This window comes from Microtus pennsylvanicus, chromosome 15 (genome assembly GCF_037038515.1).
Source record: "Microtus pennsylvanicus isolate mMicPen1 chromosome 15, mMicPen1.hap1, whole genome shotgun sequence".
Taxonomy (NCBI): Eukaryota; Metazoa; Chordata; class Mammalia; order Rodentia; family Cricetidae; genus Microtus; species Microtus pennsylvanicus.
Genome location: NC_134593.1, coordinates 17370080 through 17491975, shown reverse-complemented (window position 1 = coordinate 17491975; position 121896 = coordinate 17370080). Strand labels below are relative to the sequence as shown.

Sequence of the window (121896 nt, the reverse complement as noted above, 5' to 3'; positions counted from 1 at the left end):
CAGGGCTACACTGCCGTGCTGGTGACCAGCATCCGAGGGCTACACTGCCGTGCTGGTGACCAGCATCCCAGGGCTACACTGCCGTGCTGGTGACCAGCATCCCAGGGCTACACTGCCGTGCTGGTGACCAGCATCCCAGGCTTGAGGGCCACACTGCCGTGCTGGTGACCAGCATCCCAGGCTTGAGGGTTACACAGCCGTGCTGGTGACCAGCATCCCAGGGCTACACAGCCGTGCTGGTGACCAGCATCCCAGGGCTACACAGCCGTGCTGGTGACCAGCATCCCAGGGCTACACTGCCGTGCTGGTGACCAGCATCCCAGGCTTGAAGGCTACACAGCCGTGCTGGTGGCCAGCATCCCAGGAGCTCAGAGAAAAGAGCAGCCATCACGGATGATGTATGGGCTTTCAGATCACTCCTGCTGAAGACAGTCTTGGATTTGGAAAGACTGGAGAGCTCTCTCAGGCAGCAGAGCTATTTCAGAGCCCCAAATCTCAGGCTGAACACATAGCTCAGTGGTAGAATGCTCGCCTGCCTATGCACTAGACCCAAGGTTCAATCCGCACACCCTCCTCCAGCCAAAGGAAGCAGAAACAGACAAACAAACAAAAAAAACAAACAAAAAACTAAAAAAAAAAAAAACCAACCCTACCAGACATCTTTCATCACTTCAAATCTCACCTTCCCAAAGAGGCTTTTGCTAATCATTGAATCCCAAACCATGTATTCTGTGCTGATTACTTGTCTTTGTTTAGTTTCTGTATCTTTACTTAGAAGACACTTCATGAAACTAAGTCTTTATTGGTCTTGCTTACTATTGTTCTCATTGCCTAGAACTGAGCTATCCCATACTGGATACACACAGCCATTTCCTGAAAGTAGAATTAACTGAAATAAGATGAATTTCCTTGGTATTTCACTCATATTTAATGTAGCAGTCAATACATGTGGCTGGTGGCTACCTCACTGATCAACTTCTAGTTGACTTTTACGGAATGTCTGAGGTGATCAGCTTAAAGAAGGGGTAGTTTTATCTGTGTCATTATCTCACTGGCCTCGATGCTCTGGGCCTGTGGCAACGAAGTACATCAGGGAGGCAGCATGATAAAGGAGATCTGTTTACCTCCCGGTGGCCAGGAAGAAAAAGAAAAGAGGACAAAGCTGGGGTCCCAACAGGCCACTCAAGGTTGTTCTTGTTCCTTATTCAGCATCCTAACTTCCTCCAAGATTCGGCCACCTCTCAAAAGTACCACAGGTTGAGGACCAATCCCTTGGCTTGTAGGCATGCGAGAAACTCAAGATCCAAACTCAAGGGCTGAGGCAGTTGTTCAGTGGCGGAGGACATACTTAGTGTGTGTGTGTGTGTGTGTGTGTGTATACTCTGATTAATATTTAATTCCTTAGTATCATAAAAATGAGGATAGAGATGAAGAAACTGGGCGGTGGTGGTGCACTCCTCTAACCCCAGCACTCAGAGGCAGAGGCAGGCGGGTCTCTGTGAGTTCGAGGCCAGCCTAGTCTACAGCGTGAGTTCCAGGACAGCCAGGGCTGTAGAGAGAAACCCTGCCTCAAAGAAACAAACAAACAAATGAAAATCTTCAGGTTAAAAAAAATTTAACCACCATCAAAGTATTTGGTTTCTAGAAGTCCTTGAGAACTCAGAACAATGATGAATAATCTTGTATCCATGAAGCCAGCTCACTTTTCTTTCCAAGTCTTCTCTCTCTTTCTCACCTTCGTCATAGAGCTGCAAAGCTCAACTGCATCACACACACACACACACACACACACACTTCAGGGAGTTCCTTAGGAGCACTGGTCCATCATATGTTGTGCATATGACAACTCTCACTAAGACTTAGGCCATATAAGGGAGGTGGGGGCCAGAGAAGGAGAAAGATTGTCAGGCTGAACTTGTTCTCCCTCCCTCCCTCCCTCCCTCCCTCCCTCCCTCCCTCCCTCCCTCCCTCCCTCCCTCTCTCCCTCCCTCTCCCTCTTCCTCCTCCTCTCTCTCTCTCTCATTTTTTTTTTTTTGGTTTTTTGACACCTACCTCTACCTCCTTAATGCTGGGATTTAAGGACTGTATTATCATCACCCGACTGGCCTGGCTGAATCTCTCTCCACTTTTTTAACTCAAGAGGCCTCACCAAACCTCCTTGACATTGCCTTTGGGCAACACAAATCATTCAAAGACATTGGTATCTAGGCTATGCCCCCGGTAGCTCATCAGGCGGTCCAATGATGGGCTTTAGTAACAGCTCACGTCACCAGGATGATGCTGAGCTGCCTCCAAACACTCTGCCGGCCCGAGGCAGGGAGGTGGCCTGGCTCCTGTTCACCGTCTCCACTGCGTTACAAGGACCTGACTCTGGTCTAACCTTTTCCAGCTGTTTCCTTCAGGACACAGATCTGAGTTGAACACAGCATTTCTTTTTTCCTTTAAGCAGTTTATGACCCAGAAGTTCCCAGTTATCTTCAACTCCCAGGTGTGCTGGCTGTTCTTGGTCGCTAAGGCGACTACATCTGGACTAGATTCTAGCGGCTGGGCACAACTGGGAAGGATTTTTTTTTTCTTAATTACATTGTTTGAAGTGGGAAGACCCACTTTTAATCCAGACCTTTTGAGTTGGGAAAATAGACCTTTAATTCAGATCTTTGGAGATGGGAAGATCCACCTCTAATCTGGGCCATGCCTTCTGCTGGCAGCCATAGAAAGGACATGGGAGAAGGAAGATGGCACGCTCTCTGCCTGCTTGCTTTCTCTTGCTGCAAGTCCATTCCTTTACATGCAGTAGAGCCTACTTCTTCCTGTTTCCAGTATGTACTGAAGACCAGCGGAGACATCCAGCCTCATGGACTGAACTGGGTTCTTGGACTTTCCACTGGGAGACAGGCATTATTGGACTAACTGGACCAAAGTCTGTAAACCACTCTAAATTACATTCTATAAATTCTGTTCCTCTAAGGAGCCCTGGATAATATACCCAGGGCTTGAGGTTTTATCTGCTGGACTAGTTTTGCACCCTTGATTGGAGTGTGGGGTTGTTTGAGTGTATATAGAAAAGATACTTTGACCACTTGTCCATTTGCAAAAACGAATTTCCCTCTAAGGCCTGTGACCACTCCAGCCGTAAACTTTTGACCCATCTATGGGGCCTCAAATCTAATTAAAGAGTAGTGGGTAGCCACGTGGTGACGGCGCACACCTTTAATCCCAGCACTCAGGAGGCAGAGGCAGGACTATATCTATGAGTTCAAGGCCAGCCTGGTCTATAAAGCCAGTTCCAGGAAAGCCTGGGCTACACAGAGAAACCCTGTCGTGGAAAAACAACAGACAATCAAAGAAATAACATTAACCTCTTCAGATGTTCCTCTTTCCATATTCTCCACAAGGGGTGGGAATAAGGCAAGGGTCTACTCTCCTGAATCTGTCAGTGGTTGCGTATTCTTGCTTCAGCTTTGCCCAAACTTCTGACGACGATGTGTTTCCACTTCTGATTGTGGTGTGTGAACACAAAGCTTGTGCCAGGCAGTGTGATTCCCCTCCTTCTCTGTCTTCTGTTCTTAACTAAAGAACCAGGAGCCAGGACACTAGACAAGTTCTTTTCTGCCCCCCCGCCCCCCTTGCTATTACTATGTGAGGCCCAGAGTGGGCTGGAAATTCTGGCTTAGCCTCCCAGGTTTGGGGAGAGCATTTGTGGTACTGCAAGCCCCTCGGGGGCTTGGAGTTTTCTTTTTCTTTCTTTCTTTTCTTTTCTTTTCTTTTCTTTTTTTTAACGCAACGCACGTGGCCACACTGCACTCCTCGGCAAGGAGGAAATAAGGCACGCAGAGGCTCTGTGGCACTTTACAAGGAATTCAAACACGTCCTTCCGTTTCTCAGAGTGACATATCCGGAGTTTTCCTCTGTAGGTGTCCCTAAGTACCCGGGCCTCAGTTCACATCAGGGAAGCCAGGCGGCAGGAATCTCACTGCATCTCCAGTGTGGAGTCGAATGTAAACAGTGAAACAAATGTCCTTAAAGTGCCGAACTGGAACTGTCTTAAATGCTTTTAAAGAAATATCTTCTTGAAAGCGCCTCCAGGGTAAAGCTTTGCGCCAATCTGGTAGTATCCGCTCCTAGGGACACTGTTTGAACGGTTTCCTGTTAAAAAAGAAAAAGTAAAAATTGCTCAGTTTAGAAGTGTCCGGTCTTCCCGGTTTCATCCAAGTTCCCCAATTCTCAATGCTAGATTGAACAACCCTGCGCCTAGTCGCAGGCTCCGCCCTCCTGCGCCTTGGCCCCGCCCCGGAGCTTGGCAGCCAATGGGTACGGTTGCACGAGGCTCGGGCACGCCCACGTTGGAGCCCGGGCCCACCCTGGCACCCAGCCCCATTCCGGTTCACAGCCGGCCTGCTCCGCTTTCTCCCTCTGGTTGTTCAGCTGTGCCACCAGCCGCCAGGCCCGGATCTGCCATGGCGTCCCCCTCAGCGGGCGGGGTGGTGATCGTGGGCAGGTAAAAGTCTCAGTGGCGCTGCAATGGTTGGCGCCCTGGCAGCGTCCGGAACGCGGGGCCTCGCGGGGGCGGCCGTGGGTGCCTCGGGTGGGCATCAGGCTGTATCTCGCTCTTCCACGCGCTTCGCACTTGCGCTCCGGAGCTGGCCTGGCAGGAGACGCAGTGGCGGCTGTGGCTTGGTGGAGTGAGGAGAGCTAATGTGTTCCTCAAGTCGGTGTGGGTCACCTCGAGGTTTCCACCTTTGTCAGTGCAGGCTCAGTGCTGCAGGGCTATTCAGAGGTGCCTGACATCAGGTACTAACCGAATATTAGCTATGATCCTGCAAAGACTGTGTTCTAATGTTTTGAGACGGGAGTCTCAGTGTAGCTCAGGCTGGCCTCAAAATCTCTAAGTAGCTGAGGCTACTTGAACTCCTAATTCTCCTGCCTCTACCTCCCATTACTGGAGTGCCTTCACTCCCAGCTTGAAAACGGTGCCCTTATTTTTATTAAGAACACAGATAAGTGATTTACCCACGATGATAGTAATTGATAGAGCTTGGCCTGGGTTGTTAGGAAGGTTCATATGCACCGTGGGGCTAGGCTGGAAAGCCTCTGGGGGCAGAACCCTTGACGAGACACCTGGCTTTCCTTGCTTTTGTGTATGTGTGTCTCATGGCAGGAGGCCGAGTCACTTTCCAGCCCAAGTTCATCCATACTAATCTCTGTGCTCATGCCTCCCTTTTTTCCTTCATTGCTATTTTTTTTTCAGTAAGGAGGGGGCGTTTATGTGTACTTTTTATTGGCTAGCAGTCTCCAATTCTGTCAATATGTAGCAAACTAGGAACTCATATAGGTTGATAGCTATTTGAGAAGTGGTTTCATGTCCCCATTTATGCTTTTGCCCACCCGTTGCCCTGTCTGCAGACCAGTCTCAAGTTCAGGGGTTTTCCTTTGGAACCGTTGGGAGGAAAGTGTCAGGATGCCTCCAGCCATTTTTTCCTCTCACAGAACTGTGGAATTAACTGCACCTTTGTCCTTCCCGGTGGATGCCTGTGGTTGAACGGTCAGGGAAATATAAAAAGTGCCCTTTGCCCTGTGGTGAATTGTGCTGCCTCACCTTCCGTGATAGGCACCAGGGTCAAGGGCCAGGGTTGTTTGGATCTCATGTTGGGAGTTAAGTCGTCGTGTTCCACCTGCACCTAACAGGTGTATCAGGGGGAGGAGTTACTAGCAATCAGTTATCTGAACTCATGGTCAGGGAACTTAGAAGGAGGGGGCTTGGGACATCTTAAGGACCACAGGATGACCTGGGGTCATTGGATGTTATGCTGACTTCTAATGAGAAAGTTCTGTCTGCCTTTTGCTTATAACACCCTTATGAACACGAAGTGGCCTCCCCTCACCCTTCCCCACCCCTCTTTCCCATCTGTCTTTCCAGGGATCAGTCAATCATCCACCTGTCTGTATAGTATCTATTACTAGCCTTCTACTGTGTATCTTGTCTCTATTAACTTTATTTCTGTCTTCTCTGTCACTCTCCATCTCTGTCTTTCAGGGCCCCGTAGGTGATTCCAGGGAACATCCATTTAACAGCTTGTGCCCAGGATGTAAATCAGTTCCTTAAACCTGGATGGAGAGGTTGGCAAGGCCGCACACCTGCACACCTGTAATCCCAAGGAGGCGGAGACATGAGCATCAAGTTCCAGGCCAACCTGGACAAGAGTCCCAAACAAAAACAGCAGCAAAATAGACCTGGCTGGGGTTCACTGTTTTTTTTTTTTAAAAAAAAGCAGTTATACAAGTTTAAAAGTAATTATTTTTTATTAGTGTGTGTGTGTGTGAGTGTGTGTGTGTGTGTGTGTGTGTGAGAGAGAGAGAGAGAGAGAGAGAGAGAGAGAGAGAGAGAGAGAGAGAGAGAGAGAGAGAGAGAATGAGTAGAGGTCATGCTCTTATGTGGGACCTGGGGATCAAACTCAGATTAGGTTGCTAGGTTTGCATAGCAAGTGCCTTTACACCCTGGCCCCCTCTTTGGCCTGCCCCCCCCTCTTCCTTACCCTCTCTCCCTCCTCCTTTTCATTTTCCTTCAGGGCTGGGGACTGGACTGGGCCCTGCAAATATTGGGTAAGTTCCTTGCTGAGCTATTCCCGAAGTCATTTTTACCCCATCTGGTGCTGGACCTTAGTAAGTAATATAGTATGAATGCTATGTAAACGGTTGCTTATTGTTTAGGGAGTAATGACCAGGAGAAGTCAGCATGTTCCAAAGGATGCAGGGTCTCCCAGTGTCTGACCTGTGGGCATGGAAAGACCTCTGTCCAACCTTGCTGCCTATCCTGGTAGCCACTGTGACAATGTGGACACTGAGTTCTTGAACTGTGTTCAGTTCTGCTCATTGACTGAACTTTAACATTTACTTGACTGTAGTTTAAATTTTAATAGTTGCACATGGCTAAAGTCTACCATATTGATCAAACTGATCACTGCACATCTAGAGCCCTAAGAGTTTGATTAAAAATTTTGTATATAACATATAACACATATTAAGTATAGAAGATTTTGATATCACAGAACATGGAGTCAAAACTCCCGCAGTTGAGAAACTGTCAAATATATTAGCACACCCACCTATTCCTTCTGTTCCTGAGAGACTGGTAGCTAATATCCAGAGGCAGGCTTTTCTTGACACCGACACCCTAGACTGCGCTCACCTTCATCCACATCCCTATTTATCCAGCTAAACCCAGTGACTGAGTCTCAGTCCAAATCTGAACCCTATCAGGTCAACACAGATCGGGGGGGTGCTATCTTCTCCTTGGTTTCTCAGCCCCCTTCACACCTTCTCATTTGGTTGCCATCTGTCTGTCTACCCACCCACCCACCCATCTACCCATCCATCCATCATCTATATATCTGTTATCTGTCTATCATCTCTTTCTCCCCCCTTCCCCCCATCATTGAACTTGCTCATGTGCATGTGTGCTACAGAGCGTGTGGAGGTCAAAGGACAATTCTCAGCAGTTAGTTTTCTCTTGCCACTTTGTGGGATCTAGGATTGAACTCAGGTGGGCAGTCCTGTATGCAACCGCTTGTACTTGCTTGGGTTACCTGACCCGCACTGCACTTCCCCACTAGAGGTGGAACATCCTCCTGGTTATATAATGAGTTCCAGGCAAGCCAGGGGTATCTGGTGAGACCCTATCTCAAAAACAAAAAGCTGGACTGTCCCAAAGCCCAACCCTTTGACTTCTGTATCAACCTTCACTCCCTTGGCAATCTTATCAGTCTCCTTCTTGCAAGCGCCCATATTGACATCTGAGGCCCGGCTTTGACTAGGAACCCAGTTCATAACCAGTTATGTGCTAGATCCATACCGCTTTAACATTGGCTTCCCGCTTAAAAAAATTGGCTTCCACTGGGTGATGGTGGCGCACGCCTTTAATCCCAGCACTCGGGAGGCAGAGGCAGGCGGATCTCTGTGAGTTCGAGACCAGCCTGGTCTACAGAGCTAGTTCCAGGACAGGCTCCAAAAGCCACAGAGAAACCCTGTCTCGAAAAACAAAAACAAAAACAAAAAAAATTCGCTTCCTCAAACTTCTGATTGACTCTCCTAGCGTCTTCATTAATAGTGATGTCTCACTTTTTTTTGTTCTTGGAATATAATTTGGCATCATCCTTGATCCTCCCCATCATATGGACCACCAGCAATTATGTTTGAAGAAGATATGAATCTAGAACCCAGCCGACCACTCTTCTTCACCCTTTGCTTCCGTCCTGGTCCACTCTATCACCACTTCTTGAAGCAGCCTCTGGACTTCTGTACTCCTTACTCCCATGTTTACCCAAGTGCAGACATTTCTTGTCTGACTTGTGATGGGGCCGTGTGGATAAACACATCTTAAGGTTAGTCTACAAGGAGTGGAAAATGCCTAAATCCAACCACCCATCTCCACATCCCAGTCTAGTGCCAAGGCACACTGGGAAGTGTTAGTTTCCTTAGCGATCGCAGGGCTGACTGGAAGCTACAGTTGCTGCTGCTGCCTAGCATCTTGCGGTGTAGCGTGTGTGTCTGTGTGTGTCTCTCTGTGTGTTGCAGCATCTTGCAGTATAGCGCAGAATAGCTTTAAACTCAAATCTCACTTGGCCCAGCCTCCTGAGTACTGGTATGCACCACCGTTCCCAACTCCGGAGAGCTCCTTTTAAACTTTTAAAACCAGTCACTTCACATCGGTAAGCTGAAGCTTTTCATTGGCTACCCATCACACCCAGATTAAAAACCTAAACCCTACCATGGCCTCTGAGGCACTGTGTATGCCATGAGATCACCCCTCCGACCCCCTGCTCTGCCTTCGTCCTTGGCCGCTCTTTCCTGCCACCTCCACGCTAGCGCTGTCACCCTGTTCTCCTGGACCTGCAAACACACTTCAGCTCTGCCAGGGACTCTTCTTCCTGGCAGCTTCCCTCACCAGCACTTCCCTGGTGAGATAGGCCCCGGTGGTGCTTTCGGATTTCCTCTGCCTCCCAGTCTGCACTCCCTACTCAAAGCCCTTCTTCCTGCTACTTCCTCTTTCCCAGCACTTCCTTTAGCTGGCTGTCTCCTGCCCCCTGTCAGCTCCTTCTGATCAGAGCTGGAGTGGCTCCTGGCATACAACTGGCGCTCTGCATCGCTCCAGCCAGCTGCCATTGCGCTTGGGTTAGCCCCAGGAAGCACCGCTGACCTTTATCTGGAGTTTGTCACTAGCACGTCAGCTTTTTTTGCTGTCAACAACTAACACTTACCAAGCTCTACAATGTGCCAAGATTACAAAGGTTCCCAGAGTGCAGGAGTTCATCCTGTCAAGCGCAAACAAAGTCAAGGTGCTGATGAGCGCTGGCCTCTCCACTTCCCTGCACAGAGCCGAAACTGTATCTGCGGGCTGAGGTGCACTAGAAAGACCTGGTTACCGTCTGCTGAACCTCACGGGCTTTGGGGTTCAGACAGAAGCCAGGTCTTCCTTGGACTTGTCATTTGCGGTAGGCACTCTCAGCCACGCCATGTCTGCCTGCACATAGGAGATGCTCAACAACCGCGTTTGCTTAGAATCAGCCCTAGGGGAGACCAGCTTCACACGTCTGTGTCCATGGGCTCCACATCTGCAGATTTAACCAAACCTGGACTGAAAATAATTGAAAAAAAAAAAACCTGACTTCTTTCTGTGGCTGTCCTCTAAACCAGGGGTTCTCAACTCCTTTGGGGTTGAATGACCCTTTCACAGTGCTTGCCTAAGACCATTGGAAAACACAGATATTTACATTATGATTTATAAGAGTAGCAAAGTTACAGTTCTGAAGTAGCAATGAGATAACTTTATGGTTGGGGGTCACCACAATGTGAGGAACTGTGTTAAAGGGTCACAGTGTTAGGAAGGCTGAGAACCACTGCCGTAAACGGTGTATTATGGCGGTCATGTACAAGAGCACTTTCTTTGTGTAAGTCATTTACGAATGATCAAGGCAGGATCTGTAGATACGGGATAATGGGTATAGGTTCTGTGCAAATGTTACGCCATTTTAGGTAAGGAACATGGCCACCTACTGGGACATGGGAGGAGGGCCCTGGGGCTAATCCCTCACAGATGCAGAGGGCCACTTCATTCACTGTTCCGGTGTCAACACCTCTAGCTTGTGACAGTTTTTTAGACTTTCCTTGTTCGTGGTGACCTAGACAGTTTTGAAGAACAGCAGGCAAGAGGTTGAATTCTGTTCGTTCTTCTAATACTTTGCCTGATTAGACAGACAGTGGGGGAAGGGTTGAGAGGTCAAGGGTCATTCTCATCACGGCACATCCTGGGAGTGAACTGTTGGTTGACTCACCACGATTGATAGTAACCTTGAGCAACCTGGCTAAGGTCCTGTTTGCCTTGCTTCTCTGCGGCTGAGTTGCTCCCGTTTCTTTCTTTTCTATACTTTTGAGAGTGGTTCTGCATAAGTTGCATTTAGGGTGTGGATGGAGGGTGGATTAGTCAGGGTTCAGATCTGATAGAATGAATATATATATTTTATCCATCATTTATGTAATTTATTAGAGCGACTTATAGACTATGGTACAGCTAGTTCAGCAATGGCTGTCTCCCAATGGAACATCCAAGAATCTAGTGGCTGTTCAGTTCATGAGGTCGTCAGTATACGCTGGAATCCCAAAGAAGTAGACTCTACTCCCAGCAAGTGAGAGAGAGGGCAAGCAGGCGAAGAACGAGAGCTTCCTGCTTTCACGTCCTTTATGTGGGCTGCCTGCAGAAGCTGTGACCCACATTAAAGGTGGCTCCTCCCACCTCTAAATTCTGGATTAAAGCGTTCCCAATTCAAAAGATTCAGTTAAGGAAATCCCCTCAGAGGTGCACTCAGCCGCCAGGGTGTTGGGCATTTCAGATGTAGTCAAGTTGACGACCCAGAATAGCCATCACAGTGTGACCTCGTGTCCCCGAGGGTGGTGTGGCTGCATGAACCATTGGGATTCTTTCACAGGGTGCTTTTGTTGATTCCTGGCTATGTAACATCATTGTCTTGGTCCCTGAGCACTCTCCCTAACGGTTCTATGTGTCCTTTCGACTTGCTGGCTCAGGCAGGCACCTACCTTAGCTCTTCCTGGTTTTCTGTGTTGCAGACTGCTCTAGGGTCATCTTTATTTTGTGTGCTCTTTTTTGGATACATAACTTACCATGTAGCCCATGCTGGCCCTTAACTTAAGACTCTCTCATCTTGACCCCCAAATTCTGGGATAGCAGATATATATTGCACCCAGCTATGTTTTTTTTCTTTTTCTTTCTTTCTTTCTTTTTTTTCAAGACAGGGTTTCTCTGTAGCTTTGGAGCCTGTCCTGGAACTAGCTCTTGTAGATCAGGCTGGCCTCGAACTCACAGAGATCCACCTGCCTACCTGCCTCCACCTCCTGAGTGCTGGAATTAAAGGCGTGTACCACCACTGCTTGGCTCAGCTGTGTTTTATAACTTTGTTTTTAGTCCTTTGGAAATGGTGACTTTTTGTCCTTTGACTTTCAGTAAGTCTGGAGGGGTGGATGGGACATAGGGCAAAGACTCGCCCAGGTCATAGCTTATCTGGTAAAGTGCGGCCTAGCATGGGGGAGGCTGTGGGTTTGCTCTTCACACAAAAGCCTGGAGTCCCAGCACTCCAGAGGTGCGGCAGGAAAATCAGGAGTTCAAGGTTTCCTTAGCTCCCTGGCCAGCCTGGGCTGTTTCAGGAGACCTTGTCTTTCGGAAGCAAGGGAAACAACAGTTAGATCTTGGGGGTTTTCTTAGAGAAGCTCACACACATGCTCTTTGGTGTGTCTTTCTTAATGCCTTTTTCTCTCTGTTTAACATTTTAACCCTTTTTAAAAAATTATTTAACTTTTATTTTATGCACATTGGTGTGACGTTATCAGATCTCCTAGAACTGGAGTTATAGACAGTTGTGAGTTTCCATGTGGATGCTGGGAATTGAACCCAGGTCTTCTAGAAGAGCAGCCAGTGCTCTTAACTGCTGAACCATCTCTCTAGTCCTGCCTTTCTTTCCCTTAACCACATTCTTGGAGTCTATATTAAAAATATTTTTGATAAAAATTCTTACTCTTTATAAAAACAAACAAAACCTGAAACAAAGAGTAAGGCCCCTGAGTCGGACCTCTTGGCTTCATCTCCTCGTCATAGGACAAGCGGCCAGGGATTCGTCCCTTGTCACCGTCCTTTCCTCAAGCATTGAAGAGGAACTGGTAGCATCTTCTGTCTAGAGCATTGCAGAGACTAGCAGAGGGGGACCCGAAGAGTGTCTAATGGTGTTGGCCCGCTGTACCATGCTGGATGTAGTGAAAGTGGGCATCATTGGCTGGGGGCAGAGGGCGGGCAGGGAAAGTGCACTTGTCTCTCAGTATTCATGAGTGAGGGCTTCTGTGGTCCCCAGACGGTATCAACATAGATGCTCAAGTAAAGGGGGCAGTGTTGCAGAGGTGACACATTTTCCCTTTCAGTCCTTCTAGGTGTTGTGTGCCACACAATCCAACATAAAGGCTGTGCCAACTTTCAGATATTTGTTAAATGTTATAAGAATGGGATGTTGTATCATTTTTATAGTGCTTTATCTGAGACATGAAAAGTGATTGGATCAATAAATGACTTGAACCTTTTTTTTTTTTATTTAATTTTCTCCCCAGTGGACTCATTGGTCGGAGCTGGGCTCTGCTGTTTGCCAGTGGAGGCTTCAAGGTGAAACTCTATGACATTGAGCAGCAGCAGATAACAAACGCCCTGGAAGTCATCAGGTAGGCCCAGCTCACACATCTGGAGGTAATCAGATGGCCCTGTTTCTCTCCATCTGTCTCACTCATCAGGGCTCTGACTATCTGTCCCATAGAGGCAGCTCTGCAGCTACTCTGAGACAACCAAGGCCAGGTTTAAGGTTCCCTGGAAGAGAGCGTGAACCTAGCAGTGAAGGGGTTCCCTTGGTGAAGAGGGCCTTTACCTTGGTAAGCGAGAGAGGGGTGGAAGAGCCCAACGCAAATATCAGCCTCGGTCCCTATTTACAGCTCCTCAGGGTGACGTTGATGCTGGCAGCACTCGCCTTAAGCTTTTAGAGATGTTTTAGACTCACAGCAAAATTGAGAGGCAGGTATAGCGATTTCTCCTATGCCTCAAACTTCCCAGAATTCATTGTTTCCCAACCTTCAACATTCCTCTCCCACAGGAGATGAAACTGCCTTGATCCATCATTGTCATTAGGGTTCTGTCCTGGTATCGTGAATTCTGTGGGTTGCCCCCTCGTGTGTATCCACTGTTATAGGACCATGCCGACTCATTCTACGACCCGAAAAATGCTCTGTTCTCTGCCTGTTCCTACATCTTCCCCCAGTCCCTGGCAACCACTGATGTTTTCACTGTCTCCATAATTGGTCTTTTTCGAGCTAGTTTGTAGCTCTTTCTCGTTGGAATCTTTCATTTAGCAATGTGCCCTTAAGCTTCCTTCATGTATTAATGACACACCACACTGAACCCCGACCAATAGTCCATTGCCTGGACTATCCATTTCTCTTCTGAAGAGTACCTTGGTTGCTTCCAAGTTTTACAAATTGTGAATAGAGATGCTATAGACGTTCATGTGCAGATTAGAACAGACATGTTTCAGTTCCTTTGCATAAATACTGAAGATCATGACTTCCTGGATTCAATGGCAAAAATACATTCGGTTTTATAAAGAGTCATTGCACTAACTTCCAAAGTGGCTGTACTGTTTTGCACCCTCACCAGCAGTAAATCAGAGTTTCTGGCGCTCTGTATCCCTGACGGCATTAGGGAGCCATAGTATGTGTGTAATGATATCATCTTGTTTTTGACCTGCTGATGGCATATGACTTTTCCATGATTTTCTGCTATCTGTAAATGCTCTTCTGTGCTGAGGATTGAATCCAAGGCTTTGTATGTGTAAGCATGTGCTCTACCATTAAGTAGACCTAATTTCTTAACTTCTTCCCATTAAAAGCATGTTTCCAGCTAACAGGTGAACCTAAAAGTTTTTCATTTGCGGTTACTCCCTGGTGCATGATAATTATTCCAACTCAGAATCCTGCCTATAGATTTTGTAAAGTGACTCTTCAGAAATTCTGGCCTCCCATATTTCTGGGAGTAGAAGTCATCAGGGAATATTTAAATACATTAGTAGAAGTATATTGATTGGACACCCTCACCAGAATCTACAGATGCCCAAGTTGCACGTAGGAATGTGGCATAGCATCCATGTTGAGCCCGCTCACCCCGTGTCCTTTCCACCATCTCTAGGTGGCTTGTTACTCCCAATGCAGTCCCCATGCCGCAGAAGTAGCTGTGCTGCATTGTTAGGGACAATGGCAAGAAAGCAGTCTACGCATGTTCCGTGCAGATGAGAAAGTTTCCTGATTATTATTTCCACCCGCAGTTGGCTGCACCTGAGGACGCCGTTCCCGAAGACGGGAGGAACAGCAGCGCTTTGTCAAAGCCATCTTCTGGTCCCACCTGACTAGTTTACATAAGGGCTTTGCAGACCTTGCTTTGGAAACAGTAGCTGGTCAAAGTGTCATTACCAGAGGTTTTAGCGTCAAAGCCTGGGCTCTGACCGCCCCACAAGCTAGGCTTAGTAATGCATCCTGACACATCAATTACAGACACAAGTTACAGTGGAAAGCAGAGGAAGGAGATTTGGTCAGTGTGGCCATATGGAGAAGAAGAACAAATAAAAAGTCTAGTGACCCCCATACTGTTTTTGGGGATCCTAACATAAGGCTTAGGTTTAAACGAGGGTAAGTGTTATACATAACTGAGCAGTCCTGGTCGAGGTGTGGTCCTGCCCATCACCGAACTTTGTCACCTAGCTTCTGGTCCTGCAGGTGGCCTGATGAGCTAGCGGAATCCCAAGTCAGTTCCTCTTTGAGCTGGCTCCAGGCTTCAGCCTTTTCCTTCCCTCAGCATGAGGTTCCCAGGGAAATTTTAACTTTTGGAGATCTGTTGTCTCAAAGTCTAATTGCTGAGTGGAGAAATAATATCTCCTCCCCCGGTGGGGTGGTTAAAGCCTTGGTGTTGTATCCTTGGATGGGGACAGCTTTTCAGCCGGCAGAGACTTGTCCCTGGCTTTCTGGTGATTGCATTTGTGGTTGGTGGCCCTGGAGCGGAGTGACATTAGCTTCAGAACTGTCCTAGTGTTACTGTTGGCTTCAAAGGGCCAAAACTGCCGGAAGCCAAGACACAGGGAGCGCTGCTGTGAAAATGATGGAGCAAAGGCTTTTGTGGCCCCTGGCATTTACCTGCCAGTTTTGTGGTGAGTGCCCGCTGCTCTAGGGGGAGGGCACCATTAGGTTTGAGCTGTGCATTTGTTTTCAGTGATTTGCATTTATCAGTGTCACCTGAGCTCTGTGCTGGTCACTACAGATGACAGGTCTTGCCTCAGGGCTGGAGAATAGGTTTCAGTAGGACCTATGACTCATCTTGTAGCCCAGTGTAATGGATTAATTAAAATGCTGCAGGATCCCCTGTGGCTGCAGCGGAAGAAACGCTGCCGGTCACCGAGGGGTGGCAGAGGGCAGCTGGTCCTGAGAGCAGCCAGTCCTAGGCAGGGACTGGCACAGGTTGCTGAGCAGTGGCAGTAGGCCATGTGGCCTCAGGCAGTGAACAGCGGTCCGGGAGCAGCCAGTCCCAGTCAGGGACAGCAAGGCTCCCAAGTGGCCCAGTGGTTAGAGCAGTAGCAGGAAACACCCTGGTGAGCTGGCCCAGTGGTTGGAGCAGTAGCAGGAAACACCCTGGTGAGCTGGCCCAGTGGTTGGAGCACTAGCAGGAAACACCCTGGTGAGCTGGCCCAGTGGTTGGAGCACTAGCAGGAAACACCCTGGTGAGCTGGCCCAGTGGTTGGAGCACTAGCAGGAAACACCCTGGTGAGCTGGCCCAGTGGTTGGAGCACTAGCAGGAAACACCCTGGTGAGCTGGCCCAGTGGTTGGAGCACTAGCAGGAAACATCCTGGTGAGCTGGCCCAGTGGTTGGAGCACTTGCTGCTCTTTAAGAACACCTGTGTTGACAGGCCCATCTCATGCAGCGGATAACTGCGTGTCAGTCTAGCTCAGGAGCACACAGCCCCCTTCTGGCCTCTTCAAGTAGCAGCGTTCTCTCTCTCTCTCTCTCTCTCTCTCTCTCTCTCTCTCTCTCTCTCTCCTAGACAGTCTTAGAAATCCCTTGTATGTTAGATTGAGTCTAGGCCAGTGTCCTTGAGCTCCGGGCCCCTCTGTGTTTTCAGAGATGGTATCTGTTTATCCTGGAATTTACAACCTTCCTGCCTCTTCTCACAAAGCACTGAGATCCCAGGTGTGCACTCCCTTTCTTGGTAACTAATCTTAAATAGCAGAACTAGCGCACATTGATTTGGAAAGTGTAAAACAAATGGAGAATAGAAGTTGACATTTTTTTTTTTAATATTAAGACATTAGAAGCTAGGCATAGTGAGTGGCTCACATCTGTAATCCTAGAATTAGAAGAGCTCAGGCAGGAGGATTGTGGTAAATTCCAGGTTAGTATGGCCCACAGAATGAGATCCTGGCTCAAAAAACAAAACAACAAGACATTAAATAAATTATAACTCATGCCATGTGACAAGGAGATCTGAGTATCTGGGGAAAACATGTCATTTAAGACTAATCTTTTCCTAGCAGGGAGGGAGGCACAGTGGGGAACTTGTTACCATCTAAGGGGAGAGGCCTTGCCCGTGCCTCCCTACTTCACCCTTGCTCTGCTCCCAGCTCAGTAGTGCTAGCTCTCAAGGTCTTCAGAGCGAAGGGCGTTCAGAGCACTTTATGAAGAGCAGCTGAAACCCACTCAGCCGAGTGCCAACACCGCCTGTAGATTGGCGTGTGTTTATTTCTTAGAATTTGCAGCTTGTTGAATTTCTCCAAGTTCTCAGGCCCTGGGTCATGATTTGCCTGTGCACCCCCACTGAGGTATGAGCATGCTGTCTTCATCTGTGATCACTGTCTTTGGGTGACATCTCCATTTCTCATCGGCCCTTTTCTACTCTCTGTGGTCACCGGGACTCAATTCCCTCTGCCAGCGTCTCAGCTTTTTATACAGGAGTTAATAAACTGCTGAGGTCATCTCTGAAGCAAGGCCCTGTCCTCTGGCTCCTGACCGCTGACGCTGTTTCTGAACTCATGCCCTGGGGGTGACCCGATCACTTGTTTTTACCCTTGCCAGCCTCCTTTCTGGCCTGGCCTGAACCTCATACTAAGCTGTCTTCCCACCCGGATTCCCACCCGGATTCCTCTGGATTTGTCTGTTTTCCTGCTTGGGGATTTACGTTTAGTTTTCCCACACCTGGTAGGCCAGAGCAGCTGGGATAGTGGGTGAGGTGTGGTGGTCTGTGCCTGGCATCCTAGCACCCAGGAGGTGGAGGCAAGAGGATCAGGAGTCACTGTCACAAAACAAAATAAAACAACAACACAAACCACTCACTAGCATAGTGGGCCACAAAACGGCCATAAATTATTGCCTGCCTGTTGATACCTCCACACATTTTTTTTTCTTGTTTTGCAGTACTAGGGATTGGATTTGGGGGTTCATGCCTGTGAGGCGAGCATCCTTGTTGGTCCCTTTGCAGTGCAGTTTTTGTTTTGTTTTGAGGCAGAGTCTCATTGTGTAGCCCAGGGTGGGCTTGGCCTCCTAAGCCCAGGAATTACATGCACGTGTCAGCCCGGCCGGCCCTGGCATTACAGATGTGAGCATCCTCCCAGCACAAGGTGACTTTCTACTCTGATCTTGGACTTGGGCCAGGACATGTGCACTGGCCAGTGGGGCAATATTAGCAGTGACTCAGCAGAAGCCTGGAAGGCACGGTGCATCAAAATGTCCACAGTTGTCCACTGTGACTTCCTGGCACGACCCAGTGCCAACCGCTAGGCACAGAAGGGATGCAGTCCCACCAAGATGGCCGGCCCAGGGACCGGGACAGGACACGTGGGGACTAGTATGCCTTCCCTGGCTTGGAGGCTTGGGGACTGGTGGCCTCGTGCTGCCAGGAGAACTCTCCCTGCCCCAATCCATGTCATCCATGGGTGTTCTGTAAACAAATGTGTTGTACAGAACATAGCCCCTCGCGTTTGTGTCGGTGTCTGGAGCCCATGTTCACCGTATGCTGGCAGAGCCGAAGGTGCCACGCCAGGTAAGGGAGATGGCTCAGTCAGAGGAGTGTGGCAAGCGCACCCGAGGGTTGGTAGTTCTAGCGTACCGTGTGTGAGGGAGTGGAAAGGAGACGGTGCAGCATAGGCTGTGGAGGTCAGATCCCAAGGAAGCAGAGAAAGCATCATGTGGAAGGAAAAAATTACTATATTTCTATACGTTGGCTACACGTGGAAAACAGAGAGTATAACAAGTGTAAATATAGTATAAAGTATATATATACTTTAAATATATATAACTATATAGTTTATGTGTTTTAAGAAAGAATAAATGTAAGACATCATAGTTGTATTCATGGAGGGATAATATATCTAATGTTTGTGAGGAATACAAAATAAAGTATGAGCAGGTGGCGTGGCGGATGCAGTCTCGTCACAGAAGGACGCACAGGGTGCAGGCCCAGGAGTAACCTGAGCCTGGTGCTTTAAGGTCCACAGTCGGGTTGTGGATTCAGTTGGGTCAATACACCCCAGTTATCTGGGTGTTCACAGGTTCTGCTCTTACTTGGCTGCCATTGTGACAGGTTAGGCGATTGCTTCACTTCCTTTGCTTGTTTTTTTCTGCTCAAACAGAGGTAGCCTGAGTTGACCTGTTTGCAGCAGCTGCGTGTGAAAACTCGGGCAGGAGTCTGAATGTCACGGCTGGCTCTAGACAGCGGGCACCAGGTGATCACTATTCCTGAACCTTCTGAGGCCAGGGCGCTTGGATATGAGCATGCTCACGGCAGGACAGGGCTGTGCAGGCTTAGGCGGTACTGAAGATGTGGGCTCAAGAATGGCATCACTTGGGCCGGGCCTGGTGGTGCTCACCTTTAATCCCAGCATTGTGAGGTAGAGGAGGGTAGATCTCTGAGTTTGAGGTTATCCTGGTATACGTAACAAGCCCAGGACAGTCAGGGCTACATAGAAGGACAGTCTGGGGACAGAGAGATGGAGTACTTGCTGCAGTCATGACAGCCTAGTTTTGGATCCTAACTCATAGACCGAACACCAAGAATGTAGTCTTGACTATGCCTGCTGCCTTAGTGCCATGATAGTCTCGAGACAGAATTGCGGGGACCTGCCAGCCTTGCTGAAAATGTGAACTCTAGATCCTGCCTGGAATAAGGCAGAGTAAGAGAAGGGTACCAGACACCTGACCTTCACATGGAACTCCCCCCATGAATGAGTAAATAAATGTTAAATAAAAAGGATTTTTTTTTACAGTTTTTTTAAACACCTTTACGTTACAGTGATAATAGTTTACATTCTTTTTCCCTTCTGAGATTTTAGGTTTTGAGATAGTCTATTGTATCCCAAGCAGGCCTCAGACTTGCTGTGTACCTGAGAGTGATGATAATGAACTTCTGATCCTCCACCTCTTGCTTTCCAAGCGCTGGGCCTACACCCCAGGGTTGGCACTCAAGTGCTTTTTTTTCTGCATCTTGATGTCCGTCTGACATCTAGTGGTAAATTGGTGTATTGCAGCCATTGCTAGCACATTATCAGGTCAACCATGCAAAAGTGTGTTAGAGTACTGTTACAAACAAGTACTCTTTAATGGAAACAGCTTGACCAAAAAATAAAAAAAAGGAAAAGAAAAAACTCTGTCATGGAATTTTGAGGCCATTAAAATAGAGAAGAAAACAACGAGAAGAGAATGAAGGCCCAAATTGAACGTGGTGGCGTATGCTGTGTTTTCTAGTGCTCAGGAGGTTGAGACAGGAGGATCCTGAGTTCAAAGTCAGCATTAGACAAATAGGGAGGCCTGCATAAAAAATCCAGTTCCCGTGTGGTGACAATCTACTACTAGTGCCCATTTCCACCTGTGCCAGGAGAGAAACCCATACACTGTCCGACCCATGGCCACCTCAGGGTTGTTTTCTGAAATGGATTAGTGTATCTCTTGTTGCTGGGCAAAATGCTTGAAAAATCAACATCAGCAGGGAGAGTTTATTTGCTTTACAGTTTAAGAAAGGATACATAGCCAGGAGGTGGTGACTGCTGCGCAGCTGTAATCCTAGCACCCGGGAGGCAGAGGCAGAGGCAGAGGCAGAGGCAGAGGCAGAGGCAGGAGGGTCTCTGAGTTCGAGGTCAGTCTGGGCTATGAAGCGAGTTCCAGGACAGCTAGAGCTACACAGAGAAACCCTGTCTCACAAAGAAAAGATACAGCATAGCATGATGGGAGGCATGGCGGCAGGGGTATGAGGCATTTGGCCACCTGGGTCCCAGTCAGGAAGCGAGGAGAGATTATACCACCGACCATCTTGCTTTCTCCTTCAGTCTGGGCCTCCAGCCCATGGGATGGCACTGCCCAAAGTTGGGTCTTCTCTCCTCAGTTAAGCTTTTCTGGACACACCTTCGCAGACCTGCCCAGAGGTGTGCGACGGGGTGATTCTAAATCCTGTCAAGCTGGCAGTGTAGATTCATCACCACATGCTTAAAGATAATATGGAAGCTTATTTGTGTATTTTGACACATCTTTCCCCCCCTAATTTCCAGCAACAGAAGGTACTTTCTTTCTACCTAAAACTAAAATCAAAATGATAGTTTTCAGAGAGAAGAAACCGAAACTAAACCAGGTCACAGCCCTGATGCTGTGAGACTCCCTCACTCTCAGAGCTGCCCCTGCTCTCCTCAGGGCTTCCACTCCAGCCTTGTGCTAGCAAGGTACAGCAAGGCTAACTGTATCCAGTTATAGAAAAGCAAGGCCACAGGGTGCCCTGAAGATTACGAGGACCACGCAGATGCCATGTGCCTCCCTGTTGGTGGAAAAGAATGCCTGCTGCTCCTTGCCCTTGCAGCCTTGGCATAGGTCTGGCCATCCATATGTGAGATGTCGAGGAATCCGATCCTTAGCTGTACCGCTTTCAGACAGCATCTAACATGGAGAGCCCACTTCCCAGGCTCCCTCTGGACTGCCCAGGGAAAGCTTGACCCCTGTGTGAGCTCTGTCTGCCACCCTCTTCCTGAGATACCCATGGGTCTTGCAGTGTGTGGCCCCCTCATTTCCACAGACCTGGCTAGATCCCCTGTGGTGTGCCCCTGCTGGCTTTGGGATCAAGGATATCAGAGGCTTGAAGACAAAAATGATTGCAGAAAGGAATGTCACATGTGACCTTACTTACGTGTTGAGTGGTGATTACCTGAGGCTGGAGAAGAGGGAGAGGAAGGGCAGGGGCAGGATGAGCAGTGACGACCAAGTATCCCATGAGCTATACAAGCTATATTTTTCACAGACCTAGGAGAGATTTTGAATGTTTGCAAAATGCGAGATGGCTATGTGCTGTGATTTGGCCGTTAGACAATGTGTACCCGTATTGGAACATCACGTGGGACTCTATAAACGCACACCATTTTGATGTATGTCCTCTTCAAAAGGTGAAACCTGTGATGTAAAATGAACTAAAAGGTATTTGACTTGCTGGTAAAAAAATCTGTGGTATAACTTGGGGGCCCAGGTGGTGCCTGTGCAGCTGCGTGTGGTCATGTATGTGCCCTGCCCGCTCAGTGGTTCATGCCATGTGAGCAGTGCTGGCGGCATAGTTTGTGAGAATGTGGGCTCCGCATTCAAACAGCATGCCCGGTGTGACTGTACAGGTTACACGGCATGGCGCTGGCTCCCTCTCCTAACTCTCCTTTTGTTCTTTGGCAGAATCTCTCTATGTGGTCCAGTCTGGTTTCATACACCCATGTTCCTCCTGCCTCAGCCTTTCCAAGTGGCAAGATCATAGATTCACTACACTGGCTAAGACGATACTTTCATTGGACTCTCCCATGCCAGGGGACTAAGGCAGGAAGCAGAATGAGCTGTTGGTTATAGCCACACCCCACCATGGAGTTAGTTACAGTGTGACAAAATACATGTCCCCAAGTCTGTTATCTCGTCATCTTAAGAGCAGGCGGTGCATGAGGCACGGGCTGTGCGTGCTGTGTGGTTGTCACCAATATTCCTAGAAGCTCTCCACCCTCCAGAGCAGAGACTGCACTCAGGAGCCTCTATTCCTCTCCCCAAACCCTCAGCCCTGGGCACCAGCCCCCTGCGTTCTTTTCCTAGTTGACTGCGCACTATGCCTTTAAGAACAGCCGTACAGCATGTGCCGGAGTTTCTTCCCCTTTAGAGGCCGAGTGGTCCTCCTTTTGGTTAGGACACGCTTTACTTCCCTCTCCTCCTCCTTCAGGACGAATAGTACTCGATCACATGTCTATGCTCCAGTTACTTTCTGTTAACCAGCTTCCACAGCGCTACTGTGAACCGGCTGTGTAGAACCTCCTCAAGGTTGTATTTGGGCCTGAGGAGATAGTGAACTGTATTAGTGTTTGCCGTGTGAAGCGTGTAAAGTGTGGGGACCTCAGGTCAGTTCTCATGTGAAGACCCTGGTGTGGTAGTGTGTACTTGGAATCCCCAGGGCTTTTAGCTGGAGCAGTGAGCCTCGGCCCACTGAGCAGCCCTGTCTCCAAAAGCAGCGCATGGCTCCAGAGGAATGGAATTCATGGCTGACCCCTGGACTCCACACATACTGCATACGTGTACGTGCATGCCTCTCTGTGCACCCACATAAGCACAAATTTGAACCCCCTCCCACCAAAAGACTTAGAAGCAGCGGGATCACGTGCTTCTGTTTTTATGGTTTTGAGGCATCTCCAGGCTGACTCCCTAGTTGAGGCACTGTCTACTTCCTCAGCGTGGAACAAGGGTTTGAGTCTCTCCACATTTTACCACCACGTCTTCTCCCGCTTCCCCCCTTTCTCCCTTCTCTCTCTCTTCTCCTTCTCCTCCTTCCTCTTCCTTCTTATTTTTTGATAGTAGCATCTAAAAGGTGTGAGGCTGTGTCTCATCGTGACTTTGCATTGGGTCTGCCCAGCTCTCCCTATAAGTTTGACTTTAGTTGCTACAGCGACTGTTCTCCGCATCTTTGCAGGAAGGAGCTGAAATCGCTGGAGCAGTCCGGTTCTCTCAAAGGCTCCCTGAGCGCAGAGCAGCAGTCGGCGCTCATCAGTGGCTGCGTTAACCTCGCAGAAGCAGTAGAGGGCGCCATGCACATTCAGGTGAGTCAGAGCCAAGGCTCACAGGTTTGAAGAGGCCCGAGGTTGCCTTCCAGCTTTTCTGGAAGCACCCGCAGGCAAGATTCCACCATGGAAGGTGTGGACATTTTGTACCTTCCAGATCAGAATTTTGTTCAGTGCGTGCTTCAGGCGCTGGGATTGTGGGAGTGTGGGGTGGGGGTGGGCTAGAACAATTCAGGGAATGACAAAGGCAGGTAGGAGCCTTCCCTGAAGCCTTTGGCTTAGAATACACTCAGGTCAGACAGGCCAGGGGACAGCGTCAACATATAGTGGTAGTGGCTGGGGAGCTTTGGTGTGCATATTAACTTCCGAGCTCTACGTCCTCATTTGTAGGGGGGCGCTGACCTCACTCTGGAGTGGCGGGAGGGCTTCCACCTGGGAATCTGTCTAAGGTGACTCTCCTGGAAGGCAAGGCTGTACTTACCCAGCGATAGGATTAAAACACACCTCTTTTGGGGGTGATTTGCTGTACCAAATCAACCAAGGCATTGACCTAGCCCCTCCAGCCTCCCACCTCCCCCCACCCCTGCCCCTAGCACCTGCCTCCATCCTCCTGTGGACTTTTGATGACCTGTCACACCCAACAGACACGCTGTCCAGCTTAGGGGACAATGGTGAGAAAAGTGCACACCCAGTGGGGGCACAGGTTTGTTTTTTTCTTCATGTTTTCCATGTGAAGCTGCATCCCTGGAACCTGCATCAGCTGATACAGCAGCACAGCGTAGCACAGTGTCTGTTTAAGGAGCAGCAGCTGTTATGATTACATATAGCTATAGAGATCTAGCTATAGAGTGTGATCTGAAATGTGGATGTGTGGCGGACCACTGGGATTTTTCCAGTTTCTCATTTCACAAAGCATTTTGGTCCTGTCTCCCAGCAGGCATCCTCTCCTTCCAGCATGTTCTCGCATCTTAGGTCTGTCTAGCCAGGTGCCTAGGGATGTTTTGTTTCTTCAGAGATGCTCATACTAGAACTTTTGAATTCCTGCATGAACTTTCACTCCCGCCAGGCATACGTGGGTACGTAGTACTCCCTGTACCTGAGAGGTGGAGGCGGCGCAATACAAGGTCATTCTTGGGTACACTGAGTTCTAGGTTAGCCTGGACCCTGTGAGACTGTCTTGATCCTCCCCAGAATATTTGCCTTCCCAGAAATAAAAAGAAATTTCACCCCATCGTCAGTTACTAGTCCTCGAACACTGAGGCTGTTTTCTCTTCCGTCACAGGACATGTGGTTTTGCAACCTGCCATGTTGCTTCCTTTGAAGTTGCTTTTGGAAAGCTTTTTTACACATAAGCCAGCACTAGTGGGTGTGAAGACATGCCCTAGGATAGTGAGTAAACCTGTGTTCGAGAACTTTCTTGCTATGTTTTTCAGGCTAGCCTTCAGTTTATAGGTTGAAGTCATGTTCCCTGGCCTCTGCCTCCAGAGCCCTGCCTGTGGACTTGGACTTTTCTCCCCATTTTTGAAAACTAGTCTAGCAGATAATACCATAAGCATCTCATACAGCAGATCGTGGGGCTGAGAGATGGCTCAGAAGCTAAGAGCACTTTGTTGCTCTTTCAGAGGACATGGGTTCAATTCTTAGCAACCACATAGTGGCTCACATGTAACTCCAGTTGCAGGGAACCAGACCTACATACATACATGCAAGCAAAAGCACTCACATAATAAAATAAATATATCTATGATTTTTTTTAAGAATGAAAATCTTCAGTAGTGTGAAGACATTGTAGTGGCTTGGATATAAAGTCAGTCCTTTCTGGAATAGTCTTAAGGGTCCTTGACCCAGAAAATGCTTTATAAGTGATAGTTATTTTATAAATTGTATATTGTGGAATTTGTGTACAATTTTTGACAGTAGTCAAATGGCATGGAGCTAGAGATGGTGTTTCCTATGCCACAGACGCCATAACTGAGATCTGACTCTGTTTGCCAATGTTTGTTTATGTTGAGCTCTGTTGTGTGGAACAAGCAGAGCTGGGAGAGGAGGGAGGAGAATTGAGAGGAGTGATTCAGACCCTGCTAGCTTTAATTCCTGTAAGGGACTGCATTGGGAAACTGTCTCCAGGAATTCAGAAACCTGGAGACAGTGAGTAGGGCTGGGGAGGTTTAAGGCAGATAGGATTTGGCAGGTGGAGTTTGGTGTGGGGGGGGGTGGAAGGGGCCAGGGTAGGGACTGTTTCAGGAGATGAACGGTGGGGATGAGCTCGTGTGCCCTAGGAGCTTAGTGGGAGTGAGAAAGCAGTTGAGATGGGAGTCACGTAGGGTGGCTTTTAACACCAGCGCAAGGTTCCTTAGGCCAGATGGATTAAGGTTTCTACCATGCCAAGGATAATCCTGTCACCGGGACACTCAGTGTTTTCCCTTAGAAACAGAGTTTGGGGTGTAATTTCTGTCCTGATAGAATCTTCCAGAAGAGTGACACGAATCAGAAGGGGAGGTGGGAAGGAAGTCACATGGCAATCCCATTTGCTAAATGACCGGTTTTCTTGGGCATGCGAGTATAGGTTTTCCTTCCTTCTTTTCTGACAGGGTCTCACCCTGCAGTTCAGCTCAGGTTAGCTTGGAATTCACTGTGTAGCCCAGGCTGACCTTGAACCCAAAGACGTCCTCCTGCCTCAGCCTCCCAAGAGCCAGGATTCTAGGCGAGAGTCATTATACCTGGCTTGTAGTTTCTATACACAATCTTTTTTAAAATTCTTATTTCCCTGTGATGTTGGGTACCCAACACCAGGGCGTTGTGTTTGGCACTCAGGTTTCCCACCGCTGAGCCGTAGTACACGAGTCTCCATCGCTGAGGTACATCTCCAGTCCTTGCCTAGACCAGGTCTTGCCATGCAGCAAAGGCTGTCCTAGAATTTGTGGTCCTGCTGCCACCACGATAGGCTGGTGATAAACTTGATAATCAACATCTATAATTAGTACTTATCAATGTTTCAACCTTTGTTTACCAGGCAAACGAATGAACAAAACCCCATAGAAAAACCATGTAATGCTATGCTGCCTGTCTTAAAGACTATGTTAATGTTTTAATACCCAGGAATGTTAAATACACAACTTGGAGAAGGCTGGGTGTGGTGAGTCACTCCTGCAATTGTATGATTTAGGAGGTGGAGGCAAGGGGAATCGATGCAAACCCGAGGCAAGCAAGATCCCATTTCAAAAACAAGCATTTATGTATTGTGTGTGTGTGTTATATGCACGTGCACATGTGTGTACATACACACACACTTGTGTCACAGAGAGCAAAGTGTTTTCTTAGGTCCACTATCCCCCAAAAATCCACTTCTTGCTGTATTTAATTTCCTTAAGACTATCAAACAGAAGTACAGTGTTTGAGCTTAATTTTCTGTCTATGAGTATCAAGCAAGCTGGAGTTTCAAAAGCCTACTGGTGCCTGTCCACAGGGCCTCACGCAATTAGGAGACAGCTCTGCTAACGAGCTGCACCCTCTAAACCTCCGGGACCTCAGTTTTTGTTTTTGTTTCGAGAAAGGATCTTACATTGACCAGACTGGCCTCATTGAACTCCTGACCTTCCTGCCTCTTGCTCTAAAGGGCGGGCAGCACAGGTGTGCGCTACATCTGCCCCTCTAGAGCCACCTCAGGAGCTGCACCCATCCCCAGTCCCCACTGCTTCCTTTCTCTTGTTGAAAAATAGGGTGCTAGCAGGCTGTTTCCTCAAAATTGTTGTTCTAGGGAAATGTTCAAAAGTGGGAGGTGGAGCTTAAGGGTAAGCAGATGCCTCCCGGTAGCTGGTAGCTTGCATGTTGCAGCTCCTCAACCGCAAACAGTCCTGGTGTAGGATTTGCTTAGTCTCTCTGGCCAAAGCCCCAGTGAGCTGTGCTTCGTTCTTTCCCAAGGTAATCCTCTACCCGAGTCCCAGAGGGCAAGAGTAGGCGTGAGAAGGTTTCCTAGCACTCTTGAAGTGTTGAGAGCCTCCAAGAAACAAACTTGAATTTCTAGAACTTAGTGCAGTTTTGAAACCAAATCTTGCTTGGCAAGAAAGTCTACTGTACTGGAAAATAAGCTGCATCTCAAAAGCCGGTCTGAAAGCATTGCCCTCTGAGAGCATTAAGGCTCATTAGCTCCTGGAGGAGGCATAATCTGATCTCCGCGATTGAAGCCCGGGATCACGGTGGCTGCCGAGGCCTCGAGAGTGGCTTATTAACTCAGGAAGTTGAAATGGAGCTTGCTTCCAAAGGCAGGGCCGGGCTGAAATCTAGAAGCCTCTTTCACACAGTCTCTGCAGTTGCTGGGAGCTTGCACCTGACCCTCACCTTTCTTTCCAGCCTGGGAAGTACTGGTCTCATTTGGAAAGGGCTTCCAGACATGGGCGTCAGTTACAGGAGGCTGTGCTCATAAGTAGCAGCATTTGTGAAATGTCTGTGTTCCTTTAAAGAACAGCAGCCTATTGGACCTCTGGTCGTAGTCACTGAGGCTCACAATGGTCGCTTCAGTGGGGATGGAGGCGGTTGGGGGGTGGGTACACAGGCTGCTGGGAAGGCAGCATTGAGCTGGCACGTTGTGCACTGAAACTGGAGTTCCATGATTCCCGTGGTGTGGCTTTTTGAGATGGGACTCACTAGGCATGTGACACCTGTTTTATATGTTAAAGTGTTTTTAATATAGATTTTTGCTCCTTGTTTCATTGCTGCCTGGGGATTGAATCCAGAGTCTGTGCCTACTAGGCAAGGATTCTACCACAGAATGTAGCTTTAACCCTCTTAAACGTTTAAGAAACGAAGTTGAATTTTAAGGCTGTATTACATAATTGTCTGTTTGTTTTGTGGCAGGGTCTCATGTAGCAGCTGGCCTGGAACTATCTATGTAGCTAGGGATGGCCTTGAATGTCTGATTCTCTTGTTGCCACCTCTCAACACGGGGGTGACAGGTATCCATCACCACACACGAGCAAATATATCATTTATGTATGACAAAGCGTGCTAGTCTCCGTGTTCAGTACTGTATGTATGTGGCAGATGCCTGCACAGCCGGCCTACACAAACGCTTACACAGGCCTGAGGGGCTGGAACTCATGTTTAATCAGAGGAACTTGAGTTTGGGGAGGGGGCTTTAGTACAATTTTGTTGAATGTGTGTGTTTCACATCCACCGATCCAGCCAATCACGGACAGAAACTATTTAGAAAGAAACCACGTGGGATGGGTAAGATGGTTCAACAGGTAAAGGTGCATGTGATTCCCTGGGGCCCACATGGTGGGAGGAAAGAGCCGACTCCTGAAGGCTGCCCTCTGAGCTCCATGTGTGCCAGCTTGTGCACACACACACACAGCGGCTGAAGGGGTGGCTCAGAGGACCCGTTTTGGTTCCCAGCACCCATGTCCAGCAGCTCACAGCTGCCTATAACTCCAGTTCCCCAGGCACCAGCATCCTCTTCTGGCCACCATGGGAACCAGCACACACGTGGCATGTATTTTGACAAACACACATGCACATAATAAAAAACACATAAAACCCAAACAGTGCACTTGGGAGTGGTGGCACATACCTATGATCCTAATATTTGGGAAGCTACAGCAGGAGGATTACTGTTAGTTCCAGGCCGTCCTGGGGTGCATACATAGACAGATGGATCCCTGGAAACACTAAGGCCCGCTAGCCTTCTGTGTGGTGAAGTTCCAAGTCAGTGGGAAACCCTGTGTCAAGCTGAAGGTGGAAGGCACTTGGCGACACACGCTTGGGGCCGTCCTCTGACCTTCATCAGAGAACTGTGTGTGTGTGTGCATGCGTGTGTGTGCGTGTGTGTATGTGTGTGTGTGCGTGTGTGTATGTGTGTGTGTGCGTGTGTGTATGTGTGTGTGTGCATTTGCGTGTGTGTATGTGTGTGTGTGTTTATGTGTGTGTGTGCATGTGTGTGTATGTGTGTGTGCGTGTGTGCGTGTGTGCGTGTGTGTGTGCGTGTGTGTGTGTGTGTGTGTGTGTGTGTGCGCACACGCCAGCGCCCACACATGCGCTCTGCTCCATCCCACAGCCCACGCCCAAAAAGAGAGAAAGCAAGCAAGCAATCCCCCTGAGATTTTGGCTGCAGTTCGAGTGACTACAGGTTAGTATGGCGACCTGGCTTGTGCCAAGACTGCACCTTGGAGTCCGTTTGGGTACATGGTATGCCCCTTTGTTTCCTGTTTTTAGAAATTTCTCTCATGTGTTTTGTTAGTAGCAACTTTGCATGCATTCTGTGAGATGTATTTGCAAGCACTTAGTGATTTTAGTTCCACTTCGATAACTCTGCCAAAATAACCCTCTCCAGTCGTTCCGTTCGTTAGTAGTCTGTCCTGGGGTCTTGCTAAACTTGCTCATTATCTCTAGCAGTTTGGGGTAGTGTTTTAGGATTTTCTGTTTAGGCCGTCATGTATCTGAATAATTTTCCTATTGCTATGACTTATTGATGGAATTTTCGTGTCTCGAGGGTATCGATCAGGAGATAAGACTTGATACCCATGCTGTGTATCTTGTGATGGTAGAGTTCCTCTTAAAATTTATTTTTGGTGCTTGTATCGGGTTGAGGAAATTCCCTTTGATTCCAGTTTGTTGAGTATTGATAATGAATGGATGTTGAACTCTGAGTTTAGTCAAATGCATATTCTTTGTTTGCTCCGAGAACTGTGTGGTTTTCTCTTAACCCGTTATTACCGTATCTTCTTTCCTCCCTCCCTCTCTCCCTGGAAACCAAACCCAGAATCTTATGCATATGGTGAATTTTATTGGGTTATTTTAGAATGTTGAACCAACCTTGCTTGCCTAAAATATATCTTACTTTTTATGATGTATTACTCTTCTTATGTTTTCTGGGTTCGTTTGGTTAATATTTGTCTATTTATATTGCTAATACACACACAGACACACACACACACACACGTGTGTGTGTGTGTGTGTGCTCACATGCAGTTGTTTCTTTCTACCATGTGGTTTCCAGGATCGAACCCAGCTAATCAGGCTTGGCAGGAAGAGCCCTTAATCATCTCGAAGACCTCAATTGGTTGCTATTCATTAGAAATTCTTACATATGTCTTTATGAGGAATATTGGTTTGAAATTTTGTTTCTTCATCTGCCTTTTGTCTTAGTATAAAACTGGGTTCATTAACTAAATTAGGGAATGCCTGTTCCACTGTCCTCCAACCAACCTTGTTGGAATTAATTGATTTTTTTCTTTTTAAATGTCACATACAGTTCATGATGAAACTGTCTAGCGGTTCAGTTGGTTGCAAACTTTTTAAAAAATTCTTCTCCTATACATTATATTCTGCCCAAAGTTTCTCCTCTCCTCTCCCATATTCACTCCTCCTCCCTTTCCCTTCAGAAAAGAGCAGGCCTTTCAGAGACATCAACCAAACACAGTGTAACAAGTTACAATAAGACAAGGTACAAACCCTCATATCAAGGCTGGACAAGGTGACCCAGTAGGAGGGAAAGAGTCATAGGCACCCCACCCCACTGTTAGGAGTCCCATAAGAACACCAGGCTACATAACCATACTCTGTGAGCTGAGGATCTAGCCCAGACCCATACAGTCTCTATGGTTGTCACTTCAGTCCCTGTGAGCCCATGAGCCCTGCTCAGTTGATTCTGTGGGCCATGTTCTACTAGTGTTCTTGGCCCCTCTGGCCCCTACGATCCTTCCTCACCTCTCCCACAGGGTTCCCCTGAGCTCCGCTTACTGCTTGACCGTGGCCCTCTGCATCTGTTCCCAACAGTTGGCTCTAAGCCTTTAAACAGTGGGTTTAGTTTCTTCAGCAGATGCAGGGTGGGTTCTCTCTTTCTGCTTAACTCTGGAAGTTGTTGTCTCTTGAGGAATTTGCCGGTGTCATCCAACATTTTGAAGTTATAGAAATATAGTTATTAGTAACATTCTTGTCTCTTAGTGCCTCAAGTTTGTGTTCCTGTTTCTTCTCTATTGCTGATACCCACAGTTAGTTTAGTCCCTTTTTTCTTCTTCTTCAAATGGCTTATCCGTTTTATGAATCTTTTCAAAGAACTAGTTTTGGTTTTATTTATTTTCTTTCTGGTGGTTTTTCCTTAGAGTGTGCCGGTTTCTGCAAACTGGATTTTCTTCCTTTTGCTTGTTTTGGATTTGATTTGTTTCCCTTTTTCTAAGTGCTTCAGTTACAACTATAGAAAACTGGTAAATTGGTTTAAACCTTATGTTTTCTCTCCCCTTCTCTCTCCATCCCTCCCCTCTCTTCCTGTGATTCCTACCTGTTTGCACCTTTGTTGGGTCCTCATTTCTGTAGAGTCTGGTGGTGTGCCTGGCTGTGCATTTATTGCTGTGTATCCTGCTAGCTGGAAGATGTGCTCTGTCTTTGTTCTCTTTGACACTGATACTGGCCAGGGCTGCTGTCACCTAAGATGTAGTCAGACCGGGGGGGGGGGGGGGGGCACCATTTTTAAGATGGATCTCTCATTTCCGCCAAGTTTGTGGGTGGAGCTTGTAGTCCCTCTTCATGGACGCTCACCGATCACTGGCTGTCTTCCCGACAGAGTAGCAGGTGAGTGATCTCATAGCGGGTAGCAAACTGCAGTTTCCACGACCAACTCTCAGAAGCCGTGGGACCCTCCCTCCCTCATTCTCCAGTTCACACAGGCCGGGCCTATTTGCCGTGCGCGGGGACTGTCCAGAGTCACAGGAGTCCCCGGTGTCCATCTCAGAGACCAGCTGCCATCAGAGGCCGTTTTCTCTTTGCCGTTTTTTTACCTGACGTTTTGCTACAGCGTCTGTCTCTCTCTCTTCTGGCATTTGCCACCAGGACATTTAAGATGCTGATCTTTACTTAAAGTTCCTGTTTAATGGCTCTAGTCTCTAGATTTTCACTGGATCCAGTTCCACGGACTGTTTTCTCTCTTTTTAGTGGGTTTTCCTGTAGTTTCCCACTGAATGTTGACGCCGATTCTTCCGTTAGGTTGCTGGCTTGAGGAATGGCGTCTAGTCCATCTAGTTAAGAAGTCAGCTGCAGGTGCACCTCACTTTAAGTGCATCCGTACTTAGTTGAGGTCTGCCACGAGCTCCGAATGCTCCGCACCTTTATGTCCCCACTTCACGGGTCTCCTGCAGCAGTGACCACGTGTCTCCTGTACACTTTTGCAGTCAAGGAAAGCTGTCTGCCCTCTAGCTGCACCCAGACTCTCCTGGGAGCCCCATGGGGAAGAACTTTCTGAGGTAAACATCATTTTGTGTCTGGTCCTCACCCTAGCATGTATGTGTTTGTACATACTGTTGCTCATTTCTTGCTGTAAATAGTTTTTATAAATTAAATTTTATCATCAGTATGTATCAAGAAAAAAAAACCAATTACAAAAGCTTTAGCTTTAACTCATCACAAATGAAGGCACAGAAAACACGAACAGAGCATCCTTCCGGTTTATTCATCACGGATAATTTCCGAGACTTTGGACGGATGCCTGAGGCTGTGGAGAATAACAAAGCCTGTGTTCTCCATACGCACACTACTGATGCAAACGTGACTTACAAACTGCTTTCCATGTCCCAGGTAGAAGTGGAATCCCAAAGCTGGATCAGAGCTCTCATACTTAAAATAAGGAAAGTGGCCTGGACGTGGAGTTATATACCTGTAATTCTAGCCATTGGGAGGCCTGAGGCAGGAGGTTTACCGTGAGTTTGAGGATGCTTAGGCTACACTAGTGAGCCTGAGGCCGGCCTTGGTTACAGTGTGAGACTCTGTCTCTAGAACAAACAAACCAAACCCTCGTTTAGTAAGCATTGTAGAAATGGGTCATGAGGATGGCAGTCGGTTTGTGGAATAGTGTTCGCAGAGCGCGGGTTCCAGCCGCGTGTGTATAGACTGTGGAGTGGCGCATACCTCTATCCCCAGCACGTGGGACCTGGAGGCGGAAGGAGTGCAAGTTCCAGGTTGCCCTTCTTTCCATATCAAGTTTGATGGCAGCCTGCAGACTAAGCATTTGTGTTTAATTGTATCCTCCTCCATTTCTTCCATGTCCTTGTCATCCCGACTTTCACAGCCGTGCATTTCTGTGGGTCAGGAAATCATTTATACGCCTACCATTGAATCATTAGCTGTGTTTTTACAGTTGAACATTAATGCTCAGGAAACAATACAGTTTAGCATATTGAGGTAATCTTTATGGATTAAAGACTTAAAACCATTATTATCGTAAATGTGTTCCTATTGATCATCTGCTAAAGGTTTGCGTCTAAAATTACTTTAATGAGTGTGTACTGGGCTGCAGTAGACCCCTTGCCCTTAGCTTCTGCAAATGTAGGTCTTAGCCCATTACAAAGGGCCCCCCCCCCCCCCCCGAGCACTCCTGGGTAACCAGGGACTTTCCACTGGACTATCAAATGAGACCACTGCTCAGACTTTTGTCAGTCAGTCATTCTACGCAAGCCTTCTCTGCAAACCCAGTGACAGAGCCCGGACTCTCTTGGGTTTGGTGATGCCTACTTCAAGAATCATTGTTTGCTCAAATAAACTATTAAAATTTTAATGAGCCTCAGTTTACCTTTTCAAGTGCTAATAAAGCTTACTCCAATGCAAGGCTCAGCAAACCTTCTCTTTAAGGTTTGGGGCCGTAAATATTTTAGGGGTTTGAGGGCTGGGGGAGAGTCTTCTGTTGCGTGTTTTGGTTTTATTTGTTTTTGTTTGTGCTTTATACTCTTTCATTGGTAGTTGGGAGTGTGGCGGGGTGCTGATCCAGGGTTATGTTCGCTGATTCCTGATGGCTGTGCACAAGATGTTTGCTGGCCTTGTGCCAGGCCCGCAGTGCCCTCCGCAGCTCACCGCTTGTAGTGCAGGCTGGCCCTTAGAGCTGTAAGCGCTGGGATTCAGGTCTCAGCTCTGTCCCCAAAGTGACCTTTGGTGGACCGATGTCTCTGTGTGAAGTGGGGATGACAGCAGTGTGAGCATCTGTTTTCCTTCACCAGCGGGGTTCTTGGATCCCCTCCATCCTTTCAAACTTCTTCAATCCATCTGCCTCAGCTTCCCAAGAAGTGAAATTACTGGCCCCGGCCATTACACCTGACCTAGTAAGAACATTCTTGAAGGCCATCAAGTATTTGTGGGAGACTGGATCTAAGACCCTCTTCTGATACCAAACTCTGAGACCCTTGTACGGTCTTGCACAAGCTTGTAGCATGTGTGCAGACATTATACACACCTTCCCATATGTTTTAAGTCATCCCTAAATGACTTATAATAATTAATACAACATACATACTAAGTGAATTGTGGTTATATTGTCTATTTTAGGGAATGATGGCCACAAAAGAAGTATGTACATTTTCAGTAAAGACTTTTTTTAAAAATATTTATTTATTTATTATGTATACAATATTCTGTCTGTGTGTATGCCTGCAGGCCAGAAGAGGGCACCAGACCCCATTACAGATGGTTGTGAGCCACCATGTGGTTGGTGGGAATTGAACTCAGGACCTTTGGAAGAGCAGACAATGCTCTTAACCTCTGAGCCATCTCTCCAGCCCCACTTTTTTTTTTTAATTCTGAGGGTAGAATGCAGGCCCTGTGCAGCATCCCAGCACTGAGCTATATCCTAAGACCGTGAGAATGATTTTTTTTTTCCGATAATTGTATGAAAATTTAGTTGACTTGTTACTACAAAGCAACACAATGCGTTGCATACTGTCCTTGTCAGTTTCTTTATGAAGAAGTTTGATTCTTGTGAGATTGTTTTGGTAGCTAGGTCAAGTTTCTTAACCATTGTTCCTCAGGTATCTTTTGTTAATAGGAGGAAAAAGTTGTAACTTGCTTGACCTCTTCAGTTTTAAGCGTTAGTGGTGCTGATGTGTGCAGGTTGGGTCCCAGGGGCTAGGAGGGCCCTGTCTTGCTTACAAAGTGTCAAAGGTAAAAACAGCAAAACAAACGACAACGACAAAAAGCCAACCCACAGGAAATACCTTCAAGCAGAAGAAAAAAGGTTGTAATCCAGATGCAAGCTATGGCAAGCCACACAGGGAAGTGAAGCTTTGTCAGCAAACAGGAGAAATTCAAGTAAGTCACTTCCATACACAGGCCCTGAGCCTTGGGGACTGACTGAGGGAGGGGTTGACATCAGCTGACGGGAGGAGTTGTGCAATACCTCACAGAATGTTCCAGAGAAACTTTGACGCAGCCGTCTGTACATCCAGGCAGGTGAACGAGGCATATAGCTCTGAAGGACTGGCTGGCGGGGCATTCTAGAAAGTCCTTGAGACAGTTCTTATCTCTACCAGCAAGGCACCCACTCTTCCCCCCTAGCCTTCCTGGCTCTGTGTTTTGTCTGCTCCTGACAAAGAACAAATTTATCTTAGTATCGGCAGTCTTCTCAACATTGCAAAAGGGAAGAGATTATGTGTGGACTGAGGCCCTGGGCAAGGTTTCTGAGTGTGTCACCACAGAAACCACCTTTGGGGAAAAAGGCTCATTTGGTTTGTCACACATCTTAGGTCTGGTCAAGGAAGCTTATGGTGGTTTAGGCTTGAGTCTTAGTGGTAGCACCAAGTGTGGAGGAGGGAGACAGAGAGGGCTTCTGGACACTCTGGTTATCAGAGACATCTGTTGTATCTTGGATTCCCCAGGGCTCCAGACCCTAAGGAGTGCAAGCTCCCTCTGCTCAAGGGTCATTCAGAAGAACACAGCTTCATTATTTGACTTGCAAAATGTGAAAAATGTTCTGTCCATCTTTCTTCTTACCAGAACTCTATTTTTCTGATAGTTCCCTCTTACCCTGTTCAAACAGTGTGCTTCCACACCTGGGCAGGAGGTTTGAATTCTTGTTTCTGTGTGTTTGCTCTGTCTGTCTCTCTCCTTCCTCCTCCCTCCCTCCCTCCTTCCCTCCCTTCCTCTCTATTTTGCCTCTTTATTAGGGCATGTTTAGCTTTCAAAGACACAGTGGCATCACGGAATAAAATGTGTCACCATGTGCACGCGAGGCAAGTTTTCCCCTGTGGTTGTGCACAGTCACATACTGCATGACCACTGCTGTAGGGCTGATAAGGTTATATGAGAGCCGAGAGATCTTTACTTCCTGTTTATGCCCAGACACCATATGGCAATGTGTCAAACTTGTATTAATTCTCCTGTCTCAGCCTCCATAGTATAAGGGTTACAGGCATGCACCCTCACACCCAGCTTGTACTATTCTTTTAAATCATTATTTTAAAGTGTAGGTTCTGTACCTATAAAAAGAAACTTTACATAGATCTTAGCATGGCAGTTAATCCTGGAATTCCAGCACCTGGGTTGCTGAGGTAGAAGGATCAAGAGTTCAAGGCCATCTTCAGTTGCTCGCGTCATGGCAGGCCACCTAGGCTATGTGAGACCTTGTCATAACCCTCCTAAAAAACTTACTGCAAAACAACGTGTGTGTTGTGTTGTGTGTGTGTGTGTGTGTGTGTGTGTATGTACGTGTGTGTGTGATGCTGGCAGCAATCTTAGACACCTCAAACTTACCTTGTCTTGCTAGGGATGTGCTAGGGATGGATGGAATCCAGGCATCCCTGGCCCTTTCTCTCCCACCGAGTCACTGCCTCAGCTCCCACCTCGTGAGCGACCGTGTGCAGCACCTGACCAGGACTAGCTAGCTTTGTTGTAACTATTGCCCAAGGTGTTCTCTCAACCACAAAATAACCTCCCCATGCAGCGCTCAGAAATATGTCTAACATCAAGGAACACGTGGCTCTGTGACCAAAGCAGAACTTGAGAAAGTGATTAGTCGAGGCACAAACAGAGGAAAGTAAAGTCCCGGTAGGGGAGGGCACCTGTCTTGCATTCCACCTGGTTGCAGGCAAGGCCTGATAATGGCCAGCGATGCTGACCCTCCAGCGAGCGTTTACCCCACAAGCCCTCAGTGACGAAGGAGTGGGTAATGACTTGTGTGTCTCAGGCTGTGATCTGCAAGGTCAGTAGGGAACTAGTCCATGGCAATTTGCTCTCCGCCTTTGCCTTCTGAGAATAAAGCCATGTCCCGGCCAGAATGGTAGAAGGCAGTGGACTCTGGTCTCAGACTGGTGAAGGTTAGCGTAGGTCTGAATTTGACTTTCTCTGGCTGCCTTTCTTTCATCCAAGTGCACATGCTCCTATGTGCTTTCCAGGGTTCAGTGCTGTCTTTATTGACATCTGCGAGAGAGGGGCCTGTCCCAGGAGATTTTGACCTAGGCTTGCAATGGCCTGGGCGGACTGCAATGCTCCAGGTGACAGACAGTGATGACCTGAATGAAGCTCCAGGTGACAGACAGCGATGACCCGAGGCTTGTTGGTGTGAGGACCGGAGGTGGGGAAAGCTGGGGATGTGACCTTGCCTAGGACTGGGCCCAGGGGCAGCCCTAGCACTTTGATTGCTATTCCTCAGACTGGGCCAGCCAGCTTCTGAGAGGAATTCCAGAAGACACAAACCAGCCCTTTAAAAAGTATCGGCAAGTCAGACTTGGGGGTACACGCCTGTAATCTCAACCATCTGCCTTAGTGAGTTTAACTAGGTAGCCTAGACTACATAGTGGCTTCAAGGCCAGTGGGGCTACATATAACAACAAGAACAAACAAAAATGTTAGGGATAGGTACTCGAAAGAAGAAAACATCTAATTCAGGTACCCCCAAACTCTTATTACATTTTTCATTTATTTACGCCCAGTTTCATATCCTGTATTGTTTTTGCATAGTCATCCTTATTTCTATAGTTCTAGGGACAGTGTCTGTGATCAGCATTAACGCTGTTCTTGGAGCCTGGGGTTCTTCTAGGGCCTTTGTAGCACTGCGCCTTGTAAAGACATCAACTCATTCACCGAATGAGTAGAAAGCAAGGTTCTTTTTTCAAATTAAATTTTATTTTATGTGTATGGCTGTTTTACCTGCATTTGTGAAGGTGCACCATGTGAACGTACCATGTGAAGGTGTACCATGTGAACGTGCACCATGCGAACGTGCACCATGCGAACGTGCACCATATGAACGTGCACCATGCGAACGTGCACCATGTGAACGTGCACCATGCGAACGTGCACCATGTGAACGTGCACCATGCGAACGTGCACCATGTGAACGTGCACCATGCGAACGTGCACCATGCGAAGGTGCACCATGCGAAGGTGCACCATGTGAAGGTGCACCATGTGAACGTGCACCATGTGAACGTGCACCATGTGAACGTGTACCATGTGAACGTGCACCATGTGAAGGTGTACCATGCGAACGTGCACCATGTGAAGGTGCACCATGTGAACGTGTACCATGTGAAGGTGCACCATGCGAACGTGCACCATGTGAACGTACCATGTGAAGGTGTACCATGTGAACGTGCACCATGCGAACGTGCACCATGCGAAGGTGCACCATGCGAACGTGCACCATGCGAAGGTGCACCATGCGAACGTGCACCATGTGAACGTGCACCATGCGAACGTGCACCATGCGAACGTGCACCATGTGAAGGTGTACCATGTGAACGTGCACCATGTGAATGTGCACCATGTGAAGGTGCACCATGTGAACGTGCACCATGCGAACGTGCACCATGCGAACGTGCACCATGTGAAGGTGTACCATGTGAACGTGCACCATGTGAACGTGCACCATGCGAACGTGCACCATGCGAAGGAGCACCATGTGAACGTGCACCATGTGAATGTAGTACCCACGGAGGCCAGAAGAAGGCACTGGATCGCCTGAAACAGGATCTATAGACAGTTGTGAGCTACCAAGTGGGTGTTGGGAATCAAACCCAGGTTAAGAGCAGCCAGGGCTCTTATTAACCACTGAGCCATGTGTCCAGTCATGAATGTTTTTATGGATCCTTCAGTACCTGCTTTAGGGCTGGAGCTCAGAGGGAAGTGTTTGTTTATTGTGGGTGACACCCTGGGTCTGATCCCCAGTGTCCCCATTCCTAACAACAACCAAACCATAGGGCCTCATACATGCTAAGTCAGCCTCTGTCTGGAGCACAGCATACCAGGCACACATAGTTAAAGCTTCAGAGACCTGGAGGGTTTAACAACCAGGAAGTTTGCTCCCACTGATTTTTCTCTTAGTGTCTTCACTCATTGTTGTTGCCGTCTGACTGCTGTTACCAAGTTCTCTAGAACCCGCACACCGTACCGAACACACCAGGGACTCTGGCTGTTTAAAAGCCGATGAGGAAATCTTTCCAGCAACTTAATATTGATAAGGAACTCCTGGGGCCGACCTCCATGCTGGGCTGAGACCACGAGACTGGAGTTCGGGTGGCTGCAGGAAATGTTGTCCGCTATTGTTTGTTTGGTTTTCCGGTCTTTTGGGCTTCCTGCCACTCACCTTGTAGCTTTAGCCCCTGGGGGACTCGGATCTGCTGACTCTGCACTGCCTTGGTTGTTTATTTTCATTTGAAAGTCGGTGTCCAGAAACTGTGGCGCCCTGTGGGTGGGGTAGCATCAAGAGGGCATCTTTCCGTTGGTGGCCTCTACAGTCCCAAGCAGAAGCCTTACATCCCATCACTCGGAAGCCCAGGCAATTGGCTACACACCTGGGACGAGGTCCTGGAGACTGTCATTTTGGTCCTCCAAAGGACGGGGTATGAGCCTTGCCCAAGGTGGACAATGCTATGTGTCCAGGAGCTTGAGAGACATCTCTCTGCGCTTGGTGGAACGTTGGAATGAACTTCATCAGAGGCAGCTTTTAGGAATTTAAATCAGTTCCTTTGATTAATTGAATTCCTTTAATTCAGTATACTCAGCATGTCAAGGCATTGTACTGTGGGTATCATTTTCTAAACTCAACAGTAGCCTTTTCTGGAGTTGCTGGGATGGGGGACAGGGGTGCTAACTGGTGTATGAGAAGGGTCAGGAACACGTTTTCCTCTCAACTTTCCCTCTTATTCTCTCCTCAAGCTAAACCTTGAGATACACGTTTTGGTTGTGAAAAATATCCCTCATTATAGTCATTTACACAAATGAGGCTGCCATGCATGGGTGATGTGTGTTACCAGGCTGGGCCAGCCACGGCAACACAGAGCTTCATTTGTCGCCCCCTTCCCCCCAGACCTCTGCTTTGTTAATTTGTTGTTTGTGGAACATGTTCTGTCTTCATAACTCAGCCGTGGAGGAGTTCACAGTTCACCCTGCTGTGGAGAAAGCAGGGATGGTGGGCACCGTGTGACGGCTGCCGGAGCCTCAGGTGAGCGCCGAGTCACCCGGGGAGCCCCTCAGTACCAGTTATGGCAGAAAGTGGAATTATGAAAAACATACAGTCAGTCTTTAAAATTCTGTCAAGCCAGGTACAGCAGTGTGTACCTGTAAGCCTTGGGAGGCCGAGGTGGGAGGATCTCAAGTTCAGACAGCCCGGGCTATATAGTAAGCTAGTCTGGACTACATACAGACTGAGACACAGTCTTAAAAAACACCCCCCCCCAAAAAAAAGTCGGGCAGTGGTGGTGCACGCCTTAAATCCCAGCACTCTGGAGGCAGAGGCAGGCGGATCTCTGTGAGTTCGAGAACAGCCTGGTCTACAAGAGCAATTTCCAGAACAGGCTCCAAAACTACAGAGAAACCCTGTCTCAAAAAACCAAAACAACAAAACCCAAAAAACCAAACCAAAACAAAAAACCCAAATTAAGAAAAGAACAAAAAACCAAAAACTCTATTGCCTGTTTCAACCCTTAACTGGGACGGTTCCCAGTAGCCACTGCGAGCATCCAACTGTGTTGTCCTTCGTAGAGCCTGTCTTTTTTGTTTGGCATCTACTCTCTTCCCAGCCCACAGGCAGGGGATCCCTTCCCTAGAGATTAAGAAACACGGGGAAACAGGTGCCTTTCATTAATAACGTGAGTGAGCAGCAAGAAACTTCTCTTTCTTACATACGATGAGCTTGACTTTGGTACTTAACTGAGAAGACATTAGAGTATGTGGGAGCCATTGTCTTGTTGTACAAACCATGATAAAGCTAGAAATGAAGTATCAGTTACCTCGAGCCTGCCGCCTCACAAGCCAGCCTTTTGTGCTTTTCCTCTTCCAGGCTCTGCCTGACGTCATGTGGGCTCCTCCTAGCAACACTGTAACTAGGCTTTCTGGTGGCATGCTTGTTACTTTGTCACAGGGACCATGTTACCGTGTTTGGGAGGCAGGCCCAGGACCATGGCCTTGGCATCCAGATATGCTCTTTGCTTGGATTCCATCCTGAGGGCTCCCAGTGGCTCTCCGAGGACCCTGGACTCGACAAACTCTTCCAGCTTAAGGCCAGCTCAGAGGCTCAGCTTAAGAGCTAACTTGCAGTCAGAAAAAAAAGTTGTGCATTTCTGGTTTGAATGATTCACTAGTGGTTCAACGTCTAGAAATTGCCACATAAAATGTACCAGCCTAACGACTCCTTAAAATAAAGTATTATGGCAGCCGAGAGCGGCGTGCTGACTGGCTGCTGTGAGACTGGACCTGTGTGCCCTGCTTGCTGCATCTTCTGTCCACGGCCATGTATCACTAGTTTCACAAATCTTCCTCCACGTGCTGAGAAAAGTGGAATGTTTGTTTCCATCCCTCAGTCAGTAGGTAGGAGATGTGAATTAGACCGAAGGGTGTAATTTTGGTTCAACTTCTTTCTGTCCCAAGCCCAAGCCTACCAGCTCTTAAGGAAGCCCAGTAGCGAAAGCAGACGATACCCACCTCCCCAATGCCAAGGACCAGCTGTTTCGCAATCCTGTTCCCAGCCCAGGTTCTTCTCTCTGCCTGGCCCCTCCCAGAGTTCTGAGGTTCCCTGTGGGCTCTCATCTTTTCTGGCATCTGCTTTAGTGAGGCCCGAGTGTGCTTGAGAACAGCTGGAGCCCCTCTTTCTAGACAGTGCTGGAGAGAAAGGTCTGGCTACCGCTGGCCCCCCTTTGCAGGTGGAGCTGGAGATAATGTGGACTCCCCACGATGCTGGAGGAAACTGTGATGCATGTCCAGACTTAGAAATACTCAAGCGTCACAGTAGCCATCACTGTCCTCGGTGACTGATGTCCTACAGCCTCTCCAGCATCTCCAGTCTGAGACTACAGCATCCACAGTGCTCATAATGTGAGATTCAGGAGCGTTTGGACTTGGGGATTTGTGGGTTAGAGATGTTCAACCATCCAAGTCTGTGCAAATATCCTAAACCCAAGAAACTGAAATTCAGAACACGTCTTCCTCCAAAATTTTAGGACAAGAGATATGCAACCTGAATAAACATTACTAGAGTTTTTGTCTCTTTTTAACCTACATGCATTTTGTGATATTTGTACACAGTTTTACAGAGGTGAACAAATAATTGAACATGTGCTCTTATTTTAAAAACTCTTGTTTCCTTCAGAAAGAGCATATGTGGGCTGGAGAGAGCAAGCGCGTGCTGCGTTGCAGAGGGTCAGGATTCAGTTTGCAGAGCCCGCCCCGACTCCAGTTCCAGGATCCAGTGCCCTCTGACCTCTGACCTCCACAGGCCCCAGGCACACTCATGGTGCACATACACACATGCTGGATATGTTATGTTTCTGCTCTTGGGATGTAGAAGAGAGGAGGGGGCTGCTCACAGGGAAGATGGCTTAGCTCTGTGTCACCATTTTAGGCCCTTTCAGCCACAGCCTTCTCCAGGGACAATAGGTATAAAAGATCGAGCTCCAGTGTAAACCTGTGCAGTGTGCTCTAAATGCTGAGGTCCTTCCTCTTGCTATGCTTTGAATATGCGTTGTCCCCTGAAACTCGTGTTGAAATTTAATCTTCATTATGAGATAGCAGGGGTGGGAGCAGTGAGACTTTCAAAGTGACCCGGGCCCTCCCTCCATGAGCAGATCCATCCACTCATACAATGGGTGATTATCTCAGTAGTGGGTCTGCTATAAAAACCACCTTGGGACAGATGTGGCAATACACAGCTGGAGTTCAGAGACTGAGATAGAATGATTGTTGTGAGTTCAAGGCTAGCCTGGGCTATATGGCAAGACTGTTTCAGTAAACAAACAAGCCAGCATGGCCAGGCCTCTCTCTAAACACATAACCTCTCTGAAACCTTCAACTCTGCCAGCGAGGAGGCCATCACCAGAAGAGGATCCTTATGGCAAGAACTGTGAGCTAGATCAAAACTTGTTTGCCGGCCGGGCGGTGGTGGCACACTCCTTTAATCCCAGCACTCGGGAGGCAGAGGCAGGTGGATCTCTGTGAGTTCGAGGCCAGCCTGGTCTACAAGAGCTAGTTCCAGGACAGGAACCAAGAGCTACAGAGAAACCCTGTCTCGAAAATCAAAAAAAAAAAAATCTCCTTTACAGGGACTTGGTTTTGCTATCTAATACATGGTTCATTTCCGGAAGGAAATGTTGTATATTCACCACAGCTTCCAGGGCCCTCAAAAAGCTGCAGAAAGTAGGCCATCCCTGGCAGACACTGGGACTAGGTGAGAAACCTGGCTGCAGACATGAGCGGCAATAGCAAAGCGGTCCATGGCAGGGGTGCGAGTCAGCTCGCTCTGCATTTCACGTAAGATTTCTAGAGGCCTCATACCGACTTTTCACCCAAGCATGCTAGAAACCCAACAGCGAGCTACAGGAAGGAAAGAGGCGTTTCTAGAAAGGAGTGTTGGAAAACAGCTTCTAGTGTGTTCTGTGGATGGCCAGGAATGCGAATCCTACCAGGGGTCATGGGTTCATACCAAAGATGGTTGAATAGCTGTGGCATGGTTTCAGCATGAAAAAACTAAGCTCTGAGGAGATGTGGGATCAAGAGGCCCACTGATTGCAAAACTGGAAACTTTCAGCAATTTAGCTTCTTTTGTGAAATTCAAGTAGTTAACATATTTTAGTGTAGATAAAGAGCATCCCCATGAAGGCTGTGACGTCTGTTTCTCCAGGTATTTTTAAAGTGGGGCTGGTAGCATTTTTTCATGAGAGATTCTAGACATACAAAACTGTATAGAATAACATAAGGGTACATCAGGTTTCAAAACAAAAAACAAACAATGCTGGCTGCTGAGATGGCTCAGCAGGTTAAAGGTGCTTGCTTGCTGCCAAGCCTGGTGACCTGAGTTGGATCCCTAGGATTCACATGGTAGGAAGAGAGAACCGACTCCCATAGATTGTCCTCTAACTGCCGCATGTACATCATGACATGTTTGCATGCATGCAAACACACACACACACACACACACACACACACACACACACACACTAAAAATATTAAAGATCTAACTTCACAAACATAGCTCCCACCTGGCAGTGGTGGCGCACACCTTTAACCCCAGCACTTGGGAGGCAGAGGCAGGCGGATCTCTGTGAGTTCGAGGCCAGCCTGGTCTACAAGAGCTAGTTCCAGGACAGGCTCCAAAACTACAGAGAAACCCTGTCTCGAAAAACCAAAACCAAACAAACAAAAAACATAGCTCCCTATTTTAAGTGTGTTTTGTCCTCAAGGATCACTCCATGACATTAGAGAAAAGTTAAAGAGATTTAATAGGTTTCGTAGAAGGGAAGTGGAGACAAATCACCCTTCAGAAGAGCTTTGCTGGGACAGTTACAGCATCATTGCCACTGACAGCCCCATGGGGCCCTGGACAGGGACGGAGAGCTTTCAGAGCCACAAAAATAGCAAGCCAGGGTCCTGAAAGGGAAGGCCCTCCAGTTCTAGAGGGCAAAGGAGTTTCTTGTTCCTGTAGGTTTCAGGGGAAAGTCCATGTCATGTGACCTAACCTACTTGTTAAGTGCCATAAGGCACGAAGGCACTTGGTAAAATACAGTTTGAATTTGAGACTGTCTTGGACTTGTGCATCAGGCACTGAGCTAGCAGGTGCTGGGGGAAGGAGCGAGAGCTACAGGAGGCTAGCTTCCCAACCACCCAGAAAGCAGCCGAGGACAGTGCCTTGATTTCAGAGCTAGACAGCAGCAGATAGAGGAGGGTCTTAGTCAAATGTGAAATTTCTCATTTTAGGTATTTTTTGCTTGTTTGTTTCTGTTTTCGAGACAGGCTCTTATGCCTAGGCTGGCCTGAAATTTACTGTGTTTGTACTTACATGCTGGCCTTGTATTTATGGCTTCAGACTTCTAAGTGTTGGGGTTGCTGGCATGAGCCACAGTGGCTGCTGTGTGTGTGTGTGTGTGTGTGTGTGTGAGAGAGAGAGAGAGAGAGAGAGAGAGAGAGAGAGAGAGAGAGAGAGAGAGAGAGAGAGAGAGAGCATGCGTGTGTAGCCGTGTTTCAGCACAAGGTTCACACCCAGAGTCATGTTCATTACAGTGAGAACTCTGCACTCATCTTTACTCCCAGCCCCACTGTTTACTTTCATGACAGGCAAGTGCAGCCATAGTTTTGTATTGGATGATTCTGAATTACATGAGTGGTTTCCTCTTGTGTAACTCCACAGCTTGTCTTCGTTCTTTGCCATGCTTAACTATTGTACAGTGCAGCTAATCTCTGTTGATAGATGTCTAAGAATTATCAGCTTATTATAAGTGGGATTATAAAGAATACCAAAAAGCCAAGCATGGTGGTACTCGCTTATAAGCCTATCACTTGAGAGGCAGGGGCAGGAGGATTAGAGGTTCAAGGGCAGCCTAGGCTACATGAGACCCTGTCTTTAAAAAAAAAATACATTGTATAGATTTATGAAATTCTCAAAGAATTAATAAAATACTATATTTAAATAATAAAAAGAATGCTTTAGTGAGTATTCACACACATAGACACATATCCAAATGTTTATTTGTATGAATAGGTAAGGTATGTAGTAATTACACATGTGTATAACTTACACGCACACGCACCCGATTTCCTGGAGCTCACCAGTTCATTTTCCCCCAGGGCTTCCCGAGAGATGTGAATGTTTCCATTCTGCTGAGGGTGCTGTAGTCTGTGCTTCCTTTCTCTGAAAGACTGGGTGTCTGAGCTGCTTTTTAACTTCCTCTCTGCCTGGGGTACAGAACCTGGTTTGCCCAGTTAAGTAAGATCTTTTAACAATTCTTTAATGGATTCATACTAACAGCTTTTTTATTTTATGTACTAAATCCTTTGTTTTAAGAGTGCCCTGCTGTGTTCTTGGTGTCCTTTTATGCACATAAATCATCATTTCCAATATGGCTAAATTTATCAACATTTTCCTTTGTCCCTTGGACTTTTTAATGCTTGTTAAAGAGTTTCTTGTTGCCTCTGCCAGTAGGACAGCTGGGAGCCCTTGAGGGGCTGACTTCAGGAGGCAATCGGGTCATGGCTGCCAACATCTGGTAAGCTCCTCGTGGGGTAGCGCCAGGTCTGTGCTGAGAAGAGATGCCCAAAATAACGCATGAGACCGAGAGGTGTGAGCCCACCTGCGTGGGAGTGGCAGATCTATCCCAGTGTGATCTGTGCCTGTCTTTGTTTTATCTGACCCTTGCTCAAGGGCTGAACTGTCCTGTCCCCTTGAAGGCCCAGGAGGTGGGTGAGGCGTGGGGTGTCTCCAAATGCTTGCTCAGGGCTCTTTCCTTTCTTAAGGGAGAAAATGAAACCCAACCTCCCAGTTATTCTGGAGGTGTCCCTAGGAACTCTTCACCCCGGCCCAGCCCCAGAGAACCTTGCACACTGAAGTGTTTTGGTTCGATGCTGAATCGCGTTGTGTTTGTTTCTCTGAGGTTCGGGTCCGAAGAGTTTGAGTGGCCCTCCTGAGTTCACACAGCAGGTCAGCAGGGTGGGGAGTGGTTGTGGAATTCTGGGACTCCTAGCTTAGTTTTCTGGCTCTGTTCAAGCTGTTCCCTGCTGAGGAACTTTTGTTTATTCGTCCTTAGTCCTTTAAACTTGGAGAATAGTTGGGATGCTTAAAAGTCTGAATCCTGTAAATTGTGGCCATTGTCCGCCTTAGAATGTTTGGGAAGGGCTGGTGAAGAAACTGTTTTGCCTTTCTACATAAACTGTTGTTGTTGGTACAAGTTGAACACCCCTCACCTAAAAATCTAAAACCCAGGATGTTCCAAAACTCCAGACATCTTCAGTATGGGTACGATGGCACAAACGGAAAATTTTACAATAATTTCTCATAAAACTGCATTCCATTTATACGTATGTATGCTTAAAAATCTCAGGGTATGTGTGGAAGGCACGTGTGAGAGAGCCTCTGTCACTGGGAAAACATTCCTGAGCTGTCTGTGTAGACAGGGGAGGCCTCACGTTAGCTCATGGTCTCAGAGGTTTAGTCTGTGCCTTTAAGAGCTAAAGATGTCGTGGTAGCTCACAGAAAGGAAGAGGAAGTGAAATTACTCTGTAGGTGAGCTTTATTAGGTAGAGTCGGTTCACGGTCACAGGCAGTCAAGACCTGGCCTTGAAATAGGAGAGGTGTAGGCTCACATCACAGGTAGCACAGGAGAGAGAGCGCCTTCGGTTCCTTCAGTTCCACAGAGCAGGAGCAGGACCGTTGTAGCATTGGGACATACAGGATGCAGTGGGGTCCTGAAGAGATTGGGGACAGTTCCCGTCCCATCCCAGGGAGCATGGTACAGTTTCTTGCTCTTAAGTGCTTATTTTGAGGGGGACATGTCTTTATATCACATGCCAACTTAGAAGCCAGAAAGCATGAATAAAAGTAAAGTTATGGGGTGGAGACATGGATAGGAGGTTAGGGACATTTGCTGCTCTTGTGAAGGACCCCAGTTTGGTTCCCAGAGCCCACATCAGGCAGCTCACAACATGCTCCAGAGGATCTGATGTTCTTTTCAGGAAGCATTTCGGATATGGGGTTTTTCAACTTCTATGTTATTGAAATGACATTTTTCTTTTTAAATTTATGCTCTGGCAATGCTGAAGCATGCATGGGCAGCCCATATATGGCGGTTCTGTTGAACTTGTTCATGTATTGGGTTTCATGGACTAAGTTGATGAGGACAACTGATTAGGTCTCTTCCTCATGTCATTGAAAAATAAGAGCAAATTAAAATGAAAAAAGACATTTGACTCAGAAAACAAAATGAGAGAAGGTGGATGGAGGAGGGAGAGAGTGAGAAGAAGAAAGGTAGAGGAGAAAGAGAGAGAGGGTGAGGGGAAGAAGGAAGGAGTGGTGGGTGGGGAGTGTGCTAGACAGATTTTAGTTCTGATACTAATTGGCTCCCTTCAGAATGACATGCAAACAGAATCTCATTTATTTATTTTTTCCTAGGTAAAATCAAACACTGTGAACTTGAACTAAACTTGGTATGGAGTAAACCTCCCTGCCCCCTGAAATCCCACAAAATATTACTTTTTTGATAAGTTTTCGAGAGACACTTGCCTAATTTTTTTTGTTTGTTTGTTTCTCGATTCAGGGTTTCTTTGTAGCTTTGGAGCCTGTCCAGGACTTGTAGACCAGGCTGGCCTCGAACTCACAGAGATCCACCTGCCTCTGCCTCCTTGTGCTGGGATTAAGGCATGCGCTACCACCACCGCTACCACCACCAGGCTGCTTAAATTCTTTGTAGTGATACAAAGGATTGCTTTTGTAGAGATGCAAACATACTTAGTTTTTAAAGAGGCTTCCCGCACAGGTGTCTGTCAGTTATGAGTGACACAAGAGTCACTAAGAGCTGACCTTCTCGGTGGGAACCTGAGTCTAGTTGTCCTCTTTGAAGCCAGGGCCCGGAGAGACCTGGCGTCACCCTACTGCTGGTGGGTACTTAGCCCCATGGGTTCAGGAAATGTCTCTCATTTGTAAAATGTGAGAAAAGCAAGAATATGAGCTGTGTTGTCTCCAGCACTGGTCTCTTGGGCCTGCTGAGGCAGCTCCCCATGGTGGGAGCACCTGGTAGCCAGGAAGGAAAAGGGGGAGGAGAGGACCGATCACACAGTTTCCTTTTAAGATCGTGTCCCTCCCACTCGGGGTCCCAGTGTTCTTTCCCTAGGGTCGACCTCCTAAGAGTTCTAACTCCCAATAGTGTCATAGGCTGAGACTCAACCTTTGTCTCACGGGCAGTCATTTCAAATCCAAACTATAACATGGTTACTCTGAAATTTCCTTATTTATTTTTGTGTGTGTGTTTGTGTAGCACATGTGTGTATGTTTGCACATATGTAGTGTGTTTTTCTGAGTGTGTGGAGGCCTGCGGTTGACACTAGGTGTTTCCTTTTGCTGTCTACCTTAGTTTTGGGGTCAGGCTTTCTCACTAGACTTGGACTTCATTGGTCCACTGGCTGGCTGAGGAATTCCAGGGATCTGCCTGTCTCTGCTGCTCCATAGCCCTGGGTTGGGCTCACAGATGCTTGTGACAACACTTGGCTTTAATGTGGGAACTGGGTAGCCAATCTTGGGTCCTCATGCCTCTGTATTTACCGAGGCACCATACATACCAAGACTCCCCAGCCTCACTCTGAGAATTAAATGAAGAGGGACATAAACTGCTCACCAGGTACCAGGTATCGCTTGAAATGCTTGGAAATATTAGTGATAATAACAGATGTTGACATTTCTCTGCTTTTGCTCATTTGATTTCTGAGAACAAAGGCTATGGGAGGCACATTCCAGCAAGTATTATAAGATAAAACTGTGTACCCATTACTCTAGGAAGGAGCAAACCTGGTGACCTCTCCTGTGGTTGGCCGGAATTAAGTGAACTGCAGGGCTGGATGCTCCCTGTGATGGGAGCCTTGGATTTAGGCACAGCCACAGGCCCAGGCAAGGCTGAGCGGGTGAAACCTGTGATCTGTGCTTGGAAATATGGTAAAGAGCGAGGCAGCTGCTGAGCTATTATTCTAAGTGTGGGCTCATAAATGGCTTGTGCTGCTATGTAATGGTTTCTTGGATGGTGGACGCTGCCAGGGAAATATTCACACTGGCTGGACACTGGCAGTCTTCTCTGCCTTAGAGGCTGGAAGGGTTCCAGAACTTTCCTGAGGACAGCGCTCGAACCTGTCATAGTTTATTTTGTTGCCTTGTTTTCATGCCGCAGATTTGATCATCGCTGTTACTGTGTGAGTGCAGAAAGCATATCCTAACATCCACCCACTCCAAGGCAGTCATTTGTGTCTTCAGTCTGGAGAGTTCTGTGGGCGCCTCCATCTGCCAGCTCCCTGAGCCAGATGCCTGGCACATGTCCTCAGTTCCAGACCCCCCATGTCCGCCCAGCCACCGTGAGGTGACTCTGTTTCCTGAATTCGTTTTGGATGCACTTCTCCTCTTCTCTCCTGCCATTGTTTTAGATTTCCAGGTCTCCATCATTTAAAACTCGCCCGTCATTTCCTCTTACTGCTAGAACGTGGGGCGGGCTCCACAGTGTGGTGCTCTGTCCAGCTCTCCATGAACTGTTCACTGGGTATCTCTTGTCTTCCACAGCTCGCAGTTCTGTGGAGGTGTGAGCATGGCTGCGCACAGGGACCTGCGGAATGCATCCGCCCTCAACTTCTAGGAGGGGACTTCCTGGCAAATTCCCTTATGGCTCAGTGCTATGCAAACATGAAACCCTGGGATTGAATCCCCAGCGCCCATGTACAGGTACATGGCTGTGTGCCCTGTAACCCCAGCATTAGGGGCTCCCAGTGCACTGGCCAGTTGGCCTGGCCCCCAATGGCAAGCTTGAGGTCAGTGAGAGACCCTGCCTCAAGGGAATAAGCTGAGAGCAATGGAGGAAGATACCCGATGTCCTCTCTGGCCTGCATATGCAGCTGCGCAGTGACATGCCTGCAACGAATTATACATATTTGTGGGGTGTTGTGTAGTGTTTTGATACACGTATAGATTTCATAATGTTGTTGTGTATTAAAGTTCAACATATCGCATTTGTTTATAGTATTTGTATGATTATTAAGATTTCTCAGTGTCAGGGATGAACTCAGGACTTCGCACAAGCCCTCTAGCCTACAACAGACCTGCCTTACTTTCCATACCAGTGTTAGAAATGAGTTTGCTGAAATCTTGTTTTCTTGCTTGTTTTTGACAAAGAATCAAGCAGTCTAAGCTGGCCTTGAACTTGTTATGTAGCCAAGGGTGGTCTTGAACTCCTGACCCCAAGCACTAGAATCACAGGCAAGCAACATCATGCCCAGTTCTCTTTTTCTGGCTTCGTAAGGGAGAGTCTTGAAATTTAATAAAATCTCATATTTGCATAGCAAGCATTCTTACCCACTGAGCCATCTCCTCAGCCTCAATTTTTTTATTTTTATGTATCAATTAAAATATACATTGAACTGCAGAGGCACAGATAGGAACACTACATCTGAGACCAGCTGAGCTACATAGCAGAACCCATCTAAAAAATGACTGCAGTTCATTGACAATGCTTACCTAGCATCCCCAGCTCTATCCCTACACTGCAAAATAAATAAACAAGCAAATAGAGAAGTTGGAACTTAGAAAAAGAAAAGTCGAAGGGGCCAAAGGAGCTAAAATAATTTAATTATTTTTCTTTTTTCTCATCATATACATGTACAGCTGTCAACCTCCCTTTCAACTCTTCTTTAGTTGAAATCAATTATTTTATGTGCTGTTTTCATTTTAATAAATTAAAATGTTCTAATTTCCAGTCAGGCTAGCATAGGCTATATATATAGCTATTTAGTGAGTCTCAGACTAGTTTGGGATAGAGAGTGAGACCTTGTCTCAACAAAGCAATTCTAATTTTCCATGCTAATTCTACATTTGCTCTGGATTATTAGGATCTGTGTTAATTAATTTCTAGATATTTGGGCATTTCCTAATTGTTCTTCTGTTGTCCATTTCTACATCAGTTCTAATGCAAGAACATTCCTGGATGATGTCTTTATGCCGTGGCCACCATCTTTGTGACTAGTTCACCTGTGCTCTTGGGAGGAGTGGCCTGCGGGGTCAAACAGATCAAGTTGGCTGATAGACTGACAGCCGCTGTTGTATCGCAGTCTCTGTCTGCTTGTCCTGAGGATATGTCTGCTTCTGTTCCCAGTTCTTAGTTTTTACTACACACACACACACACACACACACACACACACACACACACTTAACTTTATAAGGAAATTAGTAATTAATATCCAAAATATGTTGTTTAATATATTTAAGAAAAATGTTGGTTTGCCAGTAAAAGTCGGAAGGAGGTACAGTGATTTCCCATGACCGTCCTACCACAGTAGCTAAAAGGACGCCTTTCACCACCCACACCAGTGAATGCAGTTGGTAAACAATGAAACATGTCATTCACCGTCCATAGTTCAAGTTGGGGTTCACTCTTGGTGGTTTTTATTCTGTGGGCTTGGACACGAGCACATTGGCATGTGCCTGTAACTATCGCACCAGTCTTCCCACTATCCTGAAGCCCTCCGTGTGTCCCTGCTTCTTCTCCCACCTCTGCTCTGTGTGGGGGGTGTTACTGTTCAGGATTGCTGTATCTTCTTGGAACATTACCATCATTTCTCTCCAGGATGTTTGCTCTTCTTTATTCCATAGTGTTTTTTGTTCTGAGGTCTCCATTGCAGATACAATGTAGTTCCTTTACCTTTCTTTCGATGCGTTTTGTATTTTTTTCCTTTGCTGTAACAAAATGCCTGAAGTTGGGTACTTTCTAAAGAAAAGATATTTATCCTACCCATTAGAGCCCTGGGGCGGGATAAGGAAAGCTGTATTTCTTCAGCTCAGTTTTAGAGGTTAAAGTCTCAACATGTTAGGCTTTCTGACGAGGGCCCTTTTGTTCACATCACATGACAAGATGTAAGGAGGAGACAGAGTGGGTAGGTTTGCTCTTTTGTAACTAATGCCTTTTAAGAACTAACAGGGTACCATGAGAACTGCATCATTTTGAAGGGAAGGACCCAAAACCACCTCGGCCTAGATGATAGCTCTTCCCATGGCCAGGATCCCCACACTGAACCTTGGGAGATGCTATACCCAGATCATAGCAGTTTCCCCTCTTTTCCCTTGGACTTATATCTAGGGCTACACATTTACCTTTCAGGATCCAACCCCCAAACTTCTGCCTTTTAATTGAGATGTTTAGGCCATTCACATGCAATGCAACTCGCGATACAGATGCTTCAATGTGCATCTCAGCTGTTCTCTGTTTGTCACATCTGCTTCCTTTTCCCCGAGCTTGTGTTAGTCATCGTGTTCATCACATTATTCTATCTATCAGTCACTGTTTGTATTTCTGAAAAATAAAGCTTTTAATGTCTTGCTTGGCATGGTGGGGCATGCTTTAATCTAGCACTTGGGAGACAGGCAGGATCTCAGTGAGTCCACGGCCAGCCTGGTCTACACAGACAGTTCCAGGTCAGCCAGGGCTACATAGAGAGACTGTCTCCAGAAACCAAACAAATGGAACTTTGAAGTTTAGAGACCATGTCATCATTGCTCAAGGGTGGCTATGGGCTGGTGGGCAGCTCACCATCTCTGGACCGCTGGGCAGCTCACCATCTCAGGACTGCGGGGCAGCTCACCATCTCTGGACCTCTTGTCTTCACTTCATATGAGCGTTGCTGCACCTCCCACTTTGGTCAGTTATGCTGTAGAGCAACTGACAGCATGAAAACTTGTGCTGTACTTTCTGTGATCCTATTTCTTCTTTGTACAGATTATTTTCCTTTACCTATGGACTTTACTTTGACCTTTCTTGTAGATGCATTAGATATGCCAAGAACAAATTTCCTAAGTTGTTGCTTTCCTTAGGCATGGTTTTACTTCTTCAGTTTTGAAGACTTGCTATGCAACTCTGGGTTGGCAGGGGTTTTCTTCTAGCATTTAAGGATGTAACTCCAGCCAGGCATGGTGGCACACACTAATCCCTGCACTCAGCAGACACGGAGATCTCTGTGAACTTGAAGCTAGCCTGGTCTGCATGAGTCCCAAGCCAACCAAGGCTGTGTAGTAAGACCCTGTCTCAAAACTAACCAACAAAATCTAAAAAAGTAAATCCCCCAAGCTCCAAAACAAAGATCTAACTACATTGTTTACTATTTTGTATCTTTTCTAAGAAAACCTATTGTAACTCTTACTTTTGTTGTATATGTTCACTTTTCCTGTCTGTTTCCAAAATTTCCTTTTGTTTGCTGTTCTCAGCATTTTTAATATAATGTATCTAGGTACAGGAAGTATGGGAGGTTTTAAAAAACATACGGGCCATGGAGAGATGGCCCAGGGTTTGCTACTCTTCCAGAAGACCTGAGTTAAGTGTCCCTACAGTACCCACTTTGGATGGTTCAGAACCACCTGTAACTCCAGCTCCAGTGGATCTGATTTTCTCTCGTGGACACACACCACACACACACACACACACACACACACACACACACACATACACCACACACACACACACACACACAAGCTCACACACAAACACATACACTCACACACAGATAAACACCCACACCCACAGTATCTTCTGACCTCCTGGGGTCTGTGCTTTGTGGTTTTCATTATAAGTATAATATTCTTAGCCTTTAATGGCTTTCTTTCCCAACCTTCCCATTCTCCTTCTCACCCACAATGCACCCAGTTTCATGTGTTTACTTGACGTTGTTGCTGGCAATCATGGATGCTCTTTTCATTCTCGGCCTTTCTGTTCATTGTTTTGGATGATTTCTGTCGACCAACCCAGTCTTTAAGGATGCAAACGCCTTTCTCTTCTGAGTTGTGTCTTCTGATGAGCTGTCAAGAGACATTCTTCATCTCTGTTTCTTTGCTGTTTTCTTTTCTAGCATTCTTTTGGGCATCTTCTCATGGCTTCTGAATCTCCGCTGAAATAACACATATGAACCAATTTTTCACGAATGCCTTTAGCATATTACTCATAATTATTTATAATTACCATCAGATCACTCCAATGTCTTGAGCCATACCTGAGTCTCTGATGATCACTTTGTTTTCTGGGTGTCTGCTGCCAATCTTTCTTGTCTTTTGTATGCCTTGTTACTTTAAAATCTAGGCATCTCCAGCAGGACAGTAGAAGCTTTAAGTTTTAGTAAGAAGTTTTTAAGTCTGGTATGGGTACACCTTTCCTTCTGCTAGGCTTTTACTGCAGATTTGAGTTATGATTACCTAGGATAACCATAGCAACTCCAAACCTTAAAATTCTAGCCCAGAGTTGGGTGAATTTTAAGGTTTGGCGTTGCTGTGGTTACCCTAGGTGCGCCAAAGATTCCCATTTCTGCCAGTAATGCCATGTGTTTAAGACGATGACTAGTTGGCCAGAGGCTCATGTGGGATTTCCTCTCCACATCTGCTCCATTCTCAGCACTTGGTCCTCCCTTTGCATGTCCTTCATGAAGGTCTGGTTCCATGCTCTCCTTTCCAAAAGTGTTCATCTCTTACGTACGGCTTAAGACCTTTGAGCCTGGGGAAGATTCTGACCATTGTCCTGGGTGTTGTGTCCTCAGGGCGGCCTCTGCAGGGATCCTGGCTCTCCCTGGGGTGGACAGCATCTGTTCTCATCCCTCCTCCAGGGATGGGGTTTTTGTTCTTGTTCTCCTTTACTTCAGCTCAGTATGGGAATTTTAGGGCTCCTGCTTTCCGACATGTCAGGGAGACAAAAACACATTTGTATCGTATCCCAAGAGACCCTGATGTCACGGACAACCTCAGTTCTGCTTGTTTCCCTGCGTTTCCTGTGGCTGTGGTAACTGCTGGTAGCTTCCATAAGTAGATAAGGAAGTCATTCCACACTGAAGGATTTTCTGTCATTCTGTCCTGTGGCCAGGCGACACTAACTTGTGTTTATCCTCAGCACCAAAAGCTATTGTAAGGTAGAGTGCCTCTGCTGCCAGTGGGGGTCTTGTCCTTGCAAGGGCAGTTGTGTGGATTTTATGTGCTAGCTCTCGATTGGCCCTGCCTTTGGGCTTGCTTCCTCGAGACCCTGAGCTAAAATTAGCTGCTCAACGTGAATGCAGTGGCGAGTCGCATTAACTGTGTCGTGAGTGGTCTCTCAGTTGTGCAGTGATGCACAGTGCACATCAACAACGACAGTGGCTACTGCTTTATCTTTTTTTTTTTTTTAATGACAAGATCTGGTCACATTGCTCAGGCTGTTCCTAGGCATCTTCCCACTCTGATCAGTCCCATGGTTCCCCGCTCCTGAGAGGTCAGCGTAAGGCATAGTGTGAACATCAACATAGATCAACACAGTACACTCTAGCCCTGGATCCTGGGCTCAGTGGATTCTCCTGCCTCAGCTTTTCAGATAACTTGGACCTTGAGTATTCTCTGCAGTACCCAGCTGGACAGTCATTTTTAAGCCCAGGGTTTTCAGTGGAATCATTTTTCAAGTCTTGCAGTGCACTGGTTAGGGAAACAAGACTCCTCTCATTGATGTTTTTAGCCTTGCACTTTTCCAAAGGAAGAGGGTTGCGCTTCCTTAAGGGAGGCCCCCATTGTGAGTGCTAGACCAGCAGAGAACCTGACAGTGCTGCGCCTAAGTGCTCATCTCTTGTCATCTATCGAGACTCATGACTTCAGAAGTTTTATTTTCCTGTAGTATTATTAACCATGAAGGCTTGTAACTTTGTTCATCTGCAGATCGGCTAATTATATCCCTGCTGGTGGGCAAGTATTCTCCCAGCAGTTCTCTTCCTTGGGCAAGTTTTGTGTTAATAAGAGCTTTAATTTGATGGTAGTCAATGCTACAGAAACTTTATAAATCTCCACTAGGAAGGAAACTTTCCTTTCTTAGACTGAAAGTTTAGGCATATATAATATATATATTTAAAGTGTGTGTGTGTGTGTGTACTATAGTACATGCGTGGAAGTCAGAAGACAGCCTCAAGTGTCAGACTTTACCTTTTTTCTTGTTTGAGAGGGAGTGTTTTGTTGTTCTATGCTTAGTGTAGCAGACAAACTGTCCCTTCAAAAGGTCTTGAAAAGGACTAGAGAGGTGGCTCAGTTGGGCAATGTTTGCCTTGAAACGATGAGAACTGGAGTTCTCTGGAACCCCAGAACTGGGTAGACAGAGACTGGAGGATCTTTGGGACTTACTGGCTAAGCCAACCTAGATTAACCAGTCCCAGGGAGAGATGTTGTCTTCAACACTAGGCGGAGGTTGACCTCTGTGTGTATACACGCACATTCATCCCCCTCATAAACCCTTACAAGCAGACCCTTGAAAACCTAAGCAAACAAACAAAGTAACTGCTTCGGTCAGGTTTGGAAACGACCTCCTCCTCCTGAGCGTTTTTCCCATCCATCCGCAGTCACTCCTCCTCTCCTGGGACCGCAGCTAGCTACTGTGTGAGCTACTGTGTAGCATTTCTCTGTGTCTGCCTTGCTTTCCCTGCATTCTCCATCCTTCAGTTTGGATATTTTATCCTGATGTGTCTTTATTATTTCTTCAGCTAAGTCTAATTGATCTGCTTTGAAATGCATCTTTTAAGTTAATTGTATTTTTCAGTTGTTGAATTTCTATTTGGATCTTTTCTAATAGTTTTGTTATATTCTAAAAATGTTTAAAATCTTATAATTTTTCAGACATGTTAATTATTTTTATTTCAGAGTTCACAGCTGAGACTGACTTCTCTGAATGTCATTCGGCCCTAGTTCTAAATTGTGAGACACTGCCAGTGAAAGAGCCAGGGCTCTAGCTGATGCTCTGCCTCTAGAGACTTTTCCAGAAGGCCGGAAGCAGGTCTCCCTAATGTACTTGGAGATGGAGCTGAGCTGAGGCTGGGCGTCCTGTTTCTTGTCACGATTATTCCTAAGAAACAACCCTGGGAGGGTTAGACTGCTTCCCCACCCGCAGCACTCTGAGGAAGTTAAAAGTTCTGCTGGCCGTCACAGCCATCCAATCCTGTGACTTTGAAACAGACAATTACTCATTGAAAAAGGAAAGTTAAGATGGGTACAAATGCTTGTCTCTGAGTTCCTCCCTATGTGGATATTGGCTTTTAATTTTTCACTCTTATGAATACTTTCCAATATCTTAAGTAAGAATTATTAAAAATAAAAACAAAGTCTCACTTTGTAGCCCAGGCTAGTCTTGAACTTGTAATCTTCTTGATTCTGCCTTCTAAGTATTGGAATAATGGGTGTGCACCACAGCCACACCTAGCCTGGAAAGGATTAACTTTTGCGGTTCTCTTTATTCGTAGCAACAATAACTTGTCTAAAACAACTCATTCTGCTATTTCCCTATATCTAGGAGGAGTTTTTTTTGTTTGTTTGTTTGGTTGGTTTTTTTTTTGTTTGTCGAGACAGGGTTTATCTGTGGCTTTGGAGCCTGTCCTGGAACTAGCTCTGTAGACCAGGCTGGCCTCGAACTCACAGGGATCCTCTTGCCTCTGCCTCCCAAGTGCTGGGATTAAAGGTGGCGGGGGGGGGGGGGGGGCGTGTGTGGCACCACTACCTGGCTAGTTTTTTGGTTTTAAAGATTTTCTTTTTAAGTTGTGTATATATGTGTGTATGTGCACATGAGTGCAGTGACCGAGGAAGCCATCATATACTCATGGAGCTGTAGTTATAGGTGAGCCATCTCTCCAGCCCAGTAGATCCAGCTTTTGGTGTATGCTGTGGTGTATCTGCTGTGGTGTATTGTGCCGGCCCCCTGGTGGTGAGTGAGAACTGTTGGCAGTGTGTGCTGTTCTTCCCCAGGAATTCTGCTTAGTCAGGGATGCTGTTTGTCTTCTCACTTTACCAAGAGCACGGCATCATATGTGTCTGTTGTCATGACAACAGGCCAGCGGCTAAGTGGCAGTTTGGATTGGCACCACAGTGTGGTTTTGCTTTCTTCAGTCACCACAAGTGTTGCCTGCCCTGTTTTAAGTCAGTTGTCTCTGTGTCTGCCATCTCCTAGAACTGTTTCTTGGCAAGCTCCCGGCATCTTCTTGTCCTGGCAAAGATTCCCCCTTCCCCCGCCCAGGATGCTTTGAAAACACACGTTAATGCTGAGGTTGTCCTCTCTCAGACATCCACCTTCCTAAAGTCCCACAGATACACCCAGTTTATCTGTGGCCACCACCACGATCCCAAACACACTCTTCAAGGGGGAGAGGGGCCTTTGTACACAGACCCTGAGCAGAATCACCCTAAGTCAGAAGTCAGACAGGCTAAAAGCCCAGACCCTCAAGCCACAGTGACAGGAGCATGCTTTAAACACGTGGGTCCAGGACTGGCTAGTGAAGGCAGGAATAGGGCTCGCGTTTCTTCTTGCAGCCCCTTTAGACAGCGTGTTAGAGCACACTAGATGACTGAAGTCCTCAAGCCGAAGGCATGGCATGAGATCAACAAGTCCCACAGGTTTTCTTTAATCAGTGACAATGTTCACTGATTGTCTGCCCAGACTTAGTTCAGGCCCTTTGTCAGCGCACTGGACATCGAATGTCCCTGCTCCGCTAACTCACAGAACCGGCTACAGGGAGGAATGAGGAGAGGGACTGGGGAGGTGGATCAGCAGTTAGGATCTTGTGCTGTGCAAGCCTGAGAGCCTGTGCATGCCTGTAATTCCAGCAGTGATGGGGCAGGGTGAGGGGAGGTGGGGAGGTAGTTAGAAGGGTTGCTGGGGTGTGTTGGATGCAGCTTAGGAGAGAAATCTCAAGCTTCAGGTTCAGCAAAAGACCCTCCCCCTGGCATTAGATACCCTCCCCTGGCTTCTGTGTGTACAGCGGCACACACATCAAACACCTAACCGCTTACACACACCTACGCTCACACAATACACTTCACACACATGCACACACATGTATCTCGTACACGTGCATACACATAATATTAATTTTGAGGGGGGTTGGTTTCCTGAGGTGGGAACCTTGAACTCATGACGCCCCCTGCTTCAGCTACCTACGTTCTGTGATTGAAGGCATGCCCACCATACCCAGCTTGTCTGCTAATGTTTTTGGTTGGTTTGGTTTTGTTTTTGTTGTCAGAAGTTGAGCTCAGAGCCTCTGTTAGGCTAGCCAAGTGTTCTACTCTTTGACTGTACCCCCAGACTCTTACCATTTTATGTCTTCCTGCATAATAAATAATAAAATAACTCCATTCATTCATTCATTCATTTATATTTACTTATTTATTTTGTGTTGAATGTGTCCATGTGTGTGTGTATGTACAGGTGCACCTATGTAGCCGTGTTCATATGTCAGAGTATGCATATGGAGCTAGAGAAGAACCCTGGGTTTTGTCCCTCAGGAGCCTGCCATCTTGTTCTTTTAAGATGTTTTCAAACGTGTCTCATCTTTTCAGCCTTTCAGGAAGGTATTTGAATCAGCTCCCATCCAGACACTGAAATGGACTCCTGACCTTGTGGCCCCAGCATCTGCTCCAATGCTTTTGCTTTGGGTTTTTTTTGTTTGTTTTTTTAAATATTTATTTATTATGTATACAATATTCTGTCTGTGCATATGCCTGCAGGCCAGAAAAGGGCACCAGACCCCATGACAGATGGTTGTGAGCCGTCATGTGGTTGCTGGGAATTGAACTCAGGACCGTTGGAAGAGCAGGCAATGCTCTTAACCGCTGAGCCATCTCTCCAGCCCCCTGGGTTTTTTTTTTTAAAAGATGATTTTCTTAGCTTTCTATCAGTGAAACACTTCAATTAAAAGGATGGTTTGTTTTGTATAGAATTGTCCAGTATTTGAAGAAGGACTAGGTTTTCTAGCACTTCATAGTTTTAGAATCAGAAGTTCTCACATATATTAATATGGAGAAAGGTTTATTTCCACATGGGAGTGTCCCCCTCCCCCCATAAAACTATCTACCTTGTTTTCGGGGTCACAATATGTTTTCTTTTCTTCCCTGTGGGGAACCCTGGTGAGAGTTGCATTCTATTATAGGCCAAAGGTCATGGCAGTAAACTAATAGACAATCCCTCCTACGCACTTAGATTGAGCATCTCCCTTTCCACTCCTCTGTTGGCTTTCTTGATGGGAGATAAAACTTCAGGACTGTGGTTCAACAGAGGTGTGTGTCAGTCCCAAGGTGATACTATCCCTGTGTTCTCACAGGCAGTCAACACAGACTTCAGTCGTGACTTCCTGCAAATCCAGTGGGCTGCATTCCACAGTGGTACATACTGGCTGTCCCCCTCCCCCTCCCGCAGAGATCTGTCTACCTGCCTGGGTCTGACAGTCTTGTGGATGGTGGACACAGCCCCTAAGGCTGCTCCCCCACCCCTGCACTTTTTTCAGAAGTTCCTGGTTTCTTTACACTTCTGTTTGTTTGTTTTTGAGACAAGGTGGGTGTTGTTCCTGGCATCCTCCTGCCTCTGCCTTTTAGTGCTGTGATTTACAGGTGTGGGACCATGCCTCACTTCCTGCTACATTTCCTCCTGTAACCCGGGCTTCCCACAGTCCAGTGACTGTGTTGCATTGATTTGTTCCATATAGTTTATTGTAAAGCATATCACAAAGGCTGCGGTTGGTAGAGAGGAGACCAAAGCTTCCAGAAGCCTCCCCGGGCTTGCACCCTCTACAGTCTCCCTCCCACCTGTTTAGCAGTGCAGATGTCATCTGAACCCTGAACCCTGTCTTTTGAGTGTTGGGGAGATTTCCCTGAGAAAGTGTGATTGAAGCAAGGACAACGGTATTGAAATATGGTTGGACAAAAGAGTTCAGTCTCACAGTAGCAGCATGGGTGGGTACCAGTCAGACTCCAGGGCCTCAGCAGGCTGCTCAGCTGCTCCACACAGCATTCCTTCCTCTAGGGCATGGACAAGACTCTTCTGGAATGAGGAGTATAACTTACTATCTGTCAGGAGAGGTCATAGGATATCTTTATGGCCAGCTAAAGGCAGGATGGGGGTGGCCTTGGGGAAGGAGTTGTGGATCAGCAACCACGGGAGAAAACCAATACACATGTCTTAACATCACGCGCAGCTGTGCACTAGACTCATTTTGTGTGGCCTTGTGAGGCAAGCCATCAACATGGGGTCCCTACCCTACCTTCTTGCTATTTTCAAGGAAACGTCGTGGCTTTGGTGTCGGACCCTGGTCCAATGACTTCTCTCTGCCCTACATGCACACACCATATGAATACTTGGTTGGTTTCTTTTGGAGCCTAGGAAAGAATATTGTATTGCCAGCCACTCATGTTTGCCTATTCATGTTGACACAGACTAGCATTATATTAGAAATTGAGTGCTAAAGTGACTCTATTTGTATTAGATATTTTAAATCTTAGTTTGTTATGCTTTAAAACAAGTCTCGTATAGCCCATGATGGCATCAAACTCCTGATGCATTTGCCTCTAGCTCCCGAGTGCTGAGAGTTGGGTGTTTGCCACCATGCCTGGCTCATAGGAGAAATCTTGACCCACCAAAACCACCAAATAAGGCCATTAAAAAAATCAGTGTGGTTTCAGTTTTTTCAAAAAGAAAACAATTTTTTTTAAAGATTGAAGTATTCAATATGTAACAGACAAAACTAGGAATCTCTTTACAAAGGTGAGTGAGGGATGCGGTGTACATATAATCTCAGCATGTGGGAGGCAGAGGCAAGAGGATCTCTAAAACTTTAAGGCTGCTTTGGTCTTCATAGCCAATTCCAGGCCAGCCCTGGCTATGCAGCTAGATCCTGTCCCAAAGAAAACAGCACAACACAAACGGACTGGGGATGGTAGAGTGCTTGCCTAGACTGCAGAAGGCCAAGTGCCGCCAATGCCGGGCATGGCGGTGCATGCCTGGGACCTCAGCAGCTGGGAGGTGGAGGCAGTGAGACTGGAATTTAAGGTTATCGTTAGCCACACAGCGAGGCCACCCGGGACATATGAGGTGTGGGGGCGTGCGCTCTCTTCAGTGCCATAGGTGAGGATGACAGCTTGAACGGATGATAAAGGAATCAGAAAAAGAAGCAAGCAAGCCATCCGATTGTCAGCATTAAATAAAGCAAATGCTGTGGCTTTAAAATGGATTTTTTAAAACTTAATGGAAATTGCAAAGTGTCTTCTTCAAAATGTAGCAGCTGGGTGTGGTGGCACAGCCTGCAGTCCCAGCCTTCTGGAGGCAGAGATGGGCTTTATCAGGGCTACAGAGTGAGTTCTGAAGTAGCCTGGGCTACAGAATAAGATCCTGCTTTATTGTGGTTGGGCAGGTTTTTTTTTTTTTAAACCAACTTGTAGCCAGGTGTCATGGTTCATATATGTAATCCTAACATTTGGGAGGTGGGAGGTGGGGACAAGAGGATTAGGAGTTACTGGTCATCTTTAATTACATGGTAAGGCCAAGGCTAGCCACACACACACACACACACACACACACACACACACACACACCACCCCAAACAAAAAACACCCTACAAAAACAAAAGTCTCAATAACATGTATTTAAGAATGTCACTTCTCTTGGAGCTCCAGTGGCACAGTGACTCAGACCAGTGTCACCTCTTCCTCTTGAGAAAGACTAGAAATTCCATAAGCCAATAGCATAAATAGAGATGTAAGTAAACTGTTTTTATTGTATTCTTTTTTTCATGTCAAGCATCTAAATTGTAAATAAATGATTCCATAAAAGGTACAAAAATATCCCAGGAATGAGGATGGGAATAGATGTTTGGAGGGACAGCGCTGTGCCACCTTTGCCTCTTGAGGTTCTGTGATATCACCTGAGGCAGCACTGCTTTTTAAAGCAGACAGCACTAATCTCTATAAGCAGAACACTTAAGCTCCAGGAACTGATCCCTCAGTACACTGTGCCTTCTGATCCCCATGACTGCCCAGTACGCTGTACCCCACTGATCCCCACAACTGCCCAGAATGCTGTACCCCACTGCTCCCCACGACTGCCCAGTACGCTCTACCCCACTGCTCCCCACGACTGCCCAGTATGCTGTACCCCACTGCTCCCCACAACTGCCCAGTATGCTGTACCCCACTGCTCCCCACGACTGCCCAGTATGCTGTACCCCACTGCTCCCCCAGACTGCCCAGTACACTGTGCCCCCTATTTGCCTCGGGAAGGTCTCTGGGTATAATTTGTTTAGGATCATTGTGGAGACCTCTAGTCTAGCAGAGTGAGCACATGTAATATACTTAAACAAAACAAAAACCAAAACTTTAATTGGATTTTTAGGGGGAAATGAGCCCCGTTTGTTTGGCAGAGATATTGGAGGTTGGAAAGGAACATCCTTTCCTCTGAACACAGTTACTTCTGAAGCAGGGAAACTCTTGTCCCCTTCATGTCTCTCCTTTTCCCCTCTCGCTTCTCCTGTCTTCCTCTTCAGGAATGTGGACAGTCGCCTGCTAACGGATAGTTTTTAAAGACTGTGCTCTTGGGGAAAGCACTGAAGAGAAAGTGGTGGTCATTTGACAGCCGGAAGCAGGAGATTAATTGCTAACATCTAGCTGCCACACTACATTCTGCTCTCACCTCCAGCCCTGTAGTGACTGTCCCCTGGGCTCTGTCAGCTTCTCTGCCTGACCTTCCTGAGTCGTCTTACCCCACATTAAAAGCAGCTCTTGGAACCATGTTGTGTGCAAAATACCTTAAGTACTGCAGACTTCTGGGCTTTCTTGGAAAGCACACTGACATCTCCATTCAGATATTTTACATGAGTCATGGAATGCCTTTTCAATTGTGTGGGGTGACTGGGTGGGGCAGGGCAGGGTAGAGGCCATTAAAAGAAAACTTCAGCAGTTTCATCTTCACCCTTCATGGCGGATATCTGTGGGTTGTGTGTCCTGTGGCCAGTGGCGGGACTTGACAAGCAGGTACTCACCTTGTGCCCTGTTCTCTCTGGGAATTGTCCAGTGAGCCAGCCTGCTGGAACTGTGCAGATTCTCCAGAGTGCAGTCCTGATACATCCTCAACAACCCAGCTAACTTTTCCTATGTATGAGACACTGACATTTGTCTGTGAATTGTAAGTGGAAACGTTACGCCCATAGTTGGGGGGTGGGGGAGCAGGCAGTGTTGCAGTTTAGCCTCGCCTGTTAGCTGTGGCTTCTGCCTGGACTTGGAAGCTGGTGAGAGTTGGGCCAGAGATGTGGCTCAGTTGCCAGGCCCCGGGTTTGATCCCCAACACTGAGTAAAGCTAGCATGGTGGCTTATGCCTGGGCAAGGAGGTCAGGAGTTTTGAGTCAGCCTTGGTTACATGTTGAATGGGAGGCTAGCCTGGGCTAAGGGACTCTGTCTCAAACAAACTAAAGGAGGAAACTGATTCTGACAGCCGTTAAGAATTGTGTGACTGGGAAGTTCTGTCACAATTTACTTCCCAAGGGTTCACCGTTTGATTTTGTTGCCCAAATCTAGTCATGCCTGCGGTGTGGGTTGTGTATGAGCCTATAGTTTTTGTTAGACGTGGCAGCCTCACTCCCTCCTGACAAATAAACCCAAACAAACATAGTAAATCAGCGCCTTTGGGACATGTGGTCAGAGTTTAATTAGTTAGAGGCAAGCAGTGAGGCCGGACAGTGCAAATACTTCACACGTAGTAGCTTTTTATAGAAGTACACTCACGGCGGGCTGACTGGAGAAGCAGGGAGGTGCGGACCAGAGAGCTGGTGCGGCTCTACATTTCTCTGCCATAGCTGTTTGCCCCATCTTTGCAGCCCTTCAGGGCAAGGATTACAGCCTGTGGGCGTCTGAGATCCTGACTAAGATGGCCCACTCTCTTTTATAGACCTGGGCTACCTTAGTGAATGACAGGAAATTGAGCCCAGCAAGTGACATGGACCGAAGCCTGAGGCCCGTGGCTTCCTCCGTCTCATACAACTTGGTTACCACAGCAAGAGCAACCAAATGTCAAGCCAACAGGCCACTGGAAACCCTTACATAATTGCAGGAGGCTTGGGTTTCCTGTGGTTCAGATTTTCTTGCCTCTGTCATGATCAAACGATCGGGAGAAAGGCATAGAATTGCAGAGGAGAATCTGCAGGGTGGCGCACAATGAGCCCATTCTTTCCCAGCTCACACAAGCCCTGCCTTGGTCTTCACCTCTGGCTGGACTACAAGGCTCCATTTAAACCTAACCCACCTCGCAGACTTAACTGATCCAGGAGTGACTCAGTAGGAACAGCCAGCTACTGTAGCTCCTTTCCCATTTTGATAAGCAGACCGAACACAATGGGCTTTACAGTTCTTAAATGACTCCATTCTTTGCTTCTGTGTATGAGATGAGATGCTTATATGGTTTTTCCTGTAATAAAATTTCATGTGGCCTGATTATTTGTTTAAAAGGTATAAACAAACACAGTGTGGACCCCTTCCCATTTGAATAAAATTAACATTTTTTAAAATTTTATTTTATGTGTACAGGCACTTTGCCTGCGTGTGTGTCTGTATATCATGTGTGTGCCTGGTAGCCACAGAAGCCGGAAGAGTGCATCGTATGCCCTGGAATTAGAGTTACAGGTGGTTGTGAGCCACCACATGGTGCTGGGAACTGAACCCAGGTTCTCTGCAGGATCAAGAAATGCTGTTAACCTCTGAGCCATCTCTCCAGCCCCTGCTGTATTTATTTATTATTTATTTGTTATATATTATTTTGAGACACAGTGTAGCCTCGTCCTGTCTCAAGCTGTTTGTGCAGCGGAAGGTGGCTTTGACCTTCTTGATCCTCTTGCCTCCACTCCCGGATTCTGGGATTCTAGGCTGGCTGACCTCCACTCCTGGATGCTGGGATTCTAGGCTGGCTGACCTCCTCTCCCTGATGGGATGCTGGGATTCTAGGCTGGCTGACCTCCTCTCCCTGATGGGATGCTGGGATTCTAGGCTGGCTGACCTCCTCTCCCTGATGGGAAGCTGGGATTCTAGGCTGGCTGACAGTTTTTATCTGTGAGGAGTGATTCTGATGTCACTTTGACACTAAGTTTCTATGGTTGGGCTCTTGAGTTTCTTTACACTACCTTAACTGTTGCATACATGTAATGTTCCAGGGAAATTGGCTGGGTGTTAGAGTCACTGGAGTGGCCAAAGTGCCAGTGTGATTGTGTTGATTGGTGTGAGTCACTAGGACAGTGGTTCTCAACCTGTGGGTCATGACTCCACCGAGGGTGGCATATCAGATATCCTGCATATTAGGTATTTACATTACGATTCATAACAGTAGCAAAATTACATTCATGAAGTAGCAACAAAATAATGTTATGGTTGGGGGTCAGCACATAACGAACTGTATTAAAGGGTCACAGCAATAGGAAGGTTGAGAACCACTGAGCTAGGAGATGGGGGATCCTGGCATTGGTAGGATGTACCCGTTCTTTTTAAGTAGTGACAATGCACTGTGGCTCTGAACTTAAGGATGGTAATTCTGAGCTTAAGGAATCACCAGGATGCTTGTGAAAAATGTGGGTACCTCAGTCCTTCCTGTACAAGGTCCGGGGTGGGGCTTGGGATTTTTAGTTAAGGAGCACCTCATTGATTCTAATCCTTGGCTTTCGAGCCATTGTGAGAAGAAAGTGAATGTCACAAAGGTTATGGTGGAAGGTCTCTGCCTCCCAGGTGAGCAGGGACCCACTTTGCTAAGAGTGACCCTCAGTGTGATCCCCGTGGGTGCGGTGCTTCCATCCAGAGCAGGATGTCCCCCTCAAGTCCAAGTTCCCAGCAACACCCCTCACCTGTGGCCAGCCTGGGCTGTTTGCGATTGCCATCTCAGTCCCACCCAGCCCTGTAATTAGAATTTCAGAGTGCTTGTTATCAGCAGTAATTAATCCAAATTCACTCCGCTATCTTTTCTATCCGGGTGCCCACCCCATTTAGTGCTTTGCAATTGTTAAAAACAAAGGACTGTTTCCAGAGGACTCCCAATTAGGAATGGGTCCCGGAGTGCCTCTGGGAGCTACAGGTGCAGTGCGTTTGTTCATTGTAGGATGAGATTTTCCCTTGAAGATGTGGATGTGATGGTCGAGGCAGATAGGATGAAAGCACTCGCGTTATAGCGGTTCGCCGGAGGGCCCCTGTGAGTGCTGCTTTGGGAGTCTTCTGCCAGACGGACTTTTGCATCGTGAGAATTCTCACTTGGCAGGTTCCCTGTTCCCAAGTTCTGGGAAATGGAGGCAGAGTTGCTTCCAGATGCTGGGCAAATACCTTCCCATGGAACTGACCCCAGCCCAGGCCTCTTAGGGTGAGAATGTTCAGACCTGTCTAAAACCAGTAGTGGAGCAAGTTCTGCAACTGGATGATCTTTTCTCACCTCTGGCAAGGTCCATGGCTGCGGTTCCACTAGCAAAACAGAGACAAATAAGAACATGCACATTTACTTAATAAAGTTTTATGTGGCACCACACTAGTCGGAAGTGAGGATCCAAGAAGCCCCATGTGGTTTTCCAGCTGGTAAGATGAAGAGTGGACAGAGGGATTCTGACCTAAGGAGTGAGCAAGGCCTTCTGGGTAGGTTCGTCCTGTCTGTTTCCCTGTCTTCCAAGCCAAGGTGCCCCTTTCCTCTTCTCTGTGTGTGCAGGGCACCTCCTGCAGAGTCTTGTGACCTGCTTCTGGGAAAGGCAGAACTCTGTTTCATAGCCTTTTGCAGAGTGGGGGTTGGAGAAGAAAACCAGTAAAACTTCCTGCCTCAACTGTTTTCAAGGTGCCCTATGCTAGGATTATGGGTCCCTCGATGCGTCATTTCCAGATTTGTTCACTTTAGGGATAAAGCAAACACAGCCTGACTGTTGTTATGATCCTAAGTCGTCCTCCAAATGTGTCCCTTCCAGGAATGTGCTCCGGAGAACCTGGAGCTGAAGAAGAAGATTTTCGCCCAGCTGGATCGCCTCGTGGACGACAGAGTCATCTTAAGCAGCTCCAGCTCCTGTCTGCTGCCTTCCAAGCTGTTTGCAGGCTTGGCCCACGTGAAGCAGTGCATTGTCGCTCATCCTGTGAGTACGTTGCTGGCTTGTTCCCCCTTTGTGGTGCTGGGCTCAGACTCAGGTCCTCTCACTCGCTAGTCAAGCACCAGGGTACACTCCAACCCTCGGGAGTGTGGTCAGCCTGGGGACGTGATTGTATCTCGTTCTATTTTTAGGGGCAATAGATTGCAATGGATCTGCAGGTATCTTGAACTGCTTTATTGAGGTGTAATCCACATACCACAAATTCAGTTCAGTTTTGCATACGTTTAGGATTATACAATGTCATCATTTAAAAAAAAGGAATATGATCCAAAATGCCTTGGACTTTTATCTGTGCACGGCATAAAACAGGCAGTATTTAATGCGTTAACCCTCAGGGCACTGCATTTGTGTGGTAGAAGGCTAGCGGCTAGGTGAGCAGCCCCATTATCAAAGTGAAAGAGCTGCATTGAAAATGTCCACGTGGGTTGGGGGCTGGCTGAGTGGATAAAGTGTGTGCTGTATGAGCATGAGGGCCCGGGGTTGAAACCCGAGAACCCGTGTAAACTGAGAATAGTAGTGTGTGCATCTGTAACCCCAGAACTGCTACAGGGAGATGGGAGGCAGAGACAAGAGAGAGGGCCAGCTAGCCCTGTGTCCGCAGCTGCAGCAACAGAGACCTTGTTTCAAACGAGGCAGAAGGCCAGGTCTGATGCCAGGGGTTGTCAGCTCACCTCAGACTGTGGCTAGCACAAGTGTGCACTCGTGTCCACACGCACATACACACCCCCTCGCACACACGCACATACACACACCCCCTCACACACACGCACACGCATACACCCCCTCACACACACGTACATACACACACACCCTTGCACACACGTACATACATACACCCCCTCACACACACGCACATACATACACCCCTCACACACACGCACATGCATACACCCCTCACACACACGCACATGCATACACCCCCTCACACACACGCACATACATACACCCCCTCACACACACGTACATACACACACACCCTCGCACACACGCACATACATACACTCCCTCACACACACGTACATACACACACCCCCTCACACACACGCACATACACACACCCCCTCACACACACGCACATACACACCCCCCTCACACACACGCACATACACACACCCCCTCACACACACGCACATACACACACACCCTCACACACACGCACATACACACACCCCCTCACACACGTACATACATACACCCCCTCACACACACGCACATACACACACCCCCTCACACACATGCACACGCATACACCCCCTCACACACACGCACATACACACACCCCCTCACACACACGCACATACATACACCCCCTCACACACACGCACATACACACACCCCCTCACACACACGCACATACACACCCCCCTCACACACACGCACATACACACCCCCCTCACACACACACACATACATACACCCCCTCACACACACGCACATACATACACCCCCTCACACAGACACACACGCATACACCCCCTCACACACACGCACATGCATACACCCCCTCACACACACGCACATGCATACACCCCCTCACACACACGCACATGCATACACCCTCTCACACACACGCACATGCATACACCCCCTCACACACACGCACATGCATACACCCCCTCACACACACGCACATGCATACACCCCCTCACACACACGCACATGCATACACCCCCTCACACACACGCACATGCATACACCCCCTCACACACACGTACATACATACACCCCCTCACACACACGCACATGCATACACCCCCTCACACACACGCACATGCATACACCCCTCACACACACGTACATACATACACCCCCTCACACACACGCACATACATACACCCCCTCACACACACACACATACATACACCCCCTCACACACACACACATACATACACCCCCTCACACACACGCACATGCACACCCTCCTCACACACACGCACATGCATACACCCCCTCACACACACGCACATGCATACACCCTCTCACACACACGCACACACATACACCCCCTCACACACATGCTCACAGATTTTAAAATGTCCATGTCACGCAGGAGTTTATAGGCGTGTCACTAGCCTTGTGTCATTCACTGAAGGTCATTCACAGTAGAATCAGATCTGTTAAAATGCAGATTCCGGGTGTCACTGACAGAATTCTGAGTTGAACCCCCCCCCCCCCGTCTCTGCTGCTCCCCCTTTCCCCATCCACTCTAATTGAGTAAGCACATTTCTTCACCAGGAACGCCTTATTTGGTCAGCTGGGCCACAGGCTCCAATTAGCAGGTGCAGGAGGGCTCAGTGAGTCTTTTTGAGGTTACTGTGCCTTTGTGAAGGCAGGGAACAAGCACAGGGGTTTAAAGATCACACGGTGAGTGATGTTGGAGTCCTGACTCTGAACTCAGTACAGCCGTGCAGAACCAGGACAGCCCGTTTGGGTGGGAAGGCCACTGTAGCTCCAGCCGTGATAAATATGATGGCATATGGTGTCATCACCAGCCAGAAGCTATACAGAGGAGCAGGGCCAGCCTGGCTGGGTTAATGGGAACTGTGCTGGAAGCTGAGGTATTGCACAAGCAAAGGCAGTAGGGCAGGAGCCAGGGAGAGTGTGTGGGGTGGGGCCGTGATGGCATCTCTGGGAGAGCGCACACACACACACACACACACACGCACACACACACACACACACACACACACACACACACACACACACACACACAGTGGGGGGGGGGTTGGAGATTAGAGAATACAGACGAGGTACCTGTGTTAGTTGCTTTTCTTATTGATGTGGCCAGGAAGTAGGCTAAGAGAGAGGTGTTTATTTTAGCTCTTGGTGTGAGGGGCATCCTGACAGAGAAAGTATGGGGGAGAGAAGCTAAGAACAGGCTGGGGGTGGGGTCAGCTGTCAGCCTCAAGGCCCATTGCACAGTGACCATTTCTCACTTTCTCCAGTGAGAAAAACTAAAGGTTCCAGAACCTTCCAGAACAGCACCAGCAGCTGGGAACCAAGTGTTCAGACACATGAGCTAGTGTGTGTGTGTGTGGGGGGAGCTTTTTTTAAAAAATAAAGATTTATTTATTTTTAGTTTATGTGTTTGGGTGACTTGCCTGCTTGTATGTCTGTGCACATATGTGTCTGGTGTAGGCAGAGGCCAGAAGAGGACATCAGATCCTCCAGAACTGGAGTTACAGACAGCTATGAGCTGCTATGTGGCCTCTGGGAATAGGACCTGGTCCTCTGGAAGAGCAGAATGCTCTTAAATGCTGAGCCATCCATCTATGCAGCTCCACAGAGCATCTCCTATCTAAACCATAGCAGCATCCCTTAACCAACATGCTTGGGACTAAGAGTATTTCAGAGTTTGAACTTTGGAATGTTTACATAGCCTTTACCAAATGAACATCCTTAATCCAAAAAATTTTCAAGTCTGAAAAGCTCTGAAATTTAGATTTTTAAACACAGTGCCAGAGCTTAAAACATTTCAGATGCCCAGAGCCTTTTGGAGTGGGGGGCCCCACCAGCAGTGTTCAGGAGGATCATAGTGTTACTTTGAAGGACTGTGTAGGCACAGAGCGGCAACACGAAGCCTTGGTAATGCTGCTTTGGGAGAGAAATGGTCTCCTACAGTCCAGACCCCACAAGCCAGGGTATAGGGCCGTACTTGAACCTGAGGAGCTGGGGATGGAATTGGGAGCACGGAAAGTCTTCCTCCAGAGAAGAGCAGTTGAGAGGCGGTGCTAGACTGGTCAGGGTAAAGAAAAGGGATGAGCAACTAGACACCCACTAGATACTCAGTGCCATGACACAGGCGGCCCAGACTCCAGCTTTTGCTGTATTGTGAAATACCATTGAAAGAAAGATGAATGAGCATCGGAGTTGCCGCCCCAGAACCGGAAGGTCATCGAATGGAAATGGCTGCATTCAGTTACAAAACATGCAAGTGACATTAGGGTTGACAGGGACAGAAACTGAAAGCACCCAGGCATCAAGGCCATGAAGTTGTAGTTTTTCCTGTGATAGAGAGATGTCATAAAAAGTCCCTTGGAGAACAGCCACTGACGACTGCAGTGGAAGGCATTTGCTTGTGAGAAAGCCATCAACTTCTAATAGGTTGTTTCGCATTTAAGTTGGTTAAAGGAAACATTTAAGTTGGAAAAGGAACACTACTTAGATCAGAGACTTCAGAAATCACCTGTGTGTTCTCAGAAAGGTACTACAGATGGCACAAGGCAAGTCTAGGTGGTCGGTGGCTCTTCTAGTGTACATGATCGATCTCTAGCAGTGAATGAAACTGGGTAGGGTAGCAAATGCCCATAACCCCAACTTTCAGGAGCTGGAGGCAGGGGTTTCTTAGGAGCTGGCGGTCCTCAGTGGCATGGTGTGTTTGAGGCCTGCCAGAATTTATGAGACCTTCACTCAAACATAAATAAATATTGAAGACACAGTGGTCTTTGACACAGGACCTGGAGGACCCAAGCTGGATGTGACCCGAAATCTTCCTCCCTGAGCATCAGCTTTCGTGGTTTCAGACGATGTCACGCAGGCCTCTAAGGGAGGGAAGCAGCCAACAGTCCTACCCAGCTATGATGCCCTTGAGTTAAAACAGTGACCAGTGTGGCACAATAATTCTTAGGGTGTAATAGGGGCACTCATACCTTGGCAGTAGCCAACAGCTGTCTAATTGGATTGAAGACCTGCTCAACAAGAGGGAAATCTGCCTGGTATTAGAAACCAAGTCAGCCACTCAGGGCCAGTGAAATCATGGATCTTCGAGGGAAACACACTACCACCGCTTTATTAAGCCAGCGTAATTCTTAACTATACTCGAAATATTTGCCCTGATACCTGCTGGCGAGTATAGTTTTTACTTCTCATCATATAAACTTCTCTTTGCAACAGACAGAGACTATTACAGAAAACCACAGCCAGTCAAAATGCAGGGAACAAGAGATTGTATGGAACCTAGTCCCAATGAATGCATCTGTAGCTCAACCCCTGCACTGGGGGCTCTGAGTCGTCACAAGAAGAAGAGCCAGAGAAACAGGAAGTCTGCTGTGATATGTTTCCTAGAAATGTCTGAGAAGCTACACTCCTGAAGTCTTACAAGACTTAAGCATGACCTGAACAAGAACGACACCTGTAGACGTAATACTAACATGGAAGGGGAGAGCTCATGGGGCCTCAACCGTCGACAAAGAGATGCAGGCAGCTATGGAATGCTGAGAGGGAGACATGGTCTTCCCCAAGGCAGTGGCCCCTGATTGGTTCGCCAATACCAGCTGGTCAACACTGAAGTAATAATATACATATGAATGACATTATATGGACTGAGGACGTTGTATTTAGGGATATATGTAAAACAACAAAGAGAAAGAGGTTACAAACTTGACATTGTATGGACTGAGGACGTTGTATTTAGGGATATATGTAAAACAACAAAGAGAAAGAGGTTACAAACTAGAAAGTGCATGGGGGAGGTTGGAGGGAGGAAAGGGAAGGGAGAAATGGTGTAATTATAAAAATAAAATTAAAAGACGAAAATAAAGAATAATAGACAAGTACATAAACTAAAGCATAAATTCAAACCTCTCTAAAATACGGTACGATGGTTCTCTTCTATAATCCCAGGACTAGATGCTGAAGCAAGGGGCTACAGAGTTCTCAAAAAAAAAAAAAACCCAAATGACAACACAAACAAGATGAAAAGCCACTACAAATTGATCTGTTTGTGCAGAGCCTTGCTCAGCTTGCAGAAGGCCATAGGTCTTAGTCTTGGTAGGACACAAGAAGAGTGTACATGTGTGTGTGTACACACACACAATCTTTTATTATTTTTATGAGGTGCTGTTTTAGCCCAAAATATTGTTAACTAAAGCAAATCCGATCACTAAAGTTAACTGTCTCTGGAGTCTTTCATACTACTGTGGGCCATCTCGAGTCAAATGGACTGTCCTAAATATTCAAGAGTCATCCTTAGTCTTTGAGAATCTACATTTTCTCCTAATCCCACAGTCCTGACCAGAGTGGCTGAGCTCACGTCCTCAGCCCTATAGTCTTCTGGGATCTTTGCCTGGACAGGAAATCAGATGTCAAGGAGGAGGCCTGGTCATGCCCCCGCAGGGCCTTGGCACAGTGGATATTTACCGTTGCAATAGACTGTGGCCTCCACCTCCACACTGGGAAGCTCCAGCCGGCAAGTTAGGACAGCCCTTGTTCTCTCGGGCATGGTTTTTGCAGGGTCAGGGCAGAATTTCTGGTCATCTCTGGTCCAGGGTGAGTGGAAGGTACTGAGCAGTGGGTGTGTGCTGTCGGCAGTGAGGGGCTTCCTGGACTGCCCCTTCACAGGCCATTTAAGATCCGCTGCCTGAGCCTCGAGAAAGGAAGGGGCGTTCATGCACCCACCTTCCCTGCTATGCCATTCTTGTCCTCAGATGGGTTTTATGTCAACTTTCCTTTTGTAGGAAGGAAGCCAGAGTTGCCGTGTGTGGAGATGGCTTTAGGGAGACTGGCGTGGGGGCACCGAGGCGCTCTCCATGTCCCCACCGTACAGTGTAGGCTGCCATCAACACTGCAGAGCATCATACTTATTTTGGCTTCACTTTAAAAAACTTTCCCTTCGTCTTCCTTCCTGATGTGTTGTGGGATCAGGGTGTCTGGCCTCTCAGTGCTCGGTTGTATAGGTCAGGTTGCCTAGAAGGAGGCCACAGACTCTGGGATGGTCCCAGGTTCCTGGTCAGCTGCAGGGTGCCTCTTCCTGGAATTGGATAAAGGCCTGCTTTCTTATATAAAGTGTCTGCTGCCAGTGTATCACGCTTCCTCCTGTGTGGTAGGTAAGGGCTGAACCACCGTGCTCCACCCCCGACCCTCTTATTTCCACGGTGTCTTGCCATGTAGTCCAAGTCATTCTGAAGCTCGAGACCCTCCTGCCTCAGCTTCTTGGGAGAATGAAAGGCCAGCTCCCTGTCCTTTTTCTCTGGTGATACCCTCTGGTTAGACATCAAGTCAGTCCTATCGGTTTACAGCCTTGGTTGAGGGAACCCTGGGGTGATGCGCACACCTGCTTCTAGGCAATCTGGTGTCGGGGGAGGAGGGCTGGGTACGGAGCATGTTTAGATGCGGGTTTCCAGCTCACTTCTCAGGAAGCTTGAGAGGAGCGGCCCCTGTGGCCTGTGGGTGATGACAGTCCTGCAGTGTCTGAGATCATGGCCCCATTCCCCAGGAGACATCCGTGGGTATTACCAGGGATTACCCTGCCTTGGTTAGACCCATGAGAAGAATACCATCCCGGGCAGACTTTTGGACATCAGCTTCCTCTGTTGTGGGACATTTTGCCCTTTCCTCTGTCCACCGTATGGTCCAAAGCACTATCGCTGCTCATCTTTGACTCCAAAGAGGGATTGATTTCATTGTCAGAGGCCAAGTGCTAGCGTAGAGTGAGACCAACCTACCCGGAGCCTCCTGGAGGGAGAGGAGAGCGACCAGGTTCCATCTCAGGAGCCTGAAGGGTCCAATGCCAGATATATCACTTTTTTTTCTTGAGACTAGGTCTCACTATATAGCCTTGGCTGGCCTGGAACTCTCCGTGTAGACCAGGCTGGCCTCGACATCACAGAAGCCCAGCTACGTCTGCCTCATGACTGCTAGGTGCTAGGATTAAAGGCATGCACCACTATGCTTCCTCAGCTGCACAGCCTTTAACTGGCTGGGGCAGGGATTATGCCAGAATAATCCCTGGAGGTGGGGAGATCAGAATAACGTTTTTAATTTGTTTACTTTCAATTGTGGTAGCCATACCATAAAATTGGCCACTTTATCTAAGGGGGTGGCTCAGAGGCATTAAATACATGAATACTTTTGTCTTTTACTGACTATCCATCTTGAAAACCTTCCATTTCTGAAGGAGGCTTACCCCCTTAAATATGGACCAGATTGTCACAGTACGGACTTGTTAGGCACTGCTAGGCTGTGTTTTTTTGGGGGGATGTTTGTTCATTTTTATGGGGAATAGCCAAGGAACCAAGTATGAACCGAGAAAACCAGAGCTGAGGACCACACCAGCATCTCCACTGGGTCCCTCCCATTGGTGGGGTCTTCCTGTCTCTAGCACCCTGAAGTGTGAGGCTACCAAGGTGCTGGGTTTTCTACGATTCTCAGTCATTAGCTCGCCAGAGTGGGTGAGGTGCACAAGGAGGGACCAGGAAAGAACCAAGCTTTGGGAGGTTCTGTCTAAGGAGTATTTGAGACAGGGGTTACTATGTAGCCCAGGCTGGTTGAAGCTAGTGTCTACCTGTCCTCTGCCTCCCAGGCTTTGGGGTTGCACACATGAATCATCACACCTGAGTCTAGGATGGGAAAGTGGTTCCGGACAGTGGGGATAGGGAAAGCTATGTCAATTACTAGTATAGAAACCTTGTCCTGGGGAGGCTGGAAGGCTTGGGGTTCTCTGGGAGTTCTCCACAATTGTATATGGGATGTCAAGGTGCACCTTATGTATTCTTTTCAAAAACAAACCCCTACAGTTCTGTGCACATTTACCTCACACCCCCCCCCCCCCCGCCCGGTGTGCACGTGCCCCTATGCGTGTGTTCCTTTCTCAAGTCTTCTCTTTGGATGTGGAAGCCAGGGACCTCTTCAAAGTTGTCCCCACCCCACCTGCCACCTAATATAGGTGAGCTGGGGTGGGCCAGAGCAATACCCATTGTCAGCCATGGCCTTGATTCTCTTACTCTTCTCTCCCTCTCCTAAGGTCAATCCACCATATTATGTCCCGCTGGTTGAGCTAGTCCCCCACCCAGAGACGGCTCCAGCCACAATGGACAGAACCTATGCCTTGATGAGGAAGATTGGGCAGTCCCCTGTGCGAGTCCTGAAGGAGGTCGACGGCTTCGTCCTGAACCGCCTGCAGTACGCGATCATAGGCGAGGCCTGGAGACTGGTGGAGGTTTGTGCCCTGGGTCCCTCCTTCCTTTCCGGTTCCTCCTGGCCTCCATCCCATCTTTCTCCTCCTTCCCTGTGTCCCCTCTTCTGTTCTTCCCTCCCACCCTTTCTCCCTCTCCTTGTCTTCTTCCCCTCCTTCCTCTCTAGCCTCCATGGTTGAGTTGGGAAGGAGTCACTTTCCAAGTCTGTCAGAGTTAGAGGACACTCGTGGCTCCTTGCTCTCTTCTGGAGACCCAGGGCCTTCTATTTGATAGCAGACACAATTGCAAACCTCTCCTGCCCTTTGTACAAAACTACCTGTGTGTGTGACATGTTGTGTTTTCCCACAGACCAGTTTTTACCTCTTGGTGTCAAAATGTTTCAGGATGAGAAAGTATTCTTTTTGTACAAAGTAAATTTGTAGTCCCTTAAAGAACCTAGCTTATTTCAAGAACTGAGGGAAACCATGATAAATACTAAACTTGTTAGTAATAGGCTTGTCTGCTTCATGGGCCAGACACATAGCAGCCGCATCCATGCAGGTCATAGTGAAGTGTATAAAGGACTGCCTGGCTCTCAGGCGAGGGGGACAGGGCTTGGCTGGACCGTCCCTACTGGGTGGAGCGCCACAGCTCCTTGCAGAGCGCACAGGACGGGAACCAGGAAGCCAGCTGTGCCTCATCTTTTGTGGGTGTTGTATTTCCTTCCAGCATTTCCTCCAGGCTTCAACAGGTGTGCATGCCATATGTGACTCCCCTGTCAGAGTCACCTTGTGACCCCACTGCCCGTGCACGAGGTGCGCACTGTGCCGTGACTCAGCGTTGAAATCTGCCTCCCACTCCACACCTGCAGTGTACGTGCTGGGCTCTCACACTCCTTGAGAATGTTTCAGAAATCAATCAGTGTCAGGATATTTGAAAGGAATCCTGCACTTAAAATACCTTCTTCGAGGTCTGTTTAAGATAGAACAGCAGTCTAATAGACTCGAGAGATTTTGTACTGGAGTACGGCGTGGTGAGAAGTGGTGCTCTAGCAATTTGGGCTTTCTATCTGTTAGGGTTTTAGGGTTTTTGTTCGTTTGTTTGTCTTGGTTTTTGGCTTTTCAGTACAGGGTTTCTCAGTGTGGCCCGGGTATCTAGGAACTAGCTGTTTAGATCAGATTGATCTCGAACTCAGAGATCCGCCTGCCTCTGCCTCCCGAGTGCTAGGATTAAAGGTGTGTGCCACCACTGCCTGGTAAATTTTTAATTTTGTTTTTAAATTCAGAGTAATTCTTTACTCTGAATTAAGTCTTGCTCAGTTTACTCTGAAAGTTGTTAACCAACTCAGAAAGAACGTAAAGACCTGTGTAGGACTTTAGGCAGAAGACATGCACAGAAATCATCTGTGTTTGACCACACAGTGGAACTGATTGCAGGCTGGAAGATCTGAGCAGCATTGGTGCATCTCCTTGTATTGCTGGAGGAAAGCACACTGGAGGGATGCTAAGTTCACTGCCCTGCAAGCTCCTTCTGTCTAGACACGGAAGGTTAAGGAAGTGTGGTTAGAACCCAAAGTCTTGCCGTTCCTGTGGTTCTAGAGAAAATCTGTGCTTCAGTCAAGGGTCTGAAGACTGTTAGGGCCAAGCTACAGTGTCTCCAGTCTGTGGGGCTCTGGGCTCTACCAGGGGACCGGGAGGTGGAAGGCATGCAGAGAGCATAGGGTGGAGCCCAGGAGCATGCTTCCTTTTACCCTATCAGCTTAGCAGCAGCTCTTGAACTCATCTCGCTGGACCTTGAGCAGGGGGCCCTGGATACTGGCTCTCTGCTGAAGCAGTTTCTGGCATTGGCTTCTGTGTGTCCACATGGACCCCTTCCTTTCTGTAGCCTTCCAAAGTTGAGTGATAGGCTGTGGTTTATCTGGAGGTGACTGGAGAAAATCTCTACAGTAACTGCCAGCCACATGAGCCCTCTCCCACAGAAGTATGTCTGATGCTGTACCTGCTGGGTTTGGCTGAAGGATACCTGACTATTGTATACATTCTTATGGGAAGGTCTGTGCTGCCTCTGGCCCGGTTCCTCTTCAGCCACTACAATCAGCAAAGGCTGGGCAAACCTCTGCAGAACCCTGGCCTTCTGCTGCAAATCTGGCTGCTATGCTCTCAGCCTCCGGCCTGGAAGGAGTTAAATGAGGCCTCACAACTTCAGATAGAGGCTGCTGAACTTAAGTTTACATTTTGGGGTGTTTCAGCTTGTTTGGAATGTTTCAACTTGGACTGGGGTTTTCTAAGTTTGCTTCAAAACTCTAGGGTAACTTTGCTATCAAAAGCAGAATTGAGGCTAGTTGCAGGCCTTGCGAAGCTTCCCTTTTCCCAGTCCCCCTCCCTCTCTCCCTCCCTCTTTCCCTCCCTCCCTCTTTCCCTCCCTCCCTCTTTCCCTCCCTCCCTCCCTTCCTCCCTCCCTTCCTCCCATATTCCCTCTCTCACTGGCTTTTGGAGACAAGGTCATTTTAAGAAGGGCAGGCTTGTTTGAAGCCCATCATACAACCTGAGCAAGCCTTGGACTACTTAGTCCTGTTTGCCGGCAGGCCCCAAAGGCCTCAGAGCTCCCCTTTGCTCAGAAAACTTGGGCTGGAGTGTCCGACCCTTGCCTGGACTGAGAGAACAGAACGAGCTTCCATATGTGGGGTGGCTTCCCCGCCTCTCCAGTTCTCCGTGGGTGCTCCGTCTTCTTGCTCTCTGGAGTCACAAAGCAGATCTACTTGGTAGATCTGAGCAAAATTAATTGAGACTGGAGAAATCTTTTTTAGGAACCTTACATCACAAATCCAGTTTCTTTAGTGGTAGAATTTCTGTCTGTTTTCCTCTTGTTTCTGTTTGGATTGCTTATGGTTGCTCAGGAATGGGTTCATTATTTCAAGGTATTAGATTTTTTTACGGGTAAAGTTTTGGTGATATTACTTTTATCCATTTTATGGCTTCTAAGTCTACAGTTACGCCACCGGTTTTATTTCTGAAATTTATTTTTATGTCTGCTTTTTCCCATTGCGTTTGGTTAGGGGTTTGTCAATTTTATTTATTTGTAAATTTTGTTTTGAGAAGCAAAACTGTGACGCTTGACTTTCCACGGCTGTGACAAAATACCCGAGACAAGCGCCTTTAGAGAGCAAACGTTGACTGTGGCTTCCAGTCCTGGAGGGCTCAGCCCATGACTGCCTGGAGCCTGTTGCAGGACCGCATGTCCGCATGTGGAAGAGGAAGCTTGTTAATGTTCTGGTGTCCAGACTAGGAAAAAAAGAGGAGGAGGAAAGACCAGGGTCATATACTCCTTCAGAGACACATTCCCTATGACCCACTAACCCAGTAGTTCTCAACCTGTATGTTGTAACCCCTTTGGGGGGGGGGTGTCAAACAACCCTTTTACAAGGGTCACGTAAGACTATCAGAAAATATAGATATTTATATTATGATTCATAAGAGCAGCAAAATTATAGTTATGAAGTAGTAGTAAAAATAATTTTATGATTGGTGGTCACCACAACATGAGGAACTGTGTTAAAAGGTTACAACATTAGGAAGATTGAGAGCCACTGCACCAGGCTCTACCATCTCCCAGTAGTGCCAAGCTAGAGACTAGGGCTTCACTACACTGGCCTTTGTGGGACATGTAATGTCCAAACAGCAGAACCTTTTCTTTCACTTATCAGTACCTATATATTTTCCTGTTTTAAATTAAAGTCACTAACAGTGGAGGACATAATTAAATTTTTGTAGCTAAGCAACCAAGACCAATCCTAAGAGAAGCAAAGAGTGACATGGGAAGGACTCCCCTGTGGACATGTCCACAGCAGGTGCTTGTGAAAGGATCCCATGCTGCGGCAGCATTTCCAGGTAAGAAAGAGAAAGTGCAAGTAGTGAGAGGCATGTTCTTATCGTGTCTGTGCACACCTGTTTGCTACAGCCCCACACCTTCTGGAGAAGAATGGTATCCGAGGGAATGAAAGAACTGGGGTCTGTAGTATTGTCTCATAGATGGTAGTCCTGTTTTGTTCTCCCTTCCTGAGCTGGTGAATGCTGGGTGTACAGGTCTGACTGCAGTCTAGAAACACTAACATTTCCCTGCCAGGGCTCGGTCACTGGGTGATGAGATCCTTTCGGCTGGGAATGTAATTTCAAGTTCATATTCCTGAGGCATTAACACGGTGAGGGAAGTTGTGTTGTGATGAAAAGTCTTTGGCCAGACAATAGCTGAGTCTATTGCCCATCAGTTCTTTCCCCATCAGGGAAAGGTAGGTGGGGAGCCTGGAATGAATCATGAAGCCATTAGCAGGTTCTCAGCCTGTTGGCATGCTTTGGTGCTTGGTAAGCCTTGGAAGTTGCTTACCGTGGGTTTTATCCTTCTGAGCAGTATAATCCCTAGCAGGACTGCTGTTCTTGGGGCTCAACGGGAATGAGGAGAAAGCATTCTCCTCGCCCTTGAAATGTTTAAGAATAGATTGACAAGTGAGTGACAAGGCATGCTTTTTTGTTTTCCCACCAGGACCTCATAGGACACAGTGCCCAATAACCCCTCAGATGATCATGTGCCCTTTTTCTTTTTTCCTTTTTGGTTTTTCGAGACAGGGTTTCTCTGTAGCTTTGGTTCCTGTCCTGGAACTAGCTCTTGTAGACCAGGCTGGTCTCGAACTCACAGAGATCCGCCTGCCTCTGCCTCCTGAGTGCTGGGATTAAAGGTATCTGCCAGCACACCTGGCGTGTGCCCTTTTTTCTCAGGGAGAGGGAAATGAGGACATATTTGAGGGGCAATAATTTCTAGGCAGAATGAGTGACCTGGAAAATAGATAGTAGTTCATAGACCATTCCTATTGGAAGTTAAGTGGACTCAAGAGAGGGACGATAGCTGGTGACATCGTCTGTCCAGGGGTAGTGGCATCTCAGCCATCGTGCTGTGGGAGGCCGGCTTAGTTGGTGAAACCTCAGAGAGACAAAGGCAGTTGTGTTTCTTTCTGGCCAGGCTAGTCTTCAGGCAGGAAAAGGAAGGTCAGCCTGTGTACGCAATCTTCCAGCATCTGCCCACACAAGGTACAGAGCTGTGTTGTGGGAGACGGTCTGTGGCCCCTGCATCCTGAGATACTGGATTCAGTTCTTAGCCTCTTAGCCTTTCACAAGGGGTGTGGCCTGTGGCATCTGATCAAGACACCCTGGGGGTTCCAGAACTTCAGCCTTGAGCTTCATTTCAGACCCCAGTGCCAGGTGCTGGGAGGATTATTCCAGTTAGCAAGTGAGCTTCAAAGATCATGCGTCAGATTAGCTGCTGAGGCTCCTTAGAGACCTGTAGCATGGACCCAGAGCTGCTGTAGGAGTTAGGACTCAGCCTAGCCCACTGGGCACAACCTCCTGCTCACCACAGTCACACACACACCCCACACACCCTGTGCAGGAGTTCAGAGCTTGGAGAAGCTTTCCTTTCCATTTTCCCTGATCGGGTGTTTTCAGATCTGCCAGTCAAGTCTCAACATCAGGAGAAATGTGTAAGTTAGGCAGCTTGGTTCACATGCTACAGCCTGGTTAGGAACTGAGAGCCACACCCATCTGCCTCTGCTGCAGGGTCTATGAAGTGGAGATGATAATGGACCTCTCTCACTGGGACGTGGTGAAGACCAGGTGGGAGTCTCTGTGTCCGACATGTAGTTTACGGTGATAGCTTCTGAATTCATCCCTCTGTCTCAGGTGGAGCTGCTCTCCCCAGGGCTGCTCTAAGCATTTTCAACCTTCCTAACGCTTTAATGTGGTTCCTCATGTTGTGGTGACCCCCCCCCCCCATCATGAAATTATTTTTGTTGCTACTTCATAACTGTGATATTTGCTACTGTTATGAATCATAATGTAAATATCTGTGTTTTCCGATGGTCTTAGACGACCCCTGTGAAAAGGTCGTTTGACCCTTCCATCCAGTGGGTCTCAGCCCACAGGTTGAGAACCACTGCTCTAAGCTGAGGCCCTCACATCCTGTCTATATAGGTGGCATCCCTCAGGACTTCCTGGGCCTCACCTGAGAGCTTATGAGAAATGCAATCTGTAGACCTCCCAGCCCGTGACCAGCCAGGGTTTCTAGTGGGTGTCAACCCTGGAGAAGCCTTGGATGTGGCTTCCTTGAAGCCTGGGCCTGAAAGTCTCCTTAGACTATGTTTTATCCACCCAAAGAGAATCTCCGCACTTTGCAGCTGGTGGGGTAGCTTAGGGGTTTGGCAGCTCTTTGTTCCTTAATAGAATATTATGCCAATTTAGCTTGTACTTGATGGAGTTACATGACATTTCACTTCTTGATTGCTTTTCCTCTTTATTTTTCTCTGCCTCTTTTTTGTGTTTTGTTCTCTCTCTTTATCTGGAACTCAGGTCTCCCATTGATACCGACTTCTACTCAATACACGTTCTGATGATTTCAATACTGTATGAATCTGAGCCCTACTTTAAAGCATTGAATGCCTCTGCCTGTTCCAAAAGAGATGTGAAAATTGATTTTTGACACTGTGTTACCTTGGCTGTTTTGGAGCTTGCTAAGTAGACCAAGTTGGCTTTGAACTCATAGAGATCTGCCTCCTCTGCCTTGTGAGTATAGGGCTCCACTTCCCAGCTCAAAAATTATTTGTTTTTTTTAAAAGTCTTAATTTATGCTCAGTAAAGCACAGATATGGGTTTGGGATACAGCTTGTTTGGTAGAGTGTTTGCCAAGCATGCATTAGGCACTAGTTTTGATACCCAGGACAGCATAAACCATGGGACTTTGAGGTCAGTCTGGGTTTAAATAAGACCTGTCTCAAGAAACAAAAACAAGAGCGAAAACAAACAGGTTGAACAAAGCAAGGCTGGAGTTGTAGGAGGTGAGAGTTGTTCCTCCGATCACAAGCTCCCTGGCCAGATCCCATCTCACTTGGGCTTGCTTCCTGGGCACATTGCTCAGGAACACCAGCCACACTCCACCCCTCCATTTCCTGAGCAGAGATGCAAATTGTGATCAGGTTTTCTGTCAGGAAGAGAGAGCTTACGGGAGTAGAAGCAGGAACCTGGAGGATGAAGAGCCCGGGAATTACCTCCTGCTCCAGGGAGGGTTGTAGACCAAGCCTGGGACTGTACCTCCTGCTTCGGGAAGGGCTGTAGAGCGAGCCTGGGACTGTACCTCCAGCTCCGGGAAGGGCTGTAGACTGAGCCCCGGAATGTACCTCCATCTCTGGGGAGGGTTGGAGACCACACTTTGTTCAGATACCCTGCTTGCAGCAAGAGGAATTGGGGGTACCTAGCTGCCAGCGGCATGCAGAAGTGAGAGCTTCTAGCTCTGCCGGATGCAGGACTGAGGGCACTCAGCTGTGCAGAAAGTCAAGTGGTCAGTGTGTCTGCTGCAGCCACCAAGTTGCCAGAGGGAGTCAGAGTTTTCTTAGGCTTAGCTCTTTTCACTCTTTCACCCCTGTGAAGTTGGCTGATGACTTTCCTGACGCGTGGCTTTGTCGGGCAGAGTCCTACAAAGCTGCTCAGTCCAGTGACAGTGCCAAGGCAGCACATCTATCGGGCTGCTGTGTTATTATAGCGGATGCATGGCTGTTTACCAGGACAGCTCCGTGTGGGTGCTGGTCTACGTGGAGGCACTGAGAGCAGGCTACACTTCTGAGCAGGAGGGCTTTTGGGGGAGCTCAGAACTATACCAGAACCCCACTTCCAAGTTAGCACAGTGCACACTGTATGGTTCAGCAGCAACCAGGGGATGCTCCCGGAAGCAGAGCAGCTGATATGTAGCCTGGCTGTCTGAAAATCTCAGTGAAAACTAGCAAACTGAGTATTAGAAATAGCACACAAAGAGCATCATCTACACGATCCAATGGGGTTTGTCCCAGGAATGCAAGAGTGGTTCAACACCTGGCAATCCGTGAAGTGTGATGTATCATCACAGCGGACAAAGAGCAAAGCCCGTGTGATCCTCTGGGTAGATGCCAAAAAGCATTTGCTAAAATTTAGCATCCTTCTGTGGTGAAAACAAACTAACCAACACCATGTGTTAGGTATAGGAATTAGTGTACCTTGGCCAGATTGGTGGCATGCGCCTTTAATCCTGACACTTAGAAGGCAGAGGCAAGTAGATCTCTGTGAGTTTGAGACTAGCCTGGTCTATATAGTGAGTTTAAGGCTATCCAGGGCTACATAGTAAGTCCCTGTCTCCAAGAAAAGAAAGATAAAGTGTAGTGAGCTGGACAGGATCGCCATTACAAGATGGCGCCGACATCCTGTCTTGTTGGAAATAAACAACTCCATATTTGGCTATGCCTTTGAGAGCTGTGTGTGTCCCCCCCCCCCCCCCCCCCCCGCTTCCTGCATGCGCGGTGGATGAGGATCCTTGAGCCTATCCCAATGCGGTCTGGTGGCAGCTGTTGGTGGCAGCCAATCACAGGGCGACCCATGTGCCAATTCCCTATTTAAGCAGCTGCCTAAGTGCCCTTCGCCCCTTCGCTTCATGCTCTCTCTCCCCTTCGCTTCCTGCCCTTCGCTTCCTGCCCCTCGTTTCCTGCCCCTCTCGTTTCCTGCTCCCTATCAATCAAGGGTACTCCAGTAAAGCGTGATCTGAGTGGAATCCTGGTGTGGTGGTCGTTCTTTCTCGCCGGTCGAGAGGTTCGCCACAATAAAGTATACCTCAACACAACAAAGGCCATGTGTACCAAACCCACAGCAAGCATCATAACTCGGAGCTCATATATCAATAAGCCAAAAACCTTTCCTCTAAGATGAAGGAAAAGCAGAAGCTGCCCACATCCCTGCTTCTCTTGATATCATGATAGGGACCCTTGCCAGATAAACTAGGAAAAAGAAGAAATAAGAAGCATCTATGTTGGAAAGAGATTAAATCACCTCTGCCGATGATGTGATCTTGTATACAGAAAACACTAAGGACTTCCCCAAACCTCTGTTAGAACAGGTAAAGTTGCAGTTCACAGGTGGAATATTGGAGCTGAAAGTTCAGTAAGGTTATAGGATATAAAAGCATTTCACACACTGACAGCAAACTATCTTAATTAGGGTTTCATCCATCTAGTCCCTAATATGAATGCTGTGATATTTGTTGATGTTTAATGGCTTCGGTGTTTCTTTTGGTTGACTTTTAAATATTGGGATGTTTCTCCCTTTGCAGGTTGCTTTGAAATAGCTTCTGCTTCTGTCCTGACCTCGACTCTGACTCCTCTGCTCCTGTGCCTTTGTCCTTGGGGTCTTTTCATGGGTATGGGCTATCCAGGCCAGGAAATGGAATTTTCATCATTTGCTGTGTGTGATCAAAATGTCCCTGAGGATGAGATGTGCTTCTCCTGCTACCTGTCCCCAGCAGGCTCACCAGTGAGGGCACCTGCTGCTTCTCCCCCTGCCCTGTGGGACTTGGGGGAAGGACTCAAGCTCTTTAGTGTCTTTCGGGTGGCTCTTGACAAATGTGTGTTTTCTAGGCATGATTCAGTGTCCTGTTGCATGTGTGGGCTTCAGTAGGCCTTTCCACAGTTAGTAAAATCTGCCCATGTCATCATGCAGGAATGTCTGTGTCTTGCTTCCAAGAACTCTTGTAGGTGTTGGCAAGATGCCATGCTGCTCCCAAACCCGTGAGTAACTATGGGTCATGAGGCAGCTCTCAGCCGTCTTTTATTTTCTCCTTAGTAAGATTTACTCTTGCCTCACATCTCCCTGGAAGGTGGCATGGGTAGGGTGGGAGGGTTTAGGGCAGGTCTTTTTTGCTCTTACTCCTGGAACCAGAGTTGCAGCTTGCTGTGAACCACCTGATGTGAATGTTGGGCGCCAAACTCAGACCTTCTGCAAGGGAAGTGTGTGCTCTGGACTGCTGAACGCTCTCTGGCATCCCTTCCTCTCTGCATCATGTTGTGGTGCAGAGAAGAGCAGTGATGTGTGGAGAAGAAAATAAAAAACCAGTATATAAGACTCAACCAATAGAGAGAACTAAGCTGTGGTCCTATCTCAGTTCTTGTGAGACCTGCTTTGTGCTAGCCCTCAGTTTACAAGAGCAGTGCTCCATCAGTAAACTACGGTGCCCAATCAGTTCTCAATTTCATCCTCCAGATCCAAATGAAACTCTCTGTTTCTGGACCATCTCTAAGGGCTCCAGGAATGAGTGTCTCCAACAGGGACAGCCCTAAGCTTGGCTCCTGCTGGAGTTAAGTCTATACCTGTTGGTGTCTTAGCCAACCTACCTGGGAACATGGTGGGAGACAGAGAAACTGCTGAAGCTCAGGGTTGTTCCATATACATAGGGACCAAAGTGACATCTTGATCTGTAACCTCCTCCGGATATATCAAAACAAATCCATTTTCCTTCCTGTCCCTCTTCGGTGCCTGAAGATGGCAGAGCCCCGAGTCTTATCGTGCGCATCACAGTCTGGAACTTACTCATGATACAACCTCTTCCTACTCTTTACCCTTTGCTTTTCTGTTGTTTCTCGATTAAGACACTGGGCTTACATCCTGACAGTTTTGGTTGACGGTTGGGCAGGGGAGGAACTCAGAGAGAACCCTATCTACACGCCTGGGAGCTAGGCTGGGTCCCTGAAGGTGACTATGGTGGCCAAGTAAAGACTGTTTGCCCAGAGATGCTTGACAACTCAGGACCACGTGTGGGGGAATCAGCAAAACAAAAATGGAAGAACAGAACTGGGAGTTTATTTTTAAAAAGTAGACAAGGGGAGGTGGCCAAGATTAAAATGAGAAAAGCAAAGGGAAAATGAGGGCAAGCAACCATATATAAGAAAAGAGAAGCGTGGATGATCAAGTAGAAGGGAGATAAGCGCGTGCAGCTGGTGACCTAAAGTGGCGACGGTCACGGAATTTAGTCATCAAATGTTGTGCACCATGACAGCCCTAACGCCAACTACTTGGTACATGTGTGTATGCAGTGAGCTCTTTGTATCTGTGGGTTTTCCTTCTGCAGATCAAAGAACTACAGGTTGAAGATATTTTTAAAAACTGAACATGTACAGAGTTTCATTCTTTGTTCTCTAAACAAGATATTATTACAAGTTTTAAATCATTTATTTATTTATTGAGTGTGTGTGAGTGAGTGCATTCATGCACAGATATGGAGGTCAGACAACATCTTGCAGGGATTGGTTCTCTCCTACTACATGAGACCCAAGGATTGAACTCAGGTTATCAGGTTTGACTGCAAGCACCTTCACCCACTTGAGTGATCATGTTGCATAGTGTTTATGCTGTGTTAGGTGTTGTAAGTCACCAAGTGGTGAGTTAAAGTCTATGGGAAGAAGTACCTAGGCTTTAGGACAATTCCATTCCATTTTATTTGTGAATTTTGGTAAGGGGAGGTGTGATATTCTATAACAAGTTTTCTGTAGATACCAAGGGAGAAGAGAGAAAGAGAGTGGGAAGAAGAAAGGGAGGGAGAGAGCGCGAGAGAGTTTCTGTGTGTCCCCACTAATAGAATTCTGTCAAGTACACCTCCAAACCTTTAATTATGCTTAAGATGTGTGGCAGAGTGACCAAACACTTCATCTGCCTCACGTTTTCTTGCTTCTCTGTTGACTGTCTGGCTCCTCCTGGTCCCCATGCATCAGTGGAAATTGTGGTAAGTCCCAGATCTTAAAGAAAGGCCAGAGCAGAAGTTTCCCACTGAAAGGGGATTCCTTACCACTGTGTCTGGGCCCTCCTCACCCCGAGGTTTCTCGGAATGCGGTACAAAAGCCAGGCTTTGACCAAACACTGATGGCAGTGTTTCCTGCTCTGTGTGAGTTTTTAAGGACTTGTCTAGCCTCCTGGGACTGTCCTTTGTACGTGTGTCTTGAGAATTTTGCCACAAAATGGAGGAAGTGCCGATAGCTATTCTGATAAGCATTAAGCTGGGTTGGCATCGGGTTCCATGTTCTGTCCAGTGTGCTGGGCTCTATCTGGGTTCCAGGAGTCGCTTGTCAGCGCTCGTTCCTACCCCCCCCCCCACGAGGACATGTGTTATACAGACCATCAGGCAAGTATTATACAGTGGGGCGGAAATGAGTTCAGGAGCAAAACCGAGGACCCGTACGTGTCTTCTTCCTCTAGATTAGCTTCTTGGTAGAAACACAGGCTGGAGGAATCCGGTTGAATAGTCCACACAGGGCAGAAAGAATTGCAGAAGTGAAGATAATAAAACATTCTTCCTTTTTCTGTCTGTGCTATGGGGGGAAGGAATGAGGAGAATAATTGTTAGATTGTTTTCCTCCAGACTACACCAGAAAGAAAGGCAAGCTGTTGGGGATTGGTAGGGCACTTGCCTGGCACCTGTGAGGCCCGGGTTCCTTCCATTTCCAACAAAAAGGAAAAAGAGGGGAAAAAAGTTAGCTAATCTGGGTAGCTCATTGAGTGTTTAAAATTCTTTTAAAGTCAACTCTAAAAGTACTACATCCAATTGTAGAAGAAAGAGTCAGATAGCATTGCGAACATACGGTGGTTTCGGTGTTTGTATCTGTCACAGTTTGGAGGCTAACGTGAATACTTCAGGCATTTTGGAATGCTGAGCTGAAACTCTAGGTTGAAGGAGGGTCTTCAGACCACACACTGCCTCTTGCTACATTCCATGGTCCGAAGAGTACAGGAATCTAAACCCCACTTCAGGCCAGTAGGCGAGCAAGAGCTGGCCAGGTAGGAAGAAGCAGCTGGGAAGTTCTGGACATCACCATGGGCTTTCTGTGGATTCTTGCTTCTCGGTGCCCTCCCTTCCTACCCCTTTGTTTTTGAGAATGAAAGGAAGCGACCCTTGTCAGCATTTTGATGAACCGAATAAATGACTTTGTTCTTCTATGAATAAACACACGGTGGGGAGGTTAGTAGTAGCAAGAGACCCAGGGTGACTCCACAGTGCCCTACCAGGTCAGCAGGGTTTGCATACATCATGGCACCCTGTCTTTGGAAGGCAGTGAGTGATGAAAACCCCTGCACACAGTGCTGGTGCCTGAGGCCATGAACATGAGGCAGTGCCCTGGGGAGCAGAACACATTGTCTAATAAAGCAGAAGATGGAACATGGTCCCAACAGTTGTTCCAGAATATTCTCTGTCGCCTTGTGTATAGGAGTTGCACCCTAGAATAAACAAGAACAGACAAACTACAGGCACATATAGAATACGTACATTTTTATTTTTGTGGCGCAGCGGATAAATCCCAGGGCTGTGCACAAGTAGAAAGGCAAGCCTCACCCCATCCCTGTGTGATATTGAGAAACAGAATCAAGTCACATGAGAACGCATTCTATGTATGCATCTGCTGATGCGAAGTGTGCAAAAGGCAAACTCTGTTGCTGAGGGGCGTAGACAGACGGCTGGTCTCAGAAGCCAGGACTTGGCATTACAGAAAGTGGGTGTCTGTCTTTAAGAAGACAGTGAGCTGCTTTATCATGGTTCTCCGCACTGTGTGGCATCTTGAGCACGTACATCTTTCTGTATTCATGTCTCACGTGCTCGATGGAAGGTGGTTCTCTGAAGTTGAGTTGCTTAGTCAGACCTGATTTATGCTTGTCGCTCTAGGATGGTGTGCTCCATCTTCATCTTGATTCTGCAACTCTGTCCTCTCCCTCAACTGACCTGGGGTCATCCAAGCACACACAGACCCAAGACTCCCTATGTCTCTTTGATTTGTTGGGGTACAGCAGCAGTGGTGGGGAGGTACTACTGCAAATCCCCTTTCCCAGCTGGTCTGAGTCTTATTACCCTTGGAGTCTGGGAAGTGGAAAGTGCCCACTGACCAGGCCAGCAAGGGACTCTTCAGCCCCTGATGCCCAAATCCCAGGGGCTTCTGGAGGACAAAGGGTTCCTCTCTGAGGACCGTGATGACATCTCTGACCCCTCCTTCAGGTTGGCAAGGCTCTTTCTTTTAGGAAAGATGTTAGACACATCTTTTCCTTTCGGAGAAAGATCCAAACCCAGACTGAGGTGACATGTCTGGTGGACTGCTTGCCTGAGCCTGTCACTGGGTACAAGGTGCACGGAGTGACTGTGTATGGATGCATCTGGATAAGATCTCTGTCCTCCAGCTGCGGGCTGACCGGGGCCTCCCAGGGCTGCTTATGGGAGAGGTGCATGGTTAGTGGCCTTACAGATATCAAGTCTTGACGGCTCTCTCTGAAAGAAACTGCTCAGCAAGAGTCCCTGAGCCGCAGGCTCTACAGGGGTACTGCCAGTCTGGCCAGCAGGAGTTTGGGGGACATGTTTCTCTTTCCTCATATCCACCCTCCGGAGAATTGAGATGCTCGGGATACAGAGGTCCTTAGCAGGGAGTGGACCTGCAGCGAGTCAGCAGAATACACCGCCACTATGGTGAATTCAGCCCCATATCTGAAGCCATGCACACCAATTGGCTGGCTTCCTAAGCACAACTTTTCTCTTGCTTGGAATTCACATCGCAGAAACTTCTAGGGCTCCACCTCAGCAAACAAACCTATCCTAAACCATGTTTCATCAAAGAATGGCCTTTCCCACAAACTCATTAAAAGCTGAACAAGGCCCGACTTGCAGGCAGGTGAAGCCTGCGAGCCACTTCCCATTCTTTGGGGTGTTTAAACGAACTTCCACCTCCTGATCAAATATCCAGACCCCCCCCCCACACACACACCTTAACTTGGGCCTACTTTATCTTCACTGTCTCCAATGCTGCAGGAGATACATGGGGCTCGTGAGGAGGAGAAGGGGTTCAGACTGATTGAAGGTCTCAGCACCTGTGCCATAAAAACTCATTTTTCAGGACCCACATACAGGAGAGGTTGGCTGTACAAAATTCCATTAAAATATTAAAGTGCATTGGCAAGTGGGTTTTTTTGGGGGTGGCGGGAAATACTGCCCTCAAAAAGTTAGGACAAGCAATGTTAACAAAATTGCCTTTCTAAAGAACTCAACTGTGTGTCACTGCCTTCTCCCCATGTAGGAAGGAATAGTATCTCCTAATGACCTGGACCTGGTCATGTCGGATGGGCTGGGCATGCGGTATGCATTCATTGGACCCTTGGAGACTATGCACCTCAATGCTGAAGGTACGCGGGACAGAGATGGGACTCTGTGGTGTGCAATGTTTCTGTGAGCTTTCTTATCTGCCGCCTGTGCTGTCTCTTTTTAAACAAGATGGTAATGGCATATTCTAGAAGGACTCTGAGCAACCCTAGGAACTCAGGGCCGAGGCACAGAGCACCGTGGACTGACATGTGAGTCTACGTGGGGTCTGGACCACAGGGAGTCCCTGATGGAATCAGAAAGGAAGAAAAGGAAGTGCTGTGCTGGGGGCCTTGCCCTGCATCTTGTTGTTTGATGGAAGAGAGGCTATGGCTTCTCTAGGGTGTTGAAATGAATTGCAGAGGCAAGACGGAGAACAAAGATGAGAGGCAGTGCCGAGTGGTGCCCAGTGATGCAGTTGTCCTCTGCCCGTGCACGAGTGCCTGTGGGCGTATACTTTTGCTGAGGGCCGGCCTTCCCGAAGATCAGGATTCACAAGCCAGGTGCTTCATGGGACGGGCCTGGCAAGGTGGGGCAGGTCAGATAACTCTGGAAGGGAATCAGTGTGACTTGGTAGTTCCAGTTAAATGATCCAACGATGATCTACTGATACCAACTTAAAATACACCAGTGCAGTGATAAACCAAAATCTAAAAAGATGCTACCTACACGTTAGCTATCTCTTGGTATTAAAATAATAGTAAATTGTAACTTTTTTTTTTTTTTTGGTTCTGGGTGAGCTCTCACTACGTAGATCTGGCTAAGCCATAGATGCACGATTCTCTTGTTGCATGCTGGGATCATAGGCACGAGCCATATCTGGCACAATAGGAAATGTTGTTTATGGTTTGATCCCCAGCAACACACACACACACAAAAGAAAAGCAAAAACCAGGCAAGCACTCATTCACTGAGCTACAAGTGACTTTTATTACCTTTTTACCGCCCTGTTGCTGTAAACACATCTAATAACCGTATGACACTTTAACAGAGTCCTATTAAGTGGTAAAAGAGACTTAGAAAGATAAAAGGAATCTGTAGATCAAGACTATATTGTCACAAGAGATATTGAGAAAAGAGTGTAGTGATGTTTTGTTTGCGCTTTAACAAATAAAGCTTGCCTGAGGATCAGAGTGCAGAACTAAACCACTAGAGGCCGGCAGTGGTGGCGCACGCCTTTAATCCCAGCACTTGGGAGACGGAGGCAGGCGGATCTCTGTGAGTTCAAGTCCACCCTGGATGATACAAGATTGAATCTGTCTAAAAGAGAAACAGAACTCACACAAAGGTGATCCCACACCTTTGATCCCAGCACTAGGGAGGTGGAGACAGGAGCGATACGGGTGGGTGGAGAGAGGAATATAAGGCAGGAGGAGACAGGAGCCCAGTGCAGACTGAGGAACAGTCTGGAGACAGGATCACCCATTTGGTCTGAGTATTGGTAGAGGTAAAAGGTCTCTCTCGTGGCTGCCTGTACTGCTTGTCTGACCCTTCAGCCTTCACCCCCTAATGTCTGACTCTGGGTTTTTGTTATTAATACCTATTAGAATTCATGCTACAAAAGAAATTTCCTGGGTCAGGCGCGGTTCGGAGAGGGTATAAATGTGTTCCCATCATTTTGTTTTGTTTGGAGACAGGGTTCCACTCTAGTTCCGGCTCTCCTAATGCTTCCTATGTCACCCAAGCTGATCTCAACCGTCAAGTAATCCTCCTGCCTCAGCTTTCTTAGTGTTTATAAGAGGGCATCACCACACCCTGCCTGTTTTTGAGTGGGTGGAGTCAAAACAAAAGACTGGAACTGGCAGGCAGACAGGTTCAGTGTGTGACTGATGTGACAGAAAAACTTTCTAGTAACCGGTGCTAGTGACCCGGGAAGGGAGGGCTCACACCCTGGGCGAATTAAGGTGGCATGGTAGACGTCGAGAGGAGATGCCTGTCGTGTGATAGGTTGGAGCTGGTGGCCTCTCAGATCTGACTTTTGTCCTGTGAGCCCATGATGTTTTAGTTAATAAACTGTACTCCCCAACCAACAGCCAAGGCAGCTTTCCCAGACCCGGCCCTGTGTACAGCAGGTGAATGTACAATTTTCTGAGTGGACCCACTGCACAGGCCCTGCAAGACCAGAGGCTTCCTTAAAGGAGGAAGGGCGTCTCTCCCGTGCTTTGTATGGGAGGATAACCATGTGTGGTTAGAAGAAAGCACCAAGGCGACGCCTTCGCACATGTGAAATACAGAGAGTTCTGAAGTACTGTCGGGATGGTCTTGGATCACTCCAGAAGCCTTTCCAGCCAACCCTTATGAGCGGGGAGCACAGCCAAGCATTGAAATGGGCATGGGCACTGTCTGATAACCGCCGCATTTCTCTTTTCTTGAGAGAACTAAGATAGTTAAGGTATTATGCGAAATGGATAGGAGGGAACTGAGAACAGCTTTGACTCTGAAACAAACAGAAACAGAAGCAGTGACACCAGACACTGGAGGCTCAGTGGGGTGGCAGACAGGAAGGAGGCCACGACAATTTTTCAAACAAAACCGATACGATAAGAAAGCTTAATTGGCTTCATATGATAATAGGGGTCGGATGCAGTTCTCAACTTCTGAGCATTCCAAAGCCCAGAGCTAGGAAGTTATGAGATCTGGCTGGGAACCAAGGGCTCTCATTCTCGGGTGTCACCTGGAGTATGTCAAGACTGGGGAGGGGAGGAGGTTTCCTGTTTTGCTGACGTGGTTTTCATAAGTCTTGAACTTACAGGAGTTTTGGCCTTAAAAGCTACCATTTTTCTAAAGCAAGTGCAGACACTTTAGGTTTATTTATAAAAACCCAACCCCAAAAAACAACAACAACAACAACAAACTGCTCTTGCAAAAAACAAAACAAAACAATTACAACAAAAAACCAAATACTTGTTTGCTTAATAAATGACCTTTTGTTTCTTTGTTTTTGCTGGTGCTGGGGCATGGAACCCAGAGCCTGGTGACATGCTAGGTTGAGCTACACATCCACCGTTAAAATGTTATCTTTATCCAGCTTGTTATGTTTAATTTATTTCTCTTCCAGGGTTTTTGTTCATTTTTACTTTTCTTAATTCTCCTCCAAAGATTCACCCAGGCCCGAGGGAGAAGTACAGAGTAAGAACACACAAGGTCATTTTTTGACTAAGCGGCAGGGGAAGTCCTAGCAGCAGGCCTGGCTTCTCTGCTGAGATTCTGGATCCTGCCCTGTCTCTGGCAGCTCTTTGGTGTCTCTGTGGAGGGACAGTATCTCAGAATGTGGAACCCCAGACACCCCTCCAGGTGAACTGGTTGTTTATTATTAAACCCGAGTTTTGAGCAGGAAGCCCGTTGGGGGTGTTATCTGTGTTGAGCCATCCTCGGTGTGTGTGGGGGGGAACTGAGCTGAAAGACAAGGGCTGGTGTTGGAGTGGGCCCTGCTTCCCTAACAGTTCTGTCCTTAGAGGACACTCAATATTGTCACTCTGTTTTGGGGCCCTTCTGACCTATTTTCATAAAGTACGGAAGACTCTCATAGTCAGGTGAATCCATGTAGGTGTGGGTTCATGAGCTGGGTCAAAACTAGACACCTTGGTCTAGGTTATAGTGATGGTTCTCCAGAAAGCTGAACACTTTCTGTTGGGGGTGTCAGCCAGGTATGGCATGGTGGATTGTGACTTGGCCCAAACATTCAACAGACAGGGGGGCTTCCTGTTGGTGGAGGTGCTAGGGTTCAGGTAAACCCTTGTTTTATCCCGAAGGGCTCACACATAGCAAACTGCGTCAGCAAGGTAAGCTAACTCTAATCTTTTGGGAATCAACTCCTTTTTGTGCTTTCGTTGTCCATACATACATCTCTTAAGAAATTAGAGAGTTGAGAGTTTCAGTCAAGAGCCCTGGCTGCTATTCCAGAGATCTGAGTTGTACTGCTAGCACCACGTGGACGCTCACAACCACGGCACAGACACACGTGCACCACATGGAGGCTCACAACCACAGCACAGACACACGTGCACCACATGGATGCTCACAACCACGGCACAGAAACACACGCATCCACATGGAAGCTCACAACCATTGCACAGACACATGTGCACCACATGGAGGCTCACAACCACGGCACAGACACACGTGCACCACGTGGATGTTCACAACCACGGCACAGACACACGTGCACCACATGGATGTTCACAACCACGGCACAGACACACGTGCACCACATGGATGTTCACAACCACAGCACAGACACACGTGCACCACATGGATGTTCACAACCACGGCACAGACACACGTGCACCACATGGATGTTCACAACCACGGCACAGAAACACACGCATCCACATGGAAGCTCACAACCATTGCACAGACACATGTGCACCACATGGATGTTCACAACCACGGCACAGACACACGTGCACCACATGGAGGCTCACAACCACGGCACAGACACACGTGCACCACATGGATGTTCACAACCACGGCACAGACACACGTGCACCACATGGAAGCTCACAACCACGGCACAGACACACGTGGACCACGTGGACGCTCACAACCACGGCACAGACACACGTGCACCCACGTGGAGGCTCACAACCACGGCACAGACACACGTGCATTCACATGGAGGCTCACAACCATGGCATAAACACACGTGCACCACATGGAAGCTCACAACCACGGCACAGACACACGTGGACCACGTGGACGCTTACAACCACGGCACAGACACACGTGCACCCACGTGGAGGCTCACAACCACGGCACAGACACACGTGCATTCACATGGAGGCTCACAACCATGGCATAAACACATGTGCAGCCAAAACACCCATATACATGAAACAGGAATAAATCTTCTTTTAAAAAATTAGATTTAGCCTTTGCAGAGTTAAGCTTTCCAAGGGCTGTGGAAGAGCCATTCCTAATTCCCTCTTCCAAACAACGCATGCACCAAGCTTGCATATAGTGCATACATACACATACATGCAGGCAAAACTCTCATATCCTTTCAATGAAAATATAAATAAATCTGAGAGAGAGAGAGAGAGAGAGAGAGAGAGAGAGAGAGAGAGAGAGAGAGAGATGCCCTTTAAATTTTCAGGAGTTTTATAAAAGGCAATAGAGAAAGTTCTAGAACGTCTCTGTAAGATTGGAATGATTTCAGGATGGTGGAAGATGAGCATTTGTTGAAGGAATGTAAAGTAACCCAGAGATAAAACATGGTCTGTGTATCAGATCCCTTCAGGCTGCTGCTTACATTGGCTGGGGAGATGGGGCTGGCTCCTGAGAAGGGACTGGCCTCCATTGGCTGGGGAGATGGGGCTGGCTCCTGAGAAGGGATTGGCCTCCATCTTCACTATAGGCTGATTAAATAAGCAGTCACAATCAGTTTTCTCACTTTCTTCTGTGATGGTTTGGGGCTTAAATGTCTCCCAAAGACTGTGTGGAATGCTTGCTGACCAGCTCATGGTGTTACTTAGAAAGGAGCATGGGACCTTTAAGAGTGGGGGGTTGGGGGGGGTAGACGGGCCAAGGGGATTGCCACCAAGCCTGAGAACCTGAATTCAACTCCCAGAACATTCATAGTAGGAGAGAACCAGTTCCCACAATACCTACATTCTCTCTCTCTCTCTCTCTCTCTCTCTCTCTCTCTCTCTCTCTCTCTCTCTCTCTCCCTCCCTCTCTCTCTCTAAGTTGGACCACTGGGGTGCCCTTGGATGGGCTATTGGGAGGTTGGGCTCTTCCCATCTGTATCCTGATCATCACGAGGTGAGCAGCTCTCTCCATCATGTGTTCCCCACCATGAGGGTGTGCTTGCCACAAGCCCAAAGCAATGGAGAAATCAATCAGCCTGGCGGAGCCGGGACATGGCAGATGTGAGGTTCATGCACGGTGTGGCTAAGGCAGGTCTGGCCCCAGCCATCCTGACGGCAGTGTGCATGAGTGATGAGCACAGTCCCGACACCGCTCTCACTGCCTTATTGACACACGAATCTTAGACACACACATCTTATCGACACACACATCTTAGAAGTTTTGTCATAACAATGGAAGCAAACTAACTGTGATCACTTAACATCTTTCAAATACATTTATTTTTAATATTTAATATTTATTTTATTATTCAAATATATTTATTTTGTGATCATTTAACATCTTTCAAATATATTCGTTTTGGTGTCTCTTGCTCCCCTCAACTCCAAATGAATACATTGTAGTTGTGTCTAGATTCTATTCCAGTGACCCCCTGCTAAGGCTTTGTGGCTCTGGAAGACTGAACACGGGCCCAAGGCTAGCTCAGTGGTAGAACTCACGTCCAGCACCACAAAGGGGAAAAGTATGGGCCAGAATCAGCACAGCCAAGACTTCTAAACACGTTGGCGTCTGGGGTCCCAGGCCTGGCTTCTGGCTGATCTTGTCTCTAACTTGTGTCTATTCTTGCAGCCCCAAGACTTAGCCTGTAGGGAAGAAGTGGGAACTGAATGCCTAGGGCAGGTGGCTATACTTCAGAAAGGTGCCCAGGCTAGACCAGGCTTGTGCTTTCCTTCGGAGCTCACCTGGGTTCCATAGCTAGTCAGCCAACCCAGCCCTGCAGCAGCTCGCACGGACTGTGTGCCCCTTCTCCTCACTCACCTCTCCACCAAAACCCTGCAGTGGAGAAACCGATCAGCCTGGCTGGGCTGGGACGGCCTGTGCACAGGGTTTCAGGCAGGCCTTGCTCCAGCCCTCCTTATGGAAGTGTGGCGGGGGATGAAAACAACCCCGATGTGTGTCTCCTCACCTCGTAAATATCTGATAAGGTATAACCTGACCTTGAGACTTAAGTGTGTGATAAGGAGGGAGTGACTTGAGTTTTGACATCTGGGGTTCATGAAGAATGAATTGAAGCCATTCATGATGGTTTACACCTGTAGTGTGCCAGCACTTGGGAGGCTGAGGCAAGAGGATTACCATGAGTTTAAGGCTATTGTGGGCTGTGGGCCGCAGAATGAAACTCTGTCTCTAAAAGGAAGGTGGGGGAAGGAGAGCAGCCTGAAGATGTCCTTATTTAGCATTCATCCACAGGAAGCAGGAGTGGAGGCTCATGCCTGTAGTCCCAGAACTTGAATGTGGACATGGGACCATATATTCCAAGTCATCTATGTAGCCTGGGCTGCATGAGCTCTTGTATCAGAAAGAAAGAAAAGGGGTGGAAGGCAAAAGAAAAAGGGAAAAGGGGGGAGAAAAATGCACTGAAGCCCGGGACACACCCTTAGCAGTCCATGGTTGAAAGGGTGCTTTCTGCATGTCAGAGTGTGAGCACCACTGACCGAGGACCCCCGAGATGGAGGACCCCCGAGATGGAGGACCCCATGAGTTGCACTGACTGAGGATCCCCGAGATGGAGGACCCCATGAGTTGCACTGACTGTAGGATCCCCGAGATGGAGGACCTCTGAGATGCACTAACTGAGGACCCCCGAGATGGAGGACCCCATGAGTTGCACTGACTGAGGATCCCCGAGATGGAGGAGCCCTGAGATGCACTAACTGAGGACCCCTGAGATGGAGGACCCCTGAGTTGCACTGCCCAAGGACCCCTGACTGGCACTGACCGAGGACCCCCTAGATGGAGGACCCCATGAGTTGCACTGACTGAGGACCCCTGAGATGGAGGACCCCTGAATAGCACTGACTGAGGACCCCTGAGATGGAGGACCCCATGAGTTGCACTGACTGAGGATCCCCGAGATGGAGGAGCCCTGAGATGCACTAACTGAGGACCCCTGAGATGGAGGACCCCTGAGTTGCACTGCCCAAGGACCCCTGACTGGCACTGACTGAGGATCCCCGAGATGGAGGACCCCTGACTGGCACTGACTGAGGACCCCTGAGATGGAGGACCCCTGACTGGCACTGACTGAGGATCCCCGAGATGCATTGGTGTGGGACGCGTGGCAGGCCTGAGGGGCCCAGTGCTCTTCAGGAGTTTCTAGAAAGCTAGGATAGACTCATGAGGACTGCTTGCCCAGGCTAGAAGGTTGCTCATCTCCTGCCTCTTCTCTGTAGATTCCCTTTTCCTGGGCAGAACCTTCTGCACAGGTCTCAGTTTGGAGCGGCAGAATGTTGATGCTGGCATGTGGGTTCCTGTTTTCAGGTATTGTCAGCTACTGCGACAGATACAGTGATGGAATGAAGCGGGTCCTCAAGACTTTCGGGCCTGTTCCGGAATTCTCAGGGGCCACAGCGGAGAAAGTTAACCAGGTGTGTGGATTTTCCAGGGGAAGCTGGGAATGCAAGCTGGTGCATACTGCCCACCTCCCTCCCGTGCCATCTGTGGGCGGGGCTTTGTCAGTAGCTGCAGTCTTGACCCTTGGTTCTTCCTGACTGTCTATAGTTGCATCCTAGTCCCCAGGATTTCCTAAGGTAGGCAGCTCATTTTGACTTGTCTTGGGGATCTCTGAAGGTCTGGAGCTTGTGTTAACTAACTGTGGGATTTGTGCTTCTGTGTCTGGAAGCAGTGTCCATACAGCTGGCATAAATATGAGAGACAATTACACTTCTGGCAGACTATTTCCTCTGCATGTGTTCTCTGTTTTTCTCCTCCTTCCTTCTCCCAGGACATGTGCATGAAGGTTCCTGATGATCCCGAACATTTAGCTGCCAGAAGGCAGTGGAGGGACGACTGTCTCAAGAGTCTTGCCAAACTGAAACAGAAGGCGCAGCCCCAGTAGGTTTCTTGTAATGTCTCCATCACTCCTCCCCGGGAAGCTCTGTCCAGTGAGATGAGATGCTCTTGATCCAATCCCTGTGGGACATTGAAAAGCCCACGACGTTGGCCTGAAGACCAGGTTTGCTCCCCTGTGTCTGACTGTAAGCAGCTGTAGACACCAAGTGTCTTCTGGTCACTCCCACCTGACCCTGTGCTGCCTGGCTCTGAGGTGTGGATTTCCTGCCAGCTGGGTAAGCAGGCCGAAGATCTTCACCTCTTTTCAGTGTGATTACACGTGCATTTGCAGGCGATGATTACAGTTTTCTGTCATCTTAATCTACTTCAAAAGAATTTTTGTAATCGTTTTCTAATCCTTCTCTGAGTGTCCTGTGACCCTGCATTATAAAGCAATCACGTTCAGCTTGAATAAATAATATTCTGAATAAAAGTCTTGACTCCATGACGACAGTCAATTTCTACACACACACACACACACACACACACACACACACGCACACCAAACAAAGAAACACATACATAAATGTGTAAATGGTCCTCCTTTTTGGGCCAGTACTTTCCCAAGCTAGTGCCCTGTGGTCCTCTGGTCAGATGTGCTTAAGGAGCATTGTGGGCTGCCCAGCGATGTCTGCGGTAATGAGACGGTGGTAGAGTTCAGCCAAAAAGACACCAGCTCTAACAGTTGTTTCTAGAACCTCCTTCAACATGAAGTCTGTTGCTGGCACAAGCTTCCAGAACACTCTAAGAACACCAGTGCATGCATTTCTCCATGTGACTGATTGCTGGATACCATTACAGGACTCCCCAACAGGTCTGGCAAGGCACTGGCCTTGCCATTTTGGGTGGTGAGTGTTTCAGGGTCATGAGGTAAGGAGCCACATTTCCTCAGGGTGGAGGCTGCTGTGTGGAAAGCAGTGGCTTAGATCATTTCCGCCAGCTTGTGAGTCTTAATCAGCCCCCCCCCCCCCATGTTCTCAGCCCACACTGAATGGCTGAAGAGCTGCGGTTATCGTGAATCAAAGTGACGTGCAGCAGGCTGCGTGCTCCAAGACCTCATGCACATGGAGGAACCATGGTACCACTGAGAGGGCCTGCAAAGGAAGCTTCGAGGAGGTGGGCTGTGAGCCTGAGTGGATCACAGGAATCAGCCAGTGCCTGCCAGCAAAAGAGCATGAGGTCCCAACAGGCTGTGTTTAGAATGGCTCAGTTCCCCGTGGTCAGGAGAGAGCTCCACAGAGGCCCCAACCAGCCTGATAAGGTTGAGCCGCCAGGCCATGCTAATAGTTAGACCTCTCTCTCTCTCCAGCCCTGGATCAGGTCAGGGTCTTGCAAGTTCACTCTGATAGCAGGCAGGACCAGACTGGACACAAGCCTGCTGTGAGGGTATGAGGCCGTGGGGCATTGGATTAGGGGGAATGCCTACATGTAGGAGCTGCCTGTCCCTGCTGGGAAAAGTGCTAGACATGCCTTGTGCAAGGTCAGAAAGTGAGAGGCAGGACAGGAGATGTCCTGTGTTTGAAATCTTCACTGGGAAGTTGGTGGGACCAGATGGAAAGGAAGTGTTCAACCCTGAAAGGCCTCCTCTTTCTTTCAGAGAGCCCTTCAGCTATGGTGACTCAGTCTCTCACCCTTCCTGATCTCATTGCTTCACCCAGCAGCAGGGCCTGGTGCACCTTCCTGCAGCTAAGACCTCTCCACCCTCCTCCCTTCAAGGCACTTCCCAGTGCTGGCGCAGAATTACAGCTGTGTTCTCAGAGCTGCCTGTGTCCTCCCTTCCCGAGTTCTAAAGGCTATGCAGTTCCCAGCCTTGGGTCCTGAACACTCCCCTGAGGGAGACCTAGCCCAGCATGGGGCATAAGTAGCTCCCACTTGTCATCTGCCTGGCTGGAGGGGGACAGAAGGGGGTGCCATTTGAAAACACTGGTTTTTATTGTATGTCTAAGTTATATTTTACAACTTTCATTGTCATGTCTTCCCGGCCAAATGTCAGGCACATTTGGAAATACCTGAAGGTTCAGAATCTAAGAAATTCAGCTAAATGGGGATCAAAAATATTTGGAAGAGAATTCTAGAAAGTTCTGAAAATCAACATGTAGAAACGTTTCCCCTTACGTTGTCGTGGCTACGGAGCATGGTAGCCATTTCCACAGCAGTTACACTGTATTAGCTGTTATGAATCATCTGGGGATTATGTCTGCCTTATAGTATGCAGAAGGATGTGTGTGGGTTCTCTGCCAATGTGGGCCCATTTTATATAGAGGACTTGAACATTTGTGGATTTGGGTACCCATAGGGATCCTGGCATCAATCCTATGGCTACTTAGGAAGGAGCTGATATAGTGGCAGGAAGGCTTCCTGGTCTTGTAGCCATCACAACATAAAGTGAGGAATTGATAGGCTATACAGATACTGGCCCTCACCTAAGAGCTGAAAATAGCAATTGGTTCAAACGAGAACAAATGGTAGGGAGCACAGACCCAGCTTGAGGAAGATGGTGCTGGAAGCAGCTGTCAAGAGTCAGGGTTTGGTCAGACATGGAACTGCAGCGGAGATTGCGAGCCCAGCTTCACAGGAACCAAGGAACCATGCCTCTTAGAGGAGCCGCCACACCGGGAGGGCCTCCTCCCCGCAGCGTGACAGCCTGGGGGCTGCTGTGGAAGAGCAAGGTGGCTCTTGAGGGGCCGTGGATACACCCGTTGTTCCTCATATCCTCCCCTCCACCGGGGCTGTTGGGTCAAAAGCTGCAAAGGATGGGGTGCCACTTTGGACGTCATCTTCTGCCTGCCCATCCTCCTCTGTCTGGCTTTGCATCTACCAGCTTTGACATTTCTGAAGAATCCCAGCCTCTGTTTATCTGATGTTTTCTAGCGAGGAGACTGAGATCTGGTTTGGGGTTAGAAGAAGTGTTCCCCTTGTCACATTCAAACAGGGGTCTGTAATGACCAGGCAATACTGCTGGGCCATCACTGTTGGATTTCTCTATTTCAAATTACTGTTGCAGAAGAAAAAAAAATTAGGGAGTTAATTAGAAGGACCTTCCCAATAAGACATCATCCTGACTAGTTTCTGAAACATTTTCTCGGGGTTGCAAAGTCATAAATCTCTATCAGCACAATGGATGTACTCAGTTCCTCCTTTTCTTCCCTCTGAACCCAGAGTCTTTCCAAGGCCCCCACAGTGTCTGTGTGTACCGACTCCACGTGATTGCCCTGGTCGGGACACTAACAGTGGAGTGCCTACAGTTGCTGCTCAGCTTGTACCTGAGGATCAAAAGATTGCTATAGCTGTCTTGAGACTGGGTCCACGTAGCCCGAGATGACCTTGAACTCTTGATCCCCCACCCCACCCCCAGCCACCAGGAACTGCAGTTTAGGTGTAATCACCATGCCTGGCTTGTTTGTTTCCACTCTAGAAGCCACACGTCTGTAATCCCCGTGCTTACAGGGGCAGCCCTCCTGGGCTGTGGCTGCCTTCACCACTAGGCTAGTTTTGAGCATGGCCTTGCTTTGTTTCACAGTGATTGCATTGTCCTGTCACACACAGTGTTGGAGCTGGTGGCTTTACATCCAGCCGAGGTGTGGCCAATTGAATGTCCGAGACCGTCATGTTAGCCACCACAATTTGTTTGAAATGTATTAATTTTTAGTGAATTTACTTAACAGCTATTGAATATCTGTCATATGCCAAGACCTACTTCAAATATTGAAGACAGAGCTGTGGGAGCCAGCCATGATAAGCTAAGTGTGGGGACTTCGCGGATTTGGGCATAACAAGAGAAAAGAATAAAGCAGGCAAAAAAAAAAAAAAAAGAAAGAAAGAAAAAAGAAAAGAAAAAGAAAAAAAAGAAAGAAAAAGAAAAGAAAGAAAGAATCCCCATCTCTCTAGACCTTACATTGCAGTACACAATATGAATATGAACAGACGAGTCACTCATCAGAGCAGACAGTAGAGTAGACTAAAGATTGATTCCATAGATAAAAACAAAGCAAGGGGCCTGTGCAATGACTTGGCAGGTATGGGCACTCGCTGCCAAGCCTGGCAGCCTGAGTCTGATCCCAAGAACCCGCATGTTGGAAGGAGGGAACTGATTCCCACAAACTCTTCTCCGACCTCCACATGCACACTGTATTCTGTGGTGTGAACACACGCACAAAAGAAAAAAGTGTAAATGAAAGGCATGGAGGGACGAGTTGTATATGTAGAACAAGTGCATTCTGGGGGTGGCTCCTCATAGCCATCCTCTTTGGTGTCCCCCGGAAGGCACCGCTTGGCCAAGGAGTTGAATGGGTGGTGAGGCCACATCACCAGTTTGCCTTCATCTCGTGTCTCTCCTCTGAGAGGAACCTCATATTTAGGGTCAAGGGGCACCTAACCAAGCCTTGCTTCAATCTTCAAACAACGTGGACATCCGGCATGTTCTGGTTGGCTCCCTCCTGGTCTGGCCAGCCTCTGTGGAACTCAGTGGTTGTGGCTTGGAATGAAATGAGAGTTAATTGGATTTAGCATTTGACTTGCTTGATTTTGTTTTAGACGGGGTCCCCTCCTGTTTCCATTTCCAAATGCAGGATTCCAGACATGCTCCCCATGAAAGTTTTCAGGTTCTCTTTAGAGTTTTCTCTGCACTTCTTTTGTGTTATAACCCCTACTTTTCAAAAACAACACCCAAACGTCTGTAGACACTGCTCAAATCATCTTGTATGTAAATAAGCTACAAAATCACATCCCTGAGGGTACAGACATACTCAATAAAGATTGTCTTCAACTACAAAGCCGCATCCCTGAGGGTACAGACATACTCAATAAAGATACTCTTCAACAACAAAGCCACATCCCTGAGGGTACAGACATACTCAATAAAGATACTCTTCAACAACAAAGCCGCATCCCTGAGGGTACAGACATACTCAATAAAGATACTCTTCAACAACAAAGCCGCATCCCTGAGGGTACAGACATACTCAATAAAGATACTCTTCAACTACAAAGCCGCATACCTGAGGGTACAGACATACTCAATAAAGATGCTCTTCAACTACAAAGCCGCATCCCTGAGGGTACAGACATACTCAATAAAGATGCTCTTCAACAACAAAGCCGCATCCCTGAGGGTACAGACATACTCAATAAAGATACTCTTCAACTACAAAGCCGCATCCCTGAGGGTACAGACATACTCAATAAAGATACTCTTCAACTATAAAGCCGCATCCCTGAGGGTACAGACATACTCAATAAAGATGCTCTTCAACAACAAAGCCGCATCCCTGAGGGTACAGACATACTCAATAAAGATGCTCTTCAAATGCATGTGACAGTATGGAGTATCAGTGTGTCCCCTGAAAAAGTCCTACAAGCGCAAAGACTCTCCTTTGTGTTCCTGGAACCGAGACCCGCAGGTGGCATCAAGCAGTGCTCCTTGGTGTTTGAGCGTGAGGAGGTGAGCCGAGTTCCTGTGACGGGCATGAGGCCTTTGCTGGGCATGGTGAGCACCACTGAGCCACCCCCTGCCGCACGCCAGGGCTCCGTCTGCACTGGACAGTGTAGCTAATATGGAAAGGGGCTTTCTCCAGTGGCAAAAGCTGCCAATGCTTGAACTTCGTGGGAGAAAGGGAATTTTCCAAAGAGAGCTGGGTCAATCCCAGAGACCTGTGAGGCCTTGATCTGTCTGTCAACTGAGAATAACAGGTTGTCAGTTCACACTGGAGATTTTCATAAAAAAAACACCTGAGAGGAAGGGCCTCAAAATGTTAATGTTCTGGGTGGTTCTAACTGTGTGTGTGTTTTCTTTATACTCTTTCAGCACAAGCATATTCTATTTTTATACTAAAACCCTGGGTGCTGATAACATTGAGTCTCCCTGCTCTGGGGACTTCCAATCACTCATCAAGACCAGAGTTTGAAGGACATGGCCTCCGGCACCCTCCCCTGGCTAGCTTCACACGTGTGGTAGACCTCAGTGTTTGTCAACTAATGAATGCGTGTGCAGATGGAGCCAGCAGTGGCAGTGGAGAGCCCAGGCGTCTTTTTTTTTTTCAGGACTTTTTTTTTTAATTAAAGATTTCTGTCTCTTCCCCGAGCCCAGGGGTCTTGACATACAGTAGATGGTCTAAGTGCAGAATGCTGGGGTCCCCCCCAGGAGCTTACTGACCATTTGCTAGTTCACCACTACCGTCTCAGAACCCGCGCAGACACCGTCATCACTCTCACCATCACTTCTGGTAGCGCCGCTACCCGCACCATCAATCCCGCCATCTCCACCGCCATCTCAGTATCCTAGCAACGCCATCACCTACGCCCCCACCTTCAGGAAGCCTATTGGGTTCTAGGCACACATCTCACAGCCATATCCTTCAGATTAAACGGGCTGGGGGAGGGGGTAAAGAGGGGACGCTCACTCAGGAAGTAAACAAACTTTAATGCCCGAGAAATATGAACTTTACAGGCCCTTCTCCAAGGTCACGGAAGCAGTAAGTGGGGGCCCAGCTGTGGAGAGATTCTTGGACCTGTTGAGCTGCCTGCAGGTCATGCAGAAAAATCCAGGGACTCAGCTTTCGTGAGACATCACCCATGTTGGGGTGAGCTTTTGGGCGATGCAGCTACTGTTGAGCCATCCCTGCTCCTGTAAGGAACCCCTCACCCTTACTCCTGCTGGTGACTACAATTAAAACTCAGGGTTCACCAGGTTGGGCTTCAGTGCAGCCATTACTTTGAAGTGGGCTCCCTTTCGGGGTTGAATAGACAAGTGTAGTGTGGCCCCTCCAGGAAAAGCCTTTCATACAACAGCAAGGGAAACAGTAAACCAAGATAAAGGACTAGATAAACTAGGTAAACAAACTGCAGTATGGTGGTTGTTGACCAGGGAACTGGAGTTCCTGGTGGGCAGTCGCTGAAGGTCCACTTACTGCTGGAGGGCTGGCAGACCTCTCTGGGATATGGACAAGGAGAACCTAGGCCTGTGCTACTCTGGGGAGGGAAGTATAGGCAAACCCCAGCTACAGGACAGGCTTGGCTGGGAAGGAGGAGGAATCTCAGCAGAAGCAGTCAGGAGGTACCGCGAGAGTTGGGGAATGGACTAGGAATATTAGAGAGAGAGACAGATGAGGCAGGATGTAATGCTTCATTACAAACATGAGCTCCAATCTGTGGGACTTACTCTATGTGGGGGGGGGGCATGTTGGGGTTGGGCTAGTCTCAGGGTCTGATGCTTGCCTCAAGCACATTCTGCCCCTTCACACAGCTGTGAATTCTGACGAGAGGATGGACTTCACCCGAGAACAGATTCCCTGAGAGAGATAAAAGACGGTCTCCTTCCAAAGATTGGGGACATTGCTGCAGCCAATGGTACACGAAAGCACTGTAGTGTGGACTTGAAGATCCGTGTCACACAACTCTAGCTGGTGACCTGCTCAGAGAAGACCCAGAACACAGAGATGAGAAGCCTGGGCTCAGGGGCCAGACTGCCTGCCCTCTGCAGTAGGCAGTTGTGTGAGAGTTGCCCAAGCTTCCTAGGCCTTACTTGCTGGGGTCTTGGTGTCTTATGCGGAAGTGAGGTGATAATGCAATTGCTACAGTGTCTGGGTCTGATGATACAAGCCCAGCAGATAGCAGTTGGGGGTGGTCAGAGTGATAAAGTTAGGGCTCCCAGGCACGGGAATGGCCTCAGCAGCATCTGACCCCTCGTGGCTTTACATGTTGTGTGGTGTGAGTCTGGTCTTCTCCAGCCTGCTAACAACACTGTTGCAGACGCTGCCTGTCTATGCCTCCCTAGGAGTGACTCTGGAGAAGGCTGCGGAGGGCTGTGGGCCCCTCTCATGTCTCCCTGGCAGCTGAGGGGTGGAGCTCCAAGTGTGGACACCATAATATCTGTCAGAGTCACTTTTCAGGGTCAACACTGTGAGATGAATCAACACGAAGAGAAAAGCAATTTTGGTGGCACTGGGGCTCAACCTTAGGATACTGTGCATGCTAGGCATGTGTCCTACCACTGAGCCACACCCCCAACCCCAAGAAACTTGCGGTTGTGACTTTCACCTGCTGCCTGGGTCTGAGTAGGGCCGACCACAGGAGGGGAGGCTTAGTCAGCCATTGTTTCTCATGGTTCTAAGGCTGAGTCAGATTTTGAGGTAAAAGTTACCCAGGTTTGCCAGTGCCACACCTCAGCTTTAAAGTGAGCATATGTTAAGCTGCCCCGAAGGCTCTGCACAGATGGGACGCTCAGTGTCACAAGGACACCTGCCACTCTGTCCCCAAATCCTTTCTGCCCAAAGCTGATAGAAGGAGGTAGAAGGGAAGGGAGCCAGGGCCTGTGGAGGACCAGGCCTCATTCAAACTTCCCTTCCCCACCCTTGACTTCCTGGTGAAATGGTGCCCCCCCCACCTCCAGGGTGAGCAGGAGGGGGTTCATTTGTATCTGGTAGAGTCCAAGCTGCCAACTGTCCCTGTCTTTGGCTTTCTTCATTCTTCAGTTGCTCAGGTGCAAATGTTACCTCCCCTCTGTTACTCTCCAGCACTCTGACTTGGAATTCACTGTCCTAACTGGTCTTCCGGCTTGTCCACCCTTGGGACATGGCCTTGCATGGTGGTCAGTCGGCCAAGCTGAGGCACCTAACCCGTGCTCAAGGCTGCCATTCTCCATATCCACATAAATATCTCAAATGATCCTTTTTATCCTTTTTTTTGGAAAAAAATTGCCTTTTAATTTTGTATTCTTAGAAAAGTTGTACAATATTGGGACTTTTGCTGAATTTCCTTCCCCTTGTTTGAATATGTCCCCAAATAACTCCACATTTCCTCTCCCACGTCCTTGAAACTGAGTGGGAAAGGTACATGAAATCTAAGCATCCTCCATCCCTCAGGACTTGTGAGGGGATTCATAGGAAGATGCCTGGCCGTGTGGCAATTTAGACAGCACGCGTTTCCTCTTGCATTTGCATTTCTGCATGGAGGCCAAATGATGTGTAGGTGTGGAAAAGAGAAACACAGGCTCCCAGCGAGGTCCGAACCCTCTTTTGGAGACAACTCTTGAGTGTGAGCGGGCTGCAGGTATGTGAGCTCAGGAGGTGCTGAGAGTCCCTTGTCATCCAACAGCCCAAGTCCTGTTTAAACTTCCAGTGTCCCCCACCCCGTGTGTGTGTGTGTGTGTGTGTGTGAGCACGCATGTTTATGTATATGTGTATGTGTGAGGTACACATGCATCTATTTGAACATGCGTTTGGAGGCCCAGGATCTTTATCTCTGTCTATCTGGTTTTGTGAGACAAAGTTTATCACTGAACCTGGAGATCCACTACCTGGCCAAGTTAGCTGGCCAGTGAGCTGCAAGGCCCCCCGTCTTCTGTCTCTGTCTCCCAAGGCACCTCCTGCATACCTGAATTTTAGATAGGTCTTGGGAATTGAAATCAGTTCCTCTTGCTTTCCAGCACTTCGCTGACTGAGCCATATCCTTAGGCTCACCATCATTTCTTTTTTATTTGCTTGCTTTGTGTTGGAGAATTAAACCTAAGACCTTGTGGATGCTAAGCCAGAGTTCTACCAGAGAGCTATCCCCCAGCCTTGGCCATTCTCAGTCCATCAGTAGGAATACACACAATCAAACGTGTCCTCATTACACATCCAGTTACCATGAGGCATGCTCAGCACACGGGAAGTGGGGAAGATGCTGCCTTCTTTCATTTATTTGCATTCCCAGTGTGAGTTGCTAGGAACTGGCATAAAGGTGATCAGTGAGGCTTTAAAATTCACGAGTAGTATTACAAGCTCAGGAGTGTATGCTTTGATGGGCTGTACCTGTGACTCAGGAATGTGGGCATCCACCTTTGGCAATTGGGACCCTGTCCTGTTGTCTCCTGAGATTTTTCGTGCAGTTGGGTAGTTTGAGAACATCTTTGCTTGATGGTATGTCCCTCCTGGGAATTTTCAGAGTATACACCTCTGTTCTTACAGTTTTATTTTATATTTTCTATGTCTTTAGGAGCTATCTATCTATCATCTATCTACATCTATCTACCTATCTACATCTATCTATCTATCTACATCTATCTATCTATTATCTATCTATCTATCTACATCTATCTACATCTATCTACATCTATCTATCTATCTATCTATCTATCTATCTATCTATCTATCTATCTATCTATCTAATCTATTCATTGCTAGGAGTGGCCAGAAGTTGAGGGACTAGACATCAGTTTACTTAACAAGTACTTGTTGAGAATCTAATGTGTTTAGATTCTATGCAAATGAGTAGATGCTCCAGTCACAAGGGGTGCTGAGTGCCCCAGCTGCAGGACAGAATGAAGGCACCATTCAAGTGGAGCATCAAAGGGTTGGCCGAAAGACAAGATGGCCTCCAGGGGGAGGTGACACTGGACGTTCAAACAAGGACTCAGACACATTGTAATGGGGAAGGCCTTCCCTTCACCCTCAGTTTTAACTGATGCCTTGGTTCAACAAAAGAAACAAAACAACATGCTAAGCAAATGCTCCCTTATGGAGCCACACCCAATCCAAGGAAGTCCTTTCCCAGAATGAGTCAAGTCTGTCTCCTGAAGTGTCACTCTCGGTTCCGACTGTCACTTCTGTGATGTCTCTCAAATCTTCTTTTTGGTTTTCCACAGCATTGTTGAAGTGCAATAGAATTTAAAACCATCTCTTTAAAGGGGAGGAAAAATACCCCCAATACAAATAGATCCAGGCAGTGTGATGAGGGGCCCAGTGACAACAGAGGTCCATCAGTGCCGCACGTGCCCTCGGGTCAGCCTCAAAATCTGTAGTCACTTGAAGGAAAGACGATTTCCAGAAAAGGCACATATACTAATTAAAATGCTACACTTTGGGGAAATAATATCATAGAAAACATACTCCTTAAAAATCATTTTAGAAGACAAAATTTTAAAAAACCTTGGTATGATTCTTTACCTATTAAAACAAAAACAAAGAGTCATGGCAGGTGCAGTGGTGCCCCTATAATCCAGTACTCACGGCCAGGTGCAGTGGTGCACCTGTAATCCAGTACTCACGGCCAGGTGCAGTGGTGCACCTGTAATCCAGTACTCACGACCAGGTGCAGTGGTGCACCTGTAATCCAGTACTCATGGCCAGGTGCAGTGGTGCCCCTGTAATCCCAGTACTCACGGCCAGATGCAGTGGTGCACCTGTAATCCAGTGCTCACAGCCAGGTGCAGTGGTGCACCTGTAATCCCAGTACTCACGGCCAGGTGCAGTGGTGCACCTGTAATCCCAGTACTCACGACCAGGTGCAGTGCTGCACTGTAATCCAGTACTCACGGCCAGGTGCAGTGGTGCCCCTGTAATCCAGTACTCACGGCCAGGTGCAGTGGTGCACCTGTAATCCAGTACTCACGGCCAGGTGCAGTGGTGCACCTGTAATCCAGTACTCACGACCAGGTGCAGTGGTGCACCTGTAATCCAGTACTCATGGCCAGGTGCAGTGGTGCCCCTGTAATCCCAGTACTCACGGCCAGATGCAGTGGTGCACCTGTAATCCAGTGCTCACAGCCAGGTGCAGTGGTGCACCTGTAATCCCAGTACTCACGGCCAGGTGCAGTGGTGCACCTGTAATCCCAGTACTCACGACCAGGTGCAGTGCTGCACTGTAATCCAGTACTCACGGCCAGGTGCAGTGGTGCCCCTGTAATCCAGTACTCACGGCCAGATGCAGTGGTGCCCCTGTAATCCAGTACTCACGGCCAGGTGCAGTGGTGCATCTGTAATCCAGTACTCACGGCCAGGTGCAGTGGTGCCCCTGTAATCCAGTACTCACGGCCAGGTGCAGTGGTGCCCCTGTAATCCAGTACTCACGGACAGATGCAGGTGCACCTGTAATCCAGTAGTCACGACCAGGTGCAGTGGTGCCCCTGTAATCCAGTACTCACGGCCAGGTGCAGTGGTGCCCCTGTAATCCAGTACTCACGGCCAGGTGCAGTGGTGCCCCTGTAATCCAGTACTCACGGCCAGATGCAGTGGTGCACCTGGAATCCAGTACTCACGACCAGGTGCAGTGCTGCACTGTAATCCAGTACTCACGGCCAGGTGCAGTGGTGCCCCTGTAATCCAGTACTCACGGCCAGGTGCAGTGGTGCCCCTGTAATCCCAGTACTCACGGCCAGGTGCAGTGGTGCCCCTGTAATCTAGTACTCACGGCCAGGTGCAGTGGTGCACCTGTAATCCAGTACTCACGACCAGGTGCAGTGGTGCACTGTAATCCAGTGCTCACAGCCAGGTGCAGTGGTGCACCTGTAATCCAGTACTCACGGCCAGGTGCAGTGGTGCCCCTGTAATCCAGTACTCACGACCAGGTGCAGTGGTGCACTGTAATCCAGTACTCACGGCCAGGTGCAGTGGTGCCCCTGTAATCCAGTACTCACGGCCAGGTGCAGTGGTGCCCCTGTAATCCCAGTACTCACGGCCAGGTGCAGTGGTGCACCTGTAATCCAGTGCTCACAGCCAGGTGCAGTGGTGCACCTGTAATCTCAGTACCAGGAGATGACAGTAAGAAGGTCAAGAATTTAAGGCTGCTCTGGGCTCAACAAGACTCGGTTTCAAAACGTACACACAAACAAACAAGAATGGCAACGCTAAATGTCAGGTCCTTCCCCAAAGAGAAACATCAGCCCAGGAGGCTTCTCAAAGGTCATTGTGCTAACATTCCTGAGATGCTTAATTTTAATCTTGTATTAACTATTCTGGGATAAATTTATAAAAGTTGGTAGCATTCATCCTCAAATCCAGTTGTAAACAAAAAACTCAATATGAAAAACACAAGAAAGCACAAATATTTGCGATTTCCATCACAAAAATGTCAGCAAGCCCCCCAGTGCTCTGTGAAATAAGGAAGCTCACTGTCACCAAGCAGTCATTATACCACAGGTTAACATGCACCCCAGTAATATAAGAGAAAGTAAATTAAAAGGGATGCAAAATGTCATATTATTTATGTATGGATTACATATTAAAGTAATAATTTAAAACATTGATTTAAGTCAAATGTATACTTTTTTTCTAAAGAGAAGATTGTCCTCTAAAACTGGCCTGAATGACCCACCAGCTATTGGACTCCTAATCCCCAGGTCAGGCCTGTGCAGGCCACGCCTCTCTGTTACTATGAACACAGTCTCTCATTTCAGAGAATCAGAGAAGAAATGGACAAACCAAGGGTTATGAAGCTACCTTAGGGAGACTTCAATCCAACTGGACTTTTGTTGACAATACAGATTTTTCATCCTCTGACCTCCTACATCAGACTCTGCAGGGGTCCCCAGGCCCCCCAAATCAGACTCTGCAGAGGCAAGCCCAGGAATGTCAGCTATGGCCAGTGTGTAGCGGCAGGTGCACTGACCAAGTCACCAGCGACTCTGGAAATCTGTGGAGAACAGCGTCTTCCTGCCTCCTGGCTGCCTGACACTGACTTAGGGAGACCTCTCTCCTTCCCTCCCTTCCTTCATTCTGGGGTCTCAAACCCAGGGCCTCGTGCTAGGCCAGTGCCCCTCCGCTGAGGAAGTCCCTTCTTGGACTGATTCAAATCTGTCTCCTAAAGTGTCACACTGGTTCTGGGTGTCACTTCTGTGATGTCCATCAGATCGTCTCTGGTCCTTGACAGCGTTTCTTAAGGAAGAAACACCAGAGCTCTCTCTGCCATGTGGTGTGCTTTTGAGGAAGTGGCACTTTCTGTGAGGAGGAAACAGGGACAACAGACTCATGATGGTAAACGATGTCCCTTTAGAACCAACCGTCTTGTATCAAGTTCAACTAGGAAAAGACGCACCTAGCTGGAGCCAAGTCAAAGATTCGTAGTCAGAGACGTAGAGCCCTGGAATTCTAACACACGCAGAAGGGAGGAAAGTGAAGGACGTTTATCGATCACCGTGGGGTCTGGAAGCCAGAGTCCTTGCACCTGACTGAGAAAAAGGTCTGAAGGCAAAGTTCATCTTTCACAAGAAAAGCTTATGTTTGGCACAGGTTAACCTTTGAAAACGGAACCAATAATTAACATGACACCAGAAGTTGAAAAAATTTTCTATGGTGATGTGGGAAACCCCAAGCCACATGAACTGGGCAGGTTGCCAAGTACCAGGGCCACTCTAATTATGCTTAAGATGACAAGACTCCTTTGAAGATACTCAGTCCCCTCGGCTACTTTTTTTTTTTTTTTTTTTTTTTTTTGTGTTTCGAGACAGGGTTTCTCTGTAGCTTTGGAGCCTGTCCTGGCACTACCTTTTGTAGACCAGGCTGGCCTCGAACTCACAGAGATCCGCCTGCCTCTGCCTCCCGAGTGCTGGGATTAAAGGTGCGCCACCACCACCCGGCCCCTCGGCTACTTTCTACAGCTCAGTGACCTGCTCTTTGATGACACGTGGGCAGAGCTTAACCCTTTCAGACAGATGGGCTTAATTCATTTAATTCAACTTCCCAAATCTTTATACGTATGTAAGTTCATTGCCCCTCTCTCTGTAGTGACTGAATTAATGGAACAGTGTTTCCTATTTACAGTCCACTAATGGTGTAAGTTGGCAGGATATATGTATATATATATATGTGTGTGTGTGTGTGTGTGTGTGTGTATGTGTGTATGTATATATTTAAATATGTATATAATATTTTGATAGTACAAGACAAATTTGGACATTCAGAATATACAAAGAGGGTCTTAGATCATATTACCAAACCTTTAATTAGTTAACTTTGATAGTGATGGGTGTGGTGGTATATGCCTTTAATCCCAGGCCCTAGGACTCAGTGGCAGGCAGATCTCTGTGAATTTGAGACTAACCAGAGCAAGATAGTAAGGCTTTGTCTCAAACAAACAAACAAACAAACAAAACAACAACCGAACAACAACAAAACTTAGTTGACTTTGGCCCTAAATGCAGCTTCTCTTTATGCTACCTACAGTGGATATTATACAAGGTGGGTGCTGTGGTTTGACTAAGAAATGCCCTCCATAGACTCATGTGCCAGGGGCAAAGTTATCAGCTAAATGACACCATTTGGAAAGTTCTGGAAACATTAGAGGGACCTAGCTAGAGAAAATAAGTCACTACAAGCTGTTTTTTTAAGTATCTTGACCTAGACCAAGTGTACTTTGTATGTCTTTGTCTCTGCTACTGTGAGGCACACGGCCTCTGCCACAGGTCCCTGCCACTATGATGCTCTGCTCAAGCCTATGGGCCCAGCAGTCATGGTCTGACCTCTCTGAAACTGTGAGCCAGTATAAAAATTCCTTCTTTTAAAATTATTCTGTTGGCTATGTTGGTCATAGACACGATACAGCTAGTGTAGTATATTGGTTACTTTTTTATTGCCTGATCAAACAGAATGATGAAGGCAATTTATAAAGAAAGCATTTAATTGGGTTTAGAGTTCCAGAGGGTTAGAGTCCATGATGGCAGAGTGAAACGTGGTAGCAAGAACAGCCGAGAGCCTACATGGGAGGCAGAGAGAGTTAATAGAGAATGACACAATTCTTAAATTGTGTCATTTAAGAGCCCACCCCCAGTGACCTCCCCCAACAAGGCCACACCCCCTAATCCTTCCCCCAAAGTTCCACCAACTGGGGACCAAGTATTTAAATGCATGAGCCTATGGGGACTAAACTCCTTTAAACTACCAAGCTTACTTTACAAATAACATCAGATTTGCTACAGTGACTCTGATCATTGGAAAATCTCATTGCCTTCTATACTATAGTAAGTATTTACAATCACCCCTTTGTCTGATGCAGATGATAGATTATTGGAGTCAGAAGAGACACCAAAGGTCGGGATTCTGTGTCCCATGCTTCACAGTCTGATCATCTAGCATCTAACTGATCTTCACCTTCATCCTCAGTAGATGGAGCTAAGATGTGGTTTACAGGGCTAGTTGTGTGGTAGAGCCCCAATCTCTGGCTTCTTTGTACCCCTCTTAGTACAGTTTTCATTGCAATAACAAACTGCCTGCACCCAACACTTACACAGAAAAGAGGTTTATCTAGCTCATGTTTTGGAGGCTTGGGTGCAAGGACTGGCTTCTCCTCAGCTGGATGAGGGCTTTACAGAGGACAGTGAAGGAGGAGAGACTGCAAAGTGGGCTCTTGCTCTTTGATATCAACCCCTTTGAGAACTAACCAGGTCCCATGAGAGCTATCTCATTTCCCCCGAAAATAAAGCCCTCCAGGCCTGTTTACAGATCCTGTGTCTTCAAGGTTTCTCCACCCCATCATCGTCACATGGAGGACCAAGCTTCTCACACATGAACTTTTAGGGAGACGCACTTCAAGTCATACTTAAGTCATAGCACCCCCAGGAATGCTGTTGCTGATGATAACAACAGCTATCACTTTATGGAGCATATACTACTGCACCCTAACATAGTTCTAGGGATTTCATGTACATTATCTTTGATAGCTACATTACAGAACCCAGAATTCAGGTCTTCCAAGCCAACTCTCTCCCCACCATTGCCTCCTGAATTTCCCTTCACTTTGAATAATAACATAAATATGTTTCTATTGCGGATAAGCAGGCAGAAAAGAGGAGAGCTAACAGCAAAAATCTCAAAAGCTATGCCCAGCATCCCCAAGCGGTCCTCCCTATACAGATGAACTGACTAAACAGGCTTCTTCTCATGAGCTCAGGTCTATACCTCTGCAGGTAGACTCTTCTCTGGGAAGAGATAATGTCACCACCTGATAGTCAGGGATATCTGATATGGGATTCCCCTCTGTATGCTATGAGTATGTTTTATTGCCATTGGTTAATAAAGAAAATGTTTTGGCCTATGTTAGGGCAGAATAGAGCTAGGAAGGAAAACTAAACTGAATACAGGGAGAGAAGAGAGAAGGCAGAGTCAGGCAGATGCCACGTAGCTGCCAAAGGAGGACACCAGAATCTTACTGGTAAGCCACAGCCTCATGGAAATACACAGAATTAATAGAAATAGGTTAATTTAAGATATAAGAGTTAAGATCCCAGGAACTTCCTGGTAGAGGATTCACCAGCTGAGCCACCTGGAAGGACACCTTCCAGCCTATTAAACTGCTGTAGGCTAAAAAAAAAAAAAAAAAAAAAAAGATATAAGAGTTAGCTAGAAATATGCCTGAGTCATCGGCCACGCAGTATTGTAGTTAATATAGTTTTTATAGTGATTATTTGGGTCTGGGTGGCAAGAAACTAAAGCACAGTCTCCACTTAAAGATATCTATTGGGGATTTGGCATCTCTTTTACTATCAATCATGCAACAGTTTTACCTGGGATCCTACAATCAAACCTCAGCAAGAAAGAGACAGTGAGGAGGAGAAAGACTAGAAGAAGTTGACCAGAATTACTTGCTAACTTATTTATTTACTTATTTCTGTAGTGCTGGAGGTTGAACCCAAGGGCCTCATGCACACCAGGCAAACATTCATCACTGAGCTGTATCTTCAGCCCCCAAAGCTTTTAGAAACAGCTTTATTGAGGTGTAATTACATACTGTAAACTACTCAATTTAAATATGCAATGCAACAAATCTTGTGAGATATTAGTTGAAGATGTGTTAATTCATTCATGCTGTGGAATATTTGTTTAATGATACAAAGATGTGTTGCATTCTTTTATGTTGTATTTGTTTAACTCTGTGAAGCTGTGTTACTTTGCCCATCTAAAACACCTGATTGGTCTAATAACGAGCTGAACAATCAATAGCTAGGCAGGGAAGCAAAATAGGCGGGGCTATCAGGCAGAGAGAATAAATAGAAGAGGAGGAGGAGCAAAAAAGGGAGAAGGAAAGGACACCCAGGGGGCAGCCACACAGCCGGCTATGGAGTAAAAAGGAAAGAAAGGAATATAGGATAGAGAAAGGTAAAAGAGGCGAAAGGAAGACTGGATAATTTAAGAAAAGGTGGCTACAAACAAGTCAAACGAAGGCTGTGCATTCATAACTAAGAATAAGTCTCCATGTATTTATTTAGGAGTTAGGTGGTGGGCCCCCAAAGAATAAAGAGTGAAAAAAAAAACTACAGAATCTTAGTATACTTAAATAGTTACATAAGATTGCATGTCATGAGGATTTATCTGCAAGAAATTTGCTTAGTATTTGACTAAAAATGTCTTATTTTGCCTGAATTTGTGTGTGTGTGTATGTATGTGTATATTTATATGTAGTGTACATGTGTACATATTTGTGTGTCTATGTATATATATATGTGTGTGTGTAGTATGTGTATGTACATATTTATGTGTGTATGTGTGGTATATGTATGTACATGTTTGTATATGTGTATACATGTGTTCCCCCCCCCACATAAACACAAAGACCAGAGGTCTATATCCTGAGCCACACTCCACTTTATTTTTCAAGACAGGGTCTCTCCCTAAACCTGGAGCTCATCTTTAGACTGACCGGTTAATGAGCTCCAGGGATTCAACCCTCTGACCCATACTGAGTGGTATGGAAGTCCCCTCTGTGTGCTGTGATTACCATTAATGAATAAAGAAACTGCTTGGCTTCTTGATAGAGCAGAACTTAGGTAGGCAGGGAAGATGGAACGGAATGCTGGGAGGAAGAAGGCGGAGTCAGAGAGACACCATGGATCCACCAGAGACAGACATGCTGAAACTTTGCTGGTAAGCCACTGCTACGTGGTGATACACAGATTAATAGAGATGGGTTAAATTAATGTAAGAGTTAGCCAATAAGAAGTTAGAGCTAATGGGCCAAGCAGTGATTTGACTAATAGAGTTTCTGTGTGGTTATTTTGGGTCAAAGCTAGCTGGGTGGCCGAGACGAACAAGCAGCTCTCCCCTGCAACAACTGATGGAAAGGGCAGTGCCTGGCATTCACCCAGGACCTGGGGAGATGAGCAGCTAGCACCTTGCTGACTAAGCCATCTCCCTAGCCCTGACATTTGTTTACTTATTTACTACTTACTTACTTATTTGCCCAGACTGGCTAAGAACTTGCTATGAAGCTGGAGGTGACTTTGAAGTTCGAATCCTCTGACCTCTACCTCCCAAGTGCTGAGATTACAAGTGTGCACCACATCTCACTTCCACTCAATGTCTAAAACACTCTTTTCTTTTTGTGCTTCAAGAAGTGATTCCTCCCCTACCCCCACATGTAGGTCAGGTTGTCCTCAAACATGCCATCCTGCCTGCAGACCCCCGCATTGGGATTATGAGGCCTGCAGGCTTTTAAGTTCACAGTCCTTCACCACTGCATGTTCTCAGTGATGCCTTGCCGACGGCTCGTCAGCCCCAGAACTGTATTTTCAGAGGTGTAACTCAACATCCACATTTCTCCACCTAGAGTCTGTCTCTTTGCTCTTTCCTCCCATCCCTTCCTACACCCCTCCTAACATATCTACTGGTTGGTTTCAATCACTTGCCAGTAAACTCAGAATCTGACTTACCTGCAGGCTTCTTGTGGCCTCCATCCTGGGTTTCATTTACTCTTGCTTTTTCCTCGTCTAGTCATTTTTAAGTTACGATGCGTTGGAAGTGTATGTGGCTAGAGACTCTGACCTGCACTAACTTCCTTTAAGCCTGTTTTTAGGTGTTTTTCAGGTTCTGGCAGTCTTCTCAGCATCAGGAGGTGGCTCTGACTCCTCGGCCACAGTCCTTCTTGTTCTTCAGGGAGAGCCTGCCAGGTTTGCCAAACTCTAAGGGGAACTTGTAGGTGCAACCCTTGAGGCTGTTGCTGTCTGTAAGGCTCCCGGTATTGGCACATGGGCTTGCACACACACACACATACACACACACACACACACACACACACACACACACACACATCTTAGGAAAATAATATGCCTGGCAAAATATGGTTGGTTGGGCACAAAACTGACATAATTACACCCATACTTCCCATACACACCACATGTATGCATACACACACACACCACATAAGCACACATGTATAGACATGCACACATATGCTCACCACACACACACACAGCAGAAGCACCTGTTAAAGTAGCCAGGGACCTCATTTTGTGTTTTCCTCGTGGTCATCCTGCTTTCTGGGATCCTCTTTGGTTTCTATTTTCAGGGCAGCTCTGAACTTAGCCACTCCCCCCCCCCCCCTCCCGAGTCACTGCGGTTCCTTTCTGTTCAACCATTGTAGCGTGTCTTACTACTGGAAGAGATTTGCAGAAACTATTTCACACACAAAGCTGAGTAGATCTCCAGAAGGGGAACAGGCATCCAATAGAAAGGGACTTCTAATTATCTTCTTAGTATCAGCTGGGTGTGGTGATGCAGGCAGGTCACCTAGGCGCTTGGAGGTGGAGGCAGAAGGATTGCTCTGAGTTAAAGCCAGTCTGAATGTATTTCCAAACAGAACACTGTTTACACAGAAACTACTTTAGTATATATTGACAAAAACCATTACATGAAATACAAGAATGTCGGGCGCACTGCAGTTTTGGTTAGTTTTAATTGGGTGGTAAACAATGGGATTGTTTGAACAAATGATTTCTAGTCTATTTTTCCAGCTGTTGACATTCTATTTATTGAGCATAGTTAGTACCTTTC

At 47.6% G+C, this 121896-nt stretch overlaps 1 protein-coding gene across 1 annotated transcript; it reads left to right on the top strand.

The window, feature by feature from the left end:
• The first annotated feature begins 4374 nt into the window (after nt 1-4374).
• On the top strand, nt 4375-101816 carry Cryl1 (crystallin lambda 1). Its single transcript, XM_075949741.1, has 8 exons — nt 4375-4498; nt 12661-12768; nt 23089-23215; nt 68622-68783; nt 77539-77733; nt 92622-92727; nt 100814-100920; nt 101277-101816. The coding sequence occupies exons 1-8, from the start codon at nt 4458-4460 to the stop codon at nt 101388-101390; spliced, it is 960 nt and encodes a 319-aa protein (XP_075805856.1). The 5' UTR covers nt 4375-4457; the 3' UTR covers nt 101391-101816.
• Nucleotides 101817-121896: the final 20080 nt, after the last annotated feature.

Coding starts and splice junctions, on each gene's coding strand:
- Cryl1 (XM_075949741.1), top strand. CDS start 4,458: ATGGCGTCCCCCTCAGCGGGCGGGGTGGTGATCGTGGGCAG. Junction 12,769..23,088: donor AACGCCCTGGAAGTCATCAG/GTAGGCCCAGCT, acceptor GCATCTTTGCAG/GAAGGAGCTGAAATCGCTGG. Junction 68,784..77,538: donor AGTGCATTGTCGCTCATCCT/GTGAGTACGTTG, acceptor CCCTCTCCTAAG/GTCAATCCACCATATTATGT.